Source organism: Misgurnus anguillicaudatus, chromosome 12 (genome assembly GCF_027580225.2).
Source record: "Misgurnus anguillicaudatus chromosome 12, ASM2758022v2, whole genome shotgun sequence".
NCBI classification, from domain to species: Eukaryota; Metazoa; Chordata; class Actinopteri; order Cypriniformes; family Cobitidae; genus Misgurnus; species Misgurnus anguillicaudatus.
Genome location: NC_073348.2, coordinates 9,914,264 through 10,037,954, shown reverse-complemented (window position 1 = coordinate 10,037,954; position 123,691 = coordinate 9,914,264). Strand labels below are relative to the sequence as shown.

The 123,691-nt window shown below is 37.2% G+C and overlaps 2 protein-coding genes across 7 annotated transcripts in view; both read left to right on the top strand.

Annotated features, from left to right (window-relative positions):
- The first annotated feature begins 8,533 nt into the window (after positions 1 to 8,533).
- On the top strand, positions 8,534 to 114,723 carry psd3l (pleckstrin and Sec7 domain containing 3, like). Of its 6 annotated transcripts, none has more exons than XM_055206805.2 (16): positions 8,534 to 8,995; positions 25,300 to 25,414; positions 26,975 to 27,773; positions 34,894 to 35,295; positions 60,432 to 60,623; positions 66,067 to 66,147; positions 66,540 to 66,652; positions 67,120 to 67,178; positions 79,343 to 79,432; positions 95,234 to 95,277; positions 99,217 to 99,407; positions 103,834 to 103,904; positions 105,846 to 106,003; positions 106,239 to 106,383; positions 108,660 to 108,803; positions 112,459 to 114,723. In XM_055206805.2, the coding sequence occupies exons 1-16, from the start codon at positions 8,549 to 8,551 to the stop codon at positions 112,657 to 112,659; spliced, it is 3,252 nt and encodes a 1,083-aa protein (XP_055062780.2). In that variant the 5' UTR covers positions 8,534 to 8,548; the 3' UTR covers positions 112,660 to 114,723. The 6 variants fall into 6 exon arrangements, with proteins under 6 accessions (XP_055062780.2, XP_073730001.1, XP_055062781.1 ...); XM_073873900.1 differs by lacking the exon at positions 8,534 to 8,995 and adding an exon at positions 16,055 to 16,078; XM_055206806.2 differs by lacking the exons at positions 8,534 to 8,995; positions 25,300 to 25,414; positions 26,975 to 27,773; positions 34,894 to 35,295 and adding an exon at positions 36,662 to 37,014.
- An 8,510-nt stretch (positions 114,724 to 123,233) lies between these two features.
- fut10 (fucosyltransferase 10) overlaps positions 123,234 to 123,691 on the top strand; it is a 5,523-nt gene continuing 5,065 nt past the window's right edge. Inside the window, exon 1 of the mRNA XM_055206811.2 lies at positions 123,234 to 123,486. Within this exon, the coding sequence (XP_055062786.2) occupies positions 123,379 to 123,486 (108 nt within the window). The 5' untranslated portion in view covers positions 123,234 to 123,378. The remainder of the gene's footprint in view (positions 123,487 to 123,691) is intronic.

The window sequence follows — 123,691 nt, the reverse complement described above, 5'->3', positions numbered from 1 at the left end:
ACAGTAAGATCTGAAATTACAATTAATTTAATCACTTTATCAGATTATTTGAGAGCAAAAAGGATCCCAAGAGGTATGAGGATAAAAAGACCTTCTTTTGGATTTGATAACAGTGAATTTAAACAAAAATGGGAGTCCATCATCAAAACATTTTCTTTGGATTTAATTTTGTTGTTGATAGAAGATGTATTGAGTCCAGACAGACAACAGAGCCATAGTCCCCTATATAAACCACCAGAAGACTTTATATTCCTGGTTCCTGGTTTATATTTGAATGTGGCAGCAGACATCCTGCCAAGGCAGAGACTGAAGTGGAGTTGATATGGTAAAGGTCTGGCAGAGCAGAGGTGGACATGTATATCTCACTCAATCTCTGGGGCTGGATATCATGGAGCAGACATGTCCGAGGCTACTTTTTAGGTCTAGAAAGAGTACATTAGGACAGAATACGCCTGTTGCATGTTGCTCTGTTTTGGCCGGCCAGGCTGTGGTTCTGGGACCAAATGTCTCTCCTGGACGGCTCTTGTGAGAGAATTGTGGTTCACCAGTGCCACTTAACTCAATCCACAGCTTTGTTGGTCCAATGCTGGATTTCCTGCAGGCGCATCTTTCATCTTGTCTAGTCATGTGTTTATCGATGGAGCTTCTTGAAGAGAGGCTTTTTATAGTTTGTGGTTTGAGGTCTGTCTGCTGAAAGAGATTAAACTTTTTATTTTATCATCAGCTTAGCTCTTAAACTTTTAAAGTCCTTTTCAGTTACTTTATCATGCTTAGATTTTGTCCGTGGACTGATCAAAGCTTTTCTGTACCCTGGGCCGGATTACATGAGCTTAAAGGTCAAAGCAGTCGCTGGAGTGACTGTGTCCAGTCAAGGCCCTTTATGTGGCACAGGTCTGTGCTTGTTTGTCTTCCACAGAGTTTGTGGGCAGGCATTTTTCAGTAAGTTGTAATGGACATTCATAGTGTCAACATCATAACACAGCATTGAGTTCCCTTAAGTGGAATACATCTTACATACGTAACCTGGTTTTCATACTTTAGACCTTGCTTTTTACAATCAGAAGTTGACTATGCCTAGTATTACATCAATATAAATGCATCTCTTACAGATGTACAGACTTAGAAAAAGGTATGTCAATATTTAATATTAAGAGGCAAGGGTTAATCTAGTCAAAGACTAAAATGCAACTTGCACTGACATACTGTAACTTAACCTAACCTTACACTCACCTAAATGATTATTAGGAACACCTATTTAATTTCTCATTAATGCAATTATCTAATCAACCAATCACATGGCAGTTGCTTCAATGCATTTAGGGGTGTGGTCCTGGTCAAGACAATCTCCTGAACTCCAAACTGAATGTCAGAATGGGAAAGAAAGGTGATTTGGGCAATTTTGAGCGTGGCATGGTTATTGGTGCCAGACGGTCTGAGTCTTTCACAATCTGCTCAGTTACTGGGATTTTCACGCACAAACATTTCTAGGGTTTACAAAGAATGATGTGAAAAGGGAAAAACATCCAGTATGCGACAGTCCTGTGGGCGAAAATGCCTTGTTGATGCTAGAGGTCAGAGGAGACTGAGCCGACTGATTCAAGCTGATAGAAGAACAACTTTGACTGAAATAAGCACTCGTTACAACCGAGGTATGCAGCAAAGCATTTGTAAAGCCACAACACGCACAACCTTGAGGCAGATGGGCTACAACAGCAGAAGACCCCACCGGGTACCACTCATCTCCACTAAATAGGAAAAAAAGAGGCTACAAATTGCACAAGCTCATCAAAATTGGACAGTTGAAGACTGGAAAAAATGTTGCCTGGTCTGATGAGTCTCGATTTCTGTTGAGACATTCAGATGGTAGAGTCCGCATTTGGCGTAAACAGAATGAGAATATGGATCCATCATGTCTTGTTACCACTGTGCAGGCTGCTGGTGGTGGTGTAATGGTGTGGGGGATGTTTTCTTGGCACACTTTAGGCCCCTTAGTGCCAATTGGGCATCGTTTTAATGCCACGGCCTACCTGAGCATTGTTTCTGACCATGTCCATCCCTTTATGACCACCATGTACCCATCCTCTGATGGCTACTTCCAGCAGGATAATGCACAATGTCACAAAGCTTGAATCATTTCATATTAGTTTCTTAAACATGACAATGAGTTCACTGTACTAAAATGGCCCCCACCGTCACCAGATCTCAACCCAATAGAGCATCTTTGGGATGTGGTGGAACGGGAGCTTCGTGCCCTGGATGTGCATCCCACAAATCTCCATCAACTGCAAGATGCTATCTTATCAATATGGGCCAACATTTCTAAAGAATGCTTTCAGCACCTTGTTGAATCAATGCCAAGTAGAATTAAGGCAGTTCTGAAAGCGAAAGGGGGTCAAACACAGAATTAGTATGGTGTTCCTAATAATCCTTTAGGTCAGTGCAATATTGTTTGGATGAACACCAGTAATGTTTTTGTAAGGTTAGTTTAAAGAAACTACTTAATATAACTAAGGCATAGCCCTGGATTAATCAAAACCCTGTCCGGAAAACTGCCTCATAATTTTGTTTTATTGCAAAAATGTTTTTAAGAACACTTTTAATAACTAAACAATTAATTACATGATATATGAAGATTTTTTTGTTTCTGCCAGAGGAGGACGGGCTCCCTAAGCTCAAATTGTTTCCTCCTACAGTTTTATCTCTTTACTACCCAAACCTTTATTTGTCCTGGAATTAATGATGATTTTATTTTTATGAAGCTGCTCTGAAATAATATTGTAAAAGCACTTTACAGAAATATTGATATGACTCAGTCTGACATGGATTCAACAACACTAAATGACATTATTCATAAAGACACAGAGTACAAAACAATCTCTTGCTTCCTTAAGTGTCTGTAAAGTAGATAAAGATTGTTGTTGTTGAAAGCTTACAGTCCATAATGTGATTTATGTAGTAAACGGTTTATCTTAAATCATCTGATGACTCTTCCTTATATACTTGTTTCTTCTTATAAAGTTAGCTGTCAATAGCTGTCATTTCACCATCTATAGGTTAACTATAGACCCGCTATATTCTGGCTATGAGTCACCCACTTCTAGCCAAAATAAACCCTTGAATTTGGTTACATGTTGTTTTTGACTGAATAATTTGTGAGATGTATGATAAACCATATAAGCAAAGTCAACAGAGATTAAAGGGTTTGGTTTCATTTGTTTATTTATTTTTGGGCTATGGTTAGACGTCTATTAAATTTTCAGTGAAAGCCATTGACACAAGCATACATGAGTCAGTATGTGACTGAATGACTCTCTGTTCCTCTTTACTCGCTATCAGCAATGACCAACTGATACATTTATATTAATAGCAACAATTCTTGGAAGATACGCAAAGTACATATGTGTGATTTGTTTATGTAAAAAGCGGTAACAGAGACTTAACTGAATATATATCAGAAACACACACATTTTATAATGAAGTTCTTTGTGTTTGTTGAATGATGCTGGTATCTTTAGTGAAATGTTACCAGCCTTACTCCTGAAGTCATGTCAAGTTCAACAGGTGTGAACTTAAATATAAGTGCATAACTGCATATGACTCAATTTGTTTAAGTTCACAGTACTCAAATGTATGTGTTTCAAAACATAAATGGTTTAATGCAACTGGTTTCCATAAATCGTTAGAGTTAGTTTTAGTTTTTACAGTGTATATGATTATTAAACAATTGCAAAAACAACAAATCTAATGGTAGAATGGTGGCCTAAGATTTTTGCACAGTACTGTAAACACTCAACTAAAGGATTATTAGGAACACCATACTAATACTGTGTTTGAGCCCCTTTCGCCTTCAGAACTGCCTTAATTCTACATGGCATTGATTCAACAAGGTGCTGAAAGAATTATTTAGAAGTATTGGCCCATATTGATAGGATAGCATCTTGCAGTTGATGGAGATTTGTGAGATGCACATCCAGGGCATGAAGCTCCCGTTCCACCACATACCAAAAATGCTTTATTGGGTTGAGATCTGATGACTGTGGGGGCCATTTTAGTACAGTGAACTCACTGTCATGTTCAAGAAACCAATTTGAAATAATTCAAGCTTTGTGACATTGTGCATTATCCTGCTGGAAGTAGCCATCAGAGGATGAGTACATGGTGGTCATAAAGGGATGGACATGGTCGGAAACAATGCTCAGGTAGGCCGTGGCATTTAAATGATGCCCAATTGGCACTAAGGGGCCTAAAGTGTGACAAGAAAACATCCCCCAAACCATTACACCACCACCAGCTTGCACAGTGGTAACAAGGCATGATGGATCCATGTTCTCATTCTGTTTATGCCAAATTCTCACTCTACCATCTGAATGTCTCAACAGAAATCGAGACTCATCAGACCAGGCAACATATTTCCAGTCTTCAACTGTCCAATTTTGGTGAGCTCATGCAAATTGTAGCCTCTTTTTCCTATTTATAGTGGAGATGAGTGGTACTCGGTGGGGTCTTCTGCTGTTGTAGCCCATCCGCCTCAAGGTTGTGCGTGTTGTGGCTTCACAAATGCTTTGCTGCATACCTCGGTTGTAACGAGTGGTTATTTCAGTCAAAGTTGCTCTTCTATCAGCTTGAATCAGTCGGCTCATTCTCCTCTGACCTCTAGCATCAACAAGACATTTTAGCCCACAGGACTGCCGCATACTGGATGTTTTTCCCTTTTTACACATTCTTTGTAAACCCTAGAAACCCCCAGTAACTGAGCAGATTGTGAAATACTCAGACTGGTCCGTCTGAGACCAACAACCATGTCACGCTCAAAATTGCTTAAATCACCTTTCTTTCCCATTCAGTTTGGAATTCAGGAGATTGTCTTGACCAGGACCACACCCCTAAATGCATTGAAGCAACTGCCATGTGATTGGTTGATTAGATAATTGCATTAATAAGAAATTGAACAGGTGTTCCTAATAATCCTTTAGGTGAGCGTATCCCGTATAATGTATCATTTCTGTTTGTCTCTACAAAAGATGTCTTCAGTGATCAGATTGCATTCTTTGCATTCTTTCCAGTAATGTGATGTGCTGCCGAAATGAGTCTAACCCCAATAATATGCAAACACAAACCAAGTGATCAGTTATTTAACAAGACCTTACAAGATATACAATGTTACGCTGTACAATGTTATTATAAGTAGCTGTGCTGCCCATTTAATAATGTGTCAGTATGGGTGTTTTTATTATTTTTATTTCAGGCTGAGCAGATGATTGTATTTTAAAAGAAACCTTTTAAAACAAATGTAAGATGGATCAGGCAAATCTCATTGCTAGAAGCGGTTAAAGTCCCAATGCTCTGATCACACTATGACCTATTTCTTTATTTGAAGACAATCTGTCTCTCAAATGAACACTGACCTTAAATCAGTAGCAGATTCATTTCAAAGTAGGATGCCCTCCATTCCTGAAATAAAATGATGTCCTGATGTAACCTAATTCAGAATGTGAGAGCTGTTTATATGCACATACATCAGTTTTGCACTAAAGCTGCAATCAGTAATTTATACTGATAAAAAGGGTTAAACACAAAGAAATAAAATCTACATGTTTTGATAAACTGCTGTTTAAAATGTTATACACTTAGGTCTAGTCGACACGGACACAGGTATTTTTATAACCGTGACTTTTTTTCACGCTGTTCGGCGATTCGTCCAGACGAAAACGCAGTATCAGGGCACTGAAGCCAAATATTTTTGAAAACCCCTGCCAGGGTGAGGATTTTAAGAAATGCCGGTTGCAGTGTTGTCATGTAGACAGTACAACCAGGGTTTTTGCCTTGCAACGTCATTTGTTGGGCTTCTGATTGGCCAAGGTGGCTTTACGATTTGGGTTGAAACGCCGCCTGCTGGTGTGGCATGCTCTTGACAGCGCTTGCTAGCGTGTTTTTGCTTTTTCATGAGGACTGAGATTTCTTTGGAGGAAAAACTCTTATAAAAATACCCCTGTGGACTAGGCCTTAGATTTTAGTAATATATGAATTCTAGAAAGGGCTGTTTTGTACTTTATTAAGCTGATCTGGGTGCGTCATCATGAGATCGTGTGATCAGAGTAACTGCTACATTCATATCACATCAGAATTAACATTATTTAAGGTTCTTTGTCAAAATTGTTGGGAATTCTGAGCTTTTGTGTGATTTTATAGTATTTTATGAGATTAAAATGTTTTGTGCATCATTTAGGGCAGTGTTTCCCAACCCACGGCACAGTTTTGATAAGTAAACAAATCTTATGGTAGACCACTATCACAATAAGCATAAACAGAACTGGACAAACCTGTATTGCAATGCTTAAATGACTTGTTAAACTGGAATATTATAGTGAATTTAATGTAGTACTCACATTTAATGTGAAACTTGATCTTATTTGATGAACACAAAGATGATATCCTGGTTGGAATTAATAAGAGAGACACATGCAGCTGTGATAAACTCAGTAACCTGGTAGTTAGCTTAGAGTGCTTTTTCAAACACTGTGCCATGTTATTTTTCCACGGCACACCAAACAAGTGGTCATGACACACTAATTATATTTTTAACCTATGCACAATATAAGTCATATCCGACAATAGCGCTATACTACTACTACTACTACTACTACAGTACTACTACTACTACTACTACGGTAGTGCTTTCAGAGCAAGGCACTGACATTTCTGACACAATGCCTTCTAATCCAAGCAACATACATTTTACGTTATGATGAGCCTGTTCTCAGCAATGCTCTTGTCGGCTGAACAATGGTAACTTTTTAAAAAAACACCGTAAAATACAAACTTATCAGAATGCTAACAGAGTAGACTAAACATTAATAAGTCTCCCTGTGTTTCATCTTGATTAAAAGTGCATAAATTAAAACTTTATTTTGACATTTACTCTTAACATTTAAGTTTTATGCAAATCATCCTGAAAACTGAAAATCCCTGTCCACTTGCAGCAATACTCATTTAATACAACACAAATTATTCATGTAGTACCAATGCGAATTATTGAACTTAGTTAACATGATTAAAATAAAATATATGGTTTAAAGCAGTGGTTCTCAAACTTTTTCAGTCTGCGGCCCCCCTTGTGTACAGTGCATTCTTTCGCGGACCCCCAAAAGAAAATTTATGACAAAAACAGTTCTAAAATGTAATATTTTAATTAAACAAAACATATTAAATTATACCTAGTAGTGCTGTTGGTTAGTTGGCTTATTATTTTTTAGGTTTTATTACACAGAATTCATGATAAATGAATGTTTTTTTAAATGTCATAAAACTGGGGCCCCCTGGCACCATCTCGCGGCCCCCAGTTTGAGAACCACTGGTTTAAAGGATGGTTAAAATCCTTTTTCAGTGTGTTTGAGACGCTTGACTGAATCATGTTAAAATGAAAACATCAACATAAGCCAAAGCGTTATTATTTCAAGAAAGTTTAACATAATGCAATTGTGTTGGACTGAGAAACAATGGTGTTAAATCAAAACGAATGGTTTACATAAAGTAAACAGTGTCAAAAAAAAATTTTTCAGTGCAGATATTCATACTGTGCACAAATCAGTGTTAATGTTTGTGCTTTAGTTAGTCAATTACATATCTGGTGTGTGCATATGGTTACATACTCAATGTATATACATTTCATTTGCGTTTGAACAGTTTTATGTAGCCTTTATATATCGTATGTTTGCAGTAATGATTTAGTGTGCTTACCTTCTCATTTGGTATTTTATATTGTTTAACATTTTGGGGTTTCCTTTGATTCAGTCCTCATTTGCACCCTGTGACATCACAGTCATGATTAAAATATGGCTCATAAGGTTCATACCAAAATGTTTTATCACCATCTGTTATACTGTGCCATTTTCTTGTTTAAAATCTCAATTTCAAACTAGATACAATAAAAAAGTGATGTAATGTACATGTTTACACAGGAATCATGATTATGCATGTGACAAAATTCAGTTTTTTGACTGTCTGTATTTTCAAACCATTACAATCTGACAGCTACAGTTTGACCAACTATTTAGCTGGGTGGAGTTCATGCCACCCTGACTCTTATGATTTTAGGTCATTTGTAAAATCTCAGTGGTTTTAGAGTCATTCACACACAGTTTTGGGAGATTAGCCTCTGTTACAGGAAAGAGCAGATCATCATCACGTTAAAACTTCCTTCCTCTACATGCAGTCACCCTCCAGGGTCCATCAGCGCCAGCCCTCAGAAAGACCCTCTCTTCTCCGGTCTGAAGACCCAGAGAGTGCTGAAACAAACCCATCTGCTAGAGTATATTATAGAGATTCAAAAACTATTTTATCAGTCTTCAGACGAGCAAGAAGATCTTTATTACCCTTATTATGGTGTAATATTATATCATTTGTGCTTCGAGAAGAAACCACTAACTGGAGTCTTCGTTTTCTGATAGATGAGCTAAGAATCAGAAATAGGACAACTGCAGCTCTTGACATCAGATGGGACGGGGAATTCCCTGAGCGGCTTTAGCGTCAAAAGAACCCTGAAGTCATCATGAGCGAGGTACGTTTGTCTTCAGAGTTAAAACCTTCTCCACCGGTTTACCCCAAACTTACTTCAGCTGCCAGAGTAAGCTTTCTCCATCCAAGACCAGGACAGGACAACCACACAAGGACTTCAGGGGTTAAACCCAAACTGAGTCCTAAGCCTCTGGTCCTTCCACCAGTTCCTGCCATTTCAACCATAGCTCCAGGTAAGCCGCGGCAGCCACACACCAGCTGGGTTCACAGCGCCAAACAAAAAGAAGAGGCTGGTGTTCACAACCGAGGAAAAAACAGTAACGGGACGTCTTTTCTGTCTGCGGTTATTGAGCGGACCTCACAGCTGTATGGAGATAAATATACACCTGCACTTCTTCAAAAGTCCTCAACGACTGCAGCTGTGACATCACATCCTGAAAAGATGACTTCATCACAGAACACCATGATGCCATCAGCCAAGGTCAGACATTATTCATATTTACACACTGTATATACTAGTGTATTAAATAATAAATATTACTTGTTAAAGTCTGAATGATTGGCATGTGGGTCCAAGTGTTTTCAGCACACATCAGATTAGATATGTTATATTCTGAACTTAGAAGAGGGAGTAAGGTTTGAACGCACTGGATGTTTGTCTCTCCACCCAGATGAGCAGATAACAGCTGATATCTCAGTCCCATCTCTGCCATATCTCACATTAAATGGTCCAGAAACAATTTTCATCTTCCTCTTCTACTTCTTACATGTTGCAGAAATCGCTTTAAAAAATATTTTAATGCATGCATTACACAAGAAACAAGTCACTGGATTACATTACAAAATATCAAAACAAGTGGCATTTATGTTAAAGTAAAAAAAGTACAAAAGCACTTTTAAAGCCACACAAACATGAGTTTGCTATGTTTAATAAAATGTTTAATAAATTTTTTCAGCGCTTTTAAATAAGCTTTCTTAAAACATTGGGGAATTGAAACACATCATACAACATATTATGTAATGTTTTATGTTATCATGAGAATTTTTAAATCAACTTAGTATCTGATAGAGAGCCAGTGCAGAGATTTTAATTTGATGATTATATGATCACTAACCCTAGACCATCTCAGGATACAGGCTGCTGAATTTACATATATTTCACATTTAGATTTAAAGGGGACATATCATATTTCATGTTTAAGTGCTATATTTGGGTCACCAGTGCTTCTATTAACTAGTAAATGTGATAAAGATCAACCCAGTAATTTAGTTTTGGTAAACCATTCTCTGCAAGCATGTGAAAAAATAGATAACTGAAATGTAGCTCCCCTTGTGATGTCAGATAGGGATAATACCGCCCCTAATCTGCACTATCAAACCACGCCACTGTCATTTAGTGCAGAGATCAACTCATTTGCATGTAAAATGACACACCCAAAATGGCACATTTTTGCTCACACCTACAAAGTGGCAATTTAAACATGATATAATAAATTATCTGGTATTATGAGCTAAAAACTTTACATATGTACTTTGGGGACACTAAAGTTTTATTTGACATATTATAAAAGTCTTGTAAAATGTCCCCTTTAAGCATTTGGCAGATGCTTTTATCCAAAGTGACTTATAGTGCATTAAAAAGTACACTTTTTTTATCAATATGTGGGTTCCCTTGGAACCCATGACCTTTTGCAATGGTAATGCAATTACTGCTATACTGAAATAGGAATTTCAAATATTCTTTAGGGGTTGATTTTAAAATATAGAGGTCAATGCAAGAAAACACAAAGGTGTTTATTAGGATAAAAACGTCTGTAAGGATGCAATATTTCTGAGGTGAAAGAACGCATCTTACTCTAAATGTGAGGTTCTAACTTTAAGTAAGAGTCAGAAAACAAAATCATTGACAGGCAACGTGACATCTCCAGTATGCAGTTGACTGGAGAATCCAATAAACATTACATCTGTCTTAAAACTATACAACTGGTAGCCATCATCTTTATCTCAATAGATATTGTGACACTTTTGAGTTTATGAGATAAACTACACATGTAGTTGTTTTGCTAAGACATTTTCGGTAAATAATGCTTCTGCACGCAGAATCCAACATTCAGTTTTGTAAATGAATTATTTATTATATTTGTTGCCACATGTTGTTGAATTTCAAATAGTTTTCTTTTGCTCTGCTCAGTGTTTAACAAAGTAAATCGAGCATTTAAATAAATAAGCACAGTAAAAACCTGTCCTGAAGTGTTGTGTAATCTAAATCTAGTTTAGCTTGTAAATCAGTATGTTTAGTATATTTAATAGTTACTACTTTCAATTGTAAGTAACACCTTAATTATACTGACTGAATTTCTTTTCACACAGCTCTCTGAGCAGCAGACTCTGATCTTAAATATCTACATTATTTATGTTCATTCCTGAAAATAAACAAACACTTTTCAAATGGTGTTTTCAGAATAAGAACTGTTGCTAATTGCTGTCACAGTTTTATTTTGGCCTCTTTTGTCTTGTTGGCAGGTGAACCAAAAATTTGTTAGGATTTCTGGCTATTTTGTAAGTGCAAAGATCAGCTTTTGGCATGTTGTCTGACCACTTGTGATTCTGACATCTTCTCGCCCTGGCAGTCCTGTCACCTCATGGGATAGCAAAGTATTCATTAAACAAACACTTCAGGGGCATGAATTAGGTCATCTAGATATTTTTACCTGATTTTGTCATGAACACTGATGTGATGCACTGTTTTATAGCGGTAGCCTATAAGGGGACCCCCGGTGTATGTAGATAAAAAGGTCTCGTTCTAAGGTAATAAATACATAATGGTTCATAATGAAAGTTTTTTTTACACCCCTGATAATACAGTTATGTATTTTATTTTGCATTTCTGTCGAGAGATCCTTCTAAAAAATACACACTGCACCTTTAAGGGTTGAAATGGGCTTTGTGAGATCTTTGTGAGTCTCCTGGTTGAATTTTGTCGCATTTCAGAGAAACGTGTGAGCAGTAACACTGGCTGGTGTAAAAAACGTTAAGGGCATTTTTCTCGGTTTCAGTGTTTGCGTAGTTACTGCACTTAGCCGTTGTAGGGCAGCATAGTATGGAAGTGGGCATATTTGGACAGCTCTATATATCTCATACTTGAAAAGATATGTTCAGCATTCTGACTACTTTAAGGAGTCATTTTCCATTCATAAAATGATAAAGAAATTAAAAGACAATTTTACTTCCTAACAATTGTGAGATTTGACTATAATGTTGAAATTTCTTCTAAAGGTATTTGCATAATGTGCATTCATAACAAATCTGCGTGCTTACGTATAACATTAACAAACATATGAATAATAATAAACTTTAAAAATAGTACTGTAAGGCCTGTCATCGACGTGGTCGAGTCTTTTTTACATTGTGTTCTCTGCAAAATCTGTGAACACATTTTTGTACGCCCATTTTTATAAGTCTCATGATAACTAATCATCCCTGCAAGATGCCATTGTGTTTTTGTTTTCTCCGCCGGTGAAAAATAGAGCTTTTCTTTATTTCATATTTCAAACTGTAGTTAAGTAAGTAAGACTAAGAAATAAAATGTAGAAAAAAAGTAATTTCTTAGTTTTTAAATCTTTTTTTTTTCATTTTATAAACAAGGCGACAGTAGGATCTGTGTGCAGATTAAAACCTTTAATGATCCCAAACATCCACAAAAAATACATGACATGCTAGTCTTCCAGTCTGACCAGTTGAAGAAGTGTCCAAAACCGCTCTAAAACCAGCCTGCTTCACCACTTTAAACCACATCAGCTTGTCTTTTTCCATATTTGCAAACTCCATATAATCTTAATATTTTTTGTCTGTTGGTTTTCTAACTTTTTTGTATATTCATACAGCATATCACTTAAAGCAACAGTTCACCCAAAAATCTATATTCTGCAATAATTTACTTACTTTTATGTTGTTACAAACCTGTATACATTTCTTTGTTCTTATAAACACAAAGGATGATATTTTGAGGAATCAGAACAAAGAAATGTATACAGGTTTGTAACAACAAGAGAGTGAGTAAATGATGACAGAATTTTTATTTTGGGTCAACTATCCATTTAAAATTATACTTCAGTGTATAATAAAACTTACACTGTAAAAAATGTCTGTAGAAATTACAGTATTACTTGCAGCTGGTTGCCAGTAACTTACTGTAGATTTTACATGTGTGTTATTTACTGGCACAGTTTGTTAAGTTAAATTAACATGAAACATTTTCAGTCTTTATCTTCTACAGTAAGTTACTGGCAACCAGCTGCATAATTACAGCAATTTTTTACAGTGTACAACATAATTTACTCACCCACAAGCCATCCTCAATGTACATTATTATTATTTTTAGACAAACACAATCAGTTATATTAAATGTCCTTGCTCTTCCAAGCTTAAAAGAGTAGTAGCCTAAACAAGGATTACCATCAGAAGGCTTTTATTAGCCTACTGGAGCTGTTGATGGTTCCCTGGTCCCTGTTAAAGACCTCATGATGGTTTGATATGCAGTTTTCTTTAAATATTTCTTGATGAAAACAGTGATGGACACTATTGAGACACATGGGTGTTTGTTAAAATGTAGTCCTGATGGCTGGTGATGTCTATGCTCCAACACATCTGTACCTATAGACAGTTTCATCGGACGCATATATAGATCTATTATTGACTCCCTATGACAAATCGCTTGATTGTTTACTTATCTTTGTAAGTTGCTTTAGATAAAAGCGTCTCCTAAATGCCTAAATGTAAATGTACAATATAAATACATAATTTTTAAAATATCTCTAATTGCATCTGAAAAAGATATTCATGTACCGTACCTGTCAAATTTCGGATTTAAAAAAAGGGACATTTTCCGGCGCCCACCGCAAGCCCACCACCCCAACCAAGATCCATCCTTACATTTTAAGACAGGTATTATAGCTTAAATGACAACACAAAAGGGTATATATTTAAAGGCTTATTAACATATTTTCTGTTCATTTAACATTGCTTGCCTTTACATTTTATTTTTATTCCACACATTTTTTTTCATATTGCTTTTCTTTTACAGTTTTTCTTTTCATTTCACATAACTGTTCTTTAAAGAAGGGTAAAATCCGGGACTTTCCCGGTACATCAAGGATGGTTTAAGGGTGTAAATCATGTGTTTTTTTTTTATTATATGCCAGAGTATCCCTTTAACATAGTGACATCTAGGGGCTTTTTAAAAATAAACATGCACAAGCTATGGATTTGCTTGCATGTGTTTACGGGGCAGTCTTGTTGACGTCTATTCTTATTATTAACCTGACGATTAAAAAAAACTTGACTGAACACAGCATCCTTCAAGTAACCAGATCGTATAGATCCATGAACATTTTTACCACAACACAGAAATAATAAATTAAATATGTGATGCTTCACTGAATTTATGAAATTATAATAACTACTATTGAATTGAATACTCTGTTGCTACGTGCTCAAAGGTATGTATATATGTTTTATCCCAAAAATAGTACTTTTCAGTGCATAAAAAAGGACTGTACCAACTAACAAGAGACTGAGGGGAATTGAACACACACACAGACACACACACACACACACACACACACACACACACACACACACACACACACACACACACACACACACACACACACACACAGAGAGAGAGAGAGAGAGAGAGAGAGAGAGAGAGAGAGAGAGAGAGAAAGGGAGCACAAAATACATTTTACTTTTCATTTTTGTTCGCAATACCTCTTCGCAGCCCAGTTGCAAATGCTTTGGAAATATAAAAGTACAGTTTTCGTTTTTTCCTATAAAGCACACTTACATTAAAAATGAACATGGGGGGACTGTACTATCTGACACGAAACAAGGGGGATGACAACGCACACACAAGAAGGCGTGTTCACTGTATGCGGCGCTGCTAGAACCGACAGTGGTATGATATCAAAGTCACGCGAGAGCGGTCCGAAAAATCATCCGGAGAGGTTTAATTTCACCTCGCTCTCGCGGTACTTTGACGTCATCCACCTGTCAGTTCTTGCCACGTACAGACAGCGCGAGCAAGCGAATGAGGAATGTACCATTTGACACGAGACATGACAACACAACTGAGCGCTGTTTCTGTGATGTGAAGTAAATTACAGCGCTGCTGTCAACATCATCTTTGCATTATCTTTGGTGAATTACAATCTTTGTGTCGGTGAGTTTGACTTGTTGCTCATTTGTTTGATTCAGCGGGATTTCCCATAACTGTCTTCACGCGCTTTCACTTTTGCTGTATTTGTGTCTCACATTGAGTTTCAATCAGAGCGATTATTATATGCATTAAATCTGTGTTAGACACGAAATGATGTCTGACAGACATAAAGACACTTAAAATATGTTTTTATGGTCCATATGTGTGTATATCTCACATATGTGTTGTAACAGTGAAGCTAACATACTTTAGCACGCGCACGGATATTTGAATGATTGTAAACATGATAAACAAACAAACATGATGATGATGATGAAGGAGATAATGAGGATGATGCAGAAGAGAAATATGTTAGGGTGAGAGACACGAACTCTTTTCTCATCATCTTCATTAAGGGTTTAGTGATGTGTTAGCGCTGTTGTTTATAGCGACACGAATGATGATGAGTTACAGTAATATCATTCAAAATCTCTAAGGATCATATATAATGTGTGTGTGTTATAGTGCTTATATAAACCCAACAGACTTAAAGTCTCATGGCTACATAAGTTATCGTAGACCTAAATGTAAACATCACTGTTGAGTCTTTGTGTTCATTGTCTGATAATGAGCATCAGATCAACCAATCAGCTGTCAGATTCATTCACATTTAGTCCTTTATCAAGATTTTATCCAATGCTACTATAAAGTATACATTAAAAGACTATACATCATCAGTCCTGATGTTTAATGTAATGTATAACTTTATTTGTTCAGGTACAGTATTTTACTAAGCTATAGGGGAAGCTTTGCCCAAAGAGTGAGGTGGTGTTCGCTCATTTAAGTGCTCAGTTACATCCTCTTACATACTGGTTATTTGTTTAATAACCTTATCTTCTGACACGTGACTATCAGACTATAAAGTACACTATCAGTACTATTATATATTGACTCTGTCATGTAACCATAATCGAAGGCACAATGGTAAATCAATAACTGTTGGTTTATGAATCCTTTTGAGGGTTTGAACCCATGACCTTTGGGTTACTAGCCTAGATCTGTTACACTGTAGACCTGTGAGAATAGATGTAGAAATCATTTTATAATCATGCTTTATTTAGATGTTTTGTATATAGGAAAACAGGTGATCAAAATTAATGTGTGCTGTGTATCTTCTAACATATGTGTTCTGTAATTAAAAGCAGTTAAAATAAACACATACATTTTACATACATAAACATTTATGTGATAAATATTCTGGATGAAAAAATGCCTGTAAGCGGATGTTGGCTGCTTATAGTTTCTCGTGTGATTGTAGGATCTCACAACAGAAGATGCAAAGTCTCAGGATATCTTCTAATGTTTAAAGTGAGTTGTGTTTTAGCTTGTAAACACAGTCAGAAATAACAGTAAACCATGATAATTACTGTTTTAGGAAAATGAAGGTCACAGGTTGACATGCTGTCTGCGTGTTTTAAATATCAGGTTTACCCTGAGGACAAAACCTCAAACTCCTCACTGCACATTTTTGTATGTTTTTTTCCAAACTGTTGTGCTTTTATTTTTAGAAATCCATGTGTTTAAGGAACCGTTCACACAAACATGCAATTTGTTTTTATTTACTCATCATCATAGTAATTCCATCTTAAAGCAAGCACCTTAAAATGTATTAATCCTGCAGTTTGGTGGTGTCTACACTACTGCAAATGTGTGTTATATTGAAGTGATGAAGTATAGCCACATTGTGACCTGACACTGACGTTCATAATACAGAATAACTGTGGGTTTACACCAGATGCGAGTTCAACGATTTGCACGAGTAGATTACATACAAAGTCAATGCAAAGACGCGATCAGACGCGTCCTTGAAAATGTTCAACTCGAGCGAAATTTGGCATGACATGAAGTTAAATCCCGTGAGTAATCTAGAGCAAGCAACGCGATGCCATTGCACGTTTCGCGTTTGGTGTAAACCCACAGTAAGAAAGACATCAGCAGTAAGAATTTTAGCTTTGTGTATCTGTCAATGTTGTTTGTGTTTCAGTTAATTTTATTTCATGTTTATATGTACACTGGCGTGCATTACTGTTTCTTAAACAATATGGTGAGTAGGGCTGCGCGATTCATGTTAAAATGTGAATCACGATTTTTCTCCATGGGAATTGAGATCCCGATTCTCTCACCTGATTCTCTTCTTTTTACAAAAACATTTATTATGCACTTAACTTAAAAAAAATGTGCTACAGGACTTAATGATAACGTCTCTTTTCCTTATTTTAGAACCCTTAAAATTTAGAATAATTTAAAATATATTGGCTGTTAAATAGCACCTATGCTTTTTGTATTATCGATCTGGCCAACCTTAAAACTTTAAAAATACTAAACCTTTAAAAAACTAAACGATCAACATTTTGAGGCATCAGAGAGAAACGCTGACATGTTACAATGTTCCCCTCGTACTAAAAACCCTTTCTAATGGGGAACTTGTGGCGGTGACACAGAGGCTGTTTCTCAATCTGAAGGCTGCAGCCTCTGGAGGTCACATTTCTAAGATGCGCATCATAATTTCAGAATATTAACAATTAACGTTATAAAGTTGACTACAGTTTTTGGTTAATCATAAATTGTTGTAGGATTTTTCTGACTTGCGAATGTAATGCTCCGTTAACTCGAATGAACCAGGCTTGATGACGTATGCAGCCTGCAGATGCGACCTATGGCGGCTGCAGCCTTCCGATTTAGAAACGTCTGGAGGTAACTAATTTCCTTGCCTTCTTTCGAAACCAATGTTGTTGCATCGTCACTTTCTCCGTCGCCACAGGATTTTCCACAATGACGCTCGTTTATCCTCTCTTTTTTGTGAAAATTGCTGCTCCAAATCCACCAAGTAAACGACTGTGTTTAGGTCTGCCGCCTTGTTATACGTCACGCGAGTGACAGCTGAACACCGCAAATGAGATGAGAGAGGAGAGAAATTATGGGGTCTGATTGGTGAATGAATAGGGTTTGGTTTTACCCTGTATGAGTTAGGGCTGTCAACGAATATTCTAAATTCGAATATATATTCGAATAGTGAAAAAAAAACAAATTTTGAAAATGAAAATTAATATTCGAATAAATTATTATTATTTTTTAAAGCCCGCGGTAGTAGAGGCGTGGCTGTCTGCTTTGTGAGTGGGCGCACTAGTGCGCCTGGTTCAGGGAAAGGTCACAGTCACACTGTCTGTCACGGTTAAAAGTTGACGCGTCTTTCATGGAAGAGAAAGCGATTTTAACCCCCCAAAATCTAAAAAGCTATGTCTGGAAATACTTTGGATTTTGGTCGGTAGGAGGCAAAATTGTTGAGCCGCGAGATAAAGTTGTTAGCATACCATTCGACCACTAGCCACATGATGTCACATCTCGAAAATGTGCACCCAAATGAGCATGGCATCTTGTACACACTGCATATTAATTCGTTTGTCACTTCAACTTTTAATGCTTAATCCTGTTCTGTACACACACACTTCAGTAATTTACGGGACTGCAAACTGCAGTGACAACCGCGTTTACAGAACCGTTGCATAGTGTGTAGCCTACATAACCGAACTGAACAACTAGTAGTTAATAAAGTGTTTAAACATGCATCATGGACATGACAGGTCTCTCTTCTGAAGAAATAAATTATTACAAGGGGGAAAAGTCTTCTGTATGTGCGGTACAGAGAATGACAGAGGCACAAGGGTTTGCTGCTCAGTGTTGCCAGATCTTGCACTAAAAAAACAGCGAACAAGAAAAATCCAATAATAAACCAAAATAAATCCAAACGCTTTACCTCAAAGATCAAAATATTGGAACTGGCACCTTCACATTTTAACAACACCAAAAACTTGATCGCTTCATGAGCCAAAAGCCATAAACGGTAAAGCGCTAAAATGGTATGAGTACAAGACGAGGACCTGGCAACACTGCAAGAGCGCGCGCAGCCTCACAAATGGTACAATACACAACGACACGACGGAGGTTTATTGCAAAACATAATGCTGTTAAATTATTTTCATCAAAGCTGTGAGTGATAAGCACGTGAGACGGCAGACCGTTGCTATGGTTATCTCCGTGTCAATCTTCACATGTTCACATTTAAATGCGGTTGTCACTCCTGAAAGTTTGCAGTGTGTACGAGACCACAATGTGGAACTCTAGCTAAACAGTCACGTCTTAACACTTACTTTGCATCGCCCGCCACAAGCTCTTTGTCTGCAACACGACAAGAGGTCATAACGGAAAAATTTATTTCGTTCATTTGTAAGGACATGAGACCGATCAGTGTCGTGGATGGAGCAGGCTTCAGGGAGTTTTGTCAAGCAATGTAACCGAGGTACCATATCACTTTGATGTCTCAGTCTTGATTTACTTGTTTTGTGTATGTAATATACGTTGTAAAATATGTTTAAACTTAAATAGACTACCTATAGAAGTAGTATGTCTCTTTATATTAATTTGTCCTGTTATTGAGGTAATGCGTCGTTAAACGTCGTTAACGTCGTTGAAAAAATGGGCAACCAGATATTCGAATAGCTCGAATATTCGTGGGTTTTTTAGGTGAAGTACAGAGAAATGTTAAAAAAAAAAAACATGACATAAACATTATGGAGGGGAATGCATAACCACACTTTTTTTCAAATAACTTACATTTATATGTACTATATATTTGTTTAGTAAATAGATTTTGTTAAATTAAAACCTTGTAACCAGTAACTGATGATTAAAGGCAGGGTTTTTGATTTTGAAAAATGCTAACGGTAGCCTACTAGCATACTGAAATCACGATCCATCTCAATACAATCATTTCGTGTACCTACCTTACCAAAATAAACAGTGCAACGACCCTTTCAGACCCTTTGCCTCCTGCAGCTGTTTGCATCTCGTGGTGGTAAAGCAGTAAAATTACCGATGTTCATTTAGGTTTTTGCTTTTTGCTGCTCCAGACGGTTTTTGACGTTGTGGCTCCTGTGCAGGTTGTCAATTCAGCAGGAAAGTTTGTCATTCTCCCTCTGTTTACAGACGGTGAGCGCGTTGATGACGTATGATGTCTGCGTGAACAGGGTGCACAGTGGCATGGCATGCAAAACATTTTGTTTGCATTCAGTTTACAGAAGATGAGCAAAAATCGCATGCATCCAATTATTGTGTTCGTTCCGAGTTCAATGATTTGTTGAACATGTTTTGGTCCTACACCTTTCACAGATGACATATATTTATATAAATACATTTAAACAAGTTCACATAGTGATTGCTATCAGGATGTGACGAGACTTTTAACCAGTATAACTAAAAATGTTTCTCAATACAATCAGTTTGTTGCTACTGGTTAATCAGGGGTCTCAAACTCAAACTCGCTTGGGGCCATTTCTGAGACTGACATTTTATCAGAGGGCCGCAGAGCTATTTTAACGTTCAAAAAAGTACAATATTTCTTTAAAATATTTTTTAATGTATAATAATACTTGAAAATATATAAACAGTGTTTTTTATTTTTTAACATTATTTTATAAAAGTAATTTTCTTAACCTTATTAGGCTTTGAATTATTAACTAAAACTAACAAATTTAATTCCTATACATTTATAAACTATTATAAATATTTTTTACCAACAGTACGTGTTTCTGTTTTTATTTAATTTTGACTGTTTTCAGTCATAGTATTGACTTCATTATGTTTCTTTTTGTTATTCCACCGTTTTAATGAATTTGCTATTATATTTAGAAAAATATTAATAAGTGAAAGTGATCCTAAAACATTTGGATGGGTAGTCAATGTTACATAAGCTAGTTGGACAGTAAAAATAAATAATACTGCTCTATGTATAAGCAAGTAAGATAATAATGTATTATACTTCATATATATTTCATAATATATAGAAGTGTACATACTTGTATCCTCTGTAATTTCTCCTCATCTTTCCTCTTTTCCTAACCTGGGCACTTTGATGGGTCATTTTCTCATCCGTAGTTTAATATTAAACTGTTGCACTACATCTCCCACTGCGGTGTCTCCATTAGAAGCTGTGACTTGATGTGAACTACGGTAATAACCCCACAGCAGCTCTTCTCTGAGTAACAGAGTATCCACCCGGAAGTAACAAATATTCTCTGGGCAAACACTACAAAGTCGCGATCAGATGAACTGATCGCATTGTGACAATGATATGATTGACGCGAGAGGAATTAAAATCCGATCACGCATTCCGTTACCCTCGCCATCACGGAGCGCGCGCTCGTGGCTGCGTAGCAACCGGTGACGCGATCCCACGCTGCGCAACCTCCGCTCCCAAGCAAGCACTTTGAAAAGTAAACATACTTTAAGAAACGCCTCGACTCGTTTTAACTCGCGTTGTTAGACGCGACATGTGACCGAACCCTTAAACGTTTAAATAAAAAAACTAATTTAAATAAAAATCTTTCTGCGGGCCAGATTACGTTATATTGTTGAAAGGTGACGCGGGCCGCAGAGAGGGGGAGGGCGGGCCGCAAATGGCCCGCGGGCCGGGAGTTTGAGACCACTGGGTTAAATGAATATTTGCAATAAACAACTAATAAGAACTAAACAACAAGTTTGAATGGCCTTATCAGTTTCTGCCTTAACAAGCCGCAATGGTGATGACACGTGACAAACAGCAGTGGGTTCTAGTTTAGAAATGGTTTCTTTTAAATGTCGTGGCTGGTCAGGACTCAAACAAAAACGTCTAAAAATGAGAGTAGTAACTTCCCCAAAACTGGAAATGTTGATCCGGTGGTTGAAGAAAACTTCTGTAATTAAGGAAGCACGATTTGAAGCACAATGACTGTGTGCTATGACTTCAGACTGTATTGGTTTACTGTAATACTTTACAAATCTAGCATTTTCTTTGCTTAATGACTGTTCTCAAATATTTCCAAAGAAATGTGAATGAGTTTGGTCTTATTTAGCAATACACAGATTATAAGGTATAAAGTACATAAAAGGTATAATTCTGTTATGGTTCAGTTAAATGAAGGCTTTTCAACCTAAGACCAGTGGGTTTTACAGATTGTATATGTATTCTGTATATGTTTCATTAAAAAGTATGAGTATGTTAATGTTTCTGAGGACTTATGAAATTTAGTTTCTTCTTTTTTTCTCACTAATTAATTATCAGCACACTAAGGTTTAAAAACTTTATCCAGCTCTCACATGGTGAAGATATTTACCAGCTGACCCTCAACCTAAAATAAGTTTGACACCCCTGGTCTATTCTGTGGGTACAGATGTGTTAGAGAACAGGGGTTTTCAAACCTGTCCTGGAGGACCACTAGTACTGCACATTTAGCATGTTTCCCTTTTGTGACACACCTCATTCAGTTACCTTACACACCCAGTTCAGGTCTTGCAGTCTCTACGAACGTGTTGAAGATTTAAACCAGGTGTGTCTAATGAGGGAGACATGCAAAATGTGCAGTACTAGTGGTCCTCCAGGACAGGTTTGAAAACCCCTGGGTTAGAGCATAGACTTAGACACCACCATCAAGACTACAGTTTAACATCTGTGTGTCTCAATAATCTCAATCTTTGTTTTTATCAAGAAATATTTTAAGACAGGAAAGAAAACTGCATGTCAAACCATCATGAGGTCTAAAATCATTCATTAAACTCTATAATCCTAACCAAGTCTCTTATCTCCCATCACAACTGACTGTAAAGCATTGTATTGTAAACTTTAATCAAATAAACTTTCATCTTCATTGACTGTTAGTATTTGGCTTTATCATCCGACTGAAGTCTTGGCATAATTTCATATGAGGCTGGACTTTGAGCTTGTTTCAGAGGAGTCTTTCCTGTCTACAATCTTTGATGTTAAACTCTGATCTTAACAAATATGTTTTCAGTCTGAAAGAAATCCAAGACTGAGTTTAGTTCCAGTAATACTAGAAGATGTGTATAGCGTGTGGTCAAAATTAGATCTCTAAACTTCCTCTTTTGTATAAAACTTTCCTAACACTTCAATAACACATTGATCAAATAAAGCATGTTTTTGGCATTTTATTTGTCATTAAACAGATAACAATGCTACGATGATGTACTAATGCAGGGCTCAATGCAAATAATTTTAATACTTTGTCCCAGTCGGGCCAGTGGTTTAGGTTTTCACTTGCCCTGCACAAAATTTTCACTGACCCCACTAAACAAAAACTACATTCAGTGTCTGTCACATATTTAAAAATAATAATTCAAAAGTCAAATATAATATAAATTGTATACAACAGACAGGCTCCCGACTTTCCTGCTTTACCTGTATACTGACGCTAAACTGTGCAAAACATTGCATCTTTTCTTTTGTCGTGTTTTACCCAAGTAAATTTCTGCTTCCAAGATGTTAAATAATTATGTTTTTGGCCGGTTCCCCCCAAAATCTTAACATCTCTTTGCTCTACCAGCTGACATAACAAGCAACACACATTGTTGTTCACAACAACCAACTAGAAAATGCGTTTCCGGAGGAACTGCGAAAGTGTGCTTGCTCTGGCGCCGTCAGGTTTTTTATATTGTGCACATTGAGGTCCCAAATTCATGTTCAAAGTTTGGTTTCAATCCGTGAAAGCGTTCCTGAGATATAAACAGCTTCCTGTTTGGCGGCGTAAAATTTGTGAATGTTTTTTTTATGTTGTGCATCCTCACATTGGTGACCCAAGTTCATGTACAAAGTTTGGTTTCAATACGTGAAAGCGTTTCTGAAATATGAACGACTTCCTATTTGGCGGCGTAAAGTTTTAGAATCAAAAATCCTTTTAGTAACTTTTGTGAGGCTTGGTCCAAAGATCATGTACGTCCAGTTTCATGAAGTGCGGACAAAATTTGACCTGTGAATTTTTTTTTTGGTTTTCTGTTCAACTTAGACCGGCACTGCCCTTTTGTAAAGTTTGAACGGGGTCTCTGTGTCAAACGGCCTAGTCACAGAAGCTGGCCAAAAATATTTTACAACTGAATGATGCTCTAAACCACAAGTCTATATTTGAACTAGTTAGAGGATATGACATGACGTTTAATATGGTAAACTTAAAAACACACGTAAAGCCCCTTGCTATTCTGGTAACAATGTTTACAATGTTTTTTTCTTTTGATGTTGTGCATCCTCACATTGGAGACCCAAATCCATGTACAAGTTTGGGCTGTGACAGGCAAAGGCTTCTGAAAATCAGTTCGTCCTGTAATGACGTTCCAGATCTCTAAAGACCTAAGATATGATTTTAAAGGTTAAAGGCGGAGTCCACGATGTTTCAAAGCCAATGTTGATATTTGAAATCACCTAAACAAACACACCCCTACCCCAATAGAATCTGGACCTTCTGTTGATAGACCCGCCCCACACATACGCAACCCGGCAAGGATGTCGGTTAGTAGACACGCTCCTTACTGCTGATTGGCTATAAGCGTGTTTTGGTAGTCGGCCCGTCTCCTTTTCCAAAGCGTTTTTCAAACATCGTGGACTCCGCCTTTAAAAGACTAACTTTATTCTAGTAAATTGAGTTGTTTTGTGACACTTATTGCTTATTTTTATTTTTGTATGTCATTTAAACAGTTTGATTGCTTTATAGGATTATCTTATTTATTTATCATTTATTTATAATACTGACAGATGCAAACACAATGAATCTTTTAGGATCTGGTGATCAAACAAGAGTCTCTTCTCTCTGTAATAATGTCTTTGTCTCATTTTACAACTGAATGATGCTCTATTTGTAATCAAGAATTTTCGCGGACCACCTCATAATACTCATAATAAAATATGTCTACACAAAGTCCTGAATTAATCTGCACCTCTAAATAGGCGTACTAGCACTAAAACTATAACTGGTCATCACATCAGTACAACAGGTTTGTTAAAAGAAAGTTTACTGCACAAAACGGCTGCCGCATATTTTTTTATTTATTTATTCAAGCGCCCGAGGGCATGGTTCATTTGAACAATGGGCTTATTTCCATAGCAATGGAGTAGTATGAAATCCATACAGTAACAAGAACACTTGGATATAGTCAACATATCAAAACCTTTGGTGATTTTAGGGCATTATTAATCTTCATAGTTTTACAAGTCCAGTAATTCGAACAATTGAAAAAATGAATTAAACAAAAGACAGCAAAACATGATATAACCATGAATAAAATTAAATATATAAAAATAAAAACAAGTTGTCAAAAGGAAAAGCCATTGAGTCCATTTGCCAGTCCATATTCTTATATCAATATTCTTTATTTACATATTCTTAAATAAATATATTATTTTATATTTTATTTTGCCTTTACACGGACCACCTGCAGTACCCTCACGGACCACAGTTTGGGTATGGCCACTTTAAACCACATGTCTATATTTGAACTAGTTTTATCATCCTAGAGGATATGACATGATGTTTAATATGGTAAACTTAAAAACACACGTAAAGTCCCTTTTAAGTGAGCTATTCTGGTAACAGTAGTCGACATTAGCAGTTCATTTATCGTAGTGACTGTGACTGCTGTCTCTGATGTAGTGGTTAGTTTTCTTAACAGTCTTATATTGTTCATGTTATACTGATGTTGGTTTGTTCTTACAGGGAGAAGTGTTTCAACAGTGTCTCAACAGCTCATCTACACACGCTCAGACTGTTGCCAAAGCTAAATACCAGTTTCTCTTTGGAAATACAGAGGACACAAACACATCAGACCCCGGTATGATATTTCTAGTATATTTGGGGTGAAATGGGATCAAATATATGGGACAATATCAAGAGTCTGTCTGTTTGAGTTAAGGTCATCTGAATCTGTGTTTTCTATCTAGTTTACTCTCTCTTTTTCTATGTCTTGTACCTTTAGCTTGGTGCATAACTGATATGCTGCGTTTACATTAGACTGACATGTATTTGAACTTTATCTACTCTTTAAGACTATATAGTTGTATACATTTGAAAGTGTTAAAGAGTACAGCAGTTCAAGCTAACATCTAAATGACAAACTAAATGCACATGTTTATAAATGCTGTCTTTTTACTGAGCTAAAATAATTTATATTGTTCAAAGTTATGCTCTGTGGAATGAGATTATGTAGCATTGATTCAACTCTTTTATTATCTCATCAAGCAAACACTGCCACCTGCTGAAGAAATATCATTTATTCGGCATGATCCAGCAGACCCACTCTTAGATGTTAAATGTTATATATTCACAATGGGTTTGCTTCCGATATAAAAGTAAGCAGATTATTGCAGTGATTAATATAATATAATAACAATCCTTTTCAAACTTTACTGGTGTGTGTAACTTCAGTAGCAAACTCACACACAGTGGAGTTAGGTTCAATGAAATGAATGTTCATTCCCTGTTTATTAATATGTATTTATACCACAGGTCTGTCGAATACTTTATTCTGATTGGTTGAGAAATGTTCCTTGGCTGTTGAATATTTTTCTCTAAACCGCACACCTAACATTTTTAATGTCTAGATAATACTTGGTATTCATAAACTGGTTTCACACTGTGCATTCCTAAACCCTTGGCTAATGTTTTTTTGTTGCATATTTGCAGTGTCAATAGTCATGATTTGATAAAAATTGTGTCAAACTGAATTAAAATAATTAAATGGCACTTTAAATAACCTCTTGTCTCGCACTTTTACATTACTTGTGTCATGTTTGTTTAGAGCAGCTGTGGCCTTATAAACCTTACACTGGTCTAATAAATTTGTTAAAGGGGACAGAGAATGAAAAAACATTTTTACCTTGTCTTTGTAGAATAATGGTAGTCTACCCGCATTCACGAACATACAAAAAGTGCTAGACATGCTAAACATCTAAGTCTCATAGAAATTCCTCTTTTAGAAATGTCAGCCAGAAAACAGCCCAATCTGAAAAACTGATGCTTATGACATCACAGGCATCTCACTGCCCCTCCACTTTAAAATAATTGGCTAAATTTTTTGAGTGGCAGCAAAGTCAGCCAATCAGTAATGAGATTGCAAGTTAAGCCAGTAGGGGGAGCCAAATAGGTGCAAAACCACTTGTTTAAAATCTCCCACCCTAATAGAGCTATCTGAGAGAGGTTTTTAGGAAGCTTCTAAGGCATTACAGACCCAAACAAAAATGTTTTTGTCTACATGTCACATCACAGAACAAGGATAAATACCCTGTTCAATCATTCTAAGTATATAGTTAAGTTGTGATGGACATCACCTAACTTGTAAATCTCTTTCTTGAAGCAGTGTTTGATGATCTGTGTCATGTGGTTTTTCAAACAGTCACCTCACCATCATCAGCAAAAGAGGAAAACAGCACAGGTCTTGATTCTGTTGTAGAAGATGTGGAGGACATCGATGAGATTTCACTCTTCCAGGAGATTGACAGCGAGCTGTCCAACCTGTTGAGCGGCCTGACCGCTCGCTATCAGCATGCTGTGGCCCAACAGAGCGCAACGTCAGGAGACGCCACCGCCTCGTCCATGATCCTCTGCGACGAAGACAAGGAAACGGCGTCTAAGATGGATATGGCCAATCAGGGCTTAGACCTTCAGAACGGTCAGTCCGAGTTAGCGGGGGAGTCTCTCCTGACGTCTGGCCTGTTGTTTGACTCGTGGTGTGAGGCGCTCATAAAGGACCCGGGCTCGATGGTGGACGAGCTGAGCTGTTTCAGCGTCAGACCCGGTGAAGACACCCAGAGCACACCGGGTGGCCAAAGTAAACCGGACGTCAACCCGACTCACGCTGGAAATGAGATGAGAGCCATTGAAGGCCTTTCTGAAGATTCCTCAACGGGACTCATAGACGAGTCTCTAGAAGAATCCAGTAAAATCCTGGCCGAGGTCCCGGGGATCTTTAGTGCCTTTCTGGAAGGAAGCAAACCCCGTGAGAAACCAATGAAGAAGCTGCGTTTTGAAGAGAGCAGGGAGGAGAGTCTGCTGAATGGAAAGAAGATGCAGAACGGAGCAGAAGTGAACAGTAATGTGAAAGAGGAAGCGAGTCATGACATACAGAGTACAGAAGTCAGAGATACACCAGATGATCAACTACACAAGCCGACAGACCAACACGATACAGACAGGTACAGTAAACTCTTTATTCATATTTGCATACAGTTATACAGACAGATATATTGGGCGGTTTACCGGACAGGCATTAGACTAGTCCTAGACTAAAATAAATGTAAGAGCCTTCCAAACTTGCACTGACATATCTTAAAATACATCAGTACCATTTGTTTTGCCTCATCATGCACACAAGTATAGTTTTTAGTAAGGTATGTTTGTTAAAACTAGTTATATTTCCTAATTAAACTAATGGCTAGTCCTGGCTTAATATAATCTCTGTTCGGGAAACCACCCCAAAGTGACTTATACTGATAATTCATATTCTTCCATTTAATGAATTTCATGTTTGACTCAACAATAGTGTTACTGTACGTCACTGTAAGTTCATGGGTGAAATAATTTATTTTAATAAACATTTAAGCTAAATTATTGTTATTGCTACAAAAACATTCAGAAGTAATTTTTATATTTTAGTCTAATCTAAGTCTATTTTAGTCTAGTTATTGTTGGATTGAAAAGCAGAAATGATAAAAAATAGGTTGTGGTTATCTCTTTTGGATACACTGACAGACTCTTTGTAAATGTCCTTAAAAAAGCAATGCTTGTCCATCTAAAATAACATATACTAAGTGTATAGTTATTATTATTATTTATTTTCTAAACATCTGCGTTTTGTTGGTAATTAGCACTTAAGTGCATATAATGTAAACAACACGAACATGTAGTAAATAAAGTTATCAAGTTATAGAGGCAGGGGTTGTCCTAATCCCAGAATAAAATGCATGTTTGAGCTGCTTTAAATTCAAAACACCTTGCATATTTTAACATATATCAGTGCTATTGTTTTGTCTGAAGATGCACACCAGTATAGGTTTTTGTAAGATTTGTTTGTAAAAACAACTTAAATGTCCTAAAATAACTCTGCGTAGTCCTGGATTAATCTAAACCCTGTCCAGGAAACTGACCCATATTTACACAACAAGACCCATGTTTTATAATCACTTTTAAGTGCAAGACAAGATGTTGATATTATAGTAGAGATGGGCGATACATCAAGTTAAGATGGTAATACATACATTCGCTTTTTGTTGTATTTTTCGTACTACTGTGCAATTGTTTGAGTAATATGTTTCATGAAAGGTTTTACATAGTTAATTGTATATACTTTTTCAATGAAATTAATTGTTCCAATGCTCAAGTTTTGTTTTAAAGGGACAGTAAGTAGGGTTTTAAGTGTTTTATTAATCAAAATCAATGTCTTTATTCATAAATATGTCCTCGTTGGTGTCAAATGAACTGCCAGTGATCTGACTTTTTTGTAACCTTAGAGTTTCTTCTCTTTATTTACATTGAACGGTCCAAGGAGGCTTCCATGTCGTTCTGCTGTATTGATAAACTATAATAGCAGAGAGGGACAAAAAGCACTAGCCTACCAACACGTTTCCAGAACACGTGAACCAGCTGAAACGGATAAGGAGATCAGTGATTAAATAACGGCTACCGTAGTTGCAACACGCATTTGGAAAAGCGAGGCGCTAGAGAGCACTATTCGTTTGAATGCAAAATACAATTTCACCACTAGATGGGGGTAAATCCTACTTATTGTCCCTTTAATCTTTGTGTTTAATATATATTAGTCATTTATTGACACAACAGAAATGGATTAACTTAATTTTAACTTTAAAAATGAATTTTAAGGCAAGAAATACTGGAGAAAATAGCTTTAAATATTAACATTTCTCTATAGTCAATTGTCTTTTGTTATCTCTTTTCTCGCCATTGATGAGTTATCTCGTCAATTAAGTGAAAACATTTGCCTGATAAAAATGAGTTTTTATGGTAATCTGTAATACCGTGATAGATGGCACTGATGACAGGCTGCTGTGTGTGCGTGCATCAGGTGTACGCGGACAAGAGCAGCTGTGAGGAAAACGAACTTTAAAACGCATGCAAATAATAAACTTTTCAGCATGAGGATGCTATGTCATTGATAGATGTGTTTGTATACTCTGTTTGATGGGGATGTAGAAAATACACATATCTCTGTAAAGGCAGAGAGGGAAATCCAAATCTGCACGTCACACAAGAGCAACGTATTATAAAAATGCTCGCACTGTGTAAAAATGGTTTCTAATTGCAGCCATATTTAGGAGCTCTATGATGACATTAAGAAAGATAAACAGTAAGTAAACAGAAAGATCGGTTCATGAGATTCGAATTTAGTGAGTACCGATCAAGTCATTTAATGCCGTTATCGGCCGCCACCAATCTGCGGCCGATCTATCGGAGCATCCCTAAAGGGGGTCACACACCGGACGTGCAAGCTCAGTGCTGCGCTGTTCTAAAAAAAATAAAAAATAAAATTCTACGAGTATACGAACACCGGCGGCGACAGGTGCCGCCTGTCCGCAACACCCAGCTACGACTCAGGAAGTTGCTCAAATCCCTGTCACGCCACAGAGCGCCACTCACATAGTTTAACATTAAATAACATCATATTTGTCCCAAATCATTAACGATTAACATTGGCTGCTAACGTATATTTTGCATTTTGAAGTAGACGCTATCTGACTAAGTTCGCACTATTTAATGTGCACTTCCGGTGTAGGATACCTCCGAGTTGTCCTAGACATGCGGCGCTGAGCTGCGCGTCCGGTGTGCGACCCCTTTAAGATTAATACATCCTGCTAGCTTCATGGCTTAAAACACCCTTATCATTACAAAAGCTTTTATGTAATCATTCACTGGAAAAACATGCAAGCGAAAACATTTCTGTATTAGTGACGTGAATAGATACATTTTCATATAACTGGCCCCCAGAGGAAGACACAGCACATCATCATATGGTTGGCTCTGCCCATATTTTTATTTGACGTAAAAATAAAATTTTTAGGTCCAAGCCTCCACTCGCTTCATATGATCCTACAGTCTCAACAGCCGTTTATGGGCGCTATTTATTCATATCACACATTTAAGCTATATTTTTATAAAGTTGCGGTGTAAAGTACATTCTCCAAGCTCAGAATGTCCTAGACAACAATACTTTAACATCAGTGGCAGCGCTTCACGAAAACCTAGGGTATTGCAAAATAGGCCATTCTCAAATAACGAATTTATATAACCACATTATGTGTGTACATACCTCACCAACCTGTACAAAATCATACTAAGATTGCACAGATGTACACTTACAGACAACAATATGGAAACAATACAAATGAAAAACAAAAATAGAAACTGAAAATCATTGTTGTTTAAGTGCAACTCCAGCAACAGATAAACTAAAACAAGATAATATCAAAACAAAACGTACTGTGACATCCCTTCACAAATCTTGTCATGACAACTGCCAATAAACACTTAATAAACACACAATAAAGACTTTTAAATGATGTGATAGAGCACACGAGTCATCCGTCTGTCGGTTCCTGTGTTATAGCATGAAGTCGAACACACATGTAAATTATCCCTATTAGTGAAGTACCAATATTCAGATATGTTCTGATAAAAATATTTAAAATTATCTTTAATGAGCATCATTATAGCCTGTTGATTTCTGGTGTTTTGTCTGAATTCTAGCGTATGGCAACTGCCATACCTTGCCATACGCAAACGCCGCCCCTGTTTAACATTTCATAAAAGATTAATTACTTTCTAGGCCATCTGGGATTTCAGTATGGAAATAACGGTAACGATCGCGTTTCTTCAGTACCTTTACATTGCACTGTGAGTGTTCACTAGTATAGTTTGTTGTTTACTTAATGCATCTGATGGAGCATTTGGACCCAGGAGTTGACTTAACAAGCGGATTGTCTGAAGGAGTAGTTGTTTACAATCATGATAAGATTGCAACAGTGTGATGTCAGACAAATATTGTGCGAGGTTTCTGAGGGATCCCGACGTCAGAGAGAAATTGATTGTTGATTTTTATATGACGAATGTTTTGTCATATTCGTGCTGTCCTACTGTAAATGGCAACTGTTTTGGACCAATCAAGAATCCAGCAAACTGTAATTAACGTACATTCACCGGCCACTTTATTAGGTAAACCTTACTAGTACCAGGTTGGACCCCCTTTTGCCTTCAGAACTGCCTTAATCCTTCATGGATTCAACAAGGTACTGGAACATTCCTCAGAGATTTTGGTCCATATTGACATGATAACATCACGCAGTTGCTGCAGATTTGTTTGCTGCACATCCATGATGCGAATCTCCCGCATCCCGAATCTCCTCTTCTGCTGCTGTAGCCCATCCGCCTCATGGTTGTGCGTGTTGTGGCTTCACAAATGCTTTGCTGCATACCTCGGTTGTAACGAGTGGATATTTGAGTTACTGTTGGCTTTCTACCAGCTCCAACCAGTCTGGCCATTCTCCTGTGACCTCTGGCATCAACAAGGCATTTGCGCCAACAGAATTGCCGCTCACTGGATAGTTTCTCTTTTTTGGACCATTCTCTGTAAACCCTAGAGATGGTTGTGCGTGAAAGTCCCAGTAGATCAGCAGTTTCTGATCAGCTGTCTGGCACCAACAACCATGCCACATTCAAAGTCACTTAAATCACCTTTCTTCCCCATTCTGACGCACAGAGTTGCTGCCATGTGATTGGCTGATTAGAAATGTGCGTTAACAAGCAGTTGGACAGGTGTACCTAAGAAAGTTGCCGTTGAGTGTATATTATTTAAATAGTATTTTGCAACAGGTAATGACCCATTAATCTGTGAGTTTTGAATTACAATGCGCAAGACGAAACACACTGGTATTGTATTGATATTGATCTCTGCTAATAATTGGTGGGTGTTGAGCATTTTTTAATGTGCATTTCTCTGTTTAAATACGTAAAAACATTGCAGTGTTTATACACACTTGCTAAGACAGATATGTCTGTGTTCGCTTATGATTGATTTGCTTCCTGGTGTTATAAACTTTCATCATTGTGACTCTGAGATTGTTTGGGTGTCTGCAACATGAATAAACACAAAATGTGCTTAAAAAGACATTTGTGTTCGTAGTGAAACTGCATAGTGGCCACAGCATGTGGGTTGTCAATCATAGAAGTGGGCAGGACACATGCCTATAGACTGCTGAACAGGATTTGAAACCGGATTTGTCAAAAAGACCAATTAAAGTAATGCATTTATTATGTGTATCATAAGAGACATAATAAACCTGCGGCTTAATGTGGTACATTTAGTTCTCGTGTGTGTGTGTGCGTGTGTGTGTGGTTATTTGTTTCACTTCCTTTATAAACTCTCTCTGTACTTGTATTGGTCAGAAATAATGTGACTCATAAGAGGAAGCGTCACATTCACTTTATGTTGTTCGGAGGTGGAAGTTAGATTAGAATGACACATTTTTAACTTCTCTATGTGGTTTTCACTCATCCTCTAAACAGCACTTATATATGAGTTTATGGCTTTGGAAATGAATCGAGGCTCTGGGTGAATCACAAGAATGTTGAGGTCATATTTGACCCCCAAATAAAGAAAAATAAAATGTTAATTTGTCATTGTATTTTAATTATACACAATGGTTTCACAGACACGGCTTAGCTCAAGTAGGACTAGGTCTTCGTTAAATTAAGATATTTAAGGATCTTTTGTAAACAAGCCTTGGAAAAAGATGTTATTGGTGTGTATCCTGAGATAAATCAATGCACTGGCATATTTTAAGATCTGTCAGTGCAAGTTATTTTTAGTTGAGACAGCTCAACTATAGGGTGGTTTCCCAGACAGGGATTAGACCTAGACTAAAATAAATGTAAGAGCTGTCCAAACTAAAAACAATTTGCACTGACATATCTTAAAATACATGAGTGCCCTTTGTTTAGCCTCAAAATGCACACCAGTAATGGTTTCAGCGAGGCATGTTTGTTAAAACTAGTTATATTTCCTAGTTAAACTAAGGCCTAGTCCTAGCTTAAACTAATCCCTGTCCGAGAAACCACCCTGATGTGTCTTAGTCTAGGACTAGCCTTAAACCTTGTCTGTAAAACCGGAGGAAAGTGTTTTATTACTAATAAGAGTTTTTGCTAAAGAGTTCCAAATCTGATGATAATAGTATTTGTTATAAAGTAATAACATAGTATTTAATATAAAAATAATGATGTAGTATGTTTTATAAAATGATGATTATAGTATTTAAAATAAAATAATGATGTTGTATTTATTATAAAATAATGACATAGTATTTAATATAAAATAATGATATAGTATTTAATATAAAATAATGATATAATATGTATTATAAAATTATGATTATAGTATTTAATATAAAATAATAATAGTGTATTTATTATACAGTAATGACATAGTATTCAATATAAAATAATGATATATTATTTATAATAAAATGATGATTATTTTATTTAATATAAAATAATGATTTAGTATTTATTATAAAATTATGATTATAGTATTTAATATAAAATAGTGATGCAGTATTTATTATAGAATAATGATGTAGTATTTCATATAAAATAATGATATAGTATTTAATATAAAATAATGATATAGTATTTTGTTATAAAATTATGATTATATTATTTAATATAAAATAATGATATAGTATTTATTATAAAATTATGATTATATTATTTAATATAAAATAATGATATCGTATTTATTATAAAATTATGATTATAGTTTTTAATATAAAATAGTGATATAGTATTTATTATAAAATGATGATTAACGTATTTAATATAAAATAATGATATAGAATTTAATATAAATGAATGATATAGTATTTAATATAAAATAATGAAATATAATATTTAACATAAAGTATTTGTTGTACTGCAATAAAATCAATGCTTATTATTGTGTTGTTTATTTGTAATAATATAATATAATAATTTTATAAACAACATTACAGTAAAGAATCACTCAGAATAACAGCAGTTACAAAAAAGTAAAATGTCTGAATTCATTATAGTTATTGTCATAATAATTATCGTGATTATGAATTTGTGTTTAATGTGTACATGAGATTGTACAGGTCATATATTAATGTGCTATCTTTTCTGCAACAGTGTCATCCCAAACAGGATATGACATCTTTCAGGATATGACACCTTAACTTCTGTTACTGATGTGTTGTTATTGAATAATGATTGCCTTTCTGTTTGTTTCAGATGTTCAGAAGGTCAATCCGGTGAGAGCGACACCACAGATGTCTTCAGCTGCCAGTTTGAGACCATCCTGGAGTCAGAGCGTACTGTCTATAGCAGCATGGACTCGCTGGACACCGTGTCCAACCCTGTACCTGAACCCTCGTTCGCATTTGACATTCCCCTCACGCCCATGATCCAGCAGCGACTGAAGGACAGAAGTCTGTTCCTGAACTCCGGTTCAGACGCTGAAGTGTTGAGCGTCACGGCCACACAGAAGAGCGGTCGACCGGCTCTGGAGTTGACCTCATCGTTTCTCTCGGCGGGCTGCGAGGATCCCAGTGCGCCCGGTCACTGCGGGTCAACTCTGTCAAATGGATTGATGAATGAGAAAGAGTCCAGAGATTGGCTGCAGGGCTGCCTAAGGTAAGATCATGGTTAACTCTTTGTTTGCTTATCAGAGAGAGATGTGTTGCATAAATAAAACATTGAGAATAGATTTTGTGTATGTGTTTGATCGTACAGCGCCCTCTGCTGAATCAATGTGTTTACTGCACCTCACCTGTTGTCTAGACACTGAGAGTAACATTGAAGCTACAGTAATGGTAGTAAAACTATGGCAGTAATACTAAATGGTTTATGTCTGTCCGTGGGTTGTTCGTTAAAAGAGTAGTATGTTTCAGAGGTTTTATTATTATTATTTAAATGTTAATTTAAAATGAAATGACTTGTTTTACATTTCATGAAAGACAGGTCATGTCATTACATCACAAATATGTGATATATTCCAGCTTCCGTAATAAACCACTTCCTGTTCAGATTTTGCATGTGCTTCATTAAAAATAGAAATGTTTGACTCAAGATGCCTTTAAAGAAGCTACGAAAGATAAGCATGACTAATGTCCATCGCATATACAGATTTATATTTTAAAGTTTAATTTTTTTCTAGATATACAACAGTTAATACTGCTGTTATCATTTTCTTCAACGAGCAGAAGCAAAGCGACCTGTTTTTCGATTTGTTCATGTGACGTTCTCCAAAATGCCCAATATTATAAGTACTACAAAGTGCAATGCCCTAAACAGCTGCTTAAGTAAAGGAAGTCCCGCCTCCCATGTAAAAGGAGCCAATCATGAATCTTTAATGAATGTACTTGACAACCTTTGGCGTTGTGCAGTACCTGGAGTGACCTGAAATTAAAGTGTTTTTAGCTCAATTTGAGTCTAGGAAACAGAATTTAGACATGAACCAGATGTGAGGTTTCATTATTGGTCAGAAATATGCTGACATTTTATGTTAGTGATTTAAGAGATGTCCGTCTAATTTCCACAGCACTTGGTCATATATGACTGAAATAGCCGACTGGTGGTTCTCGAACAGGACATTAGGCAGTGAAGCTTTGCAGATAAAAACAGTTTATGCTGACGTAAATACCTTTAGGATTATTCACACTTCACACTTTCAGTACACTTTTTAACACTTCATATTTCTAAAGAAACTGATCTCAATATAGACTCTTTAGTGAGCTGTGAACTTGGAATTATCTAACACATATTCATATAAAACAGACCTTCTGTTTCTATACATTATGGATCATTTTGAGTCACAAGCACATTTGAGTCCAACATTAACACACCGTATTAAAGCACAATGTTAATAATAATGTCCAGAGAGTAAACCTGAATAAGCGTGTAAGGAAGATCAGATCACGCTACATTTGTTCATCATCCGAGCGTATCAGCCCTGCTGTTATTTATAGCTCCGGCGTAGCATCAGAACACAGCCTGCAGGAGCCTCCTGCCCCAGAGCATGCTGGATGTAAATAAAGCGCATCACTTCATCACTCCATTCACACGTGTGCATTCGGACAAACCCCCGCTCCTCCGGCCGGCCCGCAGATGGAGCAGGGACCCTGGAGTTGATGGTGGCGAGTGTAGCGATGAAACTCACTCCACTAATAAAGAAACCCAAACCGATAGCTGTGTCCTAGCAGCCCGCACACGAGCGTCGTCTCCATGTAGGTCAGCTCAGACGGTCCGCTACTGAATCATCGGCACGTGGCGGCAGGCGACTCTCATGGGCTCCATTCTGTCCGGCTGCTTTTCACAACCGGCCCTGTCCGATGCCGAGCATGCATCCGTTCAGTAAGTCTTGACCTTGCATGACACGCTTCTTTATCACCATGGCGATTCATGCGAGCAGCTGCGCCGGCTGTATGTGTGTGTGTGTGCGTGCGTGTGTGTGGACTGCAGTGACGTCAGCAAATCTGCTGCGAACGTCCTCTACAGCTGAAAGGATGGAGCGTTGTTGTATTTCTATGGTTCTCCCCTCCCTCTTGACTCCAGCATGCTGGTCCTGAATCAGAAATGAGATGTGTCTCTTATTAAAGTATCATTAGAAAATAAGTACTTACACTCAGGCTATTGTAAAATCATTACTCCAAATCATGCAATGCACTTCAAGGGCAAAACCAACTGTACTTATTCATGCAAACCTTTACTTATAAGCTTGGTGCAAGTTATTATATCTTACAGAATTAACCAGCACTGACACTATACACTGTCATATATCTCCTCTGATGGGCCTGGTTTCTCCCAAGGTTTGTTTCTCTGCTACTCCTCGCCTTTAGTTTGCCCAATGGGGGTTCATGGACATTTATTTAGACACGTATAGTTGTTTAAGCTGGGTGCACACTGTATGATTTGTAATAGTCCTTTATGATTGTTGTACAAATCCAGCAATAAGCTCGCTCAGGTGTCATTAATGTCAGACTGTACAAGAATCAAAACTTAAGGGGTGCATATTATGCCCATTTTATGTGTCTTTAGATAAGTCTAATGGTGCATTCCCACCAGCCGCGGTAGAGGCGGCAAAAACGCGCTATTTGCACGTAGTTGGACGCTTGAACATTTGAGTTCACTCGCTTCATTCGCACGTGAAATTCTAGTCATCGAAACATGGGAGGGGCTTCTACGACTCCGCTGAGACTCCCCCACTCCGCTCGCTTCCTGTAATCATGTCACTACTACAGCAAGGTCCTGATTGGTTAACGCGGTGCAGAAATCCGGCGAAGTTCTGATTTTTCAACTTTTCATCCACTCCATGCCTTCCGCGCCGTGCTTATCGTGTGTACCGCGCCGCAAGATGCCTAATCGCGTCTTTGCATTGATTTAACATGTAAATCACTCGCGCTTTGCCGCGTCTACTGCTTCTGGTGTAAACCCTGCATTAGGTACGCCGTATGCGTAATGTGTTTGTAAAGTTTCAGCACAAGATTCCCAACAGATCATTTATTATACCATGTCCAGAAAAAAACCTATTTGGGTGGGAGCAAAATAGCTCTGTATTATGTCTGTACCTTTAAATGCAAATGAGCTACAGCTCCTTATCAATTACCAACAGACAGTGAGCGCTTTCAGTTAAAATAGATCTGATTCCTCTGAAAACAGTTACAATAGTATATTTAGCCACATTAGCACTGCAGCATGCTAACAAACACATTTTGGGTAAATTTGGGGTAAATTTACCAGTCAGTCAGTCGTGGGCGGGGCTTTATCAGTGTGACGGCACATTAACAGCAGAATTAAAACATCATGTCTAATGAAACGGGATTGAAAAGAAGGAGTGGGTCGATTTTTTTTCTCTGTATGATAGACACATACACAAGACGACTCGTCTGGAGTTATATATCCTAGATCATTGAAGAAGTCACGGTGCAGGACTTTGTCTCTTAACTTCTGACACTGCTATAATCTTATCAGTGGATATATTTGATCTCAGATCAGTGAACATGTCAAACTAGGTATCAAAGACAACAGATTTTGCCCGAGGATAATAGAAATTTTTTAGGATTCACCAAATCGAGGGTAAAATTGACAGTGTGCAACTGGCTTTACTTTAAATGAAAATGAAGGTTATTAGAACCTTATAGGGGCGGTTTCCCGACTGGGATTATGTTAATCCAGGACTAGGCCTTGGTTTAATTAGGAAATATAACTAGTTTTAACAAACATGCCTTACTAAAAACATTACCTCTGTGCATTTTGAGGCAAAACAAAGAGTACTTATGTATTTAAAGATATGTCTTTGCAACTTGTTTTCAGTTTGGACAGATCTCACATTTATTTTAGTCTAGGACTAGTTTAATTCCTATCCGGGAAACCGCCCCTTAGACACTTAATTTTGTTACATTTTGTAATTAGAATATAAAATGAATAGTAGGAGTAGTTAGAGTAGTTAAGTAGGTCGAACAGGGTGATGCAATAGAGTGATTTATTTAGTCAAGTCTAGTCCTAGACTAAAATGCATGTTTAAGCTGTGCCTTAATTAAAAAACATTTGCATATCTTAAAGGACAAGTTGGGTATACACTTAAAGCCCTGTTTTCAGATTGTTTATGATGAAATAGAACGGTTTTGACTGAAATTTGGACATATGCGGCTGCCCCGAGAATTTTCGGGTGTTTCTTGTATCACCTCCCACCTCTACAATGGGTGCATAGGTGCACTGGAACAATCCTTCCTAAAATGCATTAAACTTTTGTTTACAAAGACGTGAAATTCACAGGGGTGTTCACTGATATGTTCACACAAAAATCGCTGCAAAAGATCCTTTCCAACAGGTGTTTAGCATTCGTTGTAAACTTGTGAACCTATTTTTCCAAACGCCTCACATCCGTATATTCTTCCGTTGAGAGCTTGAATAATAGAGGTCCACCTTTGCCAATTGCAGGAATACAAACAACGTTCCCTACGTATAGCCATTGTAGAGGTGGGAGGTTATACAAGAAACACCCGAAATTTCTCAGGCCAGCATCATATGTCCAAATTTCAGTCAAAACCGTTCTATTTCATCATAAACAATCTGAAAACAAGACTTTAAGTGTAAAATACCAAATTGTTTTGTCTCAATATGCACACCAGTAATGATTTTTTTGTAAGGTATGTTTGTAAAACCTGAACCCTCTCTGGGAAACAGCCACAAAGAGTTAAAACTCATGTAAACATCTTTGTACTCTTTCATGAAACAGTTGTATAAATGAGGATACTTCCTGATGTCTTTGCACAATCTTTCATATATGGCCTTCATTGTCGATGTAGCTTGCACTTGTTATGGTCCGTTTAGTATATGCAGTTTTTCCATCTTGTGAATCGATGCCCCTAGGGAACGGTTGTCAGCTTTTGGATGAACTCATTACTGCAAGAAAAAAATTGTGCATGTGCGACCTCCGCGTACAAAGTATGCATGTTGATAACAATCCTGCAGTACGTGTACAATACCCACAAAAATCTTTGTTATGAAATTTTACCTTTAGCTGTGCTACGTGTTCGTGTTCAATGGCTCTGATTACTATTCTGATGACGAAATTTGCATCATGCATATTACTGTATGCTGACCCTCGTGTACTTAGGCCTCTAGTACGAATGCTTAGTGATGTATTTACAGAAAGCTTATATATCATAGTAAAGCTGTATAGGGTGCAGCATTTCAATGCATTTAGTAAATGTGCAAAGTTTTAGTTGGTTCCTGCTAAATAATATTTAGGAAGTGAGCATCATTACGTAATTGGTTTGTTCTGTATCACGCAGGGGTTTACTTCCACATGGTCAAACATTGTGAAGTAAACAGTTTGTGTGTGACAGGTGCTGAGGTCACAGGGTGGGGTGTGTCTGTTGTTGGGCATCATGCGCTCTCAGCTGGTTTAAAGGAAGTGCTGGAGGTGTGAGTCAGTGATGAGGAGTGATGCCAGGCATCCGTCTGCCCGCTGTTCTTTATTTTAGGTTTTATGTAACAGTCCTCACGATCACTGCACACACACGTTGTCTTCGACTTATTTATATCTGTGAGGGCATTATGTTATCAGTTATATGCTTTTACAATCATCCTGCCAGATTTAGGTTATATGTGATTGGAGGAAAGAACATTGAGAACATTATACCAAGTTAGTCTTGTGGCACTTTTTTTTTCAGCAGCCCTGAGTGTAGTCTGTTGCCCCCAGAGGATATCAGACTGCCAGGGGCATATGGGAGAAGCATGGGCTGGTTTGGAGGACTGTGGGCAAAGAGTATCTAAACATGGTGTTAGTGTGTAGAGCATGAGGTGTCAGCATCAGCATCTAAAGACAGGAAGTGAGTTGGAAGAGAAGATGTCACCTCAGCGGAGAGGGTACAAGGGGAGAGAAAGTGAAGGTTATGTCTGAAATTTACTGTATGGATGTATAAGATGTAGGTAGGTGCATGTTAAAAATGACGAAAAAGTGGTCAGATAGATGGAGAGGTACGACCTTAATGTTGGCTGTAGTGCAGCTCCAGATGAAGATGAGATCAAGCTGACCTGTGAGTGGCAGCGGTCGAGACGCGAGTTAGATCAAATTAGGAGGTGAGTGTGGTGAAGTCTGCAGTGTAGGGCTTCTCCAGGTGGATGTTAAAGTTCCCGAGTACTATGAGAGGGCTGCCATCCTCAGGGAAAGAGGAGAGCAACATATCAAGCTCCTCTATGCAGTTCAGAAGCAGACCTGAAGGGCAATAAACCACAACAACATGAAGTCAAAGGAAAATGCCACTGTTTTTCAATATTTTACTATGTTCTTACCTCAGCTTAGATGAATTTATACATACCGATCTTTTTTCAATGCGTGCACTTTTAATCTTTGTACAGCACTTCTTGAATGTGTAAGCATTTAGCCTAGCCCCATTCATTCTTAAGGCTCCAAACAAATGTTTTATTTTGTGCCACCATATTTACTCGTGTAACAACTCATGTAACGGTCTTTAAAAAGAGAAAACATGGAAGTGTTTGGTGGCTTCTAAATTCATCCCTGTTTGGATCCTAAGGAATGAATGGGGCTAGGCTAAATGCTAACACATTAATGAGGCACTCTACAAATATTAAAAGTGCACCCATTGAAAAAAGATAGATGTGTATTAATGCGTCTAAGTTGAGGTAAGAACATTGTAAAATATGGAAAATGGTGGTGTTTTCCTTTAAACAGGAAAGGTGATGTTGACAGCATGATATTCAAAAGAGTTATTTGTGCATAGTGAAGTAAGTGTAGTGTACTTCCAACTATGGTTAATGAAGCTATAGGATGATTTATTGTGCTGTTTTCGACATAAAATCACCCTACATAATGTAAAGAACATTCAGTGAAAATATAAACTTGATATGTTTATCAGCTATTGAAATCATAGTGAAATAAATGCTTGAAATCAAACTGTGATGCTTTTTATCTCACAATAAGAGTTGAGACTTTAGTTTAGTTTTCACACGGAAAAGTCTCAGTGACACATTGTATTCTTGAGCTGTTACACACACCAATAAAACTGTGACATTTAAAAATGGCAAACAACACCAACACATCTCTTCTATAAACGTACCTTCTGCCCAAAATACGACTGGGTCAAGAAATGCTTGACCACGCTTGTATTATTATTATTATCATTATTCATAAGGTGTATAATGGGTTTCACACTTAAGTAAAGCAAAAATAACGACAGATCATTGAAACAGTCTAATATACAGCTATACTCTAATGATTCTCCAGACTCTTAATTCTTAAATGTCTTAAATGAAATGAAGAGGACAACTATAGCAGACTACAGAATACATTTCCATTGATTTCTTACAGCTGTTGCAAGGTGAGAAGCTTTAATATACTGCACTTGTTTAGGCTTTGTTGCGTTTGTCTCATCACAATCAACTCGATTCTCGAATGCATAAGAATTCTTCCTTGGCAAATTGTGTTACAAAACATTGGGCTGTGTAACTGAAAGGATTATGTTAATTAGCTTATATGACTATGTTAATTAAAACAGCTTATGAGGGCTGACTTTGCGACAGAATCATAACACAAAACAGGAAATGTAAATCACCTTGTTTTTAAAAAACAGAAGTGAACAGAGTGAAAACTTTACAGTAGAAAAAAAAACTGTATCGTATTGCTTCAGTGTCACGTTATGTAAACTGCATTTATAGTAAGGTGCACATATGCAGATATCATAGCAAATAGCAGTAAATACACACACCTTGTTCTATTCTGAAGTTCACTCTGCACTTCAAGACTGCGCTAAAAATGCAGAGTAAAGACGGGGCAGAGCGAGGGAGAGAGGGCTCAGCTAAGGGGGTTGCGCTTGTGGCACGGTCCATAGCTGGGGCCTTCAAAGTTCATTGGCCATTAGAATCTTCCTAATGGGCATATACACCAAACGTGAGTTCAATGATTTGCACGAGTAGATTACATACAAAGTCAATGCAAATACGTGATCAGATGTGTCCTCGCGCCTGGCGATGTGGATGACACGCTATGGGTGGCGCGTTTGCAACGAAAACAAATGCTATTCGCCTCAAACGCGTCTTCGCCCAAGTTGAAAATATTCAACTCAAGCGAAAAATTTGCATGACACGAAGTTAAATATCGCGAGTATTCTACAGCGAGTTTACGCAATGCCCTGCGTCTGGTGTGTATGTAGGGCTGGGAAAAACGATTATTTTTTTAAACGATTTTTTCGATGCAGCGATTAATCTAACGATTCATTTTATAAGTCCGATTCGACTTCGATTCGATTCTCGATGATCTCGCCATTAATTAACTAATAGCAATTTATACATGTTGATTTACATATCTGAATGTAAAATTTTCAATATATGTTTATTGCTCTTAAAATATCAAAATAAAAAAGACCATACAAGTGGAAAATAATACATTCTTAGTCAGAGGTAGCATTTAATAAAGCGTTTGCAGCGCATACTGTGCAGTTTATTAACAATATAAAAATCTCAAGTTCAAATTACTTTATTTTACCTGCATTTATGAGCAAGACCTCTTCAATGTGCTTTTTGATGGTCAGTGTAATTTTTATAACTTGATTTGTTTAATCCACATTGTTTTCGCGCTGCTCACACTTGCTGTGTGAAACCGGCGTGGACTGAAGCCATTGCGTTGCTATTACTCTACGGCGCCGCCTTTTTGGGTCTGACGAATTGACGCGTATATTTTGCGCTGATGTATTTTTTGCGTCGACGTCGCCGATTACGTCGACGTGTTGTCCCAGCCCTAAGCATAAGCCTTCCCCCCCTTACGGCACCACTGTCAAGATGAGAGCAGAATACTATTAAATGTACATTCACGTTTTAAGCGACTTTGTTGCTGTGTGTCGCTCGTCTCTTTCAAAAGAGGCGTTTCTAAATCTGGTTGTCATAAACAAATGAGTACAGTCCACTCCACTAACTGACGAAAGACGGATGACGGGAACTCCACTCCTTCATTCTCATTGGTAGTCGCTCCCGAAAGTCACTCATAATTTGCATAAAGTTAAACATTTCTCAACTTTGTCGCGTAACTGGACACACCCCATCCAGTCGCCAACGGTCACTGCCGCTCGGGACGGCGGAAGTTGCCAAGCTTTTATTGAAATCAGTGAGATCGCGTCGCACTGCTACTGCTATTCGCTGCTAGTCTGAATGCAGCTTTAAGCTTCATGATGAGCAACCATCTATCAAATATCCAAACAAACATAGAAGCCATCTAACAAAGTAATTTGAAACCATCTAAAACACTGTATATGCACATTGACACTATATAATTATCCTTAAACAACATAGCAACAACATAGCAACACGCTAAAAAACTATTAGGACATCTTAGTTACCACATAACAATGCACTATAAATCACCCAGAATACTTTAGTAACACATACCAAGATCCTGGTAAACAACATCATGAGTCATGACAACATTTTTGATACAGGCAAACACCAAACAGATTTTAGAAAACGTACAAATGTAGTTACATTAAACTCTGGATTCTGTGTATTCTTAAATACAGCTTTGTATATGAAGCTCTTATTAAGACTTGAAGGAAATAATAATATATAAAGAAACACTTCACATATCTGAAGAAATAGCTGATAATGTAAGCAATCTTTAGAGAACTCAGCTGTTTCTTCAGCTAAAGGTGATTTAGTGTCTGACATCACAGACAGTTTATCATAGCATTATTTATTATATTGATAAGGTGGTGGTCTGGGCTCCTGGTACAGACATGAATACTCTGAGAACAGCAATATTCTTCTCCATTGATGTACAGTTGTGCTCAGGGCTGTCGCTATAGTGGGGTTAAAGGTGGTAATAATTATAGGGGGCCACACTGCCCAGAGGGCCCCACAAAATCCAGAAGTTATGCTATGCAGGCCCTCATTTGGTTAATAAAGAAAAGCACATAATTTTCTTGTTACTGTACCAGCGTCTGCTCTGCTGCCGACCTACGCCGTCAAAGTCCACTTCTTTTTTGCGCTATTGTAAATAAAATAGAAAAATGACACAAGGCATGTCACAAGCATTATTACACATCTGTCGGCTGTTGATGTGATTTATTACAGTCAAGAAAACATGAATACAACACTGTTCTTGGATGGATACATGTATTGTCTTTGTTTAATAATATACTATGCAGTACCATAATATATTTATTTAAAATTAAGTAATTTAAGTGGTTTTATTTTTACATTTGACCGCATTCATTTACTTCAACTGTTTGATAACAGCTGACTAATACAACTATTGGAAAAACTGGAAAAGCCATTATATTTCGGGTCCTTTTTTATAAAAAAATTATGTAACAATTTCTTATCTTTTGTTATTGTATTAGTTTGTCATCAATAATTGCATGAGGCTTTAAACAATGTTTCTTTAGTTAATGCTAAATGGCATTGTTTTGATGTAACATTTAAAAAGCACCTATTTTATTGCTAAAAACAACCCTTTTTTGTGTATTTGGTACAATGTGTTTGCATGGTTTATGGTAAAAGAAACACATTATTTTCCACATCCACATTTTTGTAGCTCCAGATTTCATTCTCTTCCTGAAATGCATGGATTTGAAAAGCTCTGTTTCCCTGATTGGCCAGCTAATCTGTACGTTTTGATTGGCCTGAATACCTCTGACGTCACCCAGAAATGTGACGCTCCTTACCATGTTTGTAAGATTCGTTCACAATGCAATGCTAACAGGAGTTAACTTATAGGCTGTGAATCAAAACGGGAGGAATTATGATAATGTCGGTCTTGTCTACATCACCAATCCCAGGAAGTAAACTGTTCCCTACAATCTAGGGCTGCACGATAAATCGCATGTGTTTGTAATGCGCATCTCGTCGGTAATGCCGGTGCCTTGATTAGTATTAAATCGCCAACAGCTGTTTTCAGATGGCGCGACATTAACTACACAGAGCCGTAGTTCACCGACAATCGGGACAATTTCGCATTAATTATCGCGGACGTATCGGCTGCGATATGTATGCGATATGGCCCAGCTTATCAGGGAACTACGGCTCTGTGCAGTTAATGTTGCGCCATCTGAAAGCAGCTGTTGGCGATTTAATACTAATCAAGGAACCGGCATTACTGACGTGATGCGCGTGGTATCGCATGCGATTTATTGTGCAGCCCTACTACAATCCGTGTGTTTGTTGTAGTCCAATAAAAAAGATTTACGTTGGAGATGATAACATCATTGTTTACTTGGGGGTTTGTACCTTTTGCATATCATCAACATGTACTAATACACACCAAACGAAAATGTAAAAACATGAATTTTGAAAGTTTTTGTGTGTTTTGCATTTCAGTAAAACTATATTTGCATTTATTTAAGTTGTCCGTTTTGTTATTATGTTTGAAATCCTTATTAGGTTGCACGCTGGCCTACATCCTTATATTGTACCGTGGGTTAACACCAGCCTCGCTTGAGATGTCAAAATTGCGTCTACCGTGTCTAGTTTGCCGCTTTAACATTTTGAGTTTACTCGCTTCACTCGTGCATGAAAGCCGCGCATGAAATTCTAGTCATCGAGACATTCACGTCATGGGAGGGCCTTTCATAGACTTCTGCGACTCCACTCGCTTCTTGTAATCATGTCACTACTAGAGCAAGCTCCTGATTAGTTAACGCGGCGTGTTTTTCCGCCAAAGTTCAAATTTTTCAACTCGCACGTTTTCCGCGCCAACGCTCAATTCGCGCTATTCGAGTCAATTCGAGACCTCCAGACGCGCATCAGTGAGTCATAACATTGACTTTACATTGAAATCACTCGCGCTTGACGCCTCTACCATGGCTGGTCTGAACGCAGCATTACACTGTATATGATATGGGTGAAGGGTGGTGGGGGCCCAGATTTATTTTTTCAGGGGGCCCAGAATTCTCGCTACGGCCCTGGTTGTGGGACAAGTAAGATGTGATTGTTGGTGAGTGTGATATTTGTCCCATCCCTCTTCCACTCTGATTGGAGAGTTGGGTAAAAATGACAAACACTGCTTTTTACACAAAGTTGAAAATATTTAAACTCTCTGACCAGAAAAATGAGAATTGTCATCTTGTCTCTTTCTTTGCTAAAAAAATGATTTGAAAGTTTTTTTTAATAAATCGGGGTGACATATACTATGGTAAAATCCTGAGTCAGGTGTTATCTTAACGAAAAAGAGATACTGGGTGTGTACTGCATGTGTAGCCGAACACAGCGAGTCTAAGTTATTCCTCATCCGCCTCAAATTTCACAGTCCTGCCCTTCCGCTCAAGGCTGAGCACTTTACATCAGACGATAAAACACAGCGTAAAAAACAAAACAGCCCTGGATATCCGCACTTAAATCCATACTGACTGTGTGCTTTCACAGTGAATTTTGCCATTGAAAGACTTGAAGAGTTGTTCTTGTGTTGATCTATCTAATGAGAGTACAGACCGTATCAGTTAGTGAGAGATCTTCTGCTGTTATTCCTGCGTTCTTCAGATGCCTGCAGAGAATCTGAGGTCAGTCTCAGTTGAAATGTGGGAGCAGGAATAGAGAAGTTGAAGAATGTTTGGAGAAGGTGGGAGGGTCATGCTTTCACTTCATACTTTCAGTATAAAGGAGAATTAAAGATTAACTCACTTCACTTATTTTAGTGTAGATGGATGAAGATCTTTACTGAAGTTTCTCATTATTGAAGAAGACCTGTAGTTTCTTTTGTAGTACGGTTCAGTACCATTTGTCCTTGATGTTTTTCGGCGTGTCATTTCTCAGGTTAGTGCTTCTTCTCCTTGACTGTTGTCGGCATGTGATGTGAATTTTCTTTATTTGTGTCTCTGTTATGCAAGGCTCTTTGTATTGTACTTGTTAATTCATTCAGTTTACACACAAACTCCTTCTCTTTCCTCTTTTAATACATCAATAGTAAGAGTTTTCTTACTTTAAGATTTCCCTATCTCTTGGCCCTTAACTTTATTAGTTTGTCCTAGTGGAAGAATGATTTCCTGCCTCCTTATCATGGGAGTAAATCATTTCTTATCCTGATATAGATTCTGCTGTGACATTGCAAAGAATGTTCTTCTCATATCAAGATAAAGCATCTTAAATGTGCCTATTTTGTTTATTTAATTGATTCTCATTGATCCGTGCATTTGTTGAGTTTTTCTCATAGCTGTTCATCATACCAAGTTTTACACTTATAACAACGCCTTGTTTGTAAGCAGGATGCATAATCTGTGGTCGGTTTATTGACAGAATATTGGCTTGGTTAAGTCCAAACCTCTGCTATCTTAATAACACAATATTGTTAAATCTTAAAGGACAAGTTGGGTATTTTATTTACACTTAAAGCCCTGTTTTCAGATTGTTTATGATAAAATAGAACGGTTTTGACTGAAATTTTGACATATGACGCTGGCCCAAGAATTTTCGTGTGTTTGTTGTATTACCCCCCACCTCTACAATGGCTGCATAGGTGCACTGGAACAATCCTTCCTAAAATGCAATAAACTTTAATTTACAAAGACGTGAAACTCACCGAGTGGTCAAGGGTGTTCACTGATATGCTCACACAAAAATCGCTGCAAAAGACGCACTCCAACAGGTTTTATGGTAGTTTTTGTCCAACTCCATTGACTTGTATTAGATGTGCTGTGAGGTACGGTATTACTCCGCGCCGGGAACCTTGTTTGTATTCTTGCAATTGGCAAAGGTGGATTATTGCCACCAACTGGTCTGGAGTGTCTATTATTCAAGCTCTCAGCGGAAGAATATAAGGGTGTGAGGGGTTTGGAAAAGTAGGTTCACAAGTTTACAACGAATGCTAAAACACCTGTTGGAAAGCATCTTTTGCAGCGATATCAGTGAACACCCCTGACCACTCTGTGAGTTTCACGTCTTTGTAAATGAAAGTTTGGTGCATTTTGGGAGGGATTGTTCCGGTGCACCTGTGCAGCCGTTGTGGAGGTGGTGGGTGATACAACAGAAACCGAAAATTCTCGGGCCAGCATCATATGTCAACATTTCTGTCAAAACCGTTCCATTTCATCATAAACAATCTGAAAACAGGGTTTAGGTGTGAAATACCAAACTTTTCATTTAATAAAATAATAGATTACAAACACTTGGCTTATATACATTGTCAATTCTGTATATACAGTACACGAGCGTGCTATTCTGCAGTGCAGTTGAAGTTCTCATTGCATCTTAACCCGTACATTTCCTATTCAACCCTTTCCAGTAATGGCTTTTACATGAATGTAAGCTTCACATTAAAATAGTTTGTGCATGATCTCAACACATGTAGACAAGCTTCCTGAGGTCATGCTGCTGGCTGCATGTTTATAATGTGAATCTAACACAAACACAATGTGTGTCTAACACATCTCTGCCTGTTTCTTCCTTACACACTAAGAAAAGATGTGTACGTTTTTTAACACTTTGTTCTGTGTTATTCTATTTAACACATTATGGGGCAATTTCCCAGATTAATCCAGGACTAGGCCTTAGTTATTTTTGGACATTTCAGTAGTTTTTACAAACAAACCTTACAAAAAACAATGCTGGTGTGCATCTTAAGACAAAACAAGGGCACTGATACTGTATGTGTTAAGATATGTCAGTGCAAGATGTTTTTAAATAAAGGCAGCTCAAACATGCAGTTTAGTCTGGCACTAGGATAAGTCATGTCCGGGAAACCGGCGCTATGTGTTATTTTAATGTACAAATAAATAAAAGGGACAACGCAAGATGTGTTTAAACAACGCAAAGTGTGTTGTTCCAAAAATAACACTAAATAACATTAAATGTGTTGTCCTTAACTAGACACAACGGGGCGGTTTCCCGGACAGAGATTAGACTAGTCCTAGATTAAAATAAATGTGAGAGCTGTCCAAACTGAAGGCCACTTGCACTGACATATCTTAAAATGCATCGGTGCCATTTGTTTTGCCTCAAAATGCACACAAGTAATGTTTTTAGTAATGCATGTTATATTTCCTAATTAAAATAAGGCTTAGTCCTGGTTTAAGATAATCCCTGTCTGGGAAACCTTTAATGGTGTACTTCTTTCTACTTTAAAGTCTGTTTTACAAGACACCAACAGAGAAAATAACATTGGGTTTTCGTTCAGAGAAAGAGGTGCGGTCATTCTGTCAGTTTATAATGTTGTGCTCTCATATACGAAATGTTCTAGTTGTGGTTCTCACATGCCACATAAAGTCTTTTCTCTCATCCCAAACATCAAGACAGAAGTGAGTGAGAAAGAGAGACATGGTCCAACTGAAAGTAAACTGCCTCTTTAAATCTTTCAGACTGTGTTACTAAAAAAGATAAACAATTGTTGATGTCAGTGGAAAAGAAAAATAACAAATGTTTAGAAAATACGCGTGTAAATGAAAGTGTCTTGCAGTGATATTAGATGTGTGCGTCATTCAGTAGTTTACATGCATGCTTAGTAGGGTGTAGTGTGCTTGATAGCGTTGAGAACACGCCCTCAATTCTTCAGCCTTTGGGAGTTTTCTGTCAGTATTTCTGTCAGTGTTTAAACAGCTTTTGTCCCGAAGACGCTACCCCGCGTTTAACATTGAATCTTCTCGTGTTACCCGGTGTGCTGGTTGAACTTTAACTGTGCATCTGAGGCGGAATGGTCGCGATCGGGATGCGATTTAAAGTGCCGCGAGTGTGTGCGCTCTGGACGTGAAATATGCAGGTAAACAAAGACTCCGTTAAAACAAACTCCACGCGCGCGACGCTCGCTATTTAAACGCTGCACGCGCGCCGAACGCGAGTTTTTACTTCTTTCAGTCAGATAACTTCGGTCTGTCGCGATGCTGCACGCACGCGAAGCACTTTTATTACTCGTAAAACTTTTCTAGTTGTTCAAGCTCATCTATCTCACGGATGTGCGCGTGCACTCTTAACATGGTTATCCTGTAACGTTAGCTCTATTCTTAAACTTTATTTCGAGTTGGATAACGATGTTGATGTTGAATAAAGTCATTCAGATCTGTTTATATAAAGATGCTGATATCAGTTAAGCTGATCTGTCTTACTGATAATGATCGTTTTTATACATGGTGGTATTGATGTAGTTACGATCAGCCACTATTACCAGCTAGTTCTGTCCAAATAGTATTATCATACTAGTACAAACAACGTTATCCCTTTAAAGTAACCATGCTTTTTTCTGTAGTTATTGTTGGTGGCAATGATAGCCATGGTTTTACTTCAGTTACTGCGGTTCAACCATGTTTTTTGTAGGAAAACCCTTATTTATAAAACCATGGTTTAACCATAACCATGTTATTTTTAACTGAAGTAGGGGTTATAAGCGTATAATTCATCATGGAAGCATGTATCTGTTTACACATTGTACATCTGTGTCATTGACAAAATCCATATGTTTAAAATCTGATTATTCAGATTATTCAGACTGATATCTGCCAATACCGATAGTCTGGGGGTTATATTTACTAAATACTGAAGATTAAATTTTCTAAATGTTATTCGTTCACTTTATGTTGAACATTAAACTAGTGATGTTTTTATTTAAAAAAATGTATCCACAGAGTTCAAATTAATGCTTTTGGTTGACAGGATATATCGGCCGTGACTATCGGCTGTTTTTAAACTATTGTCCGACAACGATACTGAGAAAATTTGCTTTTACTGGCTGATATCGATTTTCGGCCAATATATTTGGTGCGTCTCTAGTCCTGATGAACATCTGATTCTTATTGCCAACAAATGACATGACTTACAATTGATAATTAACCATTATTTGACCAGGATGAATGTGCTTGGACATAAAACTTTACCCACCAAATAAAAAAAAGTCTTTTGATGAAAGAATAATGATTAATGATAATGCAACACAACTTGCCTGCTGACACTCACCACTAAAACAAACACATTTTTTCTCAAAATATTATCATTAAGTATCTCTCGTGATATGAGCCCATTCATTTTACATTCGATGTTTGATATGAGATTAAAGAAATAAGGTGTTAGTGATAGATGATAAAGATTGTGTGATGTAACAGACTCATCCAATATCTCACATAAACATCTCATCTTTAAAACTCTCTGTAGTTTCATTTGAGGAGTTTTTGCCATGAGGTATTGATGTCTGATATTAGTGTACATAGTTTTTGGTGTACGTATACATTTATTTATCTTTAGCATCACTTCTCTCTTGTGTAATTGACTGAGCAGCTCAGACCCTGTGCAAAAGTAATACAAGGTCATAAACACGTGTTTTTGTCTGTTCTCGGCTCATTCTTTTTGGTATAGGTCACGCTTTTCCAGCTCATTACAGATGTTTCACTTGTTTGAGTCAGTGTGCTCAGATGTACCGTAGGGCTATGAGAGATAACAAACACTTCTTAGTGTTTTACAGTGCTTAGGGTGGAGGTCTCTTACATATCTCATTGTCTCTTAATCATGTTCTCTGCTCGCTTGCTGTTTTTTATTTTATTATTTTACTTTTCGACTGTTTGATGTGACGCTATGCGTTGCACATATACATAGATTGAGTTGTGTTTGTCTTTTTGATGTTATTATTTACAGGAGGGTTTAGATTAAGCCAGGAATAGTTCTTAAGTTATGACATTTAAGTCATTTTTACAAACATACCTTACAAAAAACAATACTGGTGTGGCTCTTAAGCAGGGGCAGTGTTTGCGTATTACCATACACTAGCATTCAGACAAAACACCAGAAATCAACCGGAATAATGATGCTCATTAAAGATAATTTTAAATATTTTTAGTAGAACATATCTGAATATTGGTACATCAAGGATAATTTACACCCGTGTTTGACTTCATGCTATAACACAGGAACCGACAGGCTGATGACATCAAAGTGCCGCGAGAGCAGTTCGAAAGCAAACTCCAATGATTTCTGGACTCACCCTCGCGGGACTTTGATGTCATCAGCCTGTCGTTCTTGCAGCGCAGCTTAAAGTCGAACACAATCAATAATAGTGGGGATGATGATTGCTGCTATTATAATCGTCATCTCACTTAAAGATTGTGTAGTTCTTTACCTTTATTTTTCGGAAGTAAAATCCTTTGTTTCACAGTTCTCTCCCACACTTGCGCTATGCATATTGCATACATTATTCCAGAAGTAATATGATTTGTTAAGCAGTCGAAGTAAATTGTATTAATTATTTGCAAACATTTTTGAATATGGCAGTTGTGGAATGAAAACTGCATGATGACAAAAGATAAGACTTGTTTTTGCATTTAGCCCTAAGAGTTTTGTTTAGTGTTTTAGTCTTAGTTGGTTAACTTTTCTGCTTTATCACATCATTTAAAAGTCTTTATTGTGTGTTTATTAAGTGTTTATTGGCGGTTGTCATGACAAGATTTCTGAAGAGATGTCACAGTATGTTTTGTTTTGATATTATCTTGTTTTAGTTTATCTGTTGCTGGAGTTTCACTTAGTTAAAAATTACAACATTTGAAAAACATTTTAAAACAACCATGATTTTCAGTTTCTATTTTTGTTTTTCATTTGTATTGCTTCTGTATGGTTGTCTGTACAGGGCGATTTATAGTTGTGCGTAGGTTCTACGCCGTACCTTCGGTGTAGGCTATCCGTAGCCTGTGCGTAGCTCTGCGTAGCTCTGCGTAGCCTGACGCGCACCTCGCAAAACAGGTAAAAAAACTGCGTCATAGGTATTTCCGTTTGTGATGGTGAAAACAAAGAATTGCCAAGTTGAGGAGTGATTTAACTCAAACTGCAACAAAAGTCGCTGTTTATTTACATCCATCATTGCTGGTCTTCTTAAATTATACACAACAAGTTGCTGTTTCTTCTTCTTTGTGGCTTAACTTGCTAAGCTTCTTCTTCTTTGACGTTCGCGCTGCTACTGTGGTTACACGCGTGGTTACTGCCTACCTGCGCGCGTGTTTGCACATCGACGTGGACGACGACGCAAAAGTATAAATGAAAACCGACGCGGAACCTACACCATCACGGCTATGCCGTAGGACCTACGCACGACTATAACAAGCCCTTAAGTGTACATCCGTGCAATCTTAGTATTTTGTACAGGTTGGTGGAGTATGTAAACATATAATTGTTATTTGAGAATGGCCGCCTTGTACGATTAAATTTTGCTATACCCTAGGTTTTCGTGAAACACCGCCACTGCTCTAAAGACAATTCAAAGGCTGATATATGTTAAAATATGATGATGCAAGATATTTTTACATTCAAGCAGCTCAAACATGCATTTTAGTCTGGTACTAGGACGGGGGCCTCATGCACCAATTTTTTAAAGGGGGCACAGTGTGCACAGCTCACAGAAATTTGTGCATATACAGACATCAAACAAAATATAATAAAGCTTTCAGTCTTTTCGATGGCACTTACATTTCTATCAATCTGAGTGCTCCTGCCTTCATGCAAAATCCTTAAAAATAAAAGTGTTGACTAACTTTCATATCAAATACTATTCAGTCGGAATAATGATATATTGGCATCATATTTACATCTGAAACTGCATGTTTTGTTAATTTACGTTTTGTTTAATGACTTGTTTTAATTGTGTCTTTAATTCATTTTCCACAACAACTGCATTATCCTATAAAATTAATGTAATTTTAAATCCATAAGGTATATAGCCTAAACAACAAAAATGACAGCTATAGCCACGTGATTTATTTTAATGTTTAATAATGATTTAAAAAAATATGTTTAGATTAAATTATTAGAGGAACAGATTTTTGCGTTAAATTTTACATCATATGTGAACATGTGTGATTCCGCGCCCCCGTGAACTCTGGTGAACTTTGGCGTTGTACCAAGAAGATGAATCTAGAAATCCCTACTAATATAACGTCGAGACGGTCACATTTTAAACCATACATTCAGACGCTGACATCTGCCACCAGAATAAAGTAATGTAACACGATCAAAACACTATCAAAAAGGCAAAAATCTCAGAAAAGTGACAAGGATGCAGCACATAATTCAATTCAATTCAATTCAATTTTATTTATATAGCGCTTTTCACAATACTCAATTGTTTCAAAGCAGCTTTACATTAATAGAAGCAGTAAAAGCACAGAAAAACGACAGATAGCATAACATAATACACAATAGCATAAGCAGTCAAATTTGCTGCGGCTATAACACGACATTATGAGCGAGCATATTACTAAGTTAACGTCTAGAAGAAGAAGCAAAGTTAAGCCCAAGCAGGCTACCTCCCCGGGGTAAAAAACCCCCTAGGAGAAAAAAAACAAAAACCCCGGGTTGTTTAGCCGAGGAAATAAAAATAAAAGTCCTAGGAGGGAAAAACCCTTGGGAGATATACATGTATATACACACATATAGACGGATAAGGAGCTTAAGCGGAGATTAAGCAGAGATTAAGCGGATATTGAGCGGGTCCTGCCGGTGGTCGTTGGTCAGGCATCAGCTGGGCATCACATTGAAGGACGACCAGTAGATCAGAGGTGTGCCGACTTTCACATCTACCGGAACTGGGTCTGTTTGTCCCATTGTCCTCAGGGTCAATGGGACCCAGGGACGAGACAGGGAGAGAAAAACAAAATCATATTAGCGTAGGGGCCGTTCACATGTAATGCAAGTGTCACACAGTGATGTGGTTTTAAATAATATTGTGCATATTAAACTGATTAAAAAACAAGTAACAGATTAATGGACGCTTTGTTGCTTTTGAGGTTGCACGCAAAATCCATTTGGCTGAAAAAACCGAGGGGGCATGTGCCCCCTCAGTTTGAATGGGCATGACACCTCTGTACTAGGATAAGCCCTGTATGGGAAACTGCCCCACAGTATATTTTATCTGCTTTAGTTTGCTCAGACACTCAGCAGATGGCGCTGTTGTTTAATCTGTTTGTGTCAGCAAACTAAAAACAGTGTGAATAAGCCTCAGTATTTATTTAAAATGTATGATCATATATTTTCAAGATGTGTTTATAGATCAGAAGCAAATATCTACAGAGAAGACTCGCTGTAACACATGACACCAGTTTTGTTTGTTTCTTTTATAAACATCATACTTCTTAAATCTGTACTCAGATCATTCAGATAAAGATGTATTCTGCTCTTTAATTTTCCATCAGTGGCTATATAAAATGTGTCAAGAACTAGAATGAAACAGATTGGTTCAGAGATGATGTCATCTCTTGAACAGAGGATGATGGGCGTGAGCATTTGTTTCGTCTGAGCTGTTTCTTATGTATTTTTGGGGTTTTTCTGTAGTGATGTAGCAGGTTTGCAATGAGGCCGATCACACCAAACATGTTTTAAATGCTTAAAAATGCGAGGCGGATAACACTGCTTTTATTTGATTGACTTCAAAAGAGAAGAGTGTGCTGAGTTTTTTTTATATTGCTAGGCAACCACGTGGCAGCTGTCTTGTCAATCAAAATATTAAAGCAAGCACTCTTCAAACTCTGGTTGTCATACTAGCAGAAACTTCAAAAAGAGGACGCACGCTCTGACCTTTATCGAGTGTGAGAGGTGCACAAACACGCAGTATTTCAAATCACTGTAAACTTCGGTCACCAAAACAGAAGGCCCACCTTTCCCCTCATTTGATTGGACAATAGAAATAACGTTAATGACCTAGGGTGCTTTACTGCTCAGAGTTAACTTTTTCAACTGTAGCCGCTCAGAGTAGAGGTCTTCTCGGGTCGAAAGAAATGTACCCGACCCGAAATGACCCGAATCACTTCATACCTAAACCCGTCGTGCATAAATAAAAACATTTTAAAGAAAGACCCTACCCAAGACAGACCCGAGAAAATTAGACCCGAGTCCAACCTGAACCAGTGGCAATTGTTTTTTTTTATCTGACTGGACCCAAATGTAAACGGCACTAACAAGTGTTCAGTCTGCAGCCCTGCAGGCACCAGTCAGACAGAAAGAAACCCCGGTGGCCTTGCAACTTATTTGGTGAGCTGCTCCATTTATTTTACTTTGTTATCTAATGACGAGGCAGCTTAAATCTGCATTGAAAATTGAATGACTGGTCTGGCTCAATGAAAATTAACCTGATAGTTGTCATCAATGCCCATTATGTTTAAACAATGAGAAATAAAATAATTTTTAAGTGTTAAAACCTCTTTATTTAATGCTTTATTTATTTTATTTTAACAGCAAACAAAAACAAACAAACACACAAACAGTCTTAAAAGGTCTTAATGTCCAATACTCGCATGTGACAACCAACCCCGCAAACTATGAGACAACCATCCCCAACTGACTTTTTGACAAATATGCTAAGCTAGCTGCCACACGGCTTTAACTTGATAGCTAAAAGATGACTCAAAATAAAGCTACTACTTTTGGCTTTTTAATGAGTGTTTTGTTTTTGAATTACTAATATCCTACAAGATCTCAACACAAAAACAACACCAACATAAAAATTTACTCTGACCCATGAAAATAAAAAATTGTCTCCTAACCTCAATGTTTTGTGTCTGCTCAGCAAAATTTCAAGTGCAAATGAGTAAGCTATTAAAGGCTAACACATTGATATCAAAATTGTACCACAGCGCCATGTAGTATGTCTGGAATAAGCAGTGTGACAACCAGCCCGGTCTCCCCTATCCGGTAAAAACAACAGACGGATCTAACAAGAATATCTGAATTTAACATTATTTTACAAATAACGTAAGCTAGCTCGATACCTTATTGCTGACTGTATGCAAAGTTACGAGCTTAATTTAACAACACAAAGATGGGCTATTATTGTCTGCTTTTAAACAGCCATGTGCAGTTATCCGGTTCATTTTCGAAAGAGCACCACATATAATAAATGTTCTGCGTTTCATTTCGTTTTCCGTGTCTGTCTCGTTATTAACAAAATAAAGTAGACTATATAGCAGGAACCTTACAAACTTCTCATGATGCGCTGATGCGGGCGGCGGAGAAGCACGTCTAAATAACACGTGAGCCGGTGGCAAAAAACTGACATCCCGAAGTTAAAACGAAATACTTAAATTCGTCTGCAATCTGAATTACCAAACAATCAGAAATACATATAAATACATTTTCATGTATATTTTACATTAAAGTCTGTAAAAGACAGTATAGATAAAGTGAAAAAGCATTAAATAAGTCGTAACCTTTCGGTGGCACATTAAAAACAAACATTCAAATAGCATTTTTTAAATTCGAATTATTATTGCAGATCGAATATTCAAAAATTCAAATATTCGTGCCCATCTCTAGTCGCAAGCGCTCTTGGAAAACAGAGGTGGGGTTGCAAAAGGACATTGACGCACACACGCGTGAGAGTTTGGGTCTTCTCGGGTCTGTTCAGCAAAAACACATTCATTTTAACTTACCTGAGACATAATGCCGCTAATATTATACCCAACCTGTGTCAGAGACACATGTGAAACTTTTAGACGGGTCAGGTCTTGGGTCGGACCTCGAGTTTTTGCTCAGAGCACTTCTGCAAAACACGTGGCGCAACAGGCGGCAAAACGCTTACTGCCCATAGAAAACCATTCAAAAAAGGCACATCCCATTGCCATAAATGTATTCTGTGTAATCCGCCCCTTAACTCTTTCCCCGCCATTGCCGAATTAACAATGGCGAGTTAACTCGTCAATTAGAAAAAAAACCTTCCCTGCCAATTATGATTTTTTTCGGCATTCCGCTATTATCCACAAGATGACGCTCTTACCCAACTTATAGACGGTTTCATCGGACGCACATGCGCTGACGCGATACACGTCTGGATCCGAACTTTACTTCCAGTTTCGTTTTTTTAATGGTCTGACTAGTTGCCCAGAAGCAATGTCAAACAGTTCAAACTACGTGTATTTTTATCATCGCACTGAATCGGATCTCTATCAAAAGACCTGGGATTAAACTTTTTTTCTTTCATTTGTATGTTTATATATTTAAAGAAAAACATTTTCTCAAAGGCATTAAACTTTTGTGGAAATCATAAAAATGCTGGTGCTGGCTGGCAACTTTTTTTTAAGACACTGGCGGGGAAAGAGTTAAGGAGCATTGGTCTCATGTAAAATGTGTCCGATTGTGCAATCCAAACCTCTGAATTTAAATTTAAAGTGATACTCCAGCCAAATATCAAAACTACCACATGATTTACTCACCCTCAAGCAATCCGAGATACATGTCCATTATCTTTCAGATGAACATATTTGGAGTTATTTTAGTAAATATCCTTCCTCTTTCAAGCTTTATAATGGTAGTAAAACAGGAATCAGGGAACAACTTATGACTGTGTCTTAGATTGCTTAAGGGTGAGTTAATAATAGGATATTGTTGATATTTGGCTGTGATATCCCTTTAAATTTCTTTTTAATTCAGATTACCCCTAAAAAATTTTTTTTTGCATTTTTGCAGAAATAGAAATAAGGAAAAATAAATCACAGAAATCAGGAAAATCAGGACATGCATAGAGTACCGGTTATAATTGTAAGATTATTTGGGTATTATGGCAAAAAATTCATAGATGCATGCTACTGTAGTGATTCTATCTGTAAAAATAATTGTCTATTAGGTTGTAATTGATTTCTGGTCAAAAAGATGGTTGCATTGATTGATGACAATTACACGTCAGAAATCCCTGTCATTTCATCCTAGGCTCGTAATTTACCGTGATGCGTTATGAGAGGACAGTGTAAAGATCAATGAAAATCAAATGATAGGAAAATCAGGCTTACATGATAATATATCTTTGATCTAGTAAACACTCCAGCTGCTGAGTTTTGTACCAGCTGAAGCTTATTCAATAGCTCTGCAGGACACCCACCCTAGCAGTGAATTACAGTAATCAATTTGTGAGGTCATAAACGCATGAATAAGCTTTTCACCATCTGAAGCAGAAAGCATGTGCTGAAGTTTTGAAATATTTCTAAATCCCGAATAATTTTTTTGTAACATGCTGTTTGAAAAATGTACACAGTTCATTAAAAAAAACTTTTTTTGGAAAAAGAGAGTTTAAATTTGTTTAACTTCTTTGGACATTATCCTTTGAGCTACATAATTCCTTTATTATCTAAAAGGATTATGCTGAATAAACCAGTAGGTGCATCCAAACCTATGACTAGTAATGTATATAATAATGATTGCATGGTACCCCAAGGTATTTTAAAGAACACTATATTAGTACCTGCTTTGGGAGTATTGATTTTATTCCACCTCTAATGGCAAACACAGCTGTTGTATGGCAATAACAATAATTTCTGATCAAATGACTATTGATATCTCTGGAAACTAATGGATATCTCTCTTGTGTGTCATGTGTCATGCAGCAGCGATGCAGGGCTCAAGGACCCGCTGACAGACTGGGACTCGGTCATGGACTCTGATGAATGTCTTAAAGACACAGATGGTCTCCACAATGGAAGCCGCAGCGACCATGAAGCTGCCCAGCGCCTGGCCAAACGTCTCTTCCACCTAGAGGGTTTTCGCCGCTCGGATGTCGCCAAACATCTGGGCAAGAAGTGAGTACATTTAGCCATGAGTTCAATTCCATTGTTTCCTATTCTTATTCCTGTCTTGGACCTGTTATACACGGCAACCAGATGAGAGATGTGATATCAGCACAGAGCAGCTTTACATCTGCATGCAGAGGCAGGAGTCTGTATGGTGACTTCTGCAGGCTTGACTTCACTCTGCAATATGTAGAAAGAGCAGAGTGCTCAATGACGCATTTACAATGATACAATAAAATCAATAATTTAAAAAAAATTGATGAAGCTACAGTACTCTGCAGAAGTCTTACACTGTAAAAATGCCTTTCTTAGTTTGTATTTTTGTCTTGTTTTCAGTAGAGATATTGAGAAAATCTTAAATCAAGATGTATTTTCTTGATGAGCAAAAATAAGTGTAGTTTTTACACAAAAAAATATACAATATAACTCTTTCACCGCCATTGACGAGATATCTCTTCAAATAAGAGAAAACGCTTCCCCGTCAATGACGAGATTTTCAGTCTTTCCGCAATACCGCTATTATCCACCAGGTGGCGCCCTTCTGCATGTCCGTGTCTGTTTTAAAGATCGCTCTGAATGGGATCTCTATGAAAAGTCCGTCACAAAAATGGAATTATCTCTGCTTTTTGCTCAAAATGTGGTGTTTTTGCAGAAACCTACCCATATTCAAAAGCTGATTACAATAGAAACACTGAAGGTAGGATGAAACGTTTTTTTTGTTTGAAAGCAGAGGGTCTGTTCTTTCATTTGGTATATTGTATGTTTATATATTTAAAGAAGAACATTTTCTGGAAGGCATTAAACTTTGGTGAAAATCATGAAAAACGCAGGCGCTTTTTTAAAAAACGCTGGCGGTGAAAGAGGAATAGTCTACTCAAAGGAATAGTCTACTCATTTTCAATATTAAAATATGTTATTACCTTAACTAAGAATTGTTGATACATCTCTCTATCATCTGTGTGCATGCACGTAAGCGCTAGAGCACGCTGCGACGCTTCGATAGCATTTAGCTTAGCCCCATTCATTCAATGGTACCATTTAGAGATAAAGTTAGAAGTGACCAAACACATCAACGTTTTTCCTATTTAAGACGAGTAGTTATACGAGCAAGTTTGGTGGTACAAAATAAAATGTAGCGCTTTTCTAAGCGGATTTAGGGGGGGAGCTACGTTTTGTGGCGTGGTGGCACTTTTGGGAGTACTTCGACTCGGCGCAGTAACACCCTCCCTCTCCCATTATGAGAGGGAGAAGGGGAGCGGACTTTTCAGGCAGGTCGAAGTACTCCCAAAAGTGCTATTCACTTCTAACTTTATCTCTAAATGGTACCATTGAATGAATGGGGCTAAGCTAAATGCTATCGAAGCGTCGCAGCGCGCTCTAGCGCTTACGTGCATGCACACAGATGATAGAGGGATGTATCAACAATTCTTAGTTAAGGTAATAACATATTTTAATATTGAAAATGAGTAGACTATTCCTTTAAGAAAAAGCGTCTTAATTTAAGATTTTTTTTTAGATATTTCTACTGAAAACAAGACAAAAATTCTAAGTCATTTTTTGCAGTGTAGACACAAGATGCTTTGCCCAAAAGATGTTTATTTATATCTTCTGCTTGTTTGTGCTAGTAGGCAATATCAGTTTAAGTTTAAAAACATTATTTGCCATTAACAAAAAAATAAAGTGAGATTTTTCTCTTAATCAAGGGGTCCTGCACTATTACCCACACAGAGATCTCACCATCATCACGTCTGTCTGAGATTAAATGAAGAGAAAGATCAAACTAAAACGACCTCAATCCAGACATACTGTTGCTCCGAACAACTTACCTAAAGACCTGCATTAAAAATGTGAACCAAAGCTTTTAAAGCCACAGAGGTTTCGAACCAATAATATTGATTTGATTTAGTAAATTTATAGTATTCTCCTGATGTCACTCTTCAGGAATGCCCAGCTGGAGGACCAAAAAAATGCTTAAATACCTGATTGCGGTCTTGGCATCAGTACCTGTATAAGGGCAGGAATTCTTCACAAGATGTGAAGTTGAGCCCTGGCAAAGACTTGAAAGGCTGCAACTGGTGGTGTATATCTGTGTTTTTCTTCTTTTGTGAGGTGATACAAATATCATGGATTACACTTTAGCAAATGTAGTAGTTGACGAACAAAATCTTTACAGACCAGCTCAATCAGCCAGCAGATCTAAAGTTTACAAGTTACCTGAGCTAAACAAATTGGATATACTGGAATATCATCAATACATGGTATGAAAATCATTTATAGTTTCATGCTGAAGAAATCATTACTATAAGCTCTTGCTGATGACATAATTGTATTATTATATAGCGTACATTCAGAAATTAAATCTAAGCCTTATTTACCCGACTGTGGTGAGCTCAAGATCCTACTCCAACATTTTTTTTTTTAAACTGTCAGAAGTAAAGAGATCTGGGTCTGACGTGAAGTCAGATGCTAAACCATCTGTAAAAACTTGCATATTTAGGAAATAAAGCTTTAGACATGTGAGAGATTTTTCTCCTGTGCTGGAAGGTCTTGAGGTTCAAAGGTTTGCTCTGGAAAATGCAGATAGAGAGCAATGAGAAACATTACAACTCATGGCAGTTCTCTTCTGTGTAATTCATTTAGGGTTGGAAGCTGGTCATAAATAAGCACAAAGCAAAGCGTTATTGGTGCACGGATAGACAGGGCTCTTACTAACTCTCAAGCAAACACCTTTGTGTTGGCCAGTTTGAGTGTAAAAAAAGCACAGGGGCTTTTTTCATTATTAATGTCAGCATCGTTTATGTTTAACAGCTAACAAATTTTAAGTTACTTATCTTAAGGGGTCTAAAATAACGAAAATGACTTTTAAGACACTTTATTATAACTGAAAGTCCTGTGTAGCACATTTGAGGCACGTATGAGAGGATTGAAAAATCGTGATTCACATTTTAGCAAGAATCGTGCAGCCCTATTTTGGACCAATGGGATTTACAGTGGGTGGGGGTACCCAACACAACATTGTATGATCAATTCAATTCACTTTTATTTGTACAGCGCATTTCACAGTTTACACTGTTGCAAAGCAGTTTTACAAAAGGACATGTTTAAAAAATATTTAAAAATGTATCTTTAATGATTAAATAAATATATGAGTCTAAGTGCATCTCATAATTGAAAATGCCCATTTTATAATAAAATGTATCTTTACTAACATCAATAAATATTATTAGGGTATATTATGCTCTTTAAAAAATACATAGTTATGAATGTGTTTATTAGTGACTATTCAAAGTTAATACCTCTTAATAAAAAACATTTTCAGATGTTCATTAGCTGATGTTTAGTGTCGTCTATCAAGTTTTCAATACTTGTTTGTGCATATGTGTACTGTACTGGGACACTTACGTTATTCTTATTGAGTGTGCCCCCAATTTTTTCACTGTGCCCCTTAAAAGATTGTAAGCATTGAGCTCTGCACAGGCACTCATTCATATTCACAAGCACTCTCAGTGCCAGACGCAGTACTCCAGAGGAGAGAATTATTACTACAGCGCACTCTGCTGCACTACCGCCTGATCCTTTCTGTTCACATACATATCCTGTCTCACTCTACCCATGTCCACAGCCCCAGACATATCATGTCTCACTCTAGCTTTGTCCCCAGCCCCAGACATATTCTGTCTCACTCTACCACTGTCCACAGCGTCAAACATATCCTGTCTCACTCTTTTGCTGTCCACATCCTCAGACTTATCCTGTCTCACTTTACTGTGTCCACAGCCCCAGAAGTATCATGTCTCACTCTATCACTGTCCACAGCCTCAAACATATCATGTCTCACTCTTTTGCTGTCCACATCCTCAGACTTATCCTGTCTCACTGTACTGCTGTCCATAGCCCCAGATGTATCCTGTCTCATTCTACCTTTGTTTTCAGCCCCCAGATGTATCCTGTCTCACTCTTTTGCTGTCCAAATCCCCAGACATATCCTGTCTCACTTTACCGCTGTCCTTAGCCCCAGACATATCATGTTTCACTCTATCACTGTCCACAGCGTCAAACATATCTTGTCTCACTCTTTTGCTGTCCACATCCCCAGAAGTATCCTGTCTCCCTCTTCTGCCGTCCAAGTCCCCTGACGTATCCTGTTTTACTTTACTGTGTCCACAGCCCCTGACATATCCTGTTTCACTCCTCTGCCGTCCAAATCCCAAGACTTATCCTGTCTCACTCTTCGGCCGTCCAAATCCTCAGACATATCCTGTCTCACTCTTCTGCCGTCCAAGTCCCCTGACGTATCCTGTTTTACTTTACTGAGTCCACAGCCCCTGACATATCCTGTTTCACTCTTCTGCCGTCCAAATCCCAAGACTTATCCTGTCTCACTCTTCGGCCGTCCAAATCCTCAGACATATGCTGTCTCACTCTTCTGCCGTCCAAATCCCCAGACGTATCCTGTTTCACTTTACTGTGCCCACAGCCCCAGACATATCCTGTCTCACTCTTCTGCCGTCCAAGTCCCCTGACGTATCCTGTTTCACTTTACTGTGTCCACAGCCCCTGACATATCCTGTCTCACTCTTCTGCCGTCCAAGTCCCCTGACATATCCTGTTTCACTCATCTGCCGTCCAAATCCCAAGACTTATCCTGTCTCACTCTTCGGCCGTCCAAATCCTCAGATATATCCTGTCTCACTCTTCTGCCGTCCAAGTCCCCTGACGTATCCTGTTTCACTTTACTGTGTCCACAGCCCCAGACGTATCCTGTCTCACTCTTCTGCCGTCCAAGTCCTCTGACGTATCCTGTTTTACTTTACTGTGTCCACAGCCCCTGACATATCCTGTTTCACTCTTCTGCCGTCCAAATCCCAAGACTTATCCTGTCTCACTCTTCTGCCATCCAAATCCCCAGACGTATCCTTTCTCACTCTTCTGCCGTCCAAATCCCCAGACGTATCCTGTCTCACTCTTCTGCCGTCCAAATCCCCAGACATCAAGGATACTTCCTTGATACGACATCGGAACAGTCCTTCGACGGACGTCGATGACGTAGCATCCTCCAAATTCTGGCTTCCGAGGATCCTTCCTTGACATTGAGAAATGGCTTCTGTCTAACTCTTCTGCTGTCCACATCCCCAGACATATCCTGTCTCACTCTTCAGACGTCCAATCCCCTGAGGTGTCCTTCTCACTCTTCGGCCGTCCAAATCCTCAGACATATCCTATCTCACTGTTCTGCCGTCCAAATCCCCTGACGTATCCTGTCTCACTCTTCTGCCGTGTTGTCAGCCCCAAAAATGTTTTGTCTCACTCTGCTGCTGTCTTTAGACAGTAAAATATTTAAATTAAGCACCACAAAATAAAATGCATATTTGGCCGCAACAATTTCCGGTAATCTAGTATGGCCTGGTAATTACTTGTCATGTAATAATGAATCCTTTGTTTGTTTTCACAGCAATGACTTCAGTAAGATGGTCGCAGAAGAGTACCTCACATTCTTTGAGTTTACAGGCATGGAGTTGGACCAATCTCTCAGGTATAATTTTTGTCGTAGGTGTGCATTTAATTAAAGGGCTTAAGTGGTCTCTTAATGCACGATTGGCTCCGTAATTAAGTGTTAATTGGCACACTGCCTATTTAGTATAGTTCCAATAAATCTCATCGAATCTTGTGTTTGGACTGGAATGAGAGTTTTTCCTTTAAACTTGTTTGTTAAATAATTTATGCATTTCAGATACTCATCTATAGTTTGTTTAATCTGTTTATGTTTGTTGGGAACATTATTTTTTCCTTCATTAGTCCATCATGTTTCCTGATGTAATTAAAGGATTTTGTTGATTTGTCTGTTGTGTCTGGTGAATCCTCTTCATCAGTCCTCTTGTCATGTGAAGGTTGTGTTAAATTGATGTTTTCTTTTCTCTTGTGCAGATGTTTTCTGAGAGCGTTCTCACTGATGGGTGAAACTCAGGAGAGGGAGCGGGTGTTAATTCATTTTTCTAATCGCTACTATCAGTGTAACCCCACCATCATCACCACACAAGGTACTGCACGAAACAGTTTACATACTGTACACAACATTTGTGTTTTATATTATTTGATTATGAAAAGGGTAGCACAGAGTCAGCATGTCATTATTACAAAGTAAAAGAAAGTCTCATCTTTATCAGGTTTATAAAATGAAACTTTCAGATAAAAACTGTGTTAGTCTCATTCTTCTGTAAGATAATTAAAAAAATAAAAAACAGTTTTGATGTTTTTTAGTAAGTCTTTGTTTCTGACGCACATTTACTATAAGAGTGTCATGTTGCCTTCATAGCAACCGTCTTAGTAACAGCTGACCAATATATGGGTAAAAAGCTACATGGTTTCACTGTTGCTAAGACTGTTGCCATGGCAGTGATATTAGACTTTGGTCTGATGCAGAGATGAATGCATGTGTGATATCAAAAGTAATGTTAAAAAGAATGTTTCATTTTGTTAAAATGACTGTGTGCGTTTGTGTTTTCAGATGAAGTTCATTGTCTAACGTGTGCACTAATGCTGCTCAATACTGACCTTCATGGCCATGTAAGTGACCTCTGATCATCCACTAGACATTTGCATGCTTAATGAAACATGACAGTATCTTCAGTGACCACAGGAACATAACCATCATCTAACCTTATCAAAACAGATTATCAACTGCTTTATAAACTTCAGTGCAGGAGCTCATATGTAACCTTAACATCTAAAGAAAGGAATATATCTTGCGTAGAGAAAATTAAGCGTATCTTTTCATGTAAAATATGTGACTTGTGTTATTTATGATTACTGTGGCTGTGTAATAACTGTTGGTGGTTTGAGTATCTCACAAACAGCTGATCCTCAGTTTCTAGAGTCTCTATAGACCATGATGTAAATAACATCCGGTGAGCCATAGTTTTGTGAGTATAAGGCTGCGTTCACACGGCACCATAATGCGGTTGTCAAACCCGTATTTGACTCCTTAAGACGGTTCCATTCACACGCAGTTCGGCTATTTACGGGTTTGACAACTGCATTCTATAACCGACCTCACACCCGTAACTTTTCGGGTTTCACAACCGTATTTACAGAGAAGCTGTGGCGTGTGAACGGAATCGCACTGGACAACCAGTTGTCTGTCACGTCATTCGTTGCTCTTTGTGTTAAGATAACGTTACAGTGCATGAAAATGACTGCAAACTACGCACCAGAATTGCTCCATAAGGTTAATGTGATGTTATATTACCTTCATAGACGCCACAGAACATATTACATTACGCATAAAATTGCGTGCAGCCCAGTAAGTGAGATGTTTAAACCTTAAACATGGACAATTAATACAATGTTAAGTGTATAATAAAAGGGATATAAAAATTTGCTGTTTATTTACTCACCTTTCATCTTCAGTGACGCAATAAAGAAGATATTTTGCAAAAAAAAACCATCTGTGATTCATATAATGATAATGCAAGGCAAAAGATGCGTCACTTTGAGAGGTAAAAAGCAGATATATCCAATACAAAAGTAATCCCTATGACTCCTGGTGACATTTTTTGCTGCTTGTGAAGCAAATCGGTCGGTTTTTGCAGGATATTGAACGTTATTTACAACATTATCAGCGTCCATACAAAACTGTGGCAACATATAAAGTGCACTTTTTACACTCCTGCTCTTTAGGTGGCGCTAAGAGGCTGGTTTTGCCTGCGGTTGGTAAACCATACTCTCAGCGCCACCTACAGAGCAGGAGCGTAAGCGCACTTCCTATTTGGCTGCGTTAATGCTTTAAATAAAGTTCAATTTCTTGCAAAAACGGATCGATTTGTTTCACAAGTCATTATGATTACTTCTGTATTGGATATATCTGCTTTGGTAAAACGTGCAGTTGCTGAAACTGATTTTATGTTCATTCATTTTGGAAATTAAAACTTTAATAAGGACCACCCTTGTTTATTTTTCTCTGCACAATGGTAAGCGTTACACCAGCCAGCTGTTATTGTTAATTACATAAATAAAGTTTTGCCCATTGCATAAATAATACTTTTTTAAATAATTTCGTCCGTCACTATGGTTACAGGCGCCGCGTGTAACTGGCATAAGGGTTTGAGGTCGGTTGCTCGTTCATACAGGCAGTGTTCTATTTGTGTCTTTAATTTGCTGTGTGAACAGGACACTTCCAGACTCACACCTGTAAGTAAATACGGTTTTCACTCCCGAAATTTTGTCTTGTGAACGCACCCTAAATGAATTGTTAAGACAGAGGAGAATAGCCACGCTGGTCCACACTGACAGGAAGATGAATCCATCTAACCCAAATAACTTTGTTACACAAGTGTTGTGCAGCAAAAACATTTTTTAACTTATGACATGTGACATGTGTTTCACCAGCAGAGGACTAATCTAGCCATCACTACTTTTAAATTATAACAGGAAAGTGATGTTACTGTGTGTATTAGATCATAAAGACGGAAAGGTACTGGATTGTAAATATATCCTGGTTCTGATATATTCTGCTACAACACGCAGATGGAAAAAATCAGATGGTCAGAAAGTAAATAACAGCAATCCATAGATCCATCATGCCCTGTGTCAGGTACTGGTGTGCTCAATATTTTTACTGATTGAGCATTTTTTTAAAGCGATAGTTCACCCAAAAAAGAAAATCATCAAAAAGTCATCATTTACTCACCCTCATGTTGTTCTAAAGCTGTATAAATTTCTTTATTTTGCTGAACACAAAGGAAGATATTTTGAAGTATGTTTCCAACAAGGCAGATCTAGGGCACCATTCACTTCTATAGTATGAAAATAATACCAAGCAGGGCTCCAGACTAACATTTGAGAGAGGTGGCACTGGCGCCACCAAGTTGTAAAGCTGGTGGCGCTGGACCTCAATTTAGTGGCATCAGTCACTAGGTGGTGTAAAAACAAAAAATAAACACTAAAACTAAGTCCAAACATGTTTAATGCATTATTAAATTCATTACAAATACAAATATTTTTTCTCTTTATATACATACATTTTTTTCCATACTCTTAACATTTCATTTTGCGAACGTGTGTAAGTTGCGCGATCTTATTTAATCAATTGCGCTGAATTTATTAAATATCAAAGAAAGCTCTTATATACACATGTACAAAACACTGTGCAGCAAGTTTACTTGCACTACAAGCAGCAGACTCTGACATAATATTAGTTCGCGGCAATTTAAACCTGTTATTTCTCTCGCTTGCGTTAAAACAAAAGCAGAGGGTCTCGCACGCAGTCTCCACAGACCATCCCTTCAAAGTAAACAGAACAGAAGCGGTTGAAAGTGGACAAAAGAGACGGATTTAGAGATATGCACCTGAGATATGATAGAAAGGTTGGGAGGGGGAGCAACAGGAAGAGTGACTGGATGCGCCATAGACGAAATCGCTTGCACATTATATTCATATAATTATATTTAAATTTTGCAGTCGCGCCAGTGCGACCTTTAATAAAAGTAGTCGCATAGGCAGGAAAAATAGTCTCAAAATGCGACTATTTACTCGCAGTCTGGAGCCCTGCTATGTAAGTGAATGGTATGGAATATTTTGATGGGACATGTCCCACCTGCCCATATAGATAAGCCGCGGTTGGTTATTTATATTTAAGTTGCGCGCCATCAAGGGAACTTGGCTTATAGTATATGTACATTTATGCATCCTGTTTTAAAAAAGGCCCACCCACTTAAACATTTCTGGCATCGACCTTGGAGCAAGTTTGTCATCTGTGCATATATCAGTTCTAATGTGACACAGCAACCTGTACATCAAAATAAAATAGATTTATCCAAACTCAGAACAGCCAAAGCTTTTACTTTAAATGCATGTTTATTTAAAAGCAGCATACTGTTACCATGTAATATGTTAACATGTCATCATGCTTAACACTGTGAATCACAATAAATGTAACGTTACTGAAGGTCTGTGACAGGACACATGCTGTAAGACCAACTGTTTTATACTTAGTGCATTTTCAGTACAACCTATTAACTTAACACTTTCATTTAATTCCCAAAGCTGCACATATTAAACAAAAACTATGATGAGGTTTGACTTCTTCCGAAGACGACAACATATCCTGCACGTGCTTGCCCTCTGCTTGCGCATACAAAGCACATTAAAGTGCTTGGTGGTTGTGTTTTGGTTTTGCTCAGGGATTTCAATTGGTTCTTGTAAAGATTTCACCTACATAACTATTAAATAAGAACAAAAATGAGAGAGCGACAAGCCAACATCAAAGTTTGTTTACAAACTTTAACATCTAGTTATTCTTGCTGTCACAAGCTGAAATGCTTATGAATAAATGTGATGCAGATTTTTTGACCTGACGGTAGGGGTTTTAGTGGACCAATCACAGCGCTTGCGGAGGACACATTGTTACGTTTTTGATGATGTGCGTGTCAGGCTACTCACAGCCTACGCATAGCCTATGCCTTAACCACAGCATAGAATCTATGAATGACTATAATTTATGCATAAGTCCTTCAGGAGGCAGGTATAATTATCCTTATCAGAATGATGCATTCAACAGCCCTGTTGTGTAAAGGTACATTCACACAGGGCGTCAGTGTTAATACTTCTCATTTACTTTGAATAAGTGACGTCATGCGTTGCGAAACTGAATTGTGGATCCCTCGGCATCGCCTAGGGTGACCAGAAGTCCCGAAAAATTCGGGACAGTCCCGAAATGTAAGCTGCTGTCCCGAATCCCGAATCCTGCTCTAATTGTCCCGAAAATGATACTGAAGCTGGGGCTGGACACACCCTACGGCCGGCGCATGTTTTCAATTGATTCCAATGGAAACTCGGCGTTTTTCTCAAATAATCAAACAGCTAGCGGGTTTTTTCCACGCTGAAACCCGGCGCTCGGGGTTCAAAAATATTAAACTTTGAGAGAAAAGCTCCGCTCGTCAATGTCAGTTCTCACAGAGTCGTCCAATTACAGTGGAGGGGGGGCGGGACATTACCACAGCAACCAACCGGCTCACAGCTGAAGTATCACAGTTACTAAAGCGCTCGGCTGAAAAACAGCTGGAAACCCCCCCCCCCCCAACGTCTGACCCCCCGTCCCGAATTTCAGCCAATCTCATCTGGTCACCCTAGCATCGCCTCATTGGGATTTCTGCGTCAGCATTTGAACATTTCGTACATTTTTCGAGCGCCAACGCAGGCGTCAGCCAATCCAGTCGCCTTATGCAAATAACCTAGTGCTGGTGCTAGCTAATTACGTTTATGCAAGGCTGGAGAACAGTGGAGCATGCAGTGTTCAAATTATCGGGGGCGTGGTGGTCTTTGATTATAACGTTGATCAGAACCAACAAAAAATGTTGCTTCAGGATCACATTACTTTGTGAAATCATGGTCACCCTATTATGACGAGGGCTTGATCGGGGGGTAGGGCTTAGCAAGGGGATCCCCTTAATAAACATAGTTCAAACACTAGGAGCATGTGTTGTTGTCCACTTTGATTGGCTGTTGTCACCATGATGATCGCGTAAGGGCCACGCATCTCCTGCCAAGCGTTAACCCTGACGTCCCATGTGAATGTACCATAACTGTTAACGAATAAGATCTTATTGATAAGTGTTACCATACAAACTTGAAACCTTACCCAGATGTGTTTTTGGGAAATTCACCCCAATGTACTAAACTAGTGCATCTGAGGTGTCCTATTGTTTTGAAGTATAACATCTGCACAGCAGAATCTGTGAAGCTGAATGTTCAAAGTTTAACCTTTAAATGTTCTTGAATGTGTCTAAATATAACCACACGACCGCAGGAGGGAAAGCTCAGATACTTTACCATCACTAACTCCAGTATGAAAGTAAACCTTCCTCTAAAAAGTGATATATGAGGTGCATTCTGGTTTCTCTAAATTTAGCTCTTCTCCTCTGTCTCCATGGAGTTTGATCATATGTATCCTGTACTTACGTGTTGTGAGTTTGACACGTTTACTGGAGCACATGTGCCGTGGAGACGTGGATGTTTTCAGCCCACGCCGCAGTACTTCTCTAGACGCTTTCCTTTCCAACGTTGTTTAGTTGCATATGATGTGGGTGAACGCATCTGAAAGTTGCACAGCCGTGGATCTTTTCACAAATATATGCCAGACACCCACACACATCAAAAAACTGGCAGCACTTGTACAGAGATGCATTATGAATATTACACAGGTTATAGAGACAGAATGAAGCTCACAGAAACATGTCTGGATCAGATTGGTCTCATACGCTGCTATGAAAGTACATTTTGCAATGAAGATTGTTTGTAGGGGCATTAAGATTTTTGCTGTGTAAAAATGTGTGAAAAAATGAATATTCTGTCACCACCTCGGTGAACCAATCATCATTTCACGTTAAAGGGATAGTTTACTTTAAAATGAAAATTCTGTCATCATTTACTCGTCCTCATGTTGTTCTAAACCTGTATGAATTTTTTTTTCATATATTCTGATAAATGATGGTAAACACACAGCAGATAGTTACCATAGACTTCCATAGTAGGAAAAAAATGGAGTTTAATGGGTACCATCAACTGTGTGCTTACCATCATTTTTCAAAATATCTTCTTTTGTGTTCATCAGAAAAAAGAAATTCATACAGGTTTAGAACAACATGAGGACGAGTAAATGATGACATTTTCATTTTAAAGTGAACTATCCCTTTAATTGCCAAAAATTACAATGCAGAAATCGTAATTAGCACAAGAATAGGCTTCATTTAAGAACTTAAATGTTTCCCAAAACACATGGATACTTACTAAGCAAGGCTGGTTTCTATCTGAGATTAGTTTATTATCCTTAACAGTAACGTTTTATTCTCAGTCTTTGCTGACTTTGTGACCAATGTCAAATGATAGAAAAAAAATCATGTATCACTTAATTATGTATTAAAGTGATGGATGACATGACACACGGGATGAAATGGTTTGTGTGGAGTCATGGTTTATGAAGCAGTCTCTCTGCAGTATCTCGTGCCAGTCTGAACATTTGTCAGTGCCGTCCACCTACAAACTCGGCTGGTGCTGGCAGAAAGAGAGAAATCTGTGGAACAAACAACGGCTGCTCTTTATTTTAGACTGAACATGGCCGCTTCATCGTTTAGCTGATGTTATGTACACCAGAGACGTATCAAAGGTTCAGACAATCAGTATGTGTGATTAATGTGTATAGTGTTAAAATCTAAAAGATATGCGTGAGTAAAGTATAAATTCCATTTCAAATATCATTTTATGCGTTTGCAGGTTTTGTTGTTTTTATGTCTATAGACAACTTCAGCAGCAAAAACATAAACAAATTGCTTTTATAGACTAAACTTTGGGTAGACCTTCACATAGAATCAATACACAGTCTCTCTAGAGTAGATTATTTCTGATAACAACTGAACTAAAGTACAAGTACATTACCTTCGTTTATATATCATATCTAACGCCTATCAACTGCTACACTGAGCTAACGTTACTGGGTGATTTTCACGAAATCCAGACTTAAAAGGTGTCCAGCATCAGATTTTTTTAAGAAGCCATTGATTCATCTTTTGATCTTGCACCTGGTCAAGACTTTTTTGGATGTGCGTATCCTGATTTCTCTTCAAAAAGCCATTGAAGCCAATTTTTTTGCACATATAAGATTAAGGTCTGAACTTACTATAAGAGGATTTAAAATAAAAAGACTATTAAAAATATATTTCCTATAGAATTATTTACATTTTTTAGATTATCATTATAAAAAGTTATCATTACCGCAACATGATATTACACCTCATGTTTGGGTAATGAGAACTTAAAAGTTGTCTAGGTACTTTACAAAATTTCAACTTTTATCTGGAGAGAATAAATAAGAACTGCTTACCTGGTAGCCATCTTGCGTGTCAAAGTCAATTATGTCCCTTCCAAAAAATTTTTTTTTTGAAAATGTTAGTTCCTTGAGGGCTTAAACAATGATTAAAAATTGTTGCGGAGGATGAGAATTTTTTTTCTTGAACAAATTTATATTCTTATGATTGTCTCTACATTTACCAATGATCACCAAATACCACATGTTTCTTTACTGTAAATGTTTATAGTATAACATGCACTGAAGCTTTTTATTCTTTAGATTTTTTTATTATAAATATTTCCATGTCAACGAACCAAAATTCAGTCATGGACACGTGGCGGTAATGACAATTTTTCCCTTAAATGTGGAAAAAAACAAAATTGGTTTGTATGATGTCATTTGAAATCATGTGCAAAATAGTACATGAAGAGATGTTTTTAACTGTATGCTTCTTATTTATCAAAGTGTTTCATGACACCTCATAAGTCTAATTTCGCGAGATTCACTCTATTGTGTAATATTAATGTATACAACAATGTTAGGTACAGGTTCTTAAATTTTTGCCTGGCTGCCAAACCTCTCCACACTGTTGTGATCCATGCTCGTCGTCTTCCATCGTCTTTGGCAAACTAAAACATTTTATTCAATCAAGAGTTATTGCACTACTTTAGGTTGAAACGGGATTCAAAACAATCTCAAAACGTTTATATGTCCATCAGTCGACAGTTAGACAAATTGTCTATAAATGGAGACAGTTTAATACTGTAGCTACTCTTCCTAAAAGTAGGTGCACAGCCAAGATGACTCCAAAGGCACAATGCAGAATACTCAATGAAGTAAATAAGGACCCACGAGTATCACTCAAAGGCTTGAAGACATCATTGGAACTGGCACACGTCTTTGTTTATGAGTCTACCATACATAAGTCTTTGAACAGGCACAGTGTCTATATGGTAAAACACCACGGAGGAAGCTGCTACAAAAGAGCACCTTGGCAAACTATAGTGCTACTGGGAAAATATTTTATGGACTGATGAATCAAAAGTTAGCTTGTTCGGGAAAAATACCATGGCGCAAAAAGGGCACAGCTTACCAACATCAAAACATCATCCCAACAGTGAAGTATGGTGGAGGGAACATTATGAATTGGGCCTGGACCACTTGCCATCATCGAGGGGGAAATTAATTTGCAAGTTCAACAAAATATCCTACAAGATAATGTCAGGGTGGCTGTCCACCAGTTAAGGCTCAGTAGAAGTTGGTTGATGGAGTAGGACAATGACCTTAAGCATCAAAGTAAATCCATCACAGACTGGCTTAAGAAAAACAAAATGTGCCATTTGGAGTGGCCTAGTCAAAGCCCAGACTTTAACCTGTCAAATGACCTCAAGAGAACAGTTCACACTAGACTTGTTGAGGTTAAAGCAGTTTTGTAAAGGGGAATGGGCTAAAAATTCCTTCTGAACGATTTGCAGGTCTGATTCAGAACTACTAAAAGCTCTTGCTTGAAGAAATTGCTGCCAAAGGAGGTTCATCAAGCTATTAAATCCAAGGGTTCACTTATGGCGCTCTTCTATTGCATTGTACCCCACGGGTCATGTCGTGTCAGCTTATTTCACTTTTGCTCGGTTAGCTTTTTAATTGAGTTTAGTATCACTTCAGAGTGGGAGGGATTATAGGCGTGTCGTTATATTTGTGCTGCCTACAGCTGTGACATCATAAGTGAGAGCGATGTGGGAATGCTATACATCCCCATACATTCATTTATTGCTTAGTCCACCACAAAGTCAAAATTGACCACCATAAATGTTTGTACATTGCGTTTATCATAACCTCTGTCACACATAACAGTTTTTGTAAAAACACCTGTTGACGGGCTCTGCTGAGCCTCATTTAAGTTGCAACAATGCCGTACATTCAAACCTGTGCGTCGCGAACGTGCTGCCACAAACCTCAGCAGAACCGGTGTGTGGTGGGTGTTCTGGCGCAATATGGCTGCCGTCGCATCATCTAGGTGGATGCTGCACATTGGTGGTGGTTGAGGAGATTCCCCCATTCATATGTAAAGCACGTTGAGGCCTGCAGAAAAACGCGTTATAAATGTAAACGAATTTATTAATTATTACAAACCGCAAGCTTGGAAAACACTTGTATGGTGTTCCTGATTCTTAACCTGTGGATGTTTTTCATCGCTAAAAGGGAATTTGGGAACTTGCATGAAAGCACAGATGACAACAGGTTTGCTCGCGACGCACACACACGAGAGTAAAGCTCGTCACGATTCTACCAGACCAATCAGTGATCTACAATGTTTTCATGTCACGTTTTAGTATCAGCTCAGGTGGGGTACTATGCAGTGGACAAGCACCATTACATTTTCCTCCAGCACTGTGAATGTTTAATGGGTGTTTTCAAAAAAGACACAAGAAACTAGAATTATTTGTGTGTTGTCAGCTTATGCACATCGTGTTTGTCTATTGTTGTGACCTAGATGAGGATCAATTCACTGTAAACCAGATTTTTATAAGGGTTCACATACTTTTACTTGCCACTGTATCTCAAGATGTCACTGCTAATAAGACTAAGTGCTGATGATAGGTTACTGCAACATGCAGCATTATTAATATTGTAGTGAAAATGAAATCATCAGTTGCATTTTACATTTAAATTTCATAGGGATGATGCATTGTCACTGTGAAAATTACAATGAAATTTAAAGTTTTCTACAATTTAAATTTTATTTAAAATTGGCAGAATATGCCTTACATGTATAAAGTATATACTGTATATGCAGTATATTGTATTATCTTTACATTTCTTAAAGACCCAGTAAGATTTTAAGGTTCCTATTACTGTTTATAAGTTTCGGACAACAGGTTTAAATGCATGCAAGGTCAAAAAACACTTTCATTTTCTCAAAATATAAATTTAATATTACCCCATTTCTCAGAGATCCCCAAATGATTCGTGCGAAGCTGTTCAACGACTCAGTCTGCCTAAACCACATCTTTCAGTTGCCTACTCTGGTCAACTGACACAGTCTCTGCACCATCCAACAATAGCAACATGTATTGACCTAGTGCTAGCATGACTTACTGAGAAGCCGTTATCGACATCATATCAGTCATTATTAATCCATGCAATAAAAACAACGACAGACACTAACATTTTACACTCATTTAAGCATTTATGTAAGCTAACCGGGCCATAAAAAAAACGTAAGTGCAACATGCATTAGCTGCTTGCTAGCGGAACTTTCTATCAAGGCATTAAGAGTTTTAACATTGACATCAATACACAGGATTCATCATTAGTCCAAGTTATAAAAACAACGACAGACATTAACATTTTTACACTCATTTAAGCAAGTATGTAAGCTATAACCGGACTACAATTTAGCTGCAACATGCGTTGCTAGTGCAGCTTACTGATAAGACATTACAGTAAACTAGACATTTTAGAACACTCGGGGGGAAATAAACACAATGTAATAATCATACTTACAGGTTGTGGTTAGGAGACACATAAAGTGGGTACTGAACCAAACATTTAGTAAATTCCTCCTTGAAAAAGTAATTTTAACCACTGATTCTTCATATCTTCATCCTTTGGTAGTGAAAACAACACAAACTTGCCTTTACAGCTAAAACAGTGTCTTCTTGACATCTGTTTACACACTAACTTGCTGAAGTGTCAGTGGGAAGGTCAGAGTTTTCGTTTCTCCCGGGCAAGACTCTAGGCAGAGATTATTATGTAAAGTGTTCGTATCTACGTAGATAGAAACAGGCAGAAGATTTGAACTTTATGACGATTCGTTTCAGTGATTCAGAGTCGACTTCCTACTTTAGAAACCAATAACTTTATTAATCGTGCACTTTTTGGTTTCAACTACTTTGCACATTGATTACATTGATGGACAGCTACATGACACACTGCAATACAGGTCATTTTGATTTTGGATATGTGTGGCTCTTTAAATTATTATAATATGAAAAGATCTAGTTATTGCCATTGTGTACTTTGTACATTTTGTACTTTGTAAATGACATGCCCAAATGGAATCATAAATGCATTAACCTTATAAAATCGGATTAAACCAATACCAGAGTAAGATTATGATGATGCACTGAAACAGACCTATCCTTTATACATGCAAATTAACTAGCAACTTATAAACTTGATAGGAATGACATGACCTACACGTCAGTATTCACTGCGGTATTGTGTGCTAGTAAAGACATTTATCACTTGATTAGAAGCATAATAAATGTCAATCTCCAGTATAGAAGAGCAGAATATAAAACACATACGTTTAATTAGGAATAACAGATGTACAGTATGTATACATATATTCCAGGTGTCGTAGACATTAATGATTATTAATGTGTGATGCTAATGATTGTACTTTAACCCATACATCGCTTCAGTGGTTTGAATAGGATTATTTACAGAGAGCAGATGTTCAGAGAATCAATAATCAATGCAATCATTACTGATCACAGATCTGTTCATGGTTATAATGGATATTATTTCTGTTTCTTGTGTGTGTTTGAAGCTCATTACATCTGGATTTACACAGGTGTATTTAACATTAGTTTTGACTCAGACTACAGTGTTACATAATGATGCCAGATTGTTATATACAGATCTTATTTATAATTTTAAAAGCGCATTTAATGAGCGTTTTATATTCAGCGTGTAAATTTAGATGATTATTGACTGATATACAGCCGCTGTTGCAGTGGATGATGGGTTGTTAGCCCGAATTCATTAGAGATCACCTCTTCTGTTACTGTCAGGTCACAGTGAGCTCGCAGGGTTAAATTAAGGTGATGCATTGCAGTCCTGTCCCATTAACCGCCCAATAAATGTTTCTCATGCCCTGCAGAATATTGGAAAGAAGATGACGTGCCAGGAGTTCATCAATAACCTGGACGGGCTCAACGGAGGACAAGATTTCCCACGAGAACTGCTGAAGGTAAGACTTAAATCTCCCAACATTCCTCTCCAGTATGAATAACACAGAAACTGTTCATAAGAGATGAGACCGTACAACAGGGTCTGAATAATACCCGTTTTCATATGATCATTTGATCTTTACTGATCCATCTGTTTGTACACCTGAGCTCTGGACAAAAGTGTTTTGGTCCTGGATTCATTAGTAATGTCATTGTAGACAGTCTGGGATGTTTGGGGACCTTGTACATTAGATCAAGGGTTCCCAAATTTTTGACCTACATTGTATATCATAATAATAAGTTAAACTAAATATATCTCTTGATTTTATTTGTCTTAATCTTCCTGCAGTTCCACTATCAACCTTTAAGGCTTGCTAACTTCCTTTAGGAAACCCTGACAGTATTAGACAGCATGAATATAACACATCTCAGCTGAAAGTGCTGGAATAGCAGTTTATTGCTACTTTAGTAATGCTTCTCAAACTGTATTTTAAATACGAATCATTGGAAATAATCAAAAGTGACATCATAGCATGAATGAGTTGACTAGATGATGATGTGATTATGTTAATAAATGATTTGTGCCATTGTGCATTGGTTTTCTTCACTCGTTCAGTGGTTTTGCTCTTTCAAAGTTGACATTATTCAGTGCTTATTCCGTGCATGCCAAATAAAACATCAAGCTATTGATTAGATCAGATCTGTGTCCCGCTCCTGTCCCATGATTCCTCTAATACGTCCGGTGTTGGCTCGATCACCGCAACAAACCTTAAAAAGTGACAGGACGTATGGACACTAGCTTAAATGAGTTTGATCTGCCAAGTTCACTGGATGTGAATAATTAAATACCCCCTACCCCAACCAGATCGGACACCTTATATCTCTTCCCTCCTGGCTTTAATGAATTTAATACACCTCACACTAACAGGACGTGTACTGCATGCATCTTGGCGGTGATTTCATTTAGCACTTTATATGGCTGCAGTAAAACTGACTGCCCTTGCCCGAGCGTCTGTCGTGACTGTCCTCTGCCAAATCCATGAGCTGTTATTTCTCTCTGCTTTTGTGGCCTGCTGCAGGTTTCACCGGACTGAATGACTCGGATTTTGGCTCTGCTGTATTTTGTTTTGTACCTGCGTGCATCATTGAGCAGAAGCGTGGATTTACGCGTGTTGCTGCCTCGTGCACCCGTCAATCTCCAATCAATAGCAAATGGGCTGTTATCCTGTACATTAAGGGCTCATTATAGTTCTGCATAGGTCCTCGCTGTTAAAAAAAATTGGTGATGTGCACGTCAGGCTACTTAGAGGCTACGGATAACCTACTGTGTAGACCTTACGCACGACAATAAATTGGACTTTAGGCTTTTTTCCTGTACTTTAGGCTTTAATAAGATAATAGTGTTGCATACTTGTACTCTCCGAATTCATTTAAAGGAACTTAAAAGTGTGTGTGCATGTGTAGACTAATTACTGGAATGGGTCACATTTCGAGTAAGGGTTGATAATAGGGCTGGGCAAAATAGATTAATAGTTTTTTTAAACATGGTTGATTAAAAATCGATTCTCAAAGAGCAGAATCAAAATTTTATTTCATATTTATTTCCGCAAACGTCGAACGTAAGATTAACTTTAATCGAATTACTAGTCTTTTTCACTAGATTTCACCCTCTTTTTTGCCTTGCGTGATGTTACCAAGGAGCGAGAGGTGAGCCTGTCAGTCATTCATTCATTCAGTGCTTAAAATAGTGGTTTCATGTGCTTCATCGACGTTGATGCCACCTTCACATAAAAAGTAAGAGGTATGGAAGCATTTTAGATTTCACAAGCAAGACGACAACGTTAGTGTTGTGTTTTTTTTGTTATTATTATTACCCACTTGTAAACTGCTGTTCACTGTTCTTATTTATTAATATAGTATTTGTATTAAATCTATATTCATTAAATTGAATCGAGAATCGCGTACAAAAACCTACCTGAGAACCGGAATCGGAATTGAAAATTGAACAGAGAATTGAAATCGAATCGATAGCTTGTGAATCGAAATCAAATCGATCTGGAACATCTGAATCGATACCCAGCCCTAGTTGACAATCACGTCACTTTCACTAATATTCTGTAAAGTTAAAAATTATAGTTCACAAAATAATACAAATGTTGTCATTAATTACTTACCGTCATATCATTCCACACCCTTGAAGGGGACATGTCATGAAAATCAGACTTTTTCCATGTTTAATTGTTATAATTGGGTCCCCAGTGCTTCTGTCAACATAGAAAATGTGAAAAAGATCAACCCAGTAACTTCAAACCCAGTTAACCATTCTCTGCAAGCATGTGAAAAAAAATAGGTAATTGAAATTTGGCTCCCCTTGGGATGTCAGAAGGGGTTAATACCATTATTGCAGAGATCAGTTAATTTGCATTTTAAATGACACACCCAAAAACGGCACATTTTTGCAAAGTGGTGAATTTAACATGTTATAATAAAATATCTATATGGTATTTTGAGCTAAAACTGCACATACGTACTCTGGGGACACCAAAGATTTATTTGACAACTTAAAAATGTCTTGTGAAATGTCCTTTTGTTCATCTTCATAATACAAATTAAGATATTTTTATATAAAATTGTTAAATATAAAAAGTGCTGTTTTTGTCTGTGTGCCTTTAAATGCAAATTAGCTTCTGCGCTTCGCTCCCTTTCCGAAAGTATTGCGTTTATAATTTATATACAGTAGACAGTAAGTGCTTTCGGTTAAATTAATGACAGCTCTTCAGTGAATCCACTGCGTCCTCAATGTCTCATATGCCGGGAATCTATAGAGACTCACTCTTATGTTTATTGTTATGTCTTCAAACAAAACATTTGTAATGGTAATGTAGCTCAGACTTTGGCTGAGTCCGAAATCTTTAAATGTTGCCATCAGAGGCATCATTTCAAGGCAGGAAGGCATTAAGGCACGTCGGAATCCAATTTTAGGTTTACTTCCTGACTCCTGAGATACCGTCATCATCTTGTCCCACAACTCTATGCTTGTGATGCAGCGAGGCAACAAGTGTTGAAAATTATTTTATTTAATATGAAAAATAATTTTCAACACAAGTCAGCTGCCTTTGGTTTCATAAGCAGCAATTGTACCATGAGCGAGGATATAAACATGGTGAACTGTGTACAGTCAGGGTGGGATCTATGCTAATAGGGTGCAAGTCGTCACCAGCATGGGGCGGAGTTTGCCTACAGTAACATCACTGTGTTCCTCAAATCTGAAATTGCTCAAATTCAGGCCCTGCTTCTGATTTATGAGGATTATAAGTAGTGGGTGGATTTTTACCCTTTATAGGGTGGTTATTTATACACACTGCAGACAACTGCATTCATGTAAAACGTTGCATAATAGGTCATCTTTAAGTCATAACTAACTGTGTTTATGAGAATACTTGGGCTGTTTCCAGATAAATGTGTCCGGTTAAGCGCAATCAATTATGTGATGCTCTCTATGTGTGCATGTGCACAGAAAACAGCACTGGTAATTATAGTTAATTTATTATCATACCTAGACATTTTACATTATACATAAAAACTAATTAGGACGATATGGGTGGATGCCTCTTATCATTTTTATACAAAATAGGGATGCCATCCCCTTTCAAATCCTGAGTATAGAAGTAAGTATATCAGATAAGCTGTGTGGTCCTGTTAACATTTATCATGCAGTAGTCTGCTTTGATATATTAAATATCTCTGTGTCCTCTGGTTATATACTGTAACCTGATGGCTGTGCATCTTGAATCATTGACCTTTTCATGTTTTGTTTTGTTTTATTTATGTTGCTGTGTTTTACGGTTATTGTCTGTTTGTACTTGTGACATACATGCCACAGAAGTAATATAAAGAGTTGATAGTTGTTCATCATGTTGTTGGTGTTTATCGAGCATGTGTGGTTTTCTATACCAGTGATATTGACAACAAATAGCATTGTTATTATGCTTAATAGTTTACTCTTCAGTTTACTGTGTAAGCAGTATTAGCTGGTAAATAATGCTTTGCTTACTTTTATATTGTTAGACTAGTTAGATTTGTATAGCTATTTGTTAGCACAGTAAGATTAGTAGTAATAGTGAAGTAGTGAAGTAAAACTTAGAGAGGTGTGTTGTTAGTTTTCTAATCAGTCTTTGTTCATCTGTCAAACCTCACAGTAGTGACATGACAGATAGGGGCTCATTATAGTTGTGCTTAGGTTCTACGGCATAACCCCGACGATGTAGGATACGCATCGGTTTTCATTTATAATTTTCAGGGTTCCCAAGGGTCCTTGAAATCCTTGAACATTTGTGAATCTGGGGGAAAAAATTCAAGGCCCTTGGAAGTAAGCGCTTTAAATGCTTATATCTTTTGTATGCGAATGTTGATTCATACCAAAATGTTTTTTTGCATAGTTGTGTTTGACACATGAAAACGTCGCTGGATACGTATGTAACTGTTGTTCCCTGAGAAGGGAACGATATGCTGCTTCTCCCTTGTCTTACATCCTGCATCCCTGTAATGCCGTCTTTGGCCATATTTCAGATAGCGATATACTTCCTGGCTCTCGCATCATCCTGTCTTTGTCGTAAAGCCTCACCATTGAATTTGAAATACACATTCAGACGCACTTACCCCTAAAGTGTCACCGCAGTGACACAGCGCAAGTTCCCTCGAATGGGAACTGTAACAATGTATCTTAAAAGGTAACACAATGTAACCTTGCTCTCACTTTAAATGTGTCCCCACATTTAGTCCTTGAATTTGAGGGTATCGGAACTGGAAAGTCCTTGATAGGTCCTTGAATTTAAAGTTAACTAAGGTATGGGAACCCTGAATTTTGCATCGTCGTGCAAACACTCATGCAGACAGCTGGTTGGCAGTATCCACGCATGTTACCACAGTAGCAACGCAGCCGTCAATGAAGAAACTGCTTGGTCAGTTTAACCCCCAAACGAAGGAGAAACAGCAACTTGTTGTGTATGTTTTGAGATGACCAGCAGTGATGGAAGTAAATAAACAGTAATTTGTTAGTTTGAGTTAAATCACTCCTCAACTTGGCCCATCTTAGTTCTTACTGTTGGACTTTAGGAGTAATATTAGAATTAATGCTAAATAATAGTAGACTGCTGTAGCTTTGTCCAGGTGTTACTGACATTGATAAATGTGACGTGAGCTGTCCGATCTGTGGATTTGTTGAAGGTTTGGCCTTTATAACAGAGACATGAGAGACACCAAAGACAATCATGCAATTAGACACCAGTAACAGCAGCAGCTCTATTCCCATCACATCTATTTATACACACATAATGCTGAAGATGAATGCCAAGTTCTTTACTAAGACACAATGACCTGTGATGAATATTCAGCCCATGTCACAATGCTGAAATGAATTGAAAGTTCCTAATAGACAATGGACAACTTTAATATTTCTGAATCCAAACAAAAAGTGTTTGAGTTTAGTGTCAGCCTGTGAGATTGACGATACACGTAGTATCGGTGTGGGGCAATAGTTTAACTTATTAATTTATTTGTTAATTTTTTACTCATTTGTGACAAGTCACTGGATTGATGGAACAAAAAAGAAGCTGAATGGCAGCTGAAAAAACTGTCACGACGCAACTTTCTTAAACACGATGCCATTAATCCGAGTGCGTCATTGATGTCAAGGCACTCTGAAATTTCTTACGTGTCAGAGAGCAGGAACAACTCACTCAATGATTTTAAACCCCCTGCGTACATAACAACCTCTCTAGTGCACGGAAATGCCAGAGCCACGCGCATTACAAGTTTAGGTGGGAGAAAAACTTTGAACTGTGCGCATTACAATCTCAGGTGTGAGGGAAAGTCAGAGATTCGTGCATTACAAGCTCAGCCACTTAAGGAGAAGCCCACAAGATCTCTTATGTTAGGAATAGCACGCAATGCACGTTGGTGTCAAGTGCGGGTTATGCGGGAATGTTGATGTGAAACTTAGATGATGATGATGATAATAATAATAACATAATCATTTAAAATTGTTCGTCAAAAATATCGTCATGAAGGCTAGCACAACCCTAGTTGATTTTGAGTTTGTTTTTAGGGGACTCATTGAGGACGACTGACTGAATGGCATCTGCACTGTGTCCAACAAATCACAGTGGTTATCTTTAAAAATCTGTTACTGTACATGTGCAGAAAATTACTTGAGCTTAATTTGTTCTCAGTCTTATGGTTTATGCGTTCATGAATTTTTTAAAGCTGAGTGCATTGTGGTGTGATGTAGAAATTTGGTCTTGGTTTTAAAAGCCTCAAAATGTCGTACCAGAGTGTTTCTTGATAATAAAAAGTTTATTCATGCTGGAGTTGAGCACTCAAGCTGCTTGACTTGATCAAAAAAATCACATTACAATTATTTTGTGGTATTAGTTTGAACAGCATTATCTTGATTACTAATGCATAGATGTTAATACTAAAAGAATACAATTATTTTAAAACAGTAGCTCTTATTCCTCTGAATAAAGAAGTCATGTTTTGTGCCATTAGAAAAAATCCATTGTTATAAAAGAAGAACCAGGGGCCGGATTCACAAAACATTCTTAAGAAGAAAAATCTTCTTAACTGCCATTTTTATCTTAAATTCAAGCTTAAGAAAAAAGTAAGAATATTTTGTATTTTTAAAAAAAGAACTTCTTAAGGAAGTTCTTATTTTTTTCCTTTAAGTATGTTCTAAGTATGTAAAAAATTAAGAAGTCTTGTTTTAAATAACATCTTAAAGTTAGGATAACCTTACAGTAGTCTTAAATCTCAAAGTGTAAGATGTTTTATAAGTTAATGTGACTGTTTTAAATGTGACATGTTGTATTGTGTAGTCTGAAATGGCAATTTAATCAGTTTACTTCGCATATATTAGTTTTAATTCCACACTCATAATGAAGTTTGCCTATTAGTGATAATATTAACTCTTTCCCCGCCAGCATTTAAAAAAAAAAGTTGCCAGCCAGCGCCAGCACAGACCCTACGCTTTCAAACAAAAAAAAAAACGTTTCATCCTACCTTCATTAGTTCTCTCGTAATCACCTCTCAAACATGGGTAGGTTTCTTCAAAAACACCCAATTTTGAGCAAAAAGCTGAGATAATTCCATTTTTGCGAAGGACTTTTGATAGAGATCAGATCAGATGCAGAGCGATCTTTAAAACATACACGAAGTTCTTTCTCTTTCACGTGAGGCGCTACTTCCGGGTTGTACAAGTTGCGGAAGTGGATAATAGCGGTAATGCGGAAAGACGGAAAATCTCGTCATTGGCGGGGAAGCGTTTTCTCTTAATTGACGAGATATCTCGTCAATGGCGGAGAAAGAGTTAACAAACATTTAACTTCCTCCGTAATACCTTCATTATGAAATTACTTAACAGCTAAAAGTCGCTCTGAGCGGGAGGCGAACCGGTGATCGCTCCTTCATCCGAGTCGAGCGCTCCGAAATCGCGGGCACGCTTCACCCTCCGCGTCCATCTTTTGACGCATGAGCGCAGGTGGGCACGTAGAGTGAAGCACGCACACCCAGATAGCTCGACCCGCATGACGGACCAATTAGGACATTTGGGAATGATATTTACTCACCGCACCGCCTAAATACTAGCTGGCCTCTGTTAGAACAGCAAATAACATCCTCTATAATCTTAATGCATCACTCGTTTGTATCGCGTTAATTGTAGCAAGGTAGCTAGTCAAAAGATTAATGGATAAGTGTATTGTTACCTCATTAGCGGGGTATCAGAATTCATTTCAAAGCTTTTCATTTTATTCTTAAGACACAAATTTACGATATTCTTAAGAAAAAAATGTAGAACTTCTTAAGAAATGTTTGAGAATTGCACTTAGGAACGTTCTTACGAACTTCTTATAATTTATCTGAAGAACTTTCTTATTTTTTGTCTTAAGAATGTTTTCGTGAATCCGGCCCCGGGTCTCTTTTACTTTAAAGTGGATCTGTTTTGCTCCCTTAAGCTAAGAATAGTGTTTCAGTCTCTTATAATTCTCATTAAACGTTATTTTAATATTATAATATCGTGATATAATTCTGATTTGGTCATCAAATCAAGGCACTTAAAAAAAGTATTTTGATTTCTGTATTTGTGAAAAACATGAGCAGCACACTTGTTTTAGTATTATACAGTAGAAGAGACATGAAGCATTATAGAGTGATGTAATGTAATGCATGTACATACTGTACTGTTTATGTCAGTCTAGGTGAGCTGAGGTTTATTTTAAGCGTAGTAGCAGTGGTAAATTGCAGCACTGAGACGAGCAATTTCATCCTACACATGCATTTTTGCATGGAAACCACACGTTTTATATTTAAAGCATTATACATGCACAGTTTCTTCTTCATTTTATCAAGCGCTGTCATCCAGTCAGGTGTAATAAATCTAATCACGTAAAAATGGACAGTATGTTACTTCAAATGAAACCGTGTGAATTTTGTTCTTTTCACTAATTCTTGTCAAGGAGACCCACAAGGTTTTGAGCCCATAAACATGGAGAGTTGGGCAGCTTTAATGAGGCTATAAAATCAGGTTGTTTAATGGTGACCATGCAGATAAGCAGGCCCTATAAAGATTTTATTCAGTTGAATGCAATAAAGCGCTTTGATGAAATCTGATAATTGCAGGTGAAGAAGGAGCCATGATCACTGTGCCGTAACCGGACGCATTACTTGGAGCATTTATCTTTTCATACTGAGAGTAAATATATTGAAATACTGCACAGTACATCACTGGTCTCTATAAGGATGAACTAAATTTTTTTGCATTCGCAGCATTAACACTCACTGAAAATGAAGGACTTTCAGGTCACTGTCTCTGTGAATGCACCTGAGATGTGTGCACATTAATGCTGACCATAACTCTAATCCAGAGTGAACACAAAACAAAGGGTGCAAGTCAAACTTAGCTTTGCTGAGTCTAACAAAATAAAGTTATTGCCTCGTTGACCTAATCCAAATCAACATCAGAGCCTCTGGTACTGTGGATTGAGTCGTTATAAATATTCATACATGCCCTGATCAGTCTTATAAATGTTGAATGCATCCACACGAATCCCAAGGTTTTCCCAGTAGAACCACAATACTGTCACGGGTGGTCTGCCTTTTCCCATAGTGCAACCTTCTCTTCCACATGTAAATAACATACACACCTGTCCATCCAACTGATCTTAAAGCAAAGGTGATTCATGAGGCCGTACAATCTTCATTCATTGCTCCATGCAAAAACTGACTGTTTAAAATACTGTATCCCACTCCCTGACCCATGCCACAGTAATGGTCACTCAGTTGTTGTAATTTTGTAGCTGTTCGGTGTTAATACATCCAGTTTATTGAACCTATTCTTGCACGATAGAGTCCTCTCAAAGCAAATCAGTATAAAGGTGACATAACTGCTGTGGGCTGAGAAGCAGTGCATGCTGGGAGCTCCTCCTCTCCTTTAATGAACAGATGGACATGATGATGCACGGGTCCACAGTAAGGCATATTGTCTGGCATGTGACATTGTGCCTATAACAAACCTGCTGAGAACCACGTTAATAAAATCACAGGCCGAGTTTTCCAAAGTGATTTTTGTGGACATCATGTTATTCTGAAATCTTCATAGTTGGTGTTAGATGTTAGTGCAGATTGTTACAAAGTGACACGGTTTTAAAAAGGGGCTGTTATTGAGAGTTTGGGTAATGAAAAATATTCATCAATATGTTAATGGTGTATAACATACAAGGTTAATTTCTTCATCAGTTATGATTGATCTATTCTGTTGCCCATAAAGATAAAATACAATAAATCATGCAGTTTATTGAAGGCCATAGACCTTATTCAGCCTGCCGCCATGTTGGTTTCAAAACGAGGCTGTCAGCCATCAAAACATTATTTTTCAAATTGACACAGGAAAAGGAACCTCAGAAATCATTGATTGTTAAAGATTGTGTAAGTGTGTATTAGTACATCTTAACAATATGCAAAAGGTACAAACCCCAAAGTAAACTATGACGTGAGTTATCGTCTCCAACGTAAATCTCTTTTCTTGGACTACAACATACACACAGATTGTAGGCAACAGTTTACTTCCTGGGATTGGTGATGTGGACACCAGGATTCATTTCTAACTAAATAACATTTGTACACAACTTTGGGGGTCCATATGGGGTTTTACCTCTAACAGTACTTGCGCTACAAACTATTACCTAAATAGTTTGTTAATAAGCCAATCACACATTAATATGCAGGGTTTCCTACAGCACTTTACAGTTCGGGCGGCCCGCCTAAGCTGGGAAACCCTACCGGCTTAACTAGGTCGTCCAAAAAAATAATAATGTCGCTGCACAAAAGGCCGTCAAGTGCATCTCGGAGAATAGCGCGGACGCGCTTCACACCACAAGCGTACACGTGCGCCACACTGCCGAAATGAGAAAAATAAGTGGCCCGTCACTGTCTGGAGGATAGCCAGTTGATAAAACACGTGTCCGTGAGAACTGTAAGTGGACTTATTGCTTTTGGGGTTATTAAAGACTGTTATTGTATTAGTCTATAGTTCTTGCAAGTTTAAAGTAAGTTAGCTGGTGATTTTGTTGTTTGAGCAACCTGCTAGCTAGGTTTAACGTGCCTGTTGATTTGATATAATTGTTGAGCGCTTTTGCTCACGTTATTTATGTGCATTATTTACATGCTGCAGTAGTTACACTCCTTTAAGATAATGTCGTTAATAGTGGGAAATAATCAATTTTTACAATCTTCACGCTATCTATCATCGTTCGCCAGACGTTCTACAACATCTTTTAGTTTTAGTTTGTGTTTATTAACCCTTTAGTTTCACTTCATCACGCAGCTATTCCCATTAGAGGTAAAAACATTTAATTCATTAATAATCTAGTATGTGTTCATTTTCTGTCATAGTTTCTTCAAAATTAAGTTTTATTTGAGTGTTTTTAGTAAAAATATTTGAATTTTCATCATGACGCGTACGCCCCGCCCCTTTGATTGACACAGCCCACACGCCCAACCCTACCACCTTAACTAACAATTTTTTCTGCAGGAAATCCTGATATGTCAATGTAATGTCTTTAAAAAACATAAGGGAGAAAATATTCTCATCTCAAATTAGGTCACATTTCTCTTTTAATTTTAACAATCTACGTTTTTTTGGGGTTCTTTGTCCTGTGGGAATTTGAAAAACAATTTTTTTCTGTATTTTGATGACTGAATGACCACCATCCTAGTACAAAACAATAGATTTAAACCGCACACTCTGGACATCTATCTCTCATAGCCTCGATTTGGAATCAGCGTGGCGACGGACTGAATAAGGCCATATCCTACACTTGTCTGTTACCCACAGTTAAGTTAAGTGTTTGTACAGAAACGAATAGTTTAACGTGGTAAAAACCACAATAAGACTCTTGAGAATAGCAGCCAATCAGATTGAAGCTTCTCATTTCTGTCTGTTGTAATTCTCATGGTATGTTGTGTTTCATCCAGTCATCACACACTTCTAAGCATTAGTATGTGCGTTGAATTGGATTTTGAATTATTAAATCCAGCTGAAATCATACAGAGGTGATGGATTTCTCACCACAGATCTTTGAATTACTACCTAGAGCCAGACGTGTTTGAGATCAGCACAATCTCTCATTATTTCAGTACTGTTATTATTATCAGCGATGTGCCTCGGGTCTCTGAGAGTTCTCCATGAATTTCTCCAATCAACTCTATTGCACAGCTGCAGGCTTTGAGGACATTGACGAGATGTTTGTTTGGTAAAGTTTGCTTTTCTTCTTGATTATCTACAGTACGACACAGTGTCATCTCTGTCTTAAGGCTTGTAGCATTGTGTATCTCCTGGTTAACATTTTCTGAGGTATCAGCTGGAGCGTGTGTGTATCATCACTGGCCCGTGTTGTTCCTCTCAGATATGAGTGAGTTTACTGGGCATACCAACACCAGCTGTGTGAAATAGAAATGAATCCAGTTTAATATTGACTCACTTTTGAATGGGAGGAGCCCCAATTCTCTCTCTCTCTTTCTCTCTCTATCACGCCCCCTCTCTCTCTGACTCTACCAGTCATTGACGTGTTGCTTCCAGGGAAACTATCGCTCTGTATCCACACAGTCCAGCGAGCGATGCGGTTGAGGGTGGCTCTGTCCGTCTTTTGAAGTCAGAGAGATTTCTGTGTGGTTTTGCTTTTCTGCTGGCTCAACGCCTCCTCTCCTCACGTCCCTGTTGCCGAGCAGACTCATCAGCGGGTCGGACTCCGTCTCTCCTCTGTGTGAGCGTGTGCACGTGAAAGGGTTTTAATCGGAGGAGATGATCGGTGTAAACAGCGTTCAGGGGACTGGTAAGGTCCGCATGCGGGCCGGCGGTTCGGTCAAGTACGGCAGGGAGGAGTCTTTGAGGCGTCAGCCCCAGCACCGATCCAAGTCCCTCAAAGTGTCCAATTCGGCCGAATTCAACACTGGATCGTCCAAAAAAGACAAGGTAAACGAGCCTAAGGTTTGCTGTGGGTTTTGTGGAGCTGTTCTAACTCGGACGTTGTTTTGGACAAAACGCCATTACTGTGCGATAACATTTTTGCATGCACACTAAACAGCCTCTCAGAGACTAAATAAAACTTACTATTAAGAGCAATCTGGTGTTGTGTGTACTTCTCTATAATGCGATTGTGCCTGCGGCAATGGGCGCAATACTTGCACTTAACAAAATGCTGCATTTGCTTCTGGCCAAGATACTCTGTCTGTGTCTTTACTCATGATTTGTGTTCATGTCAGAAGCAGACAGGCGGCACTTTGCCTCTTAAACTGAGGGGTGCTTTGATGTTGCCTTTTGTGCTGTTTGCCGCTTCTGACGACGGATGCGATATGTCATGTTGTAAACAGATGTTATTGTTTAGCATGTCACCTTGACCCTTGTTAGCAGCAGCGTCTCAATGCTTTACTGTGATTGATTTGTGATTCACAGACATTGTTTTAATTTGCTGGCTCAGTCGTTCACACCCGTGTGTTTGGCGTAACAGCATCAGCGTCTGTTGTCCTGCGCCTGGTATCCCGCTACGACTGACACATGTCTCATATGTGATAAATACATAATGTCTGCACTTTTCTCTTGTTACTTTAAACACATTTACTGGACGTGTATAGTAAGTGGAGATGTGTTTTTGCATTGTTTGCAGTTTATTTAAAGGTTGTTGATTTGGGCACTTAGGTTGTTAGTGGTCACTTACTGCATTGGACTTTATGAGTGTATGTTAACCTTTTGTGTAGCATGTTTGATTTATTGGGGCTATTTAAAATTGAAGTACAATTAATTTATTTTATATGTCACCACCATGGTTATTTATCCGAACCACTTAAAGGAAAGACTTTGACTGTGCTTTTTATATTATTTCAGATGCTGTGCAATGAGTTTGGTCAGCTGGTTTGTCCTTTTATGTCGTTTGTCACGTGAAGTCATGACTTTTTGTTGGATTTTTTGTTTTTAGTGTCTTATGTTTGAGTATTATCTGCGAGAAACTCTCGAGAAACAAAACCACACGCATACATTTTACGGATATTTTGATTGCCGTAAAAACTCGTCATTGGCAGGGAATCGTTTTCTGTTAATTGATGAGATCTTCATAAATTCATCAATGGCAGTGAAAGCGTTAACACCCAAACAATTTGTGATGAAATAAATCTGTATAAATATCTGAAAAAATAAATATCTGATCATTTGTAACCTTATGGTACAGCATAATCCAACACTTGCAGGGTCTAATTTATGTTTGTGCACAGATTATTAAACTACTTCCAAAATTGAAATTTTGTTATTATTTATTTACTTACCTTCATGTTGTTCAAACCTCTTTGTTGTTTACAACTAAAATGCTGTTGCTGTTTTTTCTTATAGATTTTTAGTTTGAAATGGACGAGGATTGTGACAGCCTCTTTTCAAGCTTCATAATGCTGCATTTACACCAGCCGCGTTTGAGACGTTTGCCGCTTGAACAGTTTGAGTGTACTTGCTTCATTTGCGTGTGAAAATCTAGTCATCGAGACATTCACGCGGAAATTTGCATTATTGGCTTCTGCGACTCCGCTCACTTTCTGTAATCATGTCACTACTAAAGCAAGTTCCTGATTGGTTAACGCAGCGCGTTTTTTTGCAAATTTTTCAACTCGCGCGTTTGCCGCGGAAACGCTCAATTCTCGCCATTTGCGCGAACTAGATGCGTGAATGAGGCGGAATCGCGTCTACCGCGCTAAACACCTAATTCGCGCATCGAGACCTCCAGACGCGCGTCAACGCGTCTTCACATTGACTTGACATTGAACTCACTCGCGCTTGACACCTCTACCCCGACTGGTGTAAACGCATCATAAGAATGTAAAATCATCATTATAAACCTGATTTTTGCTGTATGTTTTCAGTGTTCTGAAGGGAGTCAGGCTGTACCTGCATCGCTGACTCTAAAGTTTACTTATGAGTACTGATGAGTAATAAATAATATAATGAATAATGTTAACAACTGGATCAATAGTGATATACATAACAGAAGATCAGAGGAGTCCACTGTGTACTCACATGAAGAAAAATAGTTGAAGACTTTCATCAAATAGTGGATTAGAATTTTGTAACCTGTTCAGATTCCTTCAGGATACTTGAGATATACACGACTCACATTAAGTTATTTTATGACTCTTTGGCATTCCTTTAAAGCTTGAGAAGAGGTGATTACCGTCTGCTTCCACTGTATACAAAATACACAATTCATCACTTTACTCTGTTTTGGTTCTAAAAGCAACAAAGAAAGCAACGTAGGTTTAAATAAAATTTACTAACATTTTGACTAACCCAACCCAGATGTAACATAAGTAACATATCAAAGGTTGTGTGTAGCTGAAGGTCTTCTGAAGTCTTGTCACACCTCAGATGATGTTCAGTGATTCAGCGAGCGTATGGGCCGTGACCCATCGTGTAATCCATCAGTTTCACATAACACATCTGCTGACCTGTGTTTTAGTGTAATGGCACATCAGTGTTACCATATGAAATATATCACATGATAGATTAAGAGGTGACAGCATTATTTATCTGCTGCTTTCACAAACTCATTGAACACCGCAGTAACATTTGACAGCTGCTTTGTGTGTGTGATTTACCTTTTATTTGATTTATGGACTTTTAAATGTGACTTGAAATCCAAACAAAGTTTCATGCCTGATATGACCTTTTCACTAATTCTGTACACGAAAGCTTCTTATAAAAACCAGAAGATGTTTGGACATGAATATTGCAATGAATAATGTGACATTTGCACAATGAATTTCAGTGATCGCTGTGAATGAGAAAGATCCTGGAAAGTGTCTGGAAAATAAGTGATTTATAATAACTCTTAAAGCTGCCATGCTCGTTTTTGTTTTTTTGAAGAACATCAGATGAGTTAAGTTGTATCGACTATCAGCACATGTGATAATAACATAACCATAGATTTCATAATGCTTCTCTACAACAGTTCTGCAGTCTTTGATGCCTCAGACAAAATTTTATCAGTTTTATATATTTTCTATACACCATTCAATATTTTTTCAGGAGAAGCCTAAACATGAAGGTTTATGAGTGGCATAAAAACTATCAAATAAAATAATAGTTCTGCTCACTTCTCAGATTCCATATTTAATATTTCTTTACTTGACTTATTTGCTCTCTGTGACTATAAAATCATATTAAATTGAATGTAAATGTGACTGCTTCTTCTCTGTACTAAATCTCATATATTTATTTTGTTTCAATGCAGTCGCTGTATAACTCCATCAAGAATGAGAAACTGGAATGGGCTGTGTAAGTACAATGCACTTTCATCAACAGTATTATTCTTTTTATTTACTCTTTGTATTGATTAGAGAGATCAGTCGAGAATAAACAGAGAAGTGAGAGAAATGGGAACAGAAAAAAGAGACTAAATTTGAACCTGCTTTCCAATAAGTATATGCACAAACACCATCATTTAGAAATTTCATGTTTCTTCCATAAATATTTGATATTGTAGGTGTTTTATAATGTGAGTAAATGTTTTAATGGCAACAATATATACTGCATTACAGTTTTATATAAAGAAACCTAAACCATGCCCACACCACAGATGCCACACATCTTTAACCTCCTAAGCACTGAGATTTGGTTTGTCTTTTTTCAGATTTCTACCAGCTATTTTGTGATTAAGAAGAAGCAATAAATATAATAACCAAATATTTTTCTTAGAACATGAAGCAGTGTATTTGTCAATGTTTGTGTACAGCAGGTTCCAGTTACACAGAATTAACTATTATGGTGCAAAACAGCAAAAAAAAATTATGTCCACGTATTTGGACATCCAGGTCTTAGGAGGTTAAATAAGAAACTCCTCCTGCTCTTTAGGATCGATTTATGTGTCCTCCTGTTTTTATAATTAATCACACTCGGTCTAATGTGCATGTGAGTTAGCCACGCCTTCTTATTTGGTATGCTCAGAATCTGCTTGTTAAAGGCAGGGTATCTGCTTTAGTTATGTTGGTTGAAAGTCTCCTTACATCCTGATAGCAATCACTATGTTAAAGTGTCTACATGTATTTGTATAAATATATGTCATCTGTAAAAGGCGTAGGACTAAAAAAAGTTCAACAAATCATTGAACTCGGACTGAATGCAATAATTGGACTAGGGATGGGACAGTATGAAAATTTCATTACATGATTATAGTGACCAAAGTTATCACGGTTATCAATGTTTTCATGGTTTTGTTCAAATGAGATGAAAATGGTCAAAAAGAACTGATACACACAGTGAAAACATTTTTAAAAAAAAGATTTATTTTTGAAAATCACAATTTATATTTCATGTCCTTGAAATTATTTCTGTGGTAAAAAATAAATAAATCTGTCTAATAAGTTTACCATGAATGAATACAATACATTATCCCTTAGATGTCTTCTTGTGCAAAAAAACTATGTTGGATGTGCGCACCTGCGTCAAACTGATTCTGGCTGGACAGGATTTACCGCGAGTTTTCAAAATCATGGTAATCAAACATGGTTGTAATGATAATTATATTTTAAATGATAATACTAACCGTCAGGACATTTTATCGTGGTTAATCGTGAAACCCGTAATCGTCCCATCCCTAAATTGGATGTATGCAATTTTTGGCCCTTATCTGTGAAATTGTTTTGCATGCCACTGCACAGCCTGTTAACGCAGACATCATACATCATTTATTTTGGTTCATGTTATTCAGTATGAATTAATTTTGACATACAAGTCGCACCTGACTATAAGTCGCAGAATCAGCCATACTGTGAAAAAAAGTGCGACTTGTGGTCCGGAAAATACGGTTATTCCGATTTAAAATTCGGTTATTTTGGTGATTTTATTCGCTTTGTACTGCAAAAGTTTTCTCACATGAATGGGCTTCTGGTCTGTGAATGGCGATTTGAATGGAGGGTGGGATCGTGATTTCAGTGCTAGTAGGCTAAGCTTAGCATTTTTCAAGTTGGGATGTAAAGAGAATACCATTTCTAGGTCCAAGCCTCCACTCGCTTCATATGAAACTACAATCTCAACAGCCGTTTATGAGTGATATTCATTTTTATTACACGGCTCATTGGAGTGCTTGATTCTTATTGACCAGTCACGACATTTGCAGGTTTGTTAGTTTTTGTACTATTTGGTAGTTTTAGACTGCACTGTGAGTGTATGTTACTATAGTTTGTTGTTTGCATGTAATGGAGCGGTTGGAGAAAGTTGTGGCGTATGATGTCAGACTTTACAAGCATATAAAAATGTAATATTGTGATTAACATTTTAGCCTGTTACATCATTTATATACCATCACTCAGCTCAATTAAAAAATATAGCTTATTATTCATCATTATCAGTTAATCTTCATTAAATGCCCAACATTTTGTAAATGGCACAGTCTAAATCGGGTTGATAAAGTGTGACTTTGAGTCAAATGATTAGATATGCGTGTCACTGAAGACATGAGCTGTAATTATGATGTTGAAAACATGAGATTATTCTGACACTGTGTGTCACACTGATAACAGTGATAGTGAGAGATCCTATTGTGCCAGATTATAGTCAGACTCTCCGCCAACTCCCTGTTAGATCAGATCTGACTCAACTATCAGCTCAACCTGGTCAACCATATCAAGTCTTAGGTTCGCACTATTTGTAGAAAAAGCAAAAAAAAAAAAGGTCAAAATGATTTTTCTTTTATGCCAAAAACATTAGGATATTTTGTAGGGATGCACCGATAGGATTTTTTTGGGGCCGATTCCGATTTAAACAGACAACTTCTGGCCGATACCGATATTAAACACTTGTATACAATACTATACAGTTGGTCTATTAGCTAGTTTATTTCTGCATCAAATTATTTTTACTGAACATGGATTGGATCTAATTAACATTCTACTGACCAACATAATAAGAGAGGCACAAATTAAGCTAAAACAAATATAATAAGACAGCATGACAACCTTCAAAGGTGGTTTTTGCTATTCAGCATTTATTTTATTAACAACATTAACTCATTTTTTACATATAATGGATTTCTTTATGCAGTTAATTAATAAACAATCGGTATCGGCCTTTCTCGTGCTATTGCCGATATGCCGATGGTTTCAAATTCATCAAATATCGGCCGATAAATATTGGTGGCCGATACATCGGTGCATCACTAATATTTTGTAAATATTTTGTAAATTTCCTACCATAAATATCTAAAAACTTTATTTTTGTGAGTGTATGCAATGCAGTTGCTAAGGACTTACTGAAATTTGGACAACTTTAAAAGCAATTTTCTCAATATTTAGATTTTATTAAATCGCATCTACTTTAGTGTTAACGTTGTTATCCAGGATAGACTTAAAAGCCAGTCATTTTTATCCTGAGAAAGTCTGAGTCATTGTCTACTTCTTCATTTCTTCATCTTTCTTTTCGTTGTTTTGTCTTTTGGACATTATTGTTTGGGTTCACCTTGACTTGTCTCTTGTTGAAATAAAGTCCTATTTTATTCACGTCTGAGTTTCTCCTGACACGTATGACTAATGTCACAAAGTGAAGAGTGGTGAGGAGGTAAATGGCTGCTCTTTGGATAGTTAGTTTCCTAGCAACATTCATCTGTATGACTGACAGACACTCCGGCCTTCAGGAAATGTGTTTGAACGCAGTTGTGCATCTAACAGGACATCAAATATTCCTCACGGACTCTGATACAGTAATGGAGTCTCATTTAGTCCCTTTCGTCATATAGTGCACAAATTATTCAATTACAAAGAAATAAATAGTTTTCTTTCTAGTTCTTGAATGCAGGACTTTAATCGTTTCTCATCTTTATCTGTCCACTGAGAGTATAATAGATATCTTAGATTTATTTTGCTGCATTAGCACTTTCTTTATCCGTTTTGAATATATCTTGTCATAAACAAAATCTAATGACATGTAAAGAGAAGAGTTATTGTGGATATCTTTGTCATCTAATACACACACACACACCTGCTTATTTTTCATTCTTAATGTGTCCTTATAAATTGAAAAGCTTTAAAAACAAACTAATGTTGAATGTTATTTATTCAAAAATGTCAGCAGGTTTCAGTGAGGGTCAGGTTTGGTTATGGGAGTAAGACATTCGATTAGTTCAATATAAAAACCATTACATCTATAGAATAACTCAATAAACCACATACTATATGACAACATTTGTGTGTGTGTGTGTGTGTGTGTTTGTGTGTGTTGTAGTGATGGAGATGAGCTGAAGAAGTCTCTATCTGAGCTGGTGGATAAGAATGATCAGACTCACACTAAAAGCATCAGTCGCATCAGCAGCGGCAGTAATCCCTTTCTGGACATCGCTCATGATCCCAATGCTGCCGTCTACAAAACCGGATTCCTGGCCCGAAAAATCCATGCCGACATGGACGGCAAGAAAAGTAAGATTACAAACAAAGTCAATCAATCTGATTGAGAATGATTCAAAGATGATGATATGTTCAGTGGTGGGGGACACCTACACAGCAAATCACCAGACCTGGTGGTACCCATATATACACCAGCAGTGTACATTTAATCCTTTCCCCGCCAGCGTTTTAAAAAGTTGCCAGCGCCAGCATTTTTCATGATTTTCACAAAAGTTTAATGCCTTCCAGAAAATGTTCTTCTTTAAATATATAAACAAACAATATATCAAATGAAAGACCCTCTGCTTTCAAAAAAAAAAAAAAACCTGTCATACTACCTTCATTTGTTCTCTTTTTATCACCTCTCAAATATGGGTAGGTTTCTTCAAAAACACCAAATTTTGAGCAAAAAGCTGAGATAATTCGATTTTTGTGAAGGGCTTTTGATGCAGAGCGATCTTTAAAACATACACAGAGTTCTTTATCTTTCACGTGAGGCGCTACTTTATAATAGTGGTATTGCGGAAAGCCGAAAATTCTCGTCAGTGGCAGGGAAGCGTTTACTCTTAATTGACGATATAACTCGTCAATGGAGGGGAAAGAGTTAAGTGTATAGCAATATCGCCTATGGCGTCAAAATGGCTAGAAATCGTAGCAGCTTTAAAGTGTATTTAAAATAGGGTAGTTATTTTGTCAGAAGCTGAACTACAACGTAGATTGACACAATACATACCTGCACTGAAATAGGACAGGTATTTGGGCACAGAATAATAAAGCGTTGTGTCTATAACGTCATTAGTTTCAGTGTTTCTCATGTTATAAATAAAAGTTTAAAGGAATAAGAAATAATTTACTCACCACTATGTCATCCAAAATGTTGATGTCTTTCTTTGTTCGGTCGAGAAGAAATTATGTTTTTTTAAGGAAAACATTCCAGGATTTTTCTCATTTTAATGGACCCCAACACCAGCGCACCGCGTTACATATATGAAACGCACATTTGTGGACCATTTTAAACAATAAACTGACACAAAGACATTAATTAGTATCAATCGACATACAACAAAGTCGGAACGGTCCTCTTTCTCCACATTTGTTAACACTTGGGCGGTAGTTTTGCATATGTCATCCGTGACCTCTTGACGTGATGGCGTATTACGTGAGGTCGCCCTGGAGCCTCACATGACCGGAGGAAGGCGAGAAGTTGTGGTTTAAAAGTGCATATTTTTTTTACTTTTCTTTTCAAAAATGACAATCGTTTCGCTAGATAAGACCCTATTGCCTCGTTTGGGATTGTTTAGAGTCCTTTGAAACTCTGTTGAAACTGCAATTTTAAACTGCATTAAAACTGTTACATGTTGGGGTCCATTAAAATGAGAAAAATCTTGGAATGTTTTTCCATAATTTCTTCTCGACTGAACAAAGAAAGACATCAACATTTTGGATGACATGGTGGTGAGTATATTATCTGGATTTTTTTAAAGAAAATGGACTAATCCTTTCACTACTGTATACCGAAGGCTTAGTTTTTAATCTGTCATTTACGGCAAGGGTCACAAATTACATACTTTGTCATTTTTATGGTCTTGAAGCCCTAAATCTGAAAATAAGATTACGCGACTTTAGCCAAGGTTTCACAGGCGGGGTCACATATATTATTTATATTGTTTTTATGGCTCTTTCTTCAGTAACTCGAGTGGCAAACAGTATTAAAGTAGAGATGATGGGTTTTGTTGTTGGTGGTGTTCAGGGGTTGACGAGAGAAGTCATTAAATAAATGCTATGTAAAGTGATGGGTTGGGATGAAGCAGGTGTGATTCACGGATTTGGCAAACACAAATAGGGAAAAGGGAACTTGGCTGTGCTCTGATATATTTTGTGTGCACTTATTTTTAAACTCTAATGAAATTTTCGAGTCACTAGAGAGAAATGTGCTGAGCTGTTTGTGTCTGGAAAAAGACGGACGACTCACAAAAAAAACTCACAGTTGATACGATCAGAAAATACATATAATATTATGTGGAAGGTTATGAGAATTTATACCACAGGGCTGTTGAATGCTTTATTCTGATTGATTAATAAATGAAAAACGGGTGATTATTTTTTTGTAAAATGCACACCTGACCTGTCAAATGTCTTAAAATAACCTGAGTTTAAATAAAGTAAGTTGAGTTGGCCCATTACTCTTCACTGCTTTATGATTTAAAGCTCTGTCAGATGTCAGCATGAGTTTAGTCTACAGGCCACACTGAGCCTTCAATACTTATCATGCCGCTGTGATCTAATGATTGTGTTCATGGACACATACAGTATTAGAGGAGGTAAAAACAGAAAGGCTTTAGTAATCTGAGCTATCATCACACATACTAAGAGAAAACACAGAGGTGCCATCAACAAACACACGTCCAGCGTTTGTGTGTCTTAGTGTGTGACAGAAGATTTACACACGGATCCCATTCCTCTTATAGGACAGCTGTAAATAAAGCTGATGTACAGAGACACAATCAGAGAGAAAACATTCATCAAAGTCATTCAACCAATGAAACTAACTGTATGATGAGTTTTACTGAAAGACAACCTTCAACCCAATCTTATTCGGTGTCAGACAGTATATCCTCTCTTATACAGGACTATAACATATATTAACTGTATTTATTGTCTATTACCTACACTATAGTTTTTTTTAAAGAACTGGACCTGCCCTCCAGTGTCATGAAATGACATGAACATGAATTTGATTTTGACTTTGTTTAAAAAGCTCAAAACATTAGTTCACTTACAAATGTATCATTAAAGAGCACATATTATGCAAAATCTAAGGGCATAAATGTGTTGGCTGTGTGTGAACACAACAACCCTACAGTGAAAACAATCCACACACTTCTTTTTTAATCCATATTAAATTAAAGCATGTATTAGCCATGCTGTTTGATGCTCTTGATAATGTGATGTCTTACTCTTAAGGGGGTCGCACACCGGACGCGCAGCTCAGCGCCGCGCCATTCTAAAAAAATCGAACAAATTGTTTTCTATGAGTATACGGGTGATTCTCACGAAAACTTGGTTTTAAAAATGTCAAGCATGAAAATGTAAAAATTGCTTACATTTACTTTTTTTCCTACCAGACATTGAAAAACAAAGTCTGGAGTAAATGGGAACATTAATTTAAAAACTTTTACTTATCATTTAACACTTTTTGTAACATAATTTAAAAAATTTGTCCTAAAAAATCTCATTACCGCAACAGTCAGAAAACATCAACACTGACATATTTTCAAAATGAAATGACAAACTTGAAAGAACATAATTTGGAGATTCTGCACATGCATTTAAAATCAAAATATTATGCTTCTATTAATTAAATTAACATTTAATAAGCATCTGTTGCGGTAATGATATTCAAAATGTTGTGTAAGCATTCTGACAAGACAATATTTCAAATTAACTGTAAAAAAAATGATCTTACCTGGTAGCCATCTTGAAGTAACTGGTCCATGTGCTTGGTCACTCAAAATCAAACTTGATTAAAATTCTGTATGTGTGCTTAAACTGTTTTCAAAAAGTGTTGCGGAGGATGAGAACATCAGGCATGGACACATCATTTTCCTAATTTTTCTTTAGTAAATATTTTTTCTGTCATCTAAAGTAGTTTATTTTTAATTTGGTTAAATTACAACATAACGCATGTTCAAACACAGCCGGACACATTGCGGTAATGAGAATTAGCAGAAAATGAGATAAAATTTACAATTATAAATTCTTATGTTGAAATCACACATTGTACAAGGTAGAACACAGTATTGTGTTAATTCTGATGCTTTTTAATGTTACTATATTACAAATTTTAAAGCTAAAATCATTAGTGCCGTGGTTTTTCAATGGTTTCGTGAGAATCACCCATACGCACACCGTCCCTGTCGCCAACTTACATACTTTAACATTAAATAACATCATATTTGTCCCAAATCATTAACGATTAACATTGGCTACTAACGTGTATTTTGCATTTTGAAGTAGACGCTATCAGACTAAGCTGGCGCTATGTAATGTGCACTTCCAGTGTATGATACCTCCGAGTTGTCCTAGACACGACTCGACGTGGCGCTGGGCTGTGCGTCCGGTGTGCGACCCCCCCCCCTGAGACTTCTGAAGTCATGTGATATTTTTAGGGATGGAAGCCGTCAAATCTCATTTCTGCTGACATAAAGTATCAAACATTGCACACAAGATGAAATGGATGACAGGCTTTTCATACAGTAGATATTGATTGAGTTTAGCTCTATTGCTTACACAAAACTGGACCTTTTATTAGACTTTGTACAGTGTTTGTCTGCTGAACATCTCATCTTATTGGTTTGATACAACATGAAGGTGACTGAAAGACTAAAGGATTTTTTTTTACAGCCTAACAGCAGATTATTTTCCTGATTTATTTCTTATTTGTATTTGTGCTCTCCAGCACCGAGAGGGAAGCGAGGCTGGAAGACTTTTTATGCCGTTCTGAAGGGCATGATCCTTTATTTACAGAAGGTTTGTGCTTTTATGCTGTTTCATTTCTTTCTGCTCATAGATTTAAAAAAAAACAATCCATCAGTTTAACAGAAACATGTTAAATTATGTTAGTTTAGTCATTTGTGACTTACTTTAATGAAAAAGTAAATATAGCTTATGTGAATCACACAAACAAATGTCTGGAAATACAAATAAAATTCTGAATACAAAAATGAAGCATTTGGCAACTATTAAGATGTATACATTGACTATATTTTTATCACGATTAAGCACATTTCTGTGTATAATTTTAATAATAAAGACTTAAATTTAATTTAATAATTAATTTTAATCATTATTACTAAAACTCTTTATGATGCTTTTATTCTCATGAAAATGTCTTAAAGCATATCTGTTAATACGAAAGACTGATGTGAGTAGTTTAAAGTTGTTTTTATATACTTTTAGATAAAAGTTATGTCAACCGCATTTAAATGCGGTAGTGAATCCCCTAGATGTTTGTTTCATGTCTGTACAAAACAAGACTCACTGTTATTAAAGTGTAAAGGTGCCGGTCCCAATATTTTGATCTTTGAGGTAAAGCATTTGAATTTACTTCGGTTTATTATTGGATTTTCTTGCTCGGTGGTTCATTCGTGCAAGATCTGGCAACACTAGTCAGCAAACACTCGTGCCTTTGTCATTTTCTGCACCGCACATACAGAAGACTTTTTTCCCCGTCTAGGAATTAATTTTTTATAAAGAAAGACCTGTCATTTCCATGATGCACGTTTAAACACTTTATTAACTACTAGTTGTTCAGTTGGGTTATGTACACATTATGCAGAGTTTCTGTAAATGCGGTTGTCACTCCCTGCATTATGTGGGAGTTAATTCGGTTGTAGAATGTGGTTGTCAGTCCCGTAATTACTGAACTGTGTGTGTACAGAACATTAAAAGGGGAACCGACAACCGAATAAATATGAACTGTGTACGGGACCAAAGATCACCAGCATACTAAAAATAAAGAAAGTAGTGAGTAGACATCTGTAAAAGACTCTTTAAATATTAATTCTCAGTATATGAAGAGCAGTCACATTATTTCATTTATCATTTAGGTTTCCATTGCAAAAAATAAAAACAAACAAATGCAAATTAGTTTCCATTAAGTTGTTCCAGCAAATGATGGTAGTATTGGTAATCTAGCATTAAATAAAACCAACATTAAATAAAACAAGGCACGCTGAGAAAATGGAGACAGGGCTGCATTTTTTTATGATTTGGCAATGTATAAATATACTAGCAGTGCAGCTTGTAATTGTCGAGCCACATATATGGGAAAGACAACGTCAGCTGATACAGCTAAACGATCAATCACGTGGATTTAATCTTCTCTACATCAGAATTTATTCTGCAAATGCAGATCCATCTCCCATTAATTATATTAACTTTTAAAAAGCACCTCAGGCCAGCGTTAAAACTTTTTTGCGTATTAAGGGATTTTTCGTTTTTTATGCGATATTTCAAAATGTGCATAAAATCAATGTGATGGAAACCCAGCTAGAGTCTCACTGTAGATTTTGTTAAAAGTGAGTCTGGACCGACCTAAAAAAGTCTTTGTAATTTAAGTTTAAGAAATAAAGGCTATAAAATCATTCTTGTCTGATTATTTAAATCTTTTATTTAAACCATATGCTTTGTAAGCTTTTTAGAGATGACGGTCTTTCATCATTCAAGTAGATGCAAGCTGTACTAAACTGGATAACTGGAAATGGTTGCCCTGCAGTGTATTAAATATCACTGTGAAATGCATCGACTTGCCTTTTAAAGGAACTTTGATGCAAATGAAATTAAAGTTAGGACATCTACAGATAATGTTTAACCTCATGAGCTTAAACTAAATATGATATGAGCTGCTTTATTATCCGCTTATTTACCCGAAGAACTCAAACTGTGTCATGTTGTCTGGATGTTGTGCAGGATGAATATAAGCCAGAGAAATCTCTATCAGAGGACGATCTGAAGAACGCCATCAGTGTCCATCACGCTCTCGCCGTCAAACCTGTGGACTACGAGAAGAAGCCCAATGTCCTGAAGCTGAAGACTGCTGACTGGAGAGTTTTTCTCTTTCAGGCCCAGTAAGAGACTCATCACTGTATACACTACACTACATACACAGCAGAGACTTTACAATAACTTCAAATCTAATTTCATGCTTCACTTCAAGAACAATTAAGCCACAGAGCTTTTATTTCTTCTTGGTTCAGTATTTCAGAGCTAGTGACTTCGTCCTTGAATGGCCATTTTCTGAATAAATGCTAAACTGTAGCTGGGCTTTATTTATATGATGATGTAATGTCTTTTGGTTTATAGGAGTCCTGAGGAAATGGAGTCCTGGATGAGAATAATCAACTCCGTGGCGGCCATGTTTTCTGCCCCATCTTTCCCCGCTGCCATTGGCTCACAGAAGAAATTCAGCCGCCCGCTGCTGCCGGCGACCACCACCCGAATGTCTCAGGTGGGTTAAAAACAATCAGTCAATAACAAATTAAACAAACCTACAAACCTTGTTAACAAACCTACATAACTTTCCTTTATCTGTGGAACATAAAGGGCATTGTTTATCAGAATCTATACCAATTCTTGTTTCTGATTGGTTGAGAAATATTCCATGGGGGTATGCAGTATTTTTATTGATAAATGTACACCTACCCTGGCATTATTTTTTGATAAATGCACACCTAATCCTAAAAAAGCCACCAGAGCAGTGTCTGTGGCAACGCAGCGCACAGCATCTCTCGTTGAGTTCACGCTCTGGATAAATGTACAAAGTCAAAGCTGAGTTGGAAGTTTTTCTTAATGCAGGGTTCACACCAGACCACACCAGCGGTAGAGGTGGCAAGCGCGAGTGATTTACATGTTAAGTCAATGCAAAAACGCGATTAGGCATCCTGCGGGCGGTACGCACGGTAGTCGCGGCACGAATGGCGCGGAGCGCGTGGCGTGGATGGCATGGCCGTGTACCTTAATGTCAAATAACCATTTCTATAAATCCCTTATCCTGCCCGCTTAAAACATAAACTGTGACTGATACGCTGTAAACTGGGTAAATTAAGATCATGATTTTGAATGTTAGTCAATGATGCCCTCTGTCGTTTGGGCATAACAAGATGGCCGCTTGAACTCTGCACTGGCTTCACATCTCGCTGTTACGTTTAGCGCTCTATGCGCAATACAGTCATTAACACTCACCTAAAGGATTATTAGGAACACCATACTAATATTGTATTTGACCCCCTTTCGCCTTCAGAACTGCCTTAATTCTACATAGCATTGATTCAACAAGGTGCTGAAAGCAATCTTTAGAAATGTTGGCTCATATTGATAGGATAGCATATTTGGAGATTTGTGGGATGCACATCCAGGGTACGAAGCTCCCGTTCCACCACATCCCAAAGATGCTCTATTGGGTTGAGATCTGGTGACTGTGGGGGCCATTTTAGTACAATGAACTCATTGTCATGTTCGAGAAACCAATTTGAAATGATTTGAGCTTTGTGACATGGTGCATTATCCTGCTGGAAGTAGCCATCAGAGGATGAGTGCATGGTGGTAATAAAGGGATGTACATGGTCAGAAACAATGCTCAGGTAGGCTGTGGCATTGAAACGATGCCCAATTGGCACTAAGGGGCCTCAAGTGTGCCAAGAAAACACCCCCCACACCATTACACCACCACTACCAGCCTGCGCAGTGGTAACAAGGCATGATGGATCCATGTTCTCATGTCTCAACAGAAATCCAAACTCATCAGACTATGCAACATTTTTCCAGTCTTCAACTGTCCAATTTTGGTGAGGTCGTGCAAATTGTAGCCTCTTTTTGCTATTTGTAGTGGAGATGAGTGATACCCGGTGAGGTCTTCTGCTGTTGTAGCCCATCCGCCTCAAGGTTGTGCATGTTGTTGCTTCACAAATGCTTTGCTCCATAGTTTGGTTGTAACGAGTGGTTATTTCAGTCAAAGTTGCTCTTCTATCAGCTTGAATCAGTCGGCTCATTCTCCTCTGACCTCTAGAATCAACAAGGCATTTTCGCCCACAGGACTGCTGCATACTGGATGTTTTTCCCTTTTCACACCATTCTTTGTAAACCCTAGAAATGGTTGTGCGTGAAAATCCCAGTAACTGAGCAGATTGTGAAATACTCAGACCGGCCCGTCTGGCACCAATAACCATGCCAAGCTCAAAATTGCTTAAATCACCTTTCTTTCCCATTCTGACATTCAGTTTGGAGTTCAGGAGATTCTCTTGACCAGGACCACACCTCTAAATGCATTGAAGCAACTGCCATGTGATAGTTTTATTAAATAATTGCATTAATCAGAATTTGAACAGGTGTTCCTAATAATCCTTTAGGTGAGTGTATATAGATCAGTGGTATGCATGCTAAATCTTCACAGACTATAACAGCTCAATCAGCAGTGAATAAGGTGACTATAATGACCGCCAAACTGGTTAGTTGACATCATTACCACAATAGCTGGACATGATTTTCATAATTTCATTTACTGCAACCCTGTCCCCCCCCACCCCTTATTTTCAAAAACTCATTAGATCTAGACAAATCAAAGGATAATTCGTCTTTGTCTGCGAATTTTGCCGAAAGGTGACAAGTCCCCTCTATTATAGATTATACTTTTGTTTCAAATTTCAATAATTTTTCCATGTGCTTTTTTGAGGGGAGGTATTTCTTTAAAGTGGTCTGTGTTTATGTTCCTCTAAATGTATGTTGCAGGAAGAACAGCTGAAGTCTCACGAGGCCAAACTGAAGCATGTTTCCACAGAGTTAGCCGAGCACAGGTCCTATCCTCCAGACAAGAAGGTCAAAGCCAAAGAGATCGATGAGTACCGCTTGAAAGAGCACTACCTGGAGTTTGAGGTAGGTGCTTTTGACTTTTATGATGTGAGAGACACAATAAAACACCTCTGCATTTATCTCAACTCTATTTTCTCTTTCCCATCCTGACACACAGGGACATTCATAATCTTTGACATTTTCTCATTTGAAACGTCAGGCCTGAGCTCAGCTTGAATTTATGGAAATGTGCATAACAAGGGCCATTTCATTTGACTGATAGCTAAGGTCACATGAAAAGAATAGAACTCATCTTAAACAGATTTAAAGTATCTTTGTGCCAAAATAAAACAAAAGCTAAAGATAACGTATGAAGCATAAAAACTATAGCTACTAATGTTTTCATGATTGTAGAAATAAACCTTCCACCTGGATTTTTTTCTTATTCAGATTCAAAAGTTTTTTTTGTTATATGTACAGAAAACACTCAATGAAAACCTTACTCTATGAATCATCTTGTAAGCTAAAGTATGAAAGTACACAATGCTAAATGTGCAGTGTTCATATATTAGTGTGAATGTACAGTGTAGACTTTTATATAGCGCATGTGGTGTAAATATTTAAGTGTACAGTATATAAAATTGCTGATATTATATTCAGACATATGCATACATAAAAGATAGATATGTATGTACATTTATAGATATATACATAAACCCAGTATATACATACATACATATAGGGCGCACTCACATTATTCCAACCATATAGGGTGTGGTTTGGTTGATCGCGCTCTGGTTGGCTTGCAGAGGTCGGCTCGGGCACAGTTCACTTAGGCTCAGGCATGAAACATGCAGTGTGATCATATATCGCCCCAGAGAGCGCCGCAGGGTTACGTGAATGTCTGAGCTGCACATGCGACAGATTAACTAAGCAATATGATAGGCATGTGAGAGGGCTGTGTCTCGTGCACCAAACGACTCAGAATAGAAATCAAAGACTTAACATTACAGTAGGTTCCAGTGTTAAGAAAGCACTTTACTTCCTGTTTTGTTCAAAACAATCGCATCCTAATGACAAAAGTGTGCCAGGGCTTGAATTGGTTAAAGTACAGTGTGAGTGCATGCACCTGAGGGAGTAGGGAGGGGGGACAGTTTGCACTCTGGCACAGTTTGGTTGGGTTAGGAATGATATGTGCTCCATAAAGTGTGAGCTGGATCAATACACTGTCACTGTGTTTTATAATACAGAGATAAGAACTCCTCTGAAAAAGACCATCCTATAATATACACTACTGAAGACACTAAAGCTGATGTTATAGCTGTGTTTCACATCTGTGTCCCAGGTGCTTTCCTAACAGCAACAGTAAGACTATGAAGAGTAGGGGTGCTATGATAAATGGCGATATACATTAATAATACATGGCCAATAACAATTCTGTATCGCACAGCTAATATTATTCACAGCTATTTCATGTACTTCGGCTTTTGATCAGTAAGTCCTTATTAATCTGAAATCGCTGTTAGTTTGACTCGTTTATAACATGCATTTGAAAAAGCAACACTCGTCCAACACAATCATTATACATATTCTTTATTATCATGAAAATACCTGAAAAGGTTTGAAGAACAGCAATATAAATATATCCTTAAGTTATCTCCTGGAGCTGCGTGTCATTATAGCTGTGTGTGTATAGTTACTCGTCTGCAGCGCACATTGAGTTTCTGAACAAGAGCGCCCTCTTGCTTTTGGACGTAGCGGCATTTCACTGTAATTCATTGAGAAGCATAGCAAGCATCATCTGCTGATCGATTGGTGCACCCCTAATGAAGAGTTTCGCATCAGTCACATGTGCAAGATTACATATCAGGCCAAAAATTAACACTCACCAGCGCTCCAATGAGAATAAATATTCGAATGAAGACAAAATCTGTCCCCACTCAGGTGTCTATAGAGGAAAATATCATTAGGGCCCTGTTTCACAGACAAGGTTTATCTTTAACCAGGACTAGCTTAGTTAAATTAGGATATTTATGTCACTTTTAGTAAAATGTCCTTAGAAATAAACATTACATGTGTGCATCTTTGGACAAAACAATGGCACTGACATATTTTAAAGCTTCCATAACATACAGTACGCTATTTCTGCATTTCTGATGTTAATCTGGAGTACCTATAGAGTAGTATTACATCCTTTATATCTCCGAAGAGTCTTTAGTTTAATCAGATTTATAAAAATAGATCAGCTTTACCGATTCTTTCCGATAACATACGAAAAAATGAAGAAGGAGGAGTTACTACCGCAGGAGGAGCGAGTAAGAGTCATGCAACACTATACAACACTGTTTTAACTTATTATTCACTACATGTTTGTGTCATTTATATAATATGCACGCGCCTATTTCCAACATAAGACAGAAGTCTTACTTACCGCATGCAACTCATGACCCGGTTGGGACTTTTCAATGAAGTCCAGTGCATCAAACACACATGCAAAACTCCGCTGCTACCCCAGATAATAAATTATATCCATCGTTTCCATAAGGCTGGCTTTCTTTTCCTTACATCCAAAAACACACTTCATCTTTCGTGCCATTGTTGAGTTTTGAAATTAAACAAAGCTGTGTCACGTGATGTGATGTTTGTAAGTTCTAGCGTCTGACGGGTGGGCGGGGTTTTCCGGGGGAGGTGCCCATATTAAAAAGTGATGCGTATAGAAACCCCTGAAACGTCAGCTGGACCCGTAATCGAAAAAAAACTTTTCGACGAACCCTGGCGAAGTGCATTCGGCACAGAAATACTCTATAACACACCCAACTGCTGTTTTGACACTTTGCCTACGTTTAGCATGAGGAAAGAACCCTATAACTGTGTTAATAAGTCAGAATGCATAAAATTCCATTAAAAAATAAAGATATTTCAGGGCAGGTTATTTTCAGTTTAGACAGCTTAAACTTTCATTTTAGTTTGGGATTAGGCTAAAGCCTTGTCTGTAAAACTGGGCATAGATATATTTATCTAATAATGTTTAAAGTTAGTTTTTTGTCTTTGTGTAACAGCATAGAAATATCTCTATTATTAACTGTCAATAATCTGCCTAATCAAATATATTACGAACAGAGTCGTGATGAAAGTTTTTGTTTTACAGAGAGATAATGGGTGGTAGAGTGGTAGTGGTAGAGGCGGCAAAAACGCGTCATTCGTGCATAGTTGGAGTTTACTTGCTTCATTCGCGCATGAAAGCCGCGCGTGAAATTCTAGTCATTCGAGACATTCACGCGGAAATTCGCGTCATGGAAGGGGCTTCTGCGACTCTGCTGAGACTCTGCTCGCTTCCTGTAGTCACGTCAGTACTACAGCAAGGTCCTGATTGATTAACGCGGAAATCCGCCGATTTTTCAACAAGCGTGTTTACTGCGGAAACGCTCAATTCACGTGGGTTCCGCGCCATTCGCGCCGCAGGATGCCTAAACGCGTCTTTGCATTGGCTTAACATGTAAATCACCCGCGCTTGCCGCCTCTACCGCGGCTGGTGTAAACGCAGCATTAGTGATTTTAAGCCATTTAAGTAGTATTTACAAACATACCTTTATGTTTGTCGTATACATAGAAGTGAATCTTGGTATGCTTTCTGTGTAGGGTGTAGACTACATGGAAGCACACTAGAGTCTTCCCTAAAGTTATTGTCTGATCATGTAATATGCTCTAATATGTTGATGTTGTTGATTTGTGTGTGAAGGAGAGCCGTTATGAGATGTACGTGAAACTTCTGAAGGAGGGAGTGAAGGAGGTCCTGATGGCCAGAGACAGCGACGCAGCGCTGAAGAAATCTCAATCCAGTCCTTCTCTTAACCAAGAGTCCCAACCGGCTGCGGCTAAAGTCAAACGCAACACGTCTGAACGAAAGGAGCACAGGCCTGAGACACCCAAGGTTACATAGACCATCTGTACATCACCTGTGACTGTAAATCTGATGTCATTTATTTATCAGTCAACAGATCTATCAGAAACGTTTGTGTGAAATATAAATCGATCATTTGATGGAGGTCTCCCTCGACCAGCACCGGTGCTTGTGGGGAAAATAGTGCAGAACGTCACAAACGTGATTATATTTGTTCGTGTGTAAAGATTTGCTTTGAGATATATGTGCTGTCTCCTCTTTAGTTTTTCTTTCTTTAAGAGCAGTATTTAGTAGAAATGTCCACATTAGTTGTAGAAATGTATTCCCTAATTGAAGGAAGCTGTTAGTTCATCATATAAATTCAGTGACATAATCACACAAGGTTTCCTACGATCTTTCACAAGATCCGTTCAGATTTCAGTGCATGAGTACAATACTGAATTTATGAAACCTTTCGTTGTGGTTAGTTGTATATTCAATTTACTAACCCACTACTAACAATCCAGTTCTCAATATATAGACACATATATACACACAGTTAATGTATGATACCAGCATGTGGACAGAAACTCTAAATAGATTTTATAATAATGATGATGATTTCCAGGTACGTGCTGAGTTACGGCATTTTCAGACAGCGGTCTGTGCCATTTATTTTTCTATCTGTTGAATTCAATCCTTTGCTTTTTGAGTCGTGTAAATGCCAAAATGCTCTTTGTTTGTGTTTTATATACATTTAGATTTGAATTCTTGATTTCAGTACATTATTGTTGTAAAGATGACGGTAGTATTTATAGTGCACTTTATGACTTTATTCATTGGAGTATTGTAGAGATATAGCTTTATAAAGGCTAGAGTTACGTTACGTCGTTTTATCGCAGTTTGTTTGTTTGTTTCTCGTTTAGTTTTTTTAAGCATAACCAAATGATGTTGCTGTTATTGAAGGTACACGTGTAGACTTGTGTTCGTTTGTCTCGTAGTGATCTCGTGTTTTTACTCTCATGTTTAGGTTTTTGAAAGACATTTAGGTTCGGTACTTTGATCCTGATGTTGACATTTATACACAGAAAGAGTCGGCGTAAACGTTTTACGAACGGTTTATTGCACATCAACGTTATGTTCGCTACATTTTTGTTTGTTTTTGTTGAGTGTTTAAAGGAGTCTGTATGTAAACATGTATTGTTTCTATAAGTAGTATAAGATCTTTACACGTAATCGTTTATTGGATCTTTCTCTGGTCTGAAATGACTTTTGTTTACTTGAAATATTTTATGGACACTTTATTTTTGTTAGCGTTGTTTTTTTTTTACTCTAAGTCAATTTAGCTGTTTGGCAGATGAAATCGATTCGTTCGATATCTTTGGGTTTTGTTGTTTCAAGCTCTTATATCAAACTTTATATTGCTGCAGCTTCATATTGCTGGATAAGGATCCAGTCCTGAACACACAAGCACTTAGATCAACTTTTATTTTTTATTATATATTCACACACATTAATACAGAAGTGTTATCAGATCTTGAATGGTTTCCTGCGCATAAACCCTTTAACAGTGCACGTCATACAGAAACTTTAGCATTTAATATCTTCATTTCTTTGGTTGTTTTATGTGTAGGAAGACAAAAAGAACATGCTGGAACATAAAGATGGTGGCATGCAATGTTATAAATGAGATAAAGGTTTCAAATGAAATGTCTTACGTTGTGTTAATATTTTTGACAACAACACACTTCTGTGATCTTTTCCCCTGAACCGGATTTAACCGTGAACATTACGACTCTCTCGCTGTAGACTCCATGTTATTTTTGTCTGTTTATCTCTGATCTCCTGTCAGATGCTGTTGTGTAAGTCATAAAGGAGAGCAGATTGCGCCTTAGCCATCAGTTTGAGTCCAAACTCGAACATAGTGAAATATCTTTTCTAGCTGTGATCCTGTAATATTCCTTTCAATCTGTAAATGTCGTTGAATATAGCTGTTGCCGTGAGTTCGGAGGATTGAATCTGTTTGTTCAATGATCTTTTGGGCATGAGTGTGTCTTACACCTGCCTACAGACATCAGGTACACAGTGTTGGCTTCAGTGAATAAAATGCTGTATTTAATCCTCCACTGCTTCTGCATTCATTTGTAAGAAATTTGGTGTTGGTTAGCAACAACGTGTGCTTTGAAGGCAGCCATGTCTTTTCAAGTCTCTTTACGCACGGGGCAGGAACCGTTATGACATTGCCATACACACTTACTTGACCCGTGGTCTCCAACATGGTGCTAGTCTGTGAGTTGCCCACCACAGCACATTCTACTAATAGCCTAAATTTTCATATTTATTTATACATATTTTAAATATTAGATTTAGGGTTGCATAACGATTAATCTGTTGCAGAATAAAGGTTTTTGGTTACATCATATATTTGTGTGAACTGTGAGTAATAATTGTGTATATATAAATATGCACACATGCATGTATATTTTTAAGAAAAAATATATATATTAAGTATTTAAATTTAATATAAATTATACATAAATATACAAATGTATATACACATGTAAACATTTCTTAGATATATACATACGTGTGTGTATTTATCTATACAGAGTTATTATACACAGTGCACACACGTATGATGTAAACAAAATAGAATAATCGTCTCATCGCGATTGTTTGACCTCATCGCGATGATTTCATATAACCGCAATGATTGCACATCTCTTTAAAAAACACAAGGGGGAGCTGCAGGATTTTTTTTTTTTTTTGGACAGCCACAACATACATGTGGTCCAGTACTAATACGACCTTAGCAGGATTGGCTACTATTTAAAGCAACACCAAAGAGGTTTTTTTAGCTTAAAATAACGTTTCCAAAAAATTTTCAGTTGTTCATTAACTCGAAACAGGGTGAACGGCACTTTCACATTCGCTTTGCAGCCCTCTTTCGGCCAAAACCGCACTAAAGAAGTTTCCAACCGTCGGGTTGCGGTCCTGTAGTTCGGGTGAAAACTACAAAAACTTGCTTTACGGCAGACCTACAATCCAATCAGAGCCAGCTATGCTGCAGTAGGCTAAATTATTTACGACAGTGGTAATGAACAATTCCACTTCCAACCTGTAAGGGGAGCAAAGAGCAAAAACTCTTTAGTGTTGCTTTAAGGCTTGTTCTGGTATAGTCGGTTAATTTTAATTGCATTTTTATTTTTGTTTTTTTTTAGACACTTTGTTGTGTTTATAGTTTTATGAAGAATTTTTATTTTTTTTGAAAAATATATTCATTAAATAATTACTTTTAAAAATGTGTTATGCGTATTAATATTTATAAATCAAGGTAAACCTTGCGAAAGATTTAATTTAAATAATCACAACAATGAACAAACAAAAAAATGTATGAGAATTTAATGTCAAAGCACAAAAACAGGCAATTTATCGTTATAATCGCCACAATCTATTAGGCAATTAACCGTCAAACAAATTTCGTAACCGTGACAGCCCTACTCCATTGGACGCGTCCTTGCATTTGAGAAACACCTAAAATGTATAGCTTGTAATGCACTGCAAGTCACTTCGGAAAAAACGTCTGCAGAATGTTACGATAATTTTTTGCAGGAACATAACCTGACCATAAACCATTTTTTACCTTTATAGTTTAAAGGTCTAATAGTATGCTAAATGACATGCAGGCAGTACTACTGTCTTTATAAAGATAACTGTACATTGTGTGACCCAAAGACATTTTCAGAGAGTATGACTCATGATTTTTTTTATAACTTTAATGACCGTTTGGTGGCACTGCTGGAAGAAACTGCTAATGGTCACTGTTAGATACAAGTTTTTTTTTCTTGATAAAATAATGGCCTACAGGCAGTATGGCTAACAAGCAAACATTGGTTATCGTGCAGCTGTGGCTAAAATCTAGAGACTATGCACATGACTTCAGGTTACATGGTGGCAATCTTTTATTCTTCAAACTATTGTTTACTTGTACACAACTAACATTTTTCATGCATTTGTTAAAGTTTAAAATCCAGAGTTAATCAACAGTTGATTAATGTTGCAAAAATCGTTTTTTTTAAGCATCTGAATTAAAGTACTGTTTCAGATGCTCTTTTATTGTTTTTTAATCTGTTTGGTATGAGCCATCTCTTTAGCACGAAAAAACTGTCAAAAACGTACAATAATCAGCTAGCCAGGCCACACTTCTGTCTACTGCACTGTCTCTTCAGTCAAATCCACTCTTATCATTGTCCGGGTCGAGTTTACTAATGGGTCCTTTAGGGTAGATTGTGTAATTTGCCACACGACCACAGTATTGTAAGCTTGCCAAGGTTGAAATCAATATTACAAGTCACCTTCAGTATGAATGTTAAGTGATAGACTGTGTTTTCAGATCTGTGAGTGGTTTCTTCATCAGTGATGGGTTGACACAACGTTGAGGTGCCATTATAATAGCGTTGACTTTAGTGACAAGAAACAGGGACAGAGTCTGGAGATACAGAGATCAACATGTACTGTATGTGGACACCAACTGCATCTTTATGTTTACTCTCACACCTTACACTGTAAAAAAGAAAAAGTTGACTTAACTTAAATTTTCAAGGCAACTTGCTGCACAGCTTTTTTGAGTTTACTCAACTCTTGGATGATGTAGTTCACCTAACTCAATTTACTGAGTAATGTTAACTTACACAAAAAGTTGAACCAACTTAAACTGATTAGGTAATAAGCAAATTTCTATGTTTACTCCACTAGTGGCTAAATTGCGTAAAGAGTAATTTACTATATCCTAATTTAACTAATCTACATGTTTTGGACTGTGGGGGTGTACACAAAAAGGTCTCATAAACAAAGTCTTTGTCTGACTTAAACCAGAGACCTTTTTGCTGTGAGGCAACGATGATGCGCGCTAACTCATTGTGCTGCCCTCTACACTGAACACACACTTCTCAATCATGGTAACAATGAACAAACATAATTCTTTAAAAATTACTCTAAATACAACATATAACTAACATTAACAACATAACAACATAAATAAATCCAGCAAACATTAAAACAGTCATCTTTTTTAGTAAATATTAACCAAAGAAGTGAACATGTCGCAATGCATGCTGGGAACCATTCCGACAATTGTTTTTTTTTAAATGGCTTGTTCAGATTACTCAGTTTGGCAAGTTGGGTGAGCGAATTGGACAAAAACTTATACATCTAAGTCCAGTCAACAAAATAATATTTGTTAGCTGAATGATTATGCTCTTTTCATTCAGTGAACACAAAATAATCAATTTACGCCCTTCAACAAAGAAATCTTTGTTCAAGTTACTTAATGTTCTTTTTTGATTGAACATTTTAAAGTTGGATTTTTTACAGTGTAGAGGACACAATCTGTCTTCACCATTAAATCAATGTCTAACATGACTTAATGTGTCATTACCATAAGATGTGTACGATACTTTACAAATATCACTGCTAAACATAAGAGTATTAGGTCTACACTCCTAAAAATAAAGGTGCTTCATGATGCCATTGCCTTTTCTGTGAGAAAAGGTTCTTTAGATTATAAAAATGTGTAAAGAAATAGTTTCTTTGACTGAACGGTTCTTTGTGGAACCAAAAAAGGTGGTTATATGGCATCGCTGTGAAGAACCTTTTAAGCACCACCTGAAATATCCTCTGATAGCACGACATGAAAGCATGTTATGTATGCTTGAGAAATTTAGGAAAGTATTTTAAAACATCAGCCAAAGAATCTGTCCAAAAGTGATGTCCCCATGTATTCTGCCCCACAAAAGGCAGTAACTTTGTTTTTGGTCGAAAATTAGTTATTGACATTTTTGGGACATTCAAGACCTCCTTTATCATGTGGATAAGTATCTTGAATCAATTTCGTTGTTTTTTCGAGAAAATAAAAATCAAGGAGAAAATAACTGACATTAAAGTCACTAAAAATTCGAAACTTTAAAGTCTTTTTTTCTCAGTTCTACACTCTAGCGAGTTAAGGTCTTTTGCCTTTGTAGGGCAGTATTATCCACTGTAAAGTTTAAATGACAAAATACTGAAGCACATGTGAATGGAATAATAAAAACAAGAAAACATCATGAACTGATACGGTCAAAACAGCTTTGCTCTTTATTTAAATGTATGGTCCATTAAACTGTTATGCTGATTGGAAACGGTTGCTTGGAAACCAAACTGAGATGCTCTTCAGATGATGGAGACCGAATCAAGGATCTAATGGACAGAAAGCATGGTGATGTCATAAAGGACATGTGTGGGTTTATGTCACTTCACAAGCACTTTGACATTGATTTATCTCAAAGTGAAACAGTTTTTGATCATGATGTGAATGAAACAAAATTCAAACAGGAACATATAATCACATAAAAATATATTTTCAAATATAATTTGAAATATATTTCAAAAATGGCCAAAAATATATGTGCTGAAATATATTTTGAAATGTTAAATAAACTGTATTTTTCACAAATATATATTTTTTGTGTTTATTTTGAAATGTATTTAAAAATATATATTTTAAAGCATTTATAATAACATTGCATTGGAAGAAAAACCTGTAAACATAACACAATCTAAGCTGCTCAACTGCCAAAATATACTTATAATTATATACTTAAACTTACACATTTTATACAAACTTTTATAATTTGGCCAGGAAAAATATATTGTTGTGCCATATGGGTTGTAAAATTAGAAATGTATTTGTTGCCCCTGAAATACATTTTGAAATGTATATTAATATATGAAGGTTAAAACTACATATAAAGAGTTTGGTTGCAAAACGAGATAAATCCATTTTTTTACATTTTTGTCAAAACATGTTTATTATTATGTTATCATGTTATTATTTTTTTTTATGGTGCTACTTAGCTGTATTTTTTAAGTTCTGAAGGTTTAAATCAAAACAAACCAACTGCAGTTGCATAGAAATTAGTTGGAATGCACAACCAAAAAAACGAGATTTCTGAACAATTAAAAAAACGGTGGTTATCTTGTTTTGCAACGACACTCTTCATATATTTATATTTAAATAAAGCTTTCTACAAAATGTTTATAGAATATATATATATAAAAATTTATATTTTTGCAGTAATGCCACAACTGTATTTAATGCAAAACTGAGATCTGTTTTGTAAATGAACACTTCTATCTACTACATTCAAATAACATCATTGACAAATATTTTTTTTTTCATTTATTTGTTTATTAAATCATAATAAAAACAGTATTATATGTTTAATAAGTGGAAGTCAAAAGCAGACACTCTTGTGAAAGTCAAGCAGTCTGTGGGTCTTTATATAAGAGCTCAACAGTGTTTGTCATAATGAGACTCTTGTGTTTTTCTTAAGTGTATAAATTTGTGACCACCTACACGTTGCTACTAGCAACCGAATCCAAACCATCCATTGCTATAGAGTTAAAATTAGCATCAGCCATAAACGTCCTCTACAGAGACGAACATTTCATTCCACCTCACTTTTAACAGAAATATCAGATATATGTTAGACTTGCTTGAGTTTACAGATTTATAGTGTTTGTCATCTGAGAATATACATTACAGACAGTACATGATCAGTAATGATGATTTTATGGTAATTCATATATGTACTGTAATATTATTGGTTGAGTTGGCATTTATTTAGCATCATGTTTGTTTTTATAAGAACATTTTTAAATGTTACATACACTATGCATGTAGATGATTCTTATTTCTAATTTTCATTCACTATAATAAGCACTGTCAGTTAAGGATTATTGTGTAAACTGATCCACTTTGTATGATTAAATATTTGACTAAAATGCTTTCACTTAACTCATTGATTTAAACAGCAGAGAGATGTAGATGAAATATTATTATAGTTTGTTTGCTGAAGTACTGTAGGTGTTAACTGTGTTAATGAAGTACACTTCACTTTGATTGCAGTAAAGTAAATGGTGAGTATGCAGTGCTGTAATACTTGCAGTTTACCTAAAAAATAATAATAATAAATGACATAAACAAAACAACTACAGTAGAAAAGCTGCTTTATTTGCTCAATCCTTGTTACATTGACATTAAATTATTGTGCTGGACTGTAAGTTTTAAGAAGCACCAAATTTACAGATTAAAGACACAGTAACAAAAATTAAGTGTCCCTTCTTTATCTGAAAGCATTTCTGTTATTTATTTAACATTTAATAAATGCATTTCACCATGAAAGTAATGGATTTTACTTTTGAAACATTAAATGAGAATGAACTCTATAAACTATTTCCTTGTTACCATGGCAGCAAACAGAGATAACATTCATCACACGCACACACGTTTGAGAGTTTGGATTGTCTGATCTCTGACACACAACGTCTTATAGGCATTTGTCAAGATTTTGTCCTTTTAAAGGTCAGTATACCAGTCCACAATTAATTTTTTTGTTAGACCAGATTTGGATGTAGCCAGATTTGCATACATAGAAACTACTAGATTACCAGCTTGATTATGAGTACTGTAATACAACATCTGGGGTCTCATTTATAAAACTGTGCGTAGGATCCTTACTAAAAGTCTACGTATGCACAAAAGCCAAAAATGGCATACGCCAAAAAATATCAAGACTTATAAAACAAAGCAATGTTCCCTTTATAAATCACATCACAGTGAGTACGTGAATCAATCTCAGATCCCACCATGCAAGCCCATTCTCCCATAAAGTTTGTTTTTTATAGATCACAACCTTTGCATGGGAAAGTTTTGTGCGTACACACGCTTCCTAAATGAGACCCCAGATCATCAAACGCAGGAAAACATATAAGATAATTAATGCAACACAAAACATATATTATGATGTAAACTGTTGTTTACTGGGTCTGTGATGAATGTAATATTAAGTGATGATTTAATGTAAGGTGTAGATTGTTACATTATTATACCACGGGGCTGTTAAATGCTTCATTCTCATTGGTTTAGAAACGTTCTACAGGTGTGCATTATCTTTCAGTCAGTGTTATGAAGTAGTTCCAGGTCTGTCGACTGGATTACAGTTCCATATCATTACGCCAAGTTTAACTGAATAATGGATTTATTTATTTTTAACAAATTAAGCATAAATATATGTGCGGTAGTTTAAGAAACACATTAAAAAGAAAGCATAAAAGAGAAGAATTAAAACAAAATGAATATAGTAAATAAAAACTGATTCCCAACGTGTTCAGTTGTGTGCTTCATTACTGATAAATTATATTTACAATACCTGGAGTGGAAATTCAATCAGTGATAATATAGTAACTACAAAAAAATTGCTAACACTTTACAATAAGGTTCATTAGTTAACAATAATGTATTAACTAACTTAAACAAACCATGAGCAATACATTTGTTACAGTATTTATTCATCTTTGTTAATGTTAGTTAATAAAAATGTAAGCTTTAATTGTTTGTTCATGTTAGTTCAGAGTGCATTAACTAATGTTAATAAGATTTTAATAAAGTATTAGTAATTGTTGAAATTAACATTAACAAAGATTAATAAATGCTGTATAAGTGCAGTTCATTATTAGTTCATGTTAACTAATGTAGCTAACTAATGTTAACTAATGAACCTTATTGTAAAGTGTTACCAAAAAATGAATGCATGGCCTAAATGCTGAAGAAAAAATACTAGGCTATATTAATATTGATAGGCCATCTTGTTCACATTGTTCCGATTACAGCAAACACTTTACATCAAAAGCAAATGTGCAAGTGAGTATTACAGTCTCTCTCTATTCTTACCTCCCTCTCGCTTTAAAATTAGGTTTTGGAAATAACAACAGAGGGTTTAGATGAGACCCATAATAAAATAGTACTACACAATAGCTTTTTAAGAATAAAACCTGTCAAATGTCTTGAAATAAAAAATCTGAACAATGTTTCATGATGTGGTCCAGTGGTTCCCAACCCTTTTCACTTTAAGGCCCCCTAGTTGCCCACAACAATATTTAAAGGCCCCCTACTCACTAATTTTTCCTAATAAAATTAACTAGAGCTTGGAATGACTAGACAGATGCATATTCGTTATTAAAATGACCAAAAATAAGAAACATCTTGATGTTGATTTTAGCTTAATGCTTGTTTTATCCATTTTTAAAAATAATTTTAAGTAATCTTAAGCCCCCTTGGAAATCTGCTGACTGAGGCTCCCCTGTTGGCCCAATCAGCTCCCTGGTATACGGTAAGTGGAATAATTGACTCCAGTCCATTGAATTATTTTAAAATAATTTAGGTGTTACTTTACGTCATCACCTTAGATGTGCATTACTTTGAATGTTGTCAAATATTCCTTATATAAATAAAATACTAAAAGGAAAAGGATGTAAAACAGTACAATACAGCTTTCAGGTAAGAACAATTTTTTTTATAAATGTGATTGTGTGAACTTTATCATTAAACTGAACAATTAATTCACTAATCACTGAAGTACATTATTATATTAAATTCAGTCAGAAGTAAAGAAATGTTCAGTTTCTTCTCTATTAAACACACCAGTCAAACATATTTTTTTATGTATGCAATACATAATTTTTTAAAGTTCGCACTAAGCAAGAGGAATCAAAGCGCGAGCTACTTTAGAACCGGAAGCGTGTGTAGTTTTGTTGAAGGGGCGTGCAACGGAAGTGACGACACCAAACAAAGAAATAGTTGCATGTTTGAACAGATGCGCGTAGAGCAATAAAACTTCAGAAACTGCGCGTCAGATGGCAAAAATGAAGCGGATTTGTTTACACACTTCACGGATCATTTAAATGAATTTACGCGTTAATGTTTTAGACATGATGCGAATCTCCGTTAAAAAACTGTTTGCTGTGTGTCTGTGCGCGTGCGCGTGCCTGCTTATAATCATGACTTTACAGGTAAAACTTAAAAGAAAACTTTCATTGTGCAGCAAAAGCGTTAAATATTTTCTGATTCTCGGCGAGACAGATTTGTCCGTGTCTCAAAACACGTGAGCTCCCTAACTAGACAACATGAGTTTCGCTTTAAGTTGTATGTATCTATCTAACCCTCAGTATTTCTGTTACCTTTACTAATATCTCAATTTATCCAGTCTTATATCAA

Bases quoted from the DNA above. Each gene is read 5' to 3' on its own strand.
- psd3l (XM_055206805.2), top strand. From the start codon at position 8,549: ATGAGCGAGGTACGTTTGTCTTCAGAGTTAAAACCTTCTCCACCGGTT. The intron at 60,624-66,066 runs GTGAGTACATTT...TTGTTTTCACAG, and splicing joins GCCAAACATCTGGGCAAGAA to CAATGACTTCAGTAAGATGG. The intron at 108,804-112,458 runs GTAGGTGCTTTT...TTGTGTGTGAAG, and splicing joins AGCACTACCTGGAGTTTGAG to GAGAGCCGTTATGAGATGTA.